The sequence below is a fragment of the Tetrao urogallus genome (assembly GCF_951394365.1).
Source record: "Tetrao urogallus genome assembly, chromosome: 3".
NCBI classification, from domain to species: domain Eukaryota; kingdom Metazoa; phylum Chordata; class Aves; order Galliformes; family Phasianidae; genus Tetrao; species Tetrao urogallus.
This window is the reverse complement of record NC_136815.1, coordinates 19,885,456-20,029,634: the sequence shown is the minus strand read 5'-3', so window position 1 is coordinate 20,029,634 and position 144,179 is coordinate 19,885,456. Positions and strand designations below refer to the sequence as shown.

General features: G+C 43.8%; 2 protein-coding genes across 2 annotated transcripts; one reads left to right on the top strand and one right to left on the bottom strand.

The window, feature by feature from the left end:
- Positions 1-37,217: 37,217 nt before the first annotated feature.
- On the top strand, positions 37,218-95,626 carry GRHL2 (grainyhead like transcription factor 2; the record flags this gene model as incomplete). Its single annotated transcript, XM_079533391.1, has 17 exons — positions 37,218-37,468; positions 37,921-37,953; positions 47,289-47,478; positions 50,406-50,473; positions 51,993-52,377; positions 55,351-55,403; positions 57,449-57,602; positions 60,342-60,453; positions 65,670-65,764; positions 75,391-75,549; positions 81,145-81,232; positions 81,319-81,458; positions 83,534-83,565; positions 85,010-85,104; positions 89,650-89,735; positions 94,219-94,283; positions 95,512-95,626. The coding sequence occupies 17 exons, from the start codon at positions 37,218-37,220 to the stop codon at positions 95,624-95,626; spliced, it is 2,121 nt and encodes a 706-aa protein (XP_079389517.1).
- Positions 95,627-112,148: 16,522 nt separating this feature from the next.
- NCALD (neurocalcin delta) lies at positions 112,149-119,560 on the bottom strand (the record flags this gene model as incomplete). The annotated part of the gene is made up of 3 exons (XM_079533646.1): positions 112,149-112,246; positions 113,224-113,329; positions 119,183-119,560. 3 exons carry the CDS (start codon positions 119,558-119,560, stop codon positions 112,149-112,151), a joined length of 582 nt encoding a protein of 193 aa, XP_079389772.1.
- Positions 119,561-144,179: the final 24,619 nt, after the last annotated feature.

The window sequence follows — 144,179 nt, the reverse complement described above, 5'->3', positions numbered from 1 at the left end:
AAATCATAATATTCCCATTGCTCCGGTGCAGCCGCTTGTACAGCTGCCAGAGACACCTCTGTGAGCTCCCAGTTCTCACCATGCCATGCCTAAATGAAGATGAACTGTAATACGGACATTTGCCTCAGTGAGATGAACTACTAAATCTAATAGATGGTATTCACAAGCCTTCACACCTGCAGAAGCTATAAAGCTTTTGCAATTACTTACATCGAATTTTGAAAAATTAGGGTGGGCTAACTTTTTTCCTCTTTCTGCCTGTCTTGGTAACCCTTGAACTTTTTTGGCTGACAATATAAAACCCAGATAAGTGGAAAAGCAGATGAAACAGCCAGGGGCAGCATAGAAGCACTTCAGCTTGGAGAGGCAGATGTTGTCAGGGCTGTGAGAGGGCCATATAGGAGGAAGTTGGGAGCAGCCTATAATGAGAAGATGCTACCAGGCATCTTATCACGCACATGCATCTGGGTGTGTGCACGTGTGTTCGCCTGTGTGTGCATGCAGCAGAACTCACTTGTGCCCGTGTAAGAACAGCTACCAGACCGAGGCTGGCATCTGCCTAGATTGGACAGAGTTCAAGAATATTGTTTACATAACTTAATTATTTTGCCAATACTTTATGGATCCTCTCAACTGGGAACGGCATTTCCAACTAGCTCAAGTTTGCTACACGCAGTAAATGTGTGACTTGTTCCCCCAACATTTTAGCTGAAGCACAGAAAGAGGCAAGGTGAAAAGAGAAATTATATGATGATTATATGATTATATGAGAAATTATCTGTATGAGATGATACGCTTTCCTACCTCTACAATCCTTCTGGTGGGACAGGAACTATAAAAGACAGCATGTACATCTGTGGCCTTTATTATTTAAGTCCACCAGGATTTTGATGACTTCAATCCCTAGCTTCTTCCAGCACATATTACAACTCTTCTCCCCAGAATTTCTTCCAAATAGATTCCCATTTATCTCCTTCCTCTGCTGCTGGAGGTGCTCAGGCTATCTCCACACAACTCCTACACAAACTGTGGAGAATATTTACAAGCACTCTCTCACATGTCTTAGTGCATGCTCAGCTCTTGTTTGTTTTTTTTATTGTAGGAGGTTACTATTTTGGAGAGCTATTTAAGTAGCTCCCAATAGGCTTTGCTTTAGCTCAAGGTACATCTTATGTTTCATGTTGTGGGCAGTCTTGAAACGTAACTGATATGACAATGCAAAATGACTGTGAACTTTACATTCTTAAGGACACACTGACCAGGGCTGTTCATTTCAGAGCTGACTGTGGGAGCAACTTGACCGTGGAAATAGTTTCTTGACACTCCAAGAAGCAAGAAGAGGGCTTGAACACCTCTGACTGTGCATGCTAGGAAGACTGTTTCAGAATATACAAACTTCTATTCAAGAGACTGAATATTTATTTCTGAACCATAAACTGTCAAAAAGCCTTGGGCAATCCGCTTTCTGTTTCCTATTTGTAAAATTTGCTGTCTTTTTGGGTTATTGGGACACATTTGGATGTTGTGATGGTGCCCATGTATTTCCCAGGAAGTTATTAGGAAGCAAAAACACAATGCCATGATGTTACCTTTCCTGCCAGAACAAAGTGTGATGGGCAGGAGCACCAGGGCTGTGTCCTGATTGCTTTTTCGGACAGTGGTTTCTTTATTTATAGCTCCATTAAAACACACTTAGGTAAGATATACTCTATGTATATACGTGCTTCAACTAAAACTCCCAGTGATTTGGTAGAACATTATTTTTCTATACTCAGTGGCATCTGAACCTGTGATGGAAGCAAGCCGTTACTGCTCTGAATGTGGCCATTGTGATACAATGCTGCTCCCATAGGAACTCAGTGCAGGCTCACATGTTTTACACAAGCCACTGAGGTGGTGTTGAATGTAATGATTTATGACCACTGTTCAGCCCGCCTGATCTCCCTGGGTGGATGAGTGACCTTGAGTTACTGGATTTTGGACTCTCTTGCCAGTTCCTTGAACTGTCCATCAGATAAAGTTTATTGTGAGTATATGTCTTACCCAAGAAAAATGTGTTTAGCTAACTAGCTGCAAGATATTCTTGACATTTTTCTCATTGCTTGACTGAAGCAAAATATGACCTTAAAAGCATTAGTAAATACTGCAGTTTTCATGTAAACATATCAGATATACATCTGTGTTTTCTTTGTTCTCTACTGATAATAGAGAAGTTGTAGAAGGAAGGCATGTGCATACCTTCTACTCTATGGGCTCCTTTTCATCCTTTCAGCAGTGGCCTTTATCTACCAAGAAGTCTTTCGGAGAGCTTCTTACAAAGAAAGGAGATAGGGCACGGAGGTTTGGAGAATCTTAGTGCTGATCTTAGAATCGCAGAATCATAGCATCATAGAATCATTAAGGTTGGAAAAGACCTCTAAGATCATCCAGTCCGACCATCCACCCATCACAGAATTTCCCACATGCTTCGGTACAACATCTAAATGTTTCTTAAACACCTCCAGGCACAGTGACTCCACCACCTCTCTGTGCAGCCCGTTCCAGCACCTGACCACTCTCTCAGAGAAGAATTATTTCCTAACTTGAATCTTCCCTGGCACAGCTTGAAGCCATTCCCTCTAGTCCTATCACTAGTCACAGAGGAGAAGAAGCCAACTCTCACCTCACCACAACCTCCCTTTGGATAGTTTTAGAGAGCAATAAGGTCAACCCTGAGCCTCCTCTTCTTCAGGTTGAATAATCTCTGTTCCCTCAGACAATTTATCTCAGCAGATAAACTTTGACAGATTTGTGGAATTGGTCTAGGAGGACCAACCACAAATATAGTAACGTAACTTGATTCGTTGGCCAGATTTACCTAGATTCAGATCAAGTAAGAAACATGCTTTAAAAATGTATAGAAATGTTTGGATGTTGGAATTTCCCTTAATGTGAACAGAAGTGATGTGTGAGATCTCAGCAGGACTGCTGGAGGAATAAGAAGCAATGAGAGAAGGGGAGAGGTGCTGACAGATTAACTTCTTGGTGATATCATGTGAAGAAACAGACCACAGAGCCAAAGGCACCCAAAGTCTGTGATCATCTTGCACTAACACAAGCTATAATAGGTACAGAATTCACTACTTAGTATGTCCTGCTCCAAAGGTAATCATAGTACTCTGAATGAAGCAGGATAAACATGATGCTCTGCAGGATAATCCCAAATGTGACAGTAATAGTGGAATATTAGCCAAAGGCTCTGAAACATTGGAAAACAGAGTAGGGTAAGAAGAACAGGTATTAGGTAAGAATCCCAAGTTGGTACTTGGTATATCTCTTAATTTCCATCAAAGAAATCAATACTAGGTCAAAGAGGGTTTATGCTATTGATAAATTGGGGGCTCCGGCACCACCAAGCTCACACTTTCAGGCAGACTGTATTGCTGAGGTGGAAATCGGGCAGCCTTCAGTAGATGAGCTAAGAGTTTGTTCTTTGGGTGCTGCTACTTGAGTCTTTACCCACAGCAGTCCAGATCCTGAAAGCTGCCACAACAGCTCGATATCTGGCCGGAGTTCATGACCTGCCACGTGCTACAGAGCAGTGTGACAAGCATGCTGGTTGTATAGAATGTGTCCATGAATGTGAAACTCAAACAACCTCTTGACCCACAATCCACCTATGGTTCAATCCACTCCACTCAATCAGATAGAAACCGCTTGCAGCTATGCAAATAGTCCATCCTACCTGTCTTGCTGGCCCTCACTCTGCCTGTCCTAATTAGTGTGGTGAATAAATAGAAGAATGAGGTCAAATACAGGTCTGGATTTTCCTTGAAATGGCTCCAGATAGGGCCACGCTGCTTGATGCTGTGGTCACGAAAGAGCCTGCTTAGGGACCAATGCCTGCAGCTTCCAGAGACCAGATGAACCAGAAGGGGCTGGAATAGTTATCAGCACCTGGAACTTTGGGCTGAGGGTTAAAATGAGTAAAATACTATCTTTATCCACCGATCTATATAGCAATCAGTATTTCCCCTTGTTTGAGCTCTGGACTTGTGCTCACGCATTCCTTTGCTTCAGATGCATTTCCAGGGCAAATTACAACAGCATCTGACATAGCAGGGGCTTTTTAGCATTGCAGCGGGCGCCAGGCAAATTTTTCTCTGAGTATGAAGACAAGACAGTCTGCTCAGGAGGCAGGCAAGCCCAGTCAAGTTCTCATATACTCTTTCTATGGTATGCAGCCAAACTGTGAAGTTTTCCAAGTATTTTAATGAGAGTGTTTCAGACTTTTTTATTAACTTTTAATGCCTCTTCTGGCAGTTCTAGCTGCTCTGCTACAGGAAAGGCCAAGCTACCCTCCTGTACCACTCCAGATAAATAGGCCTTAACCACAAATTAACACATATATCTTGTACTGCTTCTGAAGGTAAAGGTTCCACGATCTGTCAGAGATTTGCTGTTTGCAGTGTAAAGTTGTGGTTTTGCTCTGTAAAGCCCCAGTCGGCTGTGGATGTAGGAAAAAGGGCTCCTTCCTAAACGCCTGGGCACTGGAGGCAACTTGGGGAAATGCCGGGGCATTTGATGGGCTTGTGTGAATGGGATTGGGGAGCAGACTGCACTCCAGGGAAGTGGAGTAGGGTGGCAGGGAGAGAAAGGAGAGATCAGAGGATAGGCACAGAGCATGGGAGGGAAACAGCAAGGCTCCATCCTGCTCTTTGCCAGTGTGCTCCTGAATTAAGAGGTGGGAGAAAGGTTTCAGCAGTTGCGAAGGGTCCATAAAACACTGACTTGCTTCTTTCAGATCCCTTTTGGTAGCAAACTTCAAAACTGAGAACAACATTCATATTTCTGTATAAAAGAGCCTATTCTGATCCAGGCCTTTAATTACTCCCATTTTACCTAGGAAGCAACAAGGATATAACATCTACTTCCCCAGAACACCCCAAGCCAGACCTCTAGACATTATTTCAACACATACTTCCAACAGAGACAGGTCGAGCTGGAGGTATGTGCATCCGGTGAGTCTTCTGTTTTATTTAGCTGAATGTGGGAGGTTTTGTAATAATGTAAAACCAGGCACACGCAAATGCAGACAGACCATTGCTTCATTGCTATCTATTGTTTTGACCTTGATACCCTCTGCCTGGCTTCCCCCAGCAGGATGGCATGTAACTTGTAGGTTGATCAAAGAAACCTGACTGCAATGAAGCAAAAAGCTGCACACACAAAGAAGCTGCTTTCTCAGTTACACAGTGCATAGAGAATAATTCTGGATTTATGCAGTGATTTGGCTCTATTCTTTGGTAAAGATGAAGTAACACAGATCTCGCAGATATAATTACCAATGTGAAGTTCTGCTTATTCTGCTACAAACCTTCCCCACACTGGAGGATAACTAAGCTGGACTAGTGTAAGGCACCTTCTTCCTGCAACCACTTTATCTGCCTGGGCTTTTACCTATAGAAATCACCTACTTATCTGAGATACTTATACAGAAATCAAGTCCATGAGTAGCATTTAAGGACATGTTTTTGTGATAGCTATATCCACTCACAAGATGCTCCTGTGGCTTCTCAACAACAGCACAAATAGTGACATGACAATTTTCCAGGTGGTACAAGCGCTTCATGGGAAGCGCTCACATCTGATACTGGCACCTGAAGTAACTCTTGCCCTCTGCATCGTGCATTGTAGGGCTGCTTAGCAGCAGTTCTGGCCTCTTGTGGTGTGGTTTATGTGCAGGAGCTGACTGCCTTTCAGAAACCTGTTCATCTACAGTGCCAGCATGGAAATGCTGGACTTGCTTTGGATTTGAACCAACAAGGTTCTGTCCTTTTCTGAAGGACAGAAGGACAGAAAGGCCCACTACCATATCAGTCTCTTCATACGTGTGTCCAAGATACAAAATCTTCTCTTGGTACTCTGCACATGAGAAACACCAAACAAATGGTGTTTCCTGCTATCTGCTCCATGCCTTCTTCTGGAGTGACACAAAAACAGAGTGGTATCTCAGTCTGCGTGTGGCAACTGGGAGAGGTTCCTGGAGGTTGGAGGAAAGCAAATGTCACTCCTAACTTCAGTAAAGGTTAGGAGGACCCAGGAACAGTGGGACAGTCACTCTCACCACAGTGCCTAGGAAGATGATGGAACAACTACCGAAACCGCTTTCTGAAACTGTTTCCAGGCATGTGAAGGACAGGGAGGTGATTGGGAGTAGTCAGTATGGATTTATGATGGGAAAGTCATACTTGACAAACCTCCTACCATAACACAAGTTTGCAGTTCTCAGAAACTGGGAGGAGTGGCTGATGCCCCAGCTGGCTGTGCTGCCCTTCAGAGCAACATGGACCACTCCAGAGAGCTCAGAGCTCACCCAGCTTCCATATCTGCAGAGAGGAATGGAAGAGGATGCCAGTGCTGGAGTGCTTGTTTTGTCTTTGTGTGTCTCGAGCAAGTAACAAAGCTCTAAGAGGATTTTCCAGTGGTTCCCCTGAAGGATTTTGAAGTTTGGTTTTTTCTGTTCTTGGCTTATCTTGAAAAATCAGTCCTTCTTCCTGGATATTCAATACTCTGATAGATAACACAGGTGTAGACGTAAGTATGGACAGTCATCATGTTTTCCCTTCTCTTGCCAACTTGCATGCAAGACTTGTAGTAGTTCCTCATGCAAGAAATCATTAACACCAGCTCCTTAAACAGCAAACTTACATGACCAAAGCTGCCCGCAATTGTTCACCTCTGATTTCAGTATTTGAAGTTTTATGGGTTCTCTCATTTCCTGCCCCATGTCTCTGCTACAATTGCAGGCACATTGGCTGCACTGCTCCTGGCCAGCTGCAAGCATGGCAGCTCTCTAAGAGCATTGTTAGCAGGACATGAAGCAGGACATAGAGTCATTGGGATCACTGGTTTGTGAGATGCTGCTGTCCTATAAAATGTATGGAAGTACAATACTGGTAGATTTTTCCCCCTCTAGCTAGCTAATTCTGAAGTTCTGGCACAGGCAGAAGAAGTTACAAAGCATTATAACAATGAATACCAAGAATATGAAGTGCAACACTTTATTTGAAAGAAATTAAAAACAAATTAAAAATATCATTTCATAGAGCACAGATAATAAAAAGTATAAATTAATGATACATCAGCAGTGGTCGCTTCCTGAGTATCAGTCCTGGTGGGGAGGTTGAGACAGCAATGTCCAAGTTAAATATTTTACCAGTATTCAAGTACTTTGAAAAGTGTGTAGGTTTTGATCTGTAGGTTGCCTTTATTTGTTTATATTGCTACAACCAGAATTTTCTATACTTTTTTTTTTTTAATGATATGGCAATTGCACAACTTGCAGTCCCCACTGTGTCACTCCTGCTGTCATCCAGGTAGACATGGGGGTTTCTTTCCACATCTGGCCAATCCAACGGGCAGAACCAGCCTGATATTTGTGCATGTCATGAAGGGCTGGATGTGCACCTTTATCTCTGTAATATCACAACATTTTTACGTTTAACATAACTAACAGCTGCTTTACAAAACTCCTATGATGATACTTGGATTTGCCACATAACTTGTCCAGGGACTGGGAGAGGACAATTGTGACAAATCTGTTTCCATGAGTCCTTTCTCTTACTGTAGGTCAGCTGATTTTTACTGAGTTACCTCTTCCATTTTCTCAAAAATATTTTTTCAAGCCAGCCATTGTTTCATGAACTCCTGCCATGTGCCACTGCGGTGTTCTGCTCCACTATCAGTGGAGCAGCCATCAGTGAACTCAGGCCACTCGGAGGTGCCTGGGAATGCCGTGCTCTTCTATGTGCTTCTTCAAACTGATTTTCTGAAGAGCTTTAAGACTTCCCAGGAAAGGATTTCAGGCTGACTGGATGTAGCTGTCACTTGCCCTTGGGTGGCTTTCCTCCAGCAATGGCTTTTAGTTATGTTTTCCAGTCCTAAGGAATTTCTCTGGAAATTCTGAGAAGGTTTGTTAAGCATCTCTAATTTCTTTGCCCATTTCCTTCAGCATGCCTGCATGTCGTCTTTCCTTTTCTTCCACTTTTATGGATTCCAAGCTTTTTATTAACTATTTCTGTTCTTATCTCCTGGTTTCATAATTCCTCATCATCTGCTCTCAGTAATCAGATTCTGGCTTAAGAAAATATCTGTTCTCTTGTAGGCAGAGATGAAAAGTGTTAATATTTTCTTTGCCCTTATCGTTTATCTCCGATTACTTTTTAACATCTTTATGAAAGAAAATGTCCTCTCTGTCATCTTCATTTTTTTTTTCCTGCTTTCTTTTTCGGATGATCCAGGCTGATCTAAATGTAGTGCAACACATTGGTGTCTCCTTCATACAGTGTGTTCAGCTGTGACCGAGTGCCTTATTGCTCCACTGCCTATAAAGGTGAAGCGCATTGGCAGAGGCTGCTTGCATGTGACCGTGATGAGGCTCTCACAGATCTCCAGCCAATGCGTGTGAAGCTCACTGGGGTTTTTCAACTCAGTGCTTGTGAGACCAAAGCAACCAAGGCCTCCTTGAAAATGTGTTGCCCACCTTTGCTTTTCTCCTTGCTCTTGCCAGCTGTTTGTTGAACTGGGCTATGAAACTTGGGAGCCTGGAGCAGCTCCTGCAGGGCTTGGGGCACCGGGGCTGGGGGACAGCCTGCTGAGAAGCACCACATCTGGGCAAGACTTGACCACCCTCTCCATGAGGAAAATCTTCTTAACATCCAATGTAAACCTCTGCTGGTGCAACATGAGGCTGTTGCCTGGCATTCTGTCACTTATCACCTGAGAAAAGAGACCAACAACCTCCTTGCTGCAGCCTCCTGCTGGGTGGTTGTACAGAGTGATGAGATCTCACCTCATCTCTTTTCCTCTGGACTGAGCAGCCTTGGTTCCCTCAGCCACTCCTCCTAAGTCTTACTAAATGAAACAAAGTCCTGTGCAGTCATGTGAAAGTGTACACGTATACATGCATGGGCTGTGTGTCACGGGATGTCTGGAAGCCACCGGCTGACTCCATCACATATCATACAATCATAGAATTACAGAATTGTAGAATCTCAGAATGGTTTGGGTTGGAAGGGACCTTAAAGTCCACCATCTCTCACCAGACCAGGGCTGCCCAGGGCCCATCCAACCTGGCCTTAATGCCTCCAGGGATGGAGCACCCACAGCTCCTCCGGGCAACCTGTGCCTGCCAGGACTCATCACCGAAATATCATTAACTGCCTTTTTCATTTTGCAAAAGTAAGTGAGCCGAGGGAGAAAATGAATGCGGTTCCCAAAATGTGGCAGCAGTGGCCAAAGACGCTTGCCATTTGTCACTCATCAGAGGGCAGACATGGGGTAATGGTTTTCAAAATGTCCCTGCCTCACAGAAGCCTCCAGCTGGCACTTACTCCTGGAAGCCAGATTGGTTATTAACAATGCAAAGCCCACAGGAGGTCAGGTTTGCTGTGCAGCTGGGGGCTGCTTTCAAAAGGTTTCTAACTTGGCTGGGTTTTGGTGGGTTTTCACATGGGAAGAGACATCTGATGCCAGTTGCAGCAGCCATGTGGCAAGTCCTCAAGGAGAAGGTGCTACAGCTCAGTGATCTTCATAGCGGCTGCCACGGCTATGGCAATAGCAGACCACATGGATGCCCAGCAGGGAGATGTGGAGCAGCACTGTGGGGCTCCTGCGGGTCTGGTGCTGCTTGCGAGGAGCTGGGGAACAGCAGAGCTTACAGGGGGCGAGAGGGAGCGGGAGCTGTGCTGCAGCATGCCAAATCCTGCTCTGCATAATAAGAAGGAAAATTGGCAGACAGGAAAATGCCTGTGAGCGATGGAGGGAGGGGGCCTAAACTGTCATAGGGTGTGGGGGGGACATGATGCTATGCAGAACTATTTCCAGAATAGCTCTACACGGGTCTCCAGGGGTGGCAGCTCCCTCAGCCCATCTGCCCCACCTCAGGCTCTTCTCTGCAGGCTGCAGCTCCAGATCAGGCTGCTCCTGCAGTGGCATCCATGAGCTGCAGCTCCTTCACACCACATCCGCTGCTGCACCGCAGGCTCCTCCATGGCTGCAGGTGGAGATGTGCTCTGTGCAGTGCCTGTGGGCTGCAGAGGGACGGCCTGCTCTTCCATGGGCCTCTCCTAGGTTGCAGGGAGCTGCTGCTCTGTGCCTGGAGCACCTGCTAGAACAGCTGGGACGTGATACTCACTTGGCTTCCAGGTGCCTGAGATATACGATATAGGCTTGAGGATGAGTGGCTGGATGAGTGTGAAGAGGAAAAGGATGTGGAGGTGTTGGTTGATGCTCAGCTGAACATGAGCTGACAGTGTGCCCAGGTGGCCAAGAGGGCCAATGGCATCCTGGCCTGCATTAGAAACAGCGTGGCCAGCAGGAGCAGGGAGGTGATCATCCCTCTGTGCTCAGCACTGGTGAGGCTGCACCTCGAGTATTGTGTTCACTTTTGGGCTCCTCACTACAGGAAAGATGTTGAGGTCCTGGAGCGTGTCCAGAGAAGGGCAACGAAACTGGTGAGGGGTCTGGAGCACAAACCTTATGAGGAGCAGCTGAGGGAGCTGGGATTGTTCAGTCTGGAGAAGAGGAGGCTCAGGGGAGACCTCACTGCACTGTACAACTTCCTGAAGGGAGGTTGTGGTGAAGAGGAGTTTGGTCTCTTCTTCCAGGAAACAAACAGGACTGGAGGAAATGGCCACAAGTTGTACCAGAGGACGTTTAGGTTAGACATAAGAACTTTTTCTCTCAGATAGTGCACTGGAATGGCTGCCCAGGGAGGTTGCTGTCCCTGGCAGTGTTCAAGAGGCGCCTGGATGAGGAGCTACGAGATATGGTTTAGTGCTTGTGGTAGCAGTGGTATTGGAGGGTGGTTGGACTAAGATGATCTTGCAGGTTGTTTCCAACCTTGTGATTCTATGATTCTATGTCTGAAGCCTTGATGTCCTGGCAGGCTTCACACACCTGTGCATGCAAATGCCCATAATTAACCTGACACAAAGCGCACCATGGTGCCAGGGCCTAACAGCGTGCTTGCAGGGACGGGTGTGGATGGATCCCACAGCAGTTCTGTAGCTGACTCGCATCCCAGTCACATAACGTGCTGCAGCTAAAGTCATCTCCTGCGCTGCAGAGCCCAAGGGTGACAAAGACAACACACCTTCATGGCCAAGAAGGCTGTGCTACCTGGCTGCAGCTGGGAGCTCCCTGTCTCCCAGCGAGGCAGACACCTGCATGCTGTTGGCAGCTGGCAGCTTGCAGAGCGTGGACATGGCCAGGGAAGGGGCTGGAAGGGAAGGGGCTGCAGGGGAAGGAGCCTCCAGCAGGATAGCAAAGGCCAGAACTGCAGTGGTGCATTTCTAAGTAAATCCAGCACAGAAACTCAGCGTACTCTGGACCATTGAGACCTTGTAGGAGTATGTGAAAGTAAGGAGGTGCTGAAAAGCACTGTGGTTCACAAGGGGGCCTGTGTGCAGAATTCCTGTCAGCCAGGCTGAACTATATGATGCACCATAGCTGATAAATGGCCCCACAACCACGACCTGAGGCTCAGACATGCCTTCACACAGCTGCTGATGCTGCTCATCCTGCAGCTGCTGGGAAAATGAGATCTGAGAGATAGGATCCAGGAGGGAAGATGTACAGTCAGACTCTGTGCTGACTTCATGATGAGATGACACTGGCACAGCGGGAACTGTCACCTGTGATGCTGCTGTTCAAGAGAAAACTGAAAACAAGCCTGCTCAGCCTGTTGCAAGCTGAAGTTGTACTCACTGGGGCTTTGCAGATTTGCAAAGTCAGATGTAGCAAGAAGCTCATCTCAATGAAGAACTACGGTGTAGTTATGCAGGAAGCCATTCTGGACCAGATGTCCTCCAGAAGAGGTCCCTTCCAGCCTTAACCATCCTGTGAAACATGCTACAGGGCGTCCCACTGATTACAGCCCAGGCCAAGGTACAAACATGGCTGCTGCCAAGTGACAGCTAGAGCAACCTGATCTAGCTAAAGTGGTCCCTGTTCACTGCAGGGGATTTGGACTAGATGATGTGATATAGGGGAGGAGGTCCCAGCAGACCACCTGGCCATCCCTGGTCAAGTTCAGCAGTGCTGTGTTCTTGTTGCTCCAACATCGTGGGGTTGGGAGATGGACAAGAAGAGCCAGGCTGGATGGCCATAGCTCAGGCACAGGCTCTTCCTTCCACTGTGGGAGAAGTCAGCAATAAGTGCACTTTCTCAGGTGACAGCAACTCAACACAAATCCTTGCCACCCTTTTACCTGGAGCTATTTACTCATCTTGAAGCACTGTGCTAACACAGCCTGCTGCCAAAACCCAGCTCCTCCTCCAGCTCCTAGTGGGGAGAAACACAGCCCTTGGTCTTACCCTGACATTTCCTGTAAAAACAATCATTCCTCCACTGCTGACTAAATCTGTTAGCAGCTGCCATCTCCACGACCCTGAACAGGACATGAGAACAGGGAGGGGACAGGGAGGGATGGAGCAGACAAAAGGGCTGCAGCAGAAACTTCAGGAGAGTGAGATGGGATGCCAGAACCTGTCCTTTCTGCAGCTTATAGAGCCTATGGCTGTTGTCAGAGCTCCCTGAGCAGCGCTGGCTGTACAAGGCCTCCTTGAGTCCCACGTGACCACTCATGTGTTGAATTAACCACAGCAGTTTGATTTACACCACCTGTGCATCTGACCCAACTTATCTAACAAGCTCTACAAAGCTATTGCACTCCCAGCAATAAAAATGATGGGCACCCATGTCTTTCACAGGTTGAGTTTAAACAAGACTGGTGATGGATTTTACAGCTTTTAAATTGCTTCTGTGTACTTATAAATAAGTGTCAGGTATAGCATTAATTGTTTGGGGCTATTTTTTGTTTTACACCGCTGCAAGGTTGTGACAATGCAGAGCAGTCCTTTCCTCCGGGGTTCTGGCTGCACTCCTGGGCATAAGGAGAGATGGGCTGCAAAGATTTAGTGCCAAATTATTTATAGAACCTGTCTGAAAAGAGCTGACATTTCACTAAGTGTATTTGAATCATTAGGTCATGAATTAAAAGCTCTCAGGATTTTTTTTCACACTGAAATAAAAACATTATAAACAATATAAACATTCTTTAAAACCATCCAGCTCATGATCTGGGGAAAAAAAAGATGACATATTCTCAAAGTGACCTTAGCTTAGCTTAGCTTCTCAGCTGCACAGCTCGTGGGGTTTCATTCTGCCTTTCACAGAGTGCATTGATAAAGACTATGAGAAGCTTAATGGGGTACTTAGAACAAACACAGCTGAGATGGTTAGTGTGTTTTCTATTTCATAGTCCTAAGGCTTGATTTATGCAACAGCACTGAGAAAGGGGAGGAGGGGGATGATGGAGGTGTTCACCAGCGTCACGTTACCATTGGCTTGGGATGGAGGGTGAACCTGATCATCCCACAGTGTGTGCCTGTGGGTGCCTGCGACATTGGGTGCAGCTGGTTTACTGCCCAGGAGCTCTCCTTACATAACTGTCCTTCACAGCTGCTTTGGGATAGGCATTGGGGTTGGCACAGGCTTGGGAGGACCTGGAACATGAAGCTCTGTAAAGAAGTACACGGATTTTCCTCCTCCAAATATTTGCTATCCCCTGAGAGGGCTAACTGCAAAACTCATCCTTAAGAGTTTGGAGCCCTAAGTAAGCAACCTCCTTCAAATGAGTGCAGTGAGATATTCCAAGACCAGTTGAAATTTCTTCTCAAACCACGTGGGCTGCATAGGACATCAAATATCTTCTCTGCCTGTGTGGTCTGTCCATGGGGATGTGCTGCAGTTTCACAGATAACTGCATCTATGGAGGGAGTTGTAGTTAAAAGTCCTCCATGACTTCTTCCAGCCATTGAATGAAACAGGCTGGGACATGTCAGGTGTCTGCCTGGGCTTTGCTGGAGGCTTTCATCCTGTGCTGCTCAGGTAAGACAAACTATGAGATCACTGGTTGCTGAACACCTGATGCGATTTCCCAAGGTTTGCCTCCATGAAACTCTGTAATGTACTCTGGTAATTTGGGTAGTGTTGACAGAAGCACTGAGTATTACCCAAAGCACTTACTGATTTCTTTTTAATGCTAGCTCCAACAGAAAAATAGTAAGTAGTTCACCTCTCCTTCATGACATTGTAATGCTTCTAATGCTCCACAGAAATCTACCTTCATGTCCCATAGCCATCACTCAGTCTGGGCTGCTCTATTGCTCCTCTTCCAGCTCCAGGGTCAGGATAGGAACAACCAGATTCCTGGACAGGATCATGTAGCTGCCAGCCTGATTGAACCGTGTTGAACTGTGCTCTGTTTCTTCAGCAACCACAGTTTCAGCAGCCTGGGACTGGATAAACTCTTGCCCCTAATTCTTGGCTCAGCTCCATCTTTACATCTTTTAGGTTAATATTTTTGAGTCTTTTACCTTAATATCTGAAATGTGATTTCAGGTTGCATTTTAACACCGTATTCTGAGAGTGGAGCAGTGAGATCTTCTAAAAAAAAATACATCATTTATTTTTTCCTTTGTGACAAAGGAGTCTTTTCATTTATAAATCCTTTATAAATACTTTGGAGACTCCATATTGTCTTGTATTTGCTTTCAAGGACAGCCCTCCATTAAACTTCCCTGTACTACTGTTTGTAGTACTGTTTACCAAAGGGCTCACACTGGCATGGATCTGTTCCAGGATCCCAGTTGCTGCTGGGGGGAGTACTCAAAACCTGACCAATAAATAAATGCTCAACGACCCCATGGACTTCTGCACTTGTAGAGCAGGAAATGTCACAGCAGCTGCTGGAGCACCCATAGTGAAAAAGGCTTAGGGACTCTGGAAAGAATCATTAGCATCATTATGGTTGGAAAAGACCACTGAGGTCATCTAGTCCAACCATCAACCCACTGCCAACAGTTCCACTGACCCATATCCCTAAGAAGAGCTTGGAAGGAGAAAGAAATACACTCAGTGGTGGTTACTAGAAGTACCTCTGAACTGCCCTTTCCATTTTAACGATGAAGAAGGAACAGGCATTAATTGGGATAACTGTCATCCAGCTTTACACTCTCATACGGGGTCACATGCATTGCTTATAGTCAGAAGGAATGTTTATGCAAGCATTATTGATAATTGTGTAATAAAACTTCTTAGTTGCTGGTGTTTTTACAAAATCTTGCATTGAGTATTGAATACTGTTGTGCAAGGTAGTGTCTGTGTGCACTGTGTGTGCAGGACATGTGGTGGGGAGAGAGGGGAGGAATACTGATGGCAGTGCTGATCCCCTGTCCCTTGTGTTGGGACAACAGACCCAAGCGGCACAGTTATTATGAACACCTACACAATTTTCAAAATGAGATGGGTCTCATTGGCTTCCATTCGACAAGGTGTGATGCTGATAAGCACACACACCTTTGGAGGACCCAGGGACCTGCCACTTTAAAAGGAAGCTCAGGCTCAGGTTATGCTGAGGTGTTATTGAGTTTGTCTGTCCTAAGATTTTGTTTAAATTAAGTAATTGCGGAAGTTGGCAGAAAGCAGCCACGGGGGGTGGAGTTGCACAAGAACCTATCTGTGTGTTTGCTTGGGTGTGGGGACTTGTGTTTGCTCTTTATTTCACAGAATTGAAAAGATTTAATAAATTATGCGTGTCACTTGGAGTAACAAATCCTCTACAACTTGAACTCTTCCATCACAAACTATTCCTTGTGAAGGCATTACTCCTTTATGTTGATCTATCCCGGCCTGAAGGAGAGGCTGTGCTTTTGTGACCATCCCAGGGATGCTTCTCATCCCCCTGTTATTATAACCTGTTATTCCTGGAAAGGAAGGAACCCACTGAGCCAGGGTGCTGGTTTATTGGTTTATTTCCCACTAACCCTTGCCTTCAATAGCTGGGCTGCAGGAAAACAGCGCACTGTTTGCTTTGTCCCTACAAGCCTTGGGTAGACACGTTCTGCATGTCAGGATTTAATCACTGGTGGCACTGTACTGTTTTTGTTAAACACAGATAGCTTCTCTCTTCTGTTTCTCTTTTCATAGAATCATAGAATTATAGAATCACTCTAAGATCATCCAGTTCAACACCTACCATCAATATTGCCCACTGACCACATTCCTCAGTGCCACATGTACACGTCTCTTGAACACCTCCAGGGATGGTGACTCCACCACCTCCCTGGGCAGCCTGTGCCAATGCACTACCTCTTTTTTTGAGAACTGTTTACTAATATCCAACCTCCCCTGCTGCAACGTGAGGCCATCACCTCTCATCCTATCCCTGTTACTCTGGAGAAGAAGCTGACTCCCACTTCACCACAACCTCCTTTTGGCAATTGTAGAGTACAATAAGGTCTCCCCTGAGCCTCCTCTTCTGAACAATGCCAGTTTCCTCAGCCACTCCCCATAAGACTTGTGCTCCAAATCCCTCACAGCTTTGTTGACCTTCTCGGGATACATTCCAGGTCCTTGCTGTTTTTCTTGTAGCAAGGCACCCCAAACTGAACATAGTACTCAAGGTTTTCTACTACCGATGCTAATACATAATTAGCATAAAATTTCATAGAATCACAAGGTTGGAAACGACCTACAAGATCATCTAATCCAACCATCTCCTCATCACCATTGCCACCACAAGCACTAAACCATATAATGCAGCACATCATCCAGACACCTCTTGAACACTGCCAGGGACGGCGACTCCACCACCTCTCTGGGCAGCCATTCCAGTGCCTGACCACTCTCTGAGAGAAAAAGTTCTTCCTTATGTCTAACCTAAACCTCCTCTGATACAACTTGTGGTCATTGCCCCGTGTCCTGCTCGTTGCCTGGGAGAAGAGGCCAAACTCCTCTTCACCACAACCTCCCTTCAGGAAGTTGTACAGTGCAGTGAGGTCTCCCCTGAGCCTCCTCTTCTCCAGACTGAACAATCCCAGCTCCCTCAGCCGCTCCTCATAAGGTTTGTGCTCCAGACCCCTCACCAGTTTCGTTGCCCCTCTCTGGACACGCTCCAGGACCTCAACATCTTTCCTGTAGTAGGGGGCCAAAACTGAACACAGTACTCGAGGTGCAGCCTCACCAGTGCTGAGCACAGAGGGATGATCACCTCCCTGCTCCTGCTGGCCACGCTGTTTCTAATGCAGGCCAGGATGCCATTGTCCCTCTTGTCCACCTGGGCACACTGTCGGCTCATGTTCAGCCAAGCATCAACCAACACCCCCAGGTTCCTTTCCTCTTCACACTCATCCAGCCACTCATCCCCAAGCCTATAGCGCTGTATGGGGTTGTTGTGCCCAAAGTGCAGGACCCGGCACTTGGCCTTGTTGAACCTCATCCCATTCACCTCAGCCCATCAATCCAGCTTATCTAAATCCCTCTGAAGGGCCTCCCTGCCCTCAGGCAGATCGACACCACCTCCCAGCTTGGTGTCATCTGCAAACTTACTGAGGGTGCACTCAGTGTCCTCATCTAGATCATCAATAAAGATATTAAACAAGATGGGCCCCAGTACCGACCCCTGGGGGATACCACTTGTAACAGGTCGCCAGCTGGACTTCACTCCATTCACCATGACCTGCTGGGCACGGCCCTGTAGCCAGTTCCTTACCCAAAGAAGTGTATATCTGTTCAGACCACGGGCAGCCAGTTTCCCCAGAAGAAGCCTGTGAGGGACCGTGTCAAAGGCTTTGCTGAAGTCTAGGAAGACTACATCAACAGCCCTTCCCTCATCTACCAGTCTGGTCACCCAGTCATAGAAGGAGATGAGGTTGGTCAAGCACGACCTGCCTTTCACGAACCCATGCTGGCTGGGCCTGATCCCCTGGACACTGCGCACATGCTGTGCAATCTCATCCAAGATGATTTGCTCCATAACCTTTCCTGGTACTGAGGTCAGGCTGACAGGCCTGTAGTTCCCCAGATCCTTCTTACAGCCCTTCTTGAAGATGGGAGTCACATCAGCAAGCCTCCAATTCTCTGAGACCTCGCCAGTTAACCAGGAGTGTTGATAGATGGCCGAGATGGGCTCAGCAATCACCCCTGCCAGCTCCCTCAGCACCCTGCATACTTGAGTTACCTTATTCACTGAAATAAAACAACTGATGCTGCAGAAGATCTGCTGTCACACTCCCCACGTGCCCTGAAAGAGTGGTGGTTCTGACAGCTGGGAGCTGCCAAAACAGAAGCTGCTCAAGCAGGTGCTCCTGAAGGGCTGATGTACCCACCAAGCTCCAGGCAGTGCTGGCAGGGCCTCCCCTCCATGCTGTATCTCAAGCCCCTACACTCCCATTCCCACTGCTCCTCCCAGGGATCTCTTCCAGTAACTTCCTCCTCTTCTGGTGGGAGGCCATCTATTCTTTATCACCTGCAATGTGCAAGGTTGCTACTGTCCTATGCTACCACTGACCTTTAATTGAAATTGTTCTGTTTGATTCCTGGTAGCCACTTCCTTGAGGAATACGTCCTCCGCTCTCTGCACTGAGCAGACCCAGGACTCCTCCTAAGGTTGACTTCTTGTGCTCTCAGTCTTCTTGGGGACCCTTCCCATTCCCCATGAGCCTGCCGCCATGAGGCTATGCCCACAAGTCCCACCACCCATTCTGCAGCAGCCTCTGCATCTCCTCTGCCTGGAGGTGCCTTTTATCGGTGTCCAGTGGTGGGCTTCTCACTGCCAAGCCTGCAGACCTTGCTGCCCAGCCACCACCTCTTGCTGAGGAGCTCCCAGACTTCTACCAACTTTGTACTTACACACCCACTTCTGCCATTCCACTTCTCCAGTTTCATGTCCCACCCAAAATATCTAGTTCTGCCAAATGAAATGCCATTCGTGGTCCAGATTACATCTAGGAAGCGACTCTCCTGCAGATACAGTTCCTGGTAGCTTGTTTTCTTCCTAGTAATCACAGAATCACCAAAGTTGGAAAAGAACTCTAAGATCATCCAGTCCAACCATCCACTGACCACCAATATTTTCCCCACTAAACAACATCATTTAATACAACATCTAAACATTTCTTGAACAACTCCAGGGACAGTGGAGTCCCCCTCCACTCCCCACTTCCCTCGGGAGCCCATTCCAATACCTGACCACTCTTTCAGAGAAGAATTTTTTCCTAATATCCAACCTGAACCTCCCCTGGCACAACTTGAGGCCATTCCTTCTTGTCCTACCACTAGTGATGTGGGAAAATGTAATCACAGAATCATTAAGGTTGGAAAAGACCTCCAGTTAATGTTGCGATCTCAGGGCAATCCAGCATCAGAAGGTAGAAAATGTGGCTCATGTCCATAAATATGAAAATAGATTGGACCAACATTGTATTTTTATCTATTCTTACTGGCACATGTAGCAGACGTATTTTGGCTACAAAATTCTTAATCTGAAAGTCTCAGACTATTTCAGAAAACTTCTTCACAAAGAGCTGAAGGCTGGTGATTGCCAACTCAACCCAAAGTCCTTCCATGCAGATCACTTTGTGTCCTTACTCTGCCCACACCTATGGTTGTATGAAATGACCGCAGAACCACCAGCTCTCCTCAGGTGCCCAGAACAGCTCAAAAAGCTGCTGAGAACTGGGAGTTGTTTGCAAGGCACTGGGAAGAGGGAGAGGCTGGCGAGTGTTCAGTACCACTCTGCTCAGCTGCCACACGCTGCAGAGTGAAAGGACTGCAGAAAATAGCAACAGCCACTGTGGGTTCAGTTATGAATCATGGGAGGGACCTTTCTGTATCTGGTGACTCGGTGCTATGGTGACAAAAGCTCCACAAACACTTCACAGAGAGTAAGGTCATGTGTTTTCTGTTACTCCTCACATAGGGTAGCGCTGCCTGGGAATAACCTGTAGTGGTGAATTCCTTTGAGTTGGTTCTTTTTCAACACTACTCTTCTAGAATATGTTTTGCTGGGGTGACAGACTATTTCAGATGCCATCTCTGATTCACTTTATCTGGTGGGCTCCTTATTGGTAGTTACCTGTGAGCAACACAGCCCTTGTCATATTCTCTGGAGTCCCCATATCTGCCCTGAAGTAGTGTCAAACTTTGTACAGAGCCTAAATAGCAGCTGGAGCTATCCTGCCTTGTAACATGCAGGGGCTGACTCACTGCAAGCTTCATGCACAATGGGACAAAAGGGACAATGGCCCTTCGAGTCAGTGTGTGCTTCTAACAGGACTATGACCGCAGAGCTGAAGTGGGAAGGGTGACTCCCAAACCATCCTCTTCTTCATCCCTTTAGGTGTCCATGTAGAAAAGCATTTGGCACACTGGCTGTTCTTCCAATCTTTCCAAATTCTTCATATCACATTTGTTCCTGAGTCACCTTTAATCAATGCCACTCTTCAAATGTTTACAACGGCTCTGGCGGCTGTGCTGATATAGCAGAGAGCAGCAGTAACCAAATGGAAAGATTAAATTCCTTGTGTTCACACTCCTAAAAAAGTGAAGGGTGAAGAAATGCTCTTTCACTGCCCCTGAGTCTGGTCTCTCTGCAAGTACATTTCCCATTTCCAGACACCAAAGGAGCACAGAGTTCAGCGCTGACCACAACTCAGCCTCTCCATGCAGCTTTCTTTGACATTAACAAAGGATGCTACTGGGACAAAGTGATTTTTCTAGGTACCTGTCACATTCTGCAGGCATTCAAACAAACAAACAAAAACCATAATGCTCTGGATGTCGAAAGTAGAAAGGAGTTCAATTGGTGATCAGACAACTTGGCAAAACACATTGACTTAGAGGTTTGAAATGTCAAGGTGGATTCAAGCTCCAGCTGAGGAAGTCTGGGGCAGACTGGGAGATGCGGGGAAGGGAATGGCACTGTTTACTTCTTGCCTCGGTGCTTGGGTGCCTTTTATTCTCTTTCCCTCACCAACACAGTTGACATGATGACTTAGGCCCCTTTCTGGAGCAAGCACACCATGCATTTAATACAGCCTCTTCACGTGCATGCATGGTCAATTTTCACTCCCTACACCTTTATCCATATTGCCCCCACCCTGTCTGCCCCATAGTTACATGATGAGGGGAAGCCAGGGGCTGGGAAAAGGGCTGGGATGCAATCAGTATGGCACACTGGTGGGTGCAGGGTCCACACAGGTGGTGCTGGGTAGTGTCAGCAGGGGGGGCCTCCTGCTAAACCCTCCTGGCATTGGGTTGAGGATAGCAGCATCAGTCCTTGCCTCCATGCTACTGTGGTGCTTGCTTGTGGTATGAGGAGCTTGGGAGAAGTAATACGAACCCTGTTGTTGTGTTAGGCTTAATGACCACTTATTGGCCCATGCACTGTTGAGCAAAGAGACTCCCTCTTAATGAAGGTCAGAGTAAATAACAGTGTACAAATTATGTTTAATGGCTCAAAGTGATGCTGAGTCCTTTAAGATCAAGGTAAATGGTCTCTAATTATACTTGGATTTATTCTTGCTCAAATGAGATTGACCAGTACACCAGTTCAGCCAGGGAAGACATTTATAAATAAAAAATACATCATTTTTATTGAAAATGAAAAAAAAAATGCTTTGTCATCTTTGTGAAATAAAGGTTACAATGAAAGACTGTGTGGATAAATAAAAACAGATCAGTAATGTACAAGTAACTAGTAGTACTTACTGTCTATGTCTCGTCTGGCTGAGAAGATGGGACACACTACTCTAACTCTGCAGGTGGAACTACAGAGACCAGGAAGAAGGATGTGGCTTCTCCAGTCACACAATGGCTTGCTTGTCAAGTACAAAACACCTGAGTGGAAATACACAAACACAAAAGCCTGTTCACAAATGGGAATAAAACACGAAAAGAATCAGCAAATTTTTCTGTTCCTATAACAGAAGGGTTACCTGTTGTGAGGACAAAGTATCAAACGTTGTATAACACCTGCCACGTCCCTGACTGCCAGCATCACTTATGACACCAGTTCCCCCTGGGGACACTGGAGGGGCTGTTGGCAGAAGCTGGAATCGGGGCTGTTTGTCAAGAAATGGTTTTATTTGATAAACTTGTTGGCACTTGGATTCCTGCTAATGGCAGAACTGAGGAACGAGCACATCAGCAGTGTAACCGTTTCTAAGCTGACTGCCACATGGTTTTCCTGTTTTGCATTTATACTGTGCCAAGTGAGCTTCTCAGACCTGCTATAAACCCTTCCTTTGCTCTCCTATTGCCGGACCATGAAAAAAAGAGGCAGCTGCTTCCTCCAGCCTCTTTGTCAGCTCGCCTTCTATCCCACTATTTACCTTACTTCTTTACCTTGCAAACAGCTCACCTCTTGGAGCCTGAGCTAAGCCCAGCCCTTTTGTGCCCTGCAGTCATCGCTCCATCTTTAGGGGAAAGCTGATTCCCAGGAATGCTGTGCATGCACATACCTATCTGGGCGCTGCACCCACACCTGCCCACCCGCTAACCCAGCGCCCGCTGGCCCTCACAGCCACATTCCAGCCAGCAGAGCTATTGCTCACTAATTGTTACCTGTCAAACAGGTAAATGAGGCTCTTGGGCCAAGTCCAAACAAGCACATATTCCCACCAAATCCTAAATTTGCAAAACTTTAACTTTTCTGCAGCCCTACTGATGGTTTTCCCTGAGACTAATCAGAAAGTATGACGGGTGGAAAAAAAGCTCAGCGTTTGGCTGTTTGTTGTGACGAAGCTCTCCTACACGTCGATACCTGCAGCAGGGCACAGCAGGCACCCAATGCACACGGTGTGTGCGATGGCTCCCACACCACGCGAGCAGCCTTCCAAGATCACAAAATGCTCTGCTGATCCCAAAACGGCATCTGGATGGTGAAGGGATTAATATGTACAAGCTCTGGGGGCTGGAAAAGTGAGTGTGCATGCAGCCTGGAGCCACGTGGGAGGGCTGCGAACTGGCATTTCCTGCTCCATGCACCCAGTTCAGACTTGCTCTGCTGACTGCAGCAAGAGGGTCTGTGCTCCCGGGCGCAGGCAGCGGCCTGTTACAGTCGCACAGTCTGTGAAGATGGCTGATGTCAGCTTCCTGCAAGGCCACAGAGGGAAAACGGTGCCAACCAAACTGCTCCCACCTAAAGCTCACTCCCCGCGTCTGCCTCTGCAGAACAGACGTTGCCCCGCAGAAGCATTCACAAGCAGGCAGCCTGCTCTTGCGGTAATATATTTCACGTGCATCTGCGTCAAAGTGCACTGAAAGAAAACCCCACAGCTACAAATCCCATTAAAAACAGTGCAGGTGTCACTGCTTTTCTGTGCCCCCCTCTTGCAGGCTCCTGGCTTGGACTGCAGGCTCTCTGACCAGTGATGCCGTGGTGCCACATATCCTCACACACGTGACACCACCTGACGGCATTTCTGAGCCCGTAACGTGACAGCTTCACCTGCATGGTGCGTTGAGTCCCTCAGCTGTCAGGGCCTACCTGACAAAGAAAGAGGGGAGAGTAAATGGTAGAAACCAGTTGTTACTGGTAATAACAGAAACATGATCTTCCCAGCAAGATGGCAATCTTCCCCCAAAAAGGCCGCAGTACCTCCATGGTACACCTGATTCTGACCTGTCTCTCACCTCAACTTTACCCCGGTTATACCAGAATGCTCGGATCTCCCAGGCGTTGCCTCAGACTGTAGGTGAATTCTACTTTGGAAGTAACCTGGCTAAAGCAGTCATTAGACCACTAGAAAAGCAAACGGTTTTTTACACTTTATTTGAAGATGCACTTATATATTTTTCAGCTTAACAGCAGCTCTGGAATGAGGTTTAGCACTGTTTTTTTGGAACAGGCTAATGCTTTAAACTGATTTTTATTTTTTCTTAGCTGTATTTGCACAGCTTCAAGCTCAGCCCAGCACCTTCCCTATATGGCACGAGATTTGCTCAGAAGAGATCCTGAGAGTTACAGCTGTGGTACTGGGTTTCAAGGCGCTGAGTTGAGCTCTGGGCTCCTGCAGACCCAGTGTGTCATGCACAGATTCCTATCGAAATTAGGAACTCCTCTGCAGTTTCTTCTCTATGGTTCTCTCCTTCTTCTTGACTTGGGATTTCTCCTTCTTTTCAACTCACAGCAGGTAAGCAACTGTCTGATCCGCTCCTTGCTTCTTGCCAGGCTCTGGCACAGAGTGCCTTTCCAGTCTGCAGCCCTGTCACTGGCTTCCTACGCTGTATGGGTTGCTGCACTCTGTATCTTCATGCTACTACTGTCCAGCAGTGCCTGAAACCATTACTAATGGTTCCCAAAGGTATTTTGCTTAAAATAAAAGGGAAGATACCTTAAAAGATACAACGCACTGCTGCTTAAAAAACACTGTGTGAAAGCTGACAGCTGTATTATTACTAATACCCACCTAGAACCAGTTAGAAATACCTTGGCCAAAAAATGTTATTCCTGTGTATCTCATTTCTATTTTGACAAACGTACTGAATGATGAGCATGATTTTAGCAATCTGTTGCTCCACAAAGGCTATTAGGACTCCTAGAGCAGCTGGGTTCTCTGGGCTGCCCTGCAAGCTAGGCAGCTTATCCACAGCAGAGGTGGCTGCCTGGGGCTGTTGTCTCTCTTTTCCCTAAGGATTTTGTGAGGGGGCAAAATAGCTTGAAATCTGAGGTTTCTTTCAGACCTATAGAAGAACTTCTGTGCCTACAAGTCTGTTCGCTTTTCACAATCCTCTTCCCAGATCACCAGTTCTACAACATAGCTGCTAGGGATCCCATGTAATAGTGACAGGACAAGAGGTAATGGCCTTAAGTTGTACTGGGGAGTAGGGATCCAGATTGGATATAAAGACAAATTTCTTCTCAGAAAGAGTGGTGAGACAGTGGCTGCCCAGGGAGGTGGTGGAGTCACTGTCCCTGAAAGTGTTGAAGAACCGTGGAGATGTGGCACTGAAGCACGTGGTCAGCAGGCATGGGGGGATGGGTTGGCAGTTGGACTGGATGATCGCAGTGGTCCCTTCCAACCTAAATGATTCTATGATTTAGCTTTTTCTCAGCAGCTGGAGAAGAGAGTTAGCTGTCTGGAGGGCTGGAACTTTCCTTAATCTTCAACTGGAAGATTAAGGAAACCAGGCTACAAGCGCCCATCTGGTGATTGCCAGAAGAGCAGACTTAAGCCACCAGCCCACGCACTGCAGGTCAATGCCTACCAGCACGGGTTCTTCACATTACCAGCTTCTGACTTCAGCTTGTGCAGAACAGCATTAGTCAGAGCTGGCAACACAGGAAAAAAAGCTTTCTAGCTCCTTTAAAGCTTACAAGTGAACCTTCCTGCTATTGCTACTTGGTGTCTTTGTGAAGTGCAATACTGGTTGATTTAATTGAGAGGGTGTGTAACTGTAAACACAGCTTTAAACTGTTGTTTCAGATTTGAAAAAGTAAATGTGAGGACAAGGAAACATGCCCTTCCAGAGAGTTCCAAAACCAGCATTCCCAAATGAAAGTATAAATGAAGGATTCTCACCAGCGGGAAATAATTGAGCAAAATAGATGCACCCCTCATTAAACAAAGCCCTGATTAGTTCAGTGCTGGCAGTGACGCACTGATTTGTACCATTTTGCGAATCTTTCTTTTTCCACAGACCGAGCCCTTGGGTTCACATAACACAGGCACATAATTTGAAGAACTCTTTGATTGTTCAGTTGTACACCAAGGAACAAATTGAGAGGGAAATACTGGGATGCTGACAGACAGATTATATATTTTTTAAATGTCATGATTCTAAAGCACCGTGCGAGGAAGGGGCTGTGACTGCCTGTGTGCACTCACTGCAGAGTCCAAAGCAGAGTTTGAGGCTCAGGGTCTGCAGAGCGTGTTCTCTCATCTGCTGCAAACATGACATGAAAGAGGTAAAAAGTCACATAAACTTGTGCATGTGTTAAAAAGTGAGGGGAAAAAGAGCTCAGGCCTCAAATGCCTTTATGTTTGCTGTGGCTCAAGACACAGCAAGCATCTCTGACATTGCTTCTGTGCATTATGGGAGAGCTCGTTACACTGCTAACACTATGTTATCTTCCTACCATCACAATGCCTGCTGCCCACAGCAGTTTCTTTATTGCTGGTATCAAGGGCAAGAACTGATTGCACGGGCAGAGGTGCCTGTGCTCGGGGTGAAATAGCTCCTAGCCACTAATTAGCCGCTAATCCTGTGCACCGAGGTTCCCACAGACCGTAAGGGCTTCCTTTGGTGACTTTTCAATTAGCATCATAACACCCCGAGCTTTGAATGCTTTGTGTATATTTATCTTTGCTCCCAATTGTCAGGGCCGGCCAACGGGAATTAAACCAATTTAACAGCATCTGTGTGTCTATCATTTGGCAGCTATTAGCTTAAATTGACATAATCTTTCTCCCTGCTGAGAGATAGATACATTTATATTAACCTCGGTGTGACTTGCTAGGATTCTTCCACAGAACATGCGAGAAATCGTGCAGATACCGCTAGGAAAGTGGAATTTCAGCACGTACAAGAGACAAATCCCCTTATGGCACCGCTAGCGGCAGCAAGCTGGGCTGGCCGAGACAGGCAAGCGTTGCTACTGGTTACTGCCCCATAGCTGGTGGAATGTTAACGACCGCTTTGTCATACCGAGGGCACCTAACAGCCATCCCATCCAGCTCAATAGGCACCGCAGCCCAATTCCGTTCAGCGCAGCCCAGGGCTGCGGCCGGTGCAATTCCCTGCATTAACGGACACTCCCTGAGCAGAGGCACTTCAAAGCACCCTCCTCAGGCTCAAAAGGCTCTCCCCATCCCGGTACGATGGGTTGTTTACACTGAGGTAATTGTCGTGTGTGTAACTGGCCTGAGAAGATGCTCAGATATCCTCGGTCTCCCTTCCCCTCTCCTAGTCTTGTTTGGAAGTTCTGGAACCCAAAGGGAACAACAGAGGGGAAATCCTGCCTATCTGCCCCCATCTTGCCAGGCTGGGTTCTGAGGGCCAAAGCACCTGCTTTAACCCCAGGCACAGCCGACAGAGCTTGAGCCAGACCTACAACCACTTCCAAAGCACAGAACAGTGATGCAGTGCAAAGGGCAACTCAGAACGACTGACATTCTTCATAGTACTGTCATAAAAACCAGGAACGTCTTCTATACACACACCTTTTGAAGGAAAGACGGCCATTTAACCTGCAATGTAGAGAATACCTTCTTGATTGGATAGCTGCTCTCATTCCTAGACTTCCATGAAACTCGGTGGCTTCACTGGGACTATGGCGATGCAGTACTGTGCATCTGCAGAAATTCACTGCTACTCCAGCCACTGGAGGAGGCTGACAGGCTCAAAGAAACAGCTGCTGCTGCAAGAGCCGTGGGTGATGCTATATCTCTGCAATGCCAAGAGACATCACATGAGGCAGCCACATGTCAGACTGGAAGAGAAGAACTGGGCTGGGTGAATGCTGCAATTAAATCCCCATGCTTACACCTGTGAGGATTTCATTCATCCCAAGCAGAAAAGACTGCTTTTCATGAGCTTTCACAACTGCTAAAACTCAAAGCTAAAACCGAATTACAGCAAAAAGAAGTGGGTCTGCCCTACAACTCCTGTTCCCTTGCTTTTGTTGTCTCCATCACTCCCACGCTTTGGGAATGGAGTTTTACAGGGTCAAACCAGCCTACTTACTTGCCTGAAAACTAACCCTCTGAAAGCAAAGACAAAACAGTTCTCTGGAGGGTGAAAGAGCAAGGTTGCTGATATGACAGAAGAGGGAAGAAATGCATTCTCTAGGGTAAGGAGAAAGCTCCTTTGGGTAGTCACATATTCTTCCACTAAGCAAAGTCAACTAGAGGAAACCGGAATGCTTTCTACCTATTAGACCTCCCAGAAAAACCAATGCTTTGCTCACCTTCATTGTAAGAAGGGGGATTGAAGCATGTTGTTAACAGGACATTCTCATCCCTTACCTTACAAACAAGGTTGCAGGACAGCCAGGTGACAGGACCTTCTGGCATTCTCCTGTGTGCTGCTTTTTTCCCAAGTTGCTGCATGTTCATTACTGTGACCTTGGGGCTATCAGGGAAATCCCCATGACTTCCTGCTCCACTGTGCTGTGGTGCCAAGCTCAGTGCTTACTGCCTACACTTCATACAGGAGAGAAATAATGATGAGAAAGTAAAACCTTGGTGGGGATGGACTCCATTCTGCCTGGGGTAAGACCTTTCCTTGAAGCCAACTACAACATTGCATCATCAGCTGTCCTACATAAATACTGGTGTCAGCTCAGAGTTATCCATGCAACATTTAGATTCAACCTGTGTAGCACAGAGGCTAAACCAATTGGCTCTGATAAGACAAGATGAAGGCATTTGCATTTAAAATCCTACATTTCACATGTGGATTGTCTATTTAGTGAGCACTGTTCATTCTGAATTCTTCCCCTTTGCACTCTATCTTTGTCTTTGCTATTGATTTAAGCTAAAAAGGGCAAGGTCAGGCTGAAAAAAGGCACTATGCACTCTGTCAGGCTCTGTCTGGGAGGCTACAGGAGGCTGAGGCGGTGCTTTCAGCGAGCAGTCAGTTAGGGCTAAGAATCTACAAGGCACTCAATGCTCTGGCGCTAGTTTGTCCAAACATGTAGGCTCTGCCTCTACAGTTTAAAAATAAATGCATTCTAAACTGAAGAACTTGCTGGTTTCAGTGGGAATGCAGGCATAATTTCGAGGAGTTGGGCTGAAGCATTTAGCAAACTACCTGTCTGCCTCTGGCACCAGCCTGAGAGATGGGCAAGGGCTACTGAATTCCTAGTTCTGCAGATTCTTCACAAAACCTTTGGCAAGTGTGTTGCTCAAAAACCTCACGTACAAAATGGAGAGGTGCTGCACCTACTTCCTAATGTCTGCCTTGTGCTCCTCCTTCGAGAGCTCCACAGGTCAGGAACTGTCGTGGACAGCTGGTATCTGGGTCAGAACTTGAGCAACTTCACCAAAGCTTGAGCAACTTCATCCTGATACCAACCCGTGTCTCTGCCCTGGAGCACAGAGCCTGCAGGCTGTCAGCCTGGCCTCCCTCTCACACAGGTTTACTGGAATGACACCGCCAAAGCGTATGAGTTTTGCCTCCCTTTCCAGGCAGCTCAACTGTGGTATTAATTAGGAGTGATTTATACTCCCAGCAATGGTAAAGCAGAGCTCATCTTCCCCTGAGAAGTTCTAGTAATCAGAGCGAAGTTTATAGTGAAATAAAGAGCAACACACATATCTTACTCCCTCCCTACCCTGCAGGGCTATTGCTCATGTGTGGGAGCTCAAGAAAAAAGCAGTAAAGAAATGTAAATGTAAATCTGCCTGCTTTGCCCCTCACACCCAAGCACACCATATAAACAAACAGCCATTGCCAGGTACTCTGTTTTCTAGTCAAATAAAGAGAAACAAATACTCAGCATCTCTGTGGCTGGAGCCATACAAAACTTCTTCGCCTTGCTTAGGAAGAAGCTAAGATTTCCATCCACTTGGGAAAAAGGAAAAAGAAATAAAAATGTAAAGAAAAAACACAGCTGTTGTAAATCCTGCTATTAAAGAAGGGACTCAGAGAAACAAAGGTAAGGTTAAAAAGCAGCATATGCCACAGTCACGGGACACAGCCAAAGGAGACAGAATAAGCTCCTAACTCCAGTCCGTTAAAACACAATATGAAAATCAATACTGGTTTGGGCAGCGCAATAATGCACACAGGTAACAGTGATAGTGTGAAAGCAAAATGAAGTACAAAAGAACTTGGGACCTGCATGTCTCACTGTGCTCCATGAGCCCGGCTCCCGGTCTGTCTCTCCCAGCACAGTAGTGCAGGACAGGACAGAGCAGTCAGCACACCTCCCTGTCTGGCAGGGCAGCTCCACCAGCAGAAATCTACTTTCACAGCAGAGACTTAGCAGTGATAAAGCAGGCTTGTAGGTGCATGCAGGGCGTGTGCGCTGTACAAACACGGTATTGCTGAGATGCTGCGCCTGATAGTGCAGGCTGATGGAGTGACTGCACGCATCTACAACGGGGGTCTTCCCCACGCCACGGCTTGAGCTGATCCTTGAGGCTCCTGAGCAATGAAGAACCAAACCCACGCAGCAGAGAAGGACAAAGATTATGTTGACAAGCTCTGAGCCTACACTGCCCCAAAGCCTGATGGAGTAACACTACATACTCACAATACTGCCTTTATATTTATGAACGAGATCAGTGGGACTGCTTTCTTCTGAAATATTGGTCTATTTCAAACGAGAACGACAGCAAATAGCAGAAGGACCTATGCCTGTCTGTAAAGGTGCTTTAACATGAACAGAGACAAGTGGCCTAGTGACCGTTCCATAGAACAAGGCACAGCAGAGATCTCTTGGCTCCAGCAGGGGCTCCTTTTGTACCACCAGACCCCTTTGTCCTCTGCCACAGGGACAACTGAGCAGCAGCCTCAGGGCATCAGCCCCCCCCCCCCCCCTTTTCTCAGCAAGCCTGGAAAGCTGCTTTTCCATTCCCTGTGATTCTTTAAGCACCTTGCTACTTGATTAAGGCATCGATTCATTTTGAGGAAGAAACACATTGCTTCTAAGCAAATCCAAAGCTTTGTTTCCAGCTCCCATTACCCTGATCGGAAGTGTTTCTGTGGAATCTGTGCTGAATTTACTCTAGTTTCTGAGTGTGGGAAAAGTAAACAAGCAATTGTTTATATCCCATCCTTCACCGTCTGCACATTGGAACACCAGAGCCTATTTTAGGACATACCGTTGCAGCAAGAAGAGATGCACTCTTAATCAGCTTTTGACTGCCTCTTATTTCAGGATGGGGTGACAGATCTGTGGAGCTTCTCTGCTTTTTAAAAACACTCAACGGATGCAGAGACATATGAAGCTCTCAGAGATGTGATCAACATGTGAAAACCTATTTCAGATTCCTTTCAAATGATGCTCTGCAAATCATAATGATTCAAGACAGACTGATGAAGGAAGGCTGGGAGCGGAAGCCCCAGCAGCCAATGCAGAGAGCCATTCCTGCTCCCCTGTGAGAGCCCTTCAGCAGGAGCAACCATCCATCCAATTGTTTGTTCAACTGTGTCACTGAAAAAAAGAAAAAGCAGCTTTTAATTATGAAAATAAAGATGGCTTTCAAAGTACTACTGCTGACAGCCAACCAAAAAAACCCAAGCATACAACACACTACGCATGTTCAATGAGCAATTCAAGGGAAAAAAAAAAAAGGATAGACAACTATTAGGACAATTTTCTTCTGACATACCTCAAGAACTCTTCACGTCATAAACAAACTATAAGCATTTCCACCTTTCTCCCCAAACAGCTCAAGTTGGGATTACTCAAGATGTGTCTGTGAAGCTGCAGATTTGTTCTGTGATGATGGAGAGATCTTGGTGACTATCACAAGAAGTCGGACAAAGCATCACAAAGATGCACTTGATATTCTTCTTGGAGGCCAGGTTGTTTATGTCCCACAGCTCTACCCCATTGTGACACAGTATCAATTTCAGCTTAATTAAGGTATTTCCGAGTCCCAGGTCCCACAGCACATCAAGCTGTCTTCCAGAGATGTTTTCTTATTCTTTTTCAGGCAGAGTTTTTCACTAAAAGCAAAATCACAGCCATTAGGTGACCTAACCGTAGTTTCCCCTTGTCTCAAAACGCTTGGCTGAATCACTGGAAAATGCTATCAGAGATCAAAGCATCTGCAGAAAAGCCATTCCTGTGTATTACATTCTGTTGAATTGGTTTCAAACTGGTGAGTAATCTTTACGAAATGGATTGGTACTACTAATCAAGAAGCTAATATTCCAGTCTATTGTCAGACTTAGCTACCTCCTCAGACGTCTCCATGTCTCAACCCAGAAAGGAGTGCCACACTCTGAGGTTTTTTCACCACTAAAAATGACTTCTGTTTTAAGTTGAAACAAGGTTCTGTGTGCCATACTGCCTAAGACAGGCATTGCAGATATGTAGGATATTTACACAATAACTCTGGCATCTTTCAGAATCATGAACTCTATGCTCATAATGAGCAAACAAAGCCCCCCCCTTTTCTTCTTACATGGTTCCATGTTGCTCTGAGGGCTCTATAAGACACGCAGATCAGCATTTCAGATAGAAGTGGCATGTGCAGCCCCATGCCCTGCCCTGTGGTCAGAAGTGCTCGATCATAGAATCAGAGTGGCCTGGGTTGAAAAGGACCTCAAAGATCATCTAGTTTCAACCCTCCTGCCCTGGGCAGGGTCTCCAACCACTAGACCATGTTGCCCAGAGCCACGTATTCCATGGTCCTCTGTGCTGCTCAACTGCTGTTGCCATGCATGATGTGGAGGCATTGGAGAGCTCCAGGTTCTTATGAAGATCCCAGCTGAGCTGTCTGGGAAGTACAACAGGCAGTTTCCAGGCAGCAGGTAGTTGCCACTAGTCACAGAGCCTTCCATCCTGATAGCACTTCCATAGTTTCATTGTGAAACAATACAAGTAACGTGCTGTTACGATTTTGGTTACTTAGGATTACTTTCTTTATGTTAGATGCTAATAGTGTAGGATAATCCATTATCAGAACATACAAGCGATCCATTTGGAGTATAGGAGACCTGCACTAAAATCTATTTATTTTGATGTACGTGACGGCGTCATTGAAGTCAGTTGAAGATCAAGGTCTGTACAAATTCCAGTAAATGTAGTTTCACATAGAAGATAACTACAAAGGGAGGGCTATGGGGAGGATTAACAGTAAATGCATTACAAAATTAGTAGGTAGGTGGTTGGCTTTGAACTTACTGCAAGAGAGCATTTTATATCAACAGCCATCAATTACAGAGAAACACACAAATAAAAATACGTGGTAATCACTGCCTACTGCAAACACTTGTTTTCAAACATCTGCGCTCTCACTGAGCTGCCTTACAATGCTGTTTTGACATAAATACTTCTCTAACATCTTTTATCAGACAGACTTCTTTTAATAGTCTTCTGAAAGATATTTTAGGTACTTACTGCAATTAGTAAGCTGAGCTGAACCTTGTTTGTGCACCCTACTTCCTCTGCCCAGTGCTGGCAAGTCCAAACAGCGCTGATGCTGGCTGCTATGGAACACATCATGTAAACACAAGGTAGATGGTTGAATTCTACACTGAATCCTTGCAATAACAAGCAAGAAAAAAAAAAAAAAAAAGAAAAGAAAAGAAAAGAAAAGAAAAAGAAAAAGAAAGAAAGAAACACCCTACCGGCTTCTATGCAAAGAAGTAAACAACACAAAAAAGTGATTTGGTCTTTTAGATTGTTCCTGTACACTCCAAAGACAACTCCTAGATTCATAAAAATGTATTGCATGACCATTTTATTTTTGGCCTATACAGCCTTTATTCTATGAGAAGCAAGACTGGCCTGGCCTGAAATAACATTAGATGATTTTTTCAGTGACTAACAGATTAGTTTATAACAATCCTGGAGCTCATGAAGAATGAGCACCGGGCTGGATGAGACAGGACCTGTTTGACCTGCTCAGCTGGACGCTCACAATTGAATTCCAGTTTGCAGTCTGGAACAAAATGCTCATCCAGAAAATGATGAGCCCAATGTCTACTATCTACTTAAAATAATTTTCAGGGTATATTTTTCACCTAAGCAAGTCTCAACTAAATAAGCTGTCATCTTCAACAACCTCAAATCAAAAGTTCATTACTGCATTTTCCACTTCTGTTCCTCACTTTGACCTTGAACACTTCTGCAGCCATTGAGCAGCAATTCAGTCTCCCAACTGCTACATTGGAAGCAATCCCTCCTGAGAGCAGGCTGCTAAAGGCGGTTTTGTAGCTGACCCAGTACTAGAACAACAAATTCCATTTCAGTTTGAGTTACAGTTTGGGCTTGGTCCAGGACTGCAGATGGCATCAAATGATGTTTTCTTCCCTGCAAAATCGTACATCAGCAGCATTGCTAACTTGGGGAAGGTGACATTTTCAAAGGTGCTCATTGCTGATCCTCCTTTCCTTTTTCCTATACATTTCATAGAGGAGAAAAAAAAAAAAAAAAAGTGAAAGCCACACATCCAAATGTTTCCCATAATTTGAAAAAAGTAAAAAGGGAAAGAGGATACCTGAATTGAGGTTAATCCTATTTACAGCACTCAATTAGGTAGCCTTTTCAGGTCTCAAAAGCCTCTTTCAACATAGTATCAATATTTGTGAATGAAATCTTATCATTTCTGCAGTTAGTTGTAAGGTTTCATTAATTTAAACCGTGATGGGATTCCCATTATTCCTGCAGAATTCCCATTATTCCTGCTCACAGTACCTCATGATAACGTGTCTGGGAGGCTCAACTTGCTTTAAGATGACATAGTAATTCTTTATACAAAACAACTGCACTATTTGTAGTGAAAAAATTACTCGTCTTCTTTGCTTTGCAAAGTCTTATGGCTTCCTCAAAATGTATTCTATAAACTGACTTATACAGGCATTGTTACGAATAACGGCCTACAAACTGAGAAGTTCAATACTAGTATTTGCTATCCACAATTCAGGCCACATTACCAACTTTTGATGGGATTTACAGATTGCATAATGATTCTTCTTTCCTGTGACTGAAAATTAAGGAAGGCTAAGTAATACTTCGTGCTCAGTCCAAGCATCAATAATCTAGCTAACCTACATTTCTTATTCTGTTAAGTTAAAAACATAACAGGGAATCTGGGAGAGGGACCTGAATAGATGATCTTTTGAGGTCCCTTCCAATCCTTGACATTCTGTGATTCTGTGATCTTCATGGGACTACGCTTGAGACTGACTTAAAACTGAGCTATATTGATTTGGCTTCATTTGGTCGTTACTATGAATACAGGCAAAAGCTGAGAAATAGTAACAATCATTTGTGCCTGACTGTGATACAGTAACATCAAAGACTTTAAAGCGTCAGTCTTGATTTCCACTGCATTGAAAGAGGATCAGACCCCCAGAATGCAATTCTGTGAGGTTACAGACACACATTCATAGACAAACATACTGAAGTTGCTCTGAAAGTAGTGCTTCCTATTTATTTCCACGGAAACTACAGCACAGAATGATGACACTATTTTATAGAGCAAATTCACAGCTACAAAACACTATTTTTCAACACAGCCACCACCAGTAGCTGATCCATGTGGATGAGCTGGTTGAGACACTCTTCTTTTTGTGGGCTGACAGCTGTGCATGGCCATCCAGAACGTGGCTTTCACGTCACTGCTGAAATGCACCACCCACCGCCTCCCTGTGCTCACATCCACTGTCAGCAGGTGCCATTTTTTCTGCGTGGAGGAATTTAATTCCATACCTTTGCTTCATATGAACTTTCATGTCAGACACCATTTGTCAAATTGCCCTTCTGCTGCTATCTGCCACATAGCAAAAACACATAATGGATGTTGGTGGGAAGGCTCAGCCTCTACTGCCATACCAACGTCCACATCTGATGCTGTGGCCCAACAAAACAAAAAATTAAAAAAAATAACAAAATCACAGAATCAAAAATAGGAGGCATTACTTTTGGAGCAGCCCTCACACTTGGTTATACAGATGCTTATTTCTGTGGGCACCTTTCTGCTCTGTCCTCACCAGCCGAAACGAAAGGTAGAAAAATCCTTCTGCTAGGCCAGCATAAATTCATTCAGCTACTTAACTTTCCTGCGAAGGTCACCGTGCGATATAACGGCCCATTTACCCTCTATGCAGCACTATTTGTAAGGCAGAGATGAAGCCCAGGAAGATCCCCGAGGTGAGGATCCGGGCGGGATGCCGACCTGCCCCGCTGGGGGCACAGCGACAGAGCGCAGGCGCTTCGTTTTCTTCTCTGGCTTCCGAGCTGACCCGAGGAGCCCTCTTCCTACACTTCCCCACCATCGGATGACAGCCGCCGCCCCCTGAGCTCCATCCGTCCTTTCGGACAGCACCGAGGCGCCGGCGCAGCGCACAGTTGCTCGGCAGCTCCGCGCTGTGAGCGCCGTGCGGGCGCCGGGCAGCTGCTGCGGGCAGCCGGTACTCGACCGCCCGCGCTCAGACCGCGCAGCAACGGGGGCGGCACCGCCGAGCCCAGCCGCTCCCGGCTGAGACGGAACCGTCGGAAATAAGCCAACCGGCAATAAAACCCCTCCAAACCGACCCCAAACCCCCCGTCCCACGAGGAGCCCGGCTGCCGACCGCTCCCCGAAGGCCGCGGCGCCCGCGGGGCCGGCCGTCGGCAGCCACCGAGCGGCCGCCACCTGCCCGAGTCCCGCCGCCCCGTCACGCCCGGCCGCCCGCGAGGCCTCCCCTCGGCCTCGGCCGTGCCGCCTGCCGGGGGGCCGCCACCCGAGCGCCAGCGCGGCGCCGGCCCTCCCCTCGCTCTCTCCCTTCGCTCAGCGGCGGCCCCGCGGTGCCTCCCGGCGCGGCGCGGCGCGGCGCGGCGCGGCGCGTTACCTGGAGCTCGGCGGCGCCGTACCTGCGCGCCTCTTCCAATGGCAGCGCACCTGCCGCCCGCCCCGCCCAATCAGCGCGCGGCTCGGCCCTCTGCCCCGCTCCTTTAGTGAAAGAATCCGACGCCGCTCGGAAAGTTACCTGCGCGCGCCCGGCCCGGCCGCTCTCCGCGCCGCTCCCCACATGCGAGGGGGAGGGGGCTGGGGCCGTACCTGCGCGGCGCTGCGCTGCCCCGGCGGCGGAGCGGGGCCAGGGGGGCACGGCAAGCAGAATTACCTGTAGCTCTGGTTCTGCCGCGCCGGGCGTTCGCGCGCACCTTCACCTGCACAGACCTGAAAGTCCAGTTCCACCGGGGAGACCGAGCGCCGGGAAAGGGGAGCGAGTTCATTGGAGCAAACATGTCACAAGAGACGGACAAGTAAGTGCGCCCGGCGCGGCCCGACCGGTTGGATGTGTTCCGCCGGGCCGAGCGACGCGCGGCGCCCGCCGCTCCGCAGCGTGCGGATCCGGTTTGGTTTGTTTCGTTTCTGCCTGACTTTGGTCTTTTTTTGGGGACGGTCTTCTCCCCGCTTCCTCCTCCCCCCCCACCTCGAGGATCCCCACGTAAGGCTGCGGGCGCCGAGGGCACGGCCGTGCGCTGCCGCCCCGCACAGAGCACGAGGCGCCGCCGGCCCCGCGCCCTGCCGTGCTGTGCCCTGCCCCGCGCCCCTCGGCGCTCACGAGAACTGCCGGCCCGGCCTCGTGCCCGGCCGCCCCGCGCTTTGTTCTTTCCCGTAAGGCCGCTGCCAGGGGACGCCCTGAGGCCCGGGCGCAGGAATGCGGCGCGGGCCATCTTGGTTGGGTGCGGGCGTCGGGCGGGTAACGGGCGGAAGATGGAGGCGGGAGGTAACGGGAGGGAAGATGGAGGCCGGGCGCGGCGGGACGGCCGCTCGGTGCCGCCGGCCCGGCCGCGGAAGGTGCGAGGCGCTCCCGCCGCCCGCCCCAAGGGCCTTTGTGGCAGAGGAGGCGGAGAGGAGGGGCCTGTGGCCGTGCGACCTGGGGAAGGGCGCGGGGCCCCTGTGGGGACGGAGGGGTTACTGGTAGAGGGCAGCAGCGGGGCCGGCTGCGGTGCCACGGCGGCGAGGTGAGGTCGGCCGCGTCCTCCTCGAACGGTCGCTGCTGGCGTGAAGTGAGGCCCGTGGCGGCAGGAGCTGGGAACGGAGGTTGGAGCTCTGCGAGTGGCAGCGGGAACGAACGCATGAGGCTCCGGTGAGGGCCGCGGCGACTCAAGTGCGAGGAGGGGAACGAGGACGGGGCTCCGAGGGCTGCTGCGGGGCGGGGAGGATCCGGGTTCGCCGAGAGCTGTGGGGCACGGGCACGCATCTCTGTGGGCGCAGCCGGGAGCTGTGGGAAGCTGCAGCGAGGCCTAACTCACGCGTGAGACTACAGGAATGAGGGCAAAAGTGCTTTTCCTCTGGTTTTCGAACGCAACCAGTCCCAGGACCGCCCTTCATAGCGCAGCATGGCGTGAATGTAAGCCGCACATGGTAGTATCGCTCCCTCTGTTCTCACACCCCGATGGTGTCACCACCGAAGGGACACCCAGACAGCAGCACTGCTTCTGTGCAGGTGGGCCCATGCTCTGCCTCTAGTTGGTGGGAGAGCTTGAGAAAACTTAGAGGTGAGGGTTTGGGAAGGAAATCAAAAGTGAAGAAATGCCCCGAGCTCTTTGTATACAAGTGTAATGTGAGTAGACAAATAAATTCAAGATTCAAAAGTAGACAAATAGAAAGATGACCGAGTGGAATGAGGAATTAGATTAAACTGAGATGGTGCATGGGTAGGTTTCTTTTTGTTTGTTTGTTTTTTTAAGGCTCTTATATCATATGAAAACCTAATCCAAGGAGTATGACATTGTGCTCCTTCATGTGGCCCATTCTTTACGTAAAAACAAACCTTCCCTAAGACAAGGATGGACAGGGAGGTCAATCACTTAAAGGTCAGTTGATTTGTCAGTATTGGTGGGCATGTCTTTGTGTGGTTTGTGCTCGTTAAGCACTGCTGGAGGCAAGTGGTTGGGAGGGACACAGAAGGCAGGAAGGGCCATTGGCAGTGCTCCCTGCATCATCCTCTTTAAGTGAGGGAGGTGGTGGTGGGGTGAGAATGCTAAAGAGCAGGTCACTGGATTCTAATGCTAACTGAGGGGGCTTGGAAGGGGAGATTATCCCTAAGATACTGTGAATATCTCCCATCTTTCCCCTTAGCTGAGCTGCTTAAGCTGGGTCTGGCCTGCTTTCTTCCCTAAACTCCTATCAGTCAGAGGAGATAAGACATGGTTTCACATGCATTTCTCAGAGGTAGTACTGACTTAAGCAGGCTGTGACCACTTGCTGCTGCCTCCCTTTGCCTCCTCCCCCCAGCGGTGTGAGTAGAGGTGTTTGTGCAGCAGCAGAGCTGGCTAAGGGAGTGCTAGGCCAGCATAGCCTGGCCTGCCATTGGCAAATATTTTTGACGACTCTTTGACCAGCTTCTTGTCGATCTGGCTACCTCATGCCATCCAGTGATGTTCTAGGGCAGCAGAGGGAGGGCAGGCAAATGACTGGAGCTAAAGACAGCTGCTTAAGCTAGAAGCTCTGTGGAAGTAAATGTGCTTTTGCCTTTCTGTGAGTGTTCTGGAGACCCATGTGGCTGCCCGTTGTCACCCATTTCTCAGAGCTATTGCAAGGGGGCTTTTTTGGCAGGGATAGGGAGCATCCTCTTGGCACGGTGTCTACATTCCTGGGTTCATGACTGCATTTGGACTCGATGATCTCTGGAGGTCCCTTCCAACCCCTACAATTCTGTGATTCTGTGATTTGCAAGCTGAAAGTTGTGCTTGCTGTAGTGTGCAGAAACCATTAATCCCTTCAGAACACAGCTAGAGCTGATTTGGTGACCTTGGTACTTGTGAGACTTAACAGGGTGCTGGATTGCTGCTGGCACTGTGAATGAAGAGCAACAGTAGTCCCACCACAGTGCTGTCCTATCTGTTCCCAGTTTTAGGTGAGTGGCAAGTCCCTCAGTGGCTGGCACTGATGCTGCCTGATGAGTAGGGTTGGAAGCAAGCCTGTGCACGCTGACCGGTAGCTTCAGCCCCAGCTGGTTAGGCTGCAACACTTCCAGGATGCAAAGGAGTGACTGAGGACAGGGGGCAGATGGGGTTGGGGTGTGCTCAGACCAATCATGTGAAGGAGGGTTGGGGGCAGCCCAGGTCTGCACTGAGCATGTCCATGTGGGCAAAGAACTGGGGGAGGTGATGCTGAATGTGGAAATAGGTTCAGACCTGTTCCTGTGTGTCATTGGAAACATGTTCCCATCCTGCCTGCCGCTTGGCAGCGTGACTGAAGTCCATCTTGGACTCTTAACAGAGTAATTTTGTTCTGGTTTTGTGTTTCTTCCTGGATGTAGTTTCTGCCTTTATACTATTTAGCTTGAGCATCCAGTACTGTAACAGCAAAGGGCATTTATGGTTTTCTGTGTGATTCTGGGAATTATACTTAGTTCTTTCTTTGAGGGCCAAACCTATTACCCATCAGCTCATGAGGAATGGCAATTAGGTTGCAGACTGCTAATTTATTTTTTTCCCCCCCACTGCTGAGAGTCTGGATAGAGCATGTATTGAGATGAGTTTTCCAGTATTAATCATCAAGGAATGAATGGAGAAATGAGAATTTAGAGGTTTTAAAAGCTTGTACTTCTCAGGTATCAGACTTGTTCTCATGGATATTCCCCAGGAAATATCCTCTTTGCAGGGAAGGTGGAAAGTCAGCATGCATAACATTGCAGAACTTGCAACCACACCTTGGCTGAGCGGAGTAGGGGTACGAAATGGTTACTCAGTCCTGTAACACAGGTGTCCCTCAGTGGTGAGACCGGCTGGGGGTCTGAACAGGAGGGAGGAGGGGATGTTCCCAGATCACTTCCCTGGCTACAGTGGTGACATAACCTCCTCCTTGGGCTGGGATCAGTAGGGACATCATTCTTGGTTTGCAGGGACATGTGAAGGGGAAATAATATTAACCCAGCTGACATTTGTTGTCAAAATTTTTCACAAATATTAATCCAGTGCAGACCGTGATGGTTCCCAGAAGTATTTTTTTTTTTTTCTGTGATTAGGGATCAACCAATTAACTTACCTTTCTTGCAAATGCACAAAAAATGTTTTGAAATGCTGATCAGGAATTAATCATGGGATGAGTTTTCACTAGGTTTCTAATCAGTGATTGGGACAGTAATAGCTAATTGAAAGGAAAGGACTAATTGGCTTGGATGGCCCAGTGTACAAGGACGCTGTCCTGTACCTTAATGGCACCAGCTTCATAAAGAAGAGAACTGTTGCTTATGAAATATTTAACCAATGAAACCCTATTAAGTGCATGTGAACTGAGGAGAAGTCAAACATTGCAACATACAGGTAAGCTGAGAATGTCTCCAACCTGAAGATTACACATCTGCATAGTTCTGTTCATTTTCTAGTAGTTTGAGACAATGGTGTATTTCATATTTCTGTATTTTATTTGCTCTGTAAAGTATACTTCTGAGTTTACTTTTTTTTTTTTTTTTGATATTTTGGGTAATCTTACCTCCCAGGATTGTTCAGCTGTTGAATTTGTCTTCCTCCTGGCCATATAAAAGATTTTGTATTTTGAAAATCTAGCAATCTGTGCTGTCAGTGCAGCGATTCCATTTCCATTAACTCCCATGGGGGTAATGAATGAGTCAGGGCTGTGGGGTCAGTGGGCAGGTTAAACTGCAGCACGTCAGGGAAGCTTTGCCGTGACCTGTTCTTAATTTTAAAGTCTGCTGCTGTTTTTATAGGCAGCCAGAACAGCCTGTGTGCTGTGCATGCCTGAAGTATGCTTCTGAACAAAACCAGTGTGGCCCGATCTGAAACTGCCAAGTAACTGCTACTTCTGCTCAACTGTGTGTTGTGAGCTCCATTTGTCTTTTTTTTTTTTTTTTTTTTTTTAAGCTTCATTTTTTGAGGAGATGTCACAGTGTTGTGTGTTCTTTTTTTTTTTTTTTTTTTTTACCTCTGTTTTGGCATGCTTAGTATTTCTTTCAATGTTAATGAATCAATTTATTTTAATCTTTTTAATCGCTTAAAGTTATTTTAGTTCTGAGTAAAAACAAAACTTCTGGAAAGCATCTGATTGTTGAATTAGTCTTTTTTTTCCATTCATTTGTGCTTACAATTAATTTCACTTCCTCTCTGAGTGTTTTTTAAAGGGAGAATAATCCATTTTAGTCATTTAACGTGCATGATCTTGCTCAGGTTGGTCTTGCACTCAAAAAGAATAATTGCCCAGAAATTGTGAGGGTCCCAAACCTGCAGTCATTAGTAGGCAAAATTACTCTGCCTCTTTAATGGAAGCTCCTTGGTACGGGCGGCTGCTTGGGCCACATGTTGTGTCTTCTGGGCTGCAGATGGGCTCCTTGGTTTGGTTCTCCTTCACTCCCAATCATTTGTGTATTGATAACAGCCCCTCTGGATTGGGCGCAGTGCATTTTGGAGACCTGTTTGTGCTTCTGGGGAGGATGTGATTGCTGGCTGTGGAAGATGAAATACCAAGAGACATGGGCTGGGATTTTCCTGTTCGTTAAACACTTACCTTCCTTTGTAGCTTAAACAGCTGTCTAATTGAAGCGAAGATGTTGCTGATCTTTTAATTATGACTTTGGCAATAGATTCTGAGGAGTCAACACTTTTTTAAAATAAAACTTGCAGTGAGACAAATGTGTATGTACAGTTTTCTTTTTAAGCCTGTGTGTAGGCAGAGCAGCATACAGATGTTAGTGAATTTGGGTTCACCTCTTCAAAACAAATGCTTTTGAGTACTAGGAGGACTAGGGCTACGTTTCATTTACACATCTTTCTGTAATGAGCACAGGCAGGAGTGTATGATCAGTGATCTAAAGGTTTTTAACTTACCCAGCTTGGGTATCTGTCTTTTAGATTAGGTTTTTTCTTTTTTTTTTTTTTTAATGTGGTCACTATAGTCAAATTGGTGCCATGGATTTGTAAGTACGCTTTGTAAGACAGCTGCTCTGAATCTGCTTTATAGCAGTGGCCTCGCAACTGCCTGGAGAGTTGTGCAAGTGTAAGTTAATCTTACAGAGGGCTTCAGGACTATTGAAACACCAGTAAATGATCCTGCTCTGCTCTCCTTCATTATGTAAAAACTGAAGGAGGAGCAAGTTGCAGCTCCTGGATGTGGCTGGAGTGGGTTCCCACGTATTTTGTCATAGCCAACAACACATGGGTGCTGCTGGAGATCTCTCACAGGAGGAAAGCTGATGCAGGTAGGTTTTCCTCCCACAAAATCCCCAGCCACAGCATTCTTCAGCCTGGTCTCTGGTCTGGACAGTTAAGGGATCAGGAACCCAGGATGCAGTGTGGTACATGTCTGCCCACAATGCAGAAGCAGTCTCTCTGGCTTGTGTCTAGTAGAATTTGCATTTCCCCCAGTTTCCATGCTGTAGACAATTGCCCTGTGCACTTTCTTATCATCCAACAAAAAATGAATTTATGATAAGTATTCTGTGGCCTTGATGTGCTGGGCTGGGAGCCAGGACACAACAGTCTGTCTTTTCCAGTTATTTGACTGGCATTACAATTTGTGTACTTCATAAGAGCTGTGTGGACCAAAGCTCATATGTGAGCTCCTGAAGCAACCTTTTGAAGAAGGTGCTGCATACGTGTACCTGGTGCTCTTATCTCACAGGTGTCAGAACAGGCAGACCTCTGAGACAGGATTCCTCCCAGTCCTCTACTGCCATGCATATGTTACTTGGTGTGCTCCCATCCAGCACCTTGCAAGCATGAGTGGGGGAAACCCTCATATCTTACGTGGGGGAATAAACGAATCTGTAGGGATACATAATAGAGCACCTTGATTCTTTTTTTTTTTTTCTTCTTTATTTTGTTCTTGGAACAAATGCAGTTTCAAACGAGCAGTCAAATCCCAAGGAATGCCCAAGATGTGTCTGTTCTCTGTTTCAAGAATGAATTTCCCAGATAAAACAAAAGTTGGGGGCATCTGCAGGAGTCTTTGTTCCCCACAAACACTGTCTAGAACAATGTGTAATGCTAAGCATATGGTAGAGTGAGTGGGATGTTGGTACAGTTCCTACAGGCAAGTTGCATCTGGGTCCATCCGTGCACTTGGTTTCAGGGTTGCTCTCAGCCACCCCTGGCATCTTTGTACATTGAATTTAAGAAAAAGGAGACTGAGTATGCATGAACTTTGCAAATCCACTAGAAAGCTTGTGTTCATCAAAAAGGGAAAGGAGACTGGCAGGAAATCTTGTTTTCCAATAAAAAGCAAGCTGCTTACCGAGCTGTGTGTGTTTTTTTTTTTTTTTTTTTTAAACCATTTTTCTTGAGTGTATTGGTGAACATTTATGGTTCCATCTTAAGTTAATTTACAAATTGCATCGAGTTGTGTGGGGTTTCATCTGTAATAGGATTTTGTAGCACCAAGATGTGCTGGCTGTTGAAAGTTGCTCATCTCCAATCAGAAGGAGGACTTGAAAGTGCTGCCATCAGCATGGTTGTGTCCTGTGCCAGTGTTCCTCTCCAACTTGTACTGTGGGATTCCAGGTACTGCAATGAGGCAAAGTGAGTCCAAGTTTGGGTGTCTCTATTTATATGCTACGCTCACAGAATTTAGTTTTATAAGCTTGATACAAACTAGAACATTGCTACTGAACTGTTTGGAGAAAAGGATTTTGCAAATTAAAGGTTGTGTGAAGCTTAGTCATGAACACACATGAAGTGTCAGGCAGTCTGGCCCCTCAGCTAGCCCATGCCTTGGGAAATGGCTCCATCCTTACACATCTATGTGTTTAGATACAAATTGCCTACTGCTGTTTAACAGAAGACAAGGAAAGCACTTGGCATTCACTAGGAGCTCATGGGGCAGCTGGAAAGGAAGCTTGTGGCTTTCACCTACCGGCTCTCCTCCCTGAGTTTCATCTGCAGTAGATGTGGTGTGATGTCAGAGTGCACAGGCGTGCCGCTGGCTCTGGCTGGTTAGTGTCTGTCCTGGCAGTGGGCAGGCTTGAATGTGGTGGGGCATGGCTGGGGCTGGGCTCCTGGCTTGCACTGGTAGGCCTCGGGAGGCTTTGATGTGCCTGGTATCTGCTGCTCTTGCTGTCCTTTCTAGCCAGTTGAAGGGGATGTTATAAAGTATGGCTCTTTTGGTTAGGGGGAGGCTGGTCTTCTTGGAGCTGTGCCTCTGTCACATCTGGCTGACCAGATCCTGGAGGTTTGGGAGCTGTGGAACAGCAGAGGGGACACGTGCACATGCTGCAGCTTTCGTTCTCCAGGCAAGCATTCCCTCCATACAAACGACCTTAATTAATAGAGAAGTTTTCTTAGAGCGAGCTCGGTTGTTTTGGCTGAGTGCTTTGCGTACAATCTTTGAAATGATTGACTATGTTAAATCATGATAATTAGGTCTGACCATTAACCTCCCACAAAGCTGATTACAGCTGGAGGCAGGTGGGGGGGGAGGGGGTAAGGAAGAGGAAGTTTTCTATTTTTCTTAGTGCTTTTGTTTCAGTCTGTTTGCAGAGTAAACACGACAAACGTGTGGGTTGATTAGCTGCAGACCATCTTTCCTGTCAGAGGAGGAGGTTACTGATTTTTTTAAATGTGAAAACCTGGGGTTTAGGGAAAACTGCTGAGAGGCCTTGGTCCTCTGCACGCGTGGCTTTGTGGTGCCCGCCTGCTGACGTGCAGGCTGCTTGCTCTGGAGCTCCTGCACCTTCACTTCCCAGCGCAGTCACCCATGACACCTGTGTGGGACAGCACTATCTTCTGATTGCTGTAGGACTGACTTTGCTGAGCTGGGGCAGTGCGGAGCAGCTCCTCCCCTCCAGCATTTCTGTGTCTGAGTGCTGTGTGGTTGTTAGAAGGTGCTTCCAAAGGGTACCTGCTGTCTGCCTGCAGCGCTCGTAAGCAGTTATGACTGCTGTGTGGGTAATAGAGCTCAGTGCAACCAAAGGCAGTGCTGACAGTGAGCTGCAGGCACTTTGTGCGAGCTGGACACTGTGTGCTGTGCAGTGCCAGTGCTGCAACTGAAGGGGAGCTCTGTTGAGGAAAGGAGAATCCTTGCATGGAAAATGAGCAGCGAGCCAGAGAGAATTGGCTACTGCAGAGTGGGGACGGGCCTTCTGCCACCCCTGGCACGAACAATGGGGCTGCTGCAAATCTGATTTGAGCCGCTAACAATAACGCATTGAAAAGGAAAGCAGACCTCGCAGGTCTCTCTGTCTTTCCCTGGGTCCCTACTTTGTACTTAAGCTTTTATTTGCTCTAGCAAACCCACGGCAACACAGATCTATGTGTGAGTACAGGGAGGGTGAAAATCCTTAGAACAGACAGCAAAAGGTCAGGCAGAAAGAAAGGCCCTCGGGAAAGAAGGGGAACTTCCAAAACTCCAGGTATTTCAGATGAAAGGAGAATATAATCTGAACTGTAACCACTGCATGTATTTTGTGCAGCTATGACATACCCTCTTCCCTCAGAATTCATAAAACTCTGTTCCACATCTCACGTAGATCATTTTGTTTTTCACTGAATAAAGAAGCCTGCAGCCAGTGCTCCTACACCATGGAGATAGTGATCTCACCCACCTCCTCCTCTTCCCCACAGGCCAGGGGTCACGCTCTGCTTCACGTGGAGCCCACAACTGTTCCCGTGGCTGAGGTCAGGCAGTAGGCTGTTAGTCCTGGGGCTCCCTGCGAACAGAAGCCGCTGCAAGGCCCTCCTGTGGCATTGTGCAGCCACCATGGTATGGCCTGCCGAGCTGGCACTGCGATAGCTAGAGGAGAGCAAAAAGGGAAAGCTGGATACCAAATGGTTCCTATGCAGAAGATAACAAGAAATGGCTTATAAAAAGCTACAGTGTATTCAATTATTTATTTGCCGTTTTTGGATTTATATAGGATAATGTGTTAAAAGTTTGATTCATTGGGATCTGTGTAACTCGAGCCGTACATCTGGGCAGCGCTCTTATATGTGCAGCAAGCACCCACTTCTTTCTGCTATTGCTCTGTCTGTCTGTTGCTCTGCTATCTTGTGTAATAGGAATGCTGCTTTTTTTTTTTTTTTTTAATCCATGAGATTATTGAATGTTTTTCAAAAGCAGATACAATTATCTTCATTTATGTTTCCATTACACTGGAAATTCCTGCTACATCTGCAGCAGAATAACCTCTCCCATTAGACTTGCTGGCACTGGTCAGTTTGTACTACTTTCCGGATGGAGGAAACTGCTCTGCTGCTAATCCCACTTACTAATGGTCTTCAGTATATTTACAATGGATCTGTAACTGCATCTGATGAGTGATAAAGTGGGAACTGAGCTCAAATATGTTGACTCATTATGTTCCATCCATAGACCCTTTGCTCGTACCTTTGTTATTGAAAACCTGTCTGAAATTATTGACGCATTACATTCCACAAGCAGAAAATAACTCAGTTATTGGGTGTACCCTGTTATTAAATACTAAACCAGGCTCAGTTTAGGTGAACACCAGACTAGCATTACATACATTTTACTTTTTTTCCATTTGTGTCTTATTGTAATGGATTTTAGTTAATTTTATTTTTCCCAATCAATTGTAAGCTAACAAAAATATTGGTGCAAAATTGTTCTTGTATTGTAACTTCCTTTTTTTTCACAATTAGTTTTAAAATATCTCAGTAACTAATTGTAAAAATACATTTGCATTATTATCAGGGGTTAAGATACCTAATACTGTTAAATGTTTGTGTCACCGAGTTTATTACAGAGGCACTTGCTTGATGTAACATATCACTTTCATTTAGCTATGTGATGTTCTTTAACATGCCTTGTGAATTACAAATAAAGTAATCCCTCCTGGATCACCTTTTATTCTTCCTGTCTATGCAGTAACAAGCGACTTGTGGCCTTAGTGCCAAATGACACTTCATTCAACACCAGACGAGCCTACACCAGCGAAGATGAAGCGTGGAAGTCGTATTTGGAGAATCCCCTAACAGCAGCTACCAAGGCCATGATGAGCATAAATGGTGATGAGGACAGTGCTGCTGCCCTTGGCCTATTATATGACTATTATAAAGTAGGTAACTCCATCGGTATCTCTCCCTGCTGCACTGGCAGGGGCCCACTCTTATGAGGCATCAAAAGAGCCAGTTTTCAACTTGCTACACCTTGTTTTATCTCCGATACTACATCAAGTGTCCTTGCCACTTTAGGAAGCCTCCCTGAGGCTGTTTTCACGTATTTAGTTCTGAAGAGAAAGAACAAAATCAGAATTCTTATATCAAATGTGCAGGCATGGTTTCTTCTACAGTACTGCATTCTTCCTCTTACCTTGGAAGAGCCTTGGATGAATAATCCCCCTTTATTTGATGCCCCTATACTTGCAATACTAGTTTAAAAGTGGAAAAAAAGGAGACCTTGTCCATCTGTAGGTTTGTCTGCTTTTTTGCTTCATTCTACAGATGTTTTAATTTGTTCTTTGGCTGGAGTATCTCTCATCTGACAGTTTCCCATGTTATTTTTATTTGTACAATGATTGTAGTAGGCTGTGTACAAACATACAGTGAGGTCTAGCCCTTGCACTTGAAGTTTGCAGTCTAAATAGAAAGGTGGAGAACAGAAATGGAGCTGGACACAGAGCTGACTCAATGCACAGGGTAGGCATTTACGTATAATTTCAGTCTGTTATCTGATTTTAAGCCTAGGGCTTTATCTTCCACTTTGATACCACCTTTCTTTTTCATGTATTTCATAATTTAGGGCTATACCAAAGGATTCTGCTGAAGTTGGAGAGCCCTACAGGGTACTTCTCTCTGTAATGCAGAAATGTCACTCTGAAAACAAGGCTGACCTCTTTGTGTTCTGGAAACAAAATCCGTGATGCCTACTAAATGCTAAAATCTGGAATTGGGCTTTTCACTTAAACTGCCTTCGTACTCCTCAAGCCACTGATGTGTGATGTGAACAGATGACCTTCTTTGAAAGCCAACAGAATAATGCCAGCTCCGCTCTTAATTCATGAAGAGGTGGCAGAAATGGAAATTGAAAATGAAAAACCTCTGCTGTTAGTATTTGTTAGCATAAATGCTTTTGGAGAATGGGTTTCTCAGTCTGCTACAATTATTAGATGAGTGTTCAGGAGAATTTATGGACAAGATGCCATATGCCGACATTAGCGTTAAACATTGTTTTATTTCATTACTGATTGCATTTTGAGAGATGTTCCATTCTTTTGTCTGTTGCAATGAGTAGGGAAGGGTATTTCCCAGTGAGAAAGAGGAACGGTCCTGTTCTCTGCTTGGCAGAATTACCAGAGTCTGTGAAGTTAATGTGGACTCATACAATTCAGGATGTGTACGACCATCTGGAGTACTGGCTTCTGTCCTAGCTATACCCTTGTATCTAGCAGTTCATTACTCTGCTGGATTTTTTTGTATAAGAACAGAGAACAGCTCTTTCCCTTCCCAAACAATGTTTCAAGAAATATGTCTGTCCCCGGTTCCAGACAGTTGCAAGAGCCCCGGGGGGTTCAGATGAAATAAGCTGTGTTAATCTCAAAGCCATTTCCAGCATTCAGTAATTGCCACTTCTGTCTTAAAGTGAGAGAAAAGGATTGTTCTTGATGATGCTCTCAAACAGGAAGTTGAAACCTAGCTTCAAGCCCTGTGCTGCACTGTAGAGGAGGATTTCCTATTCACAAGACTCTTGAATTGCCCTTGTTTATCATCTGCTTCATTTATTCTGACGTGCTGGTAATGGTGGTTTTTTTGAAGTGCTTTTCCTTGTCAATAGGAATTATTGGAATATACTTTTTTTTTTCTACCTTCTCCTTCTACTGATATTTGTCTAAACACTGACTCCCCCTTGGGGATAAATATATGATAAATATGTAAATGGGAATCAACAGGTTTTAGCTGTGGCTTGGATCACACTTCTAAAATTCGTGAAAGCAGTTTGTTAACCAGAAGGACACTGGATAGGGAGAGAGGATGTCTCTAAGAGGAGGAAAGGCTCTGGCTGGCACTTCTAACACTACTGTGGTCTTGCAGATACAGTTGATGTTAACCTTAGGTACTGTAGTGCACTGTAATATCATTTTTTTCCCTCTAAATACAAGTGTTTTCCTGATCTTTTAATAAAGTATTTAAAGATAACAGGCATGAGTTTAGCCCATCCTTAGGTCTGTTCTTGTTCTTTAATCATGAATTGACTGCTGTGATGGCGTGGAAAAAATAGAATGAGAAGCGTTAGTTCCAAAATTGCTGGTTCAGCAAAGAAAGACACAGCCATGGCAGCAACTTTGCCCTTGGTGATTTCATTTCTATGTTAACTTCAGAAAACCAGCATGTGGGAATCTGTAAGCCATTTGGTGTCGATTTGAGTCTGTCTGGGGGCCAGATTTGACTTAATTCTCATGGCTGCCATTGCACTCAGCAAAGCAGAAGTCAGTGCTCTCTGATGACATGCCAGCACACCCTGACCTCTTCTCATGCTAGTGAAGAGAAGGATTTGTACGCTTCCCCTGATACAAGTTCTGCGTCTTTCTGACTGCTCTGTAACAGGAGGACCTCACAGCTGGCTCTTGCGGTTTAATTGAAAACTTCCTCTGAGCTAAAATGTTCTTCACAGAGTGCTCATCAAAGCATCCCCTTTTCATTCTCATCATCTGTTAAGCAGTGAAGAGCCCATGTGTCTGTGTGTTTGGGAATGTAAGCTCAGATTTTGACTTGCTTTAACCTAGTTTGATATTCCAGAGATAGACATGTAGGAAAGAGCTTTGCTCCGGATTTATTTACCCAAGAACTAGAAAAAAGCCCCACAACTTCTACATTTCTTCTCTTTGAAAATTATCTTGTTCACAGTAAGTCTCCCAAAGAAAAACAGCTCCTTGCATCTGTACATTAGACAACTCTTGGTCTTTCTAGTTGTTACAGTAGAGCTAACTGAAGTTACAAGTACCTGACAGTTGCATTTACCTGACCCCATGCCTGATGTTGTTCTCAGGTTCCCAGAGATAAAAGGCTGTTGTCTGTTAACAAAGTGAATGATAATCAAGAAGACCAAGATAAAAGGTACAGTATTATTCAAAATCATACACCCAGATACTAACAGTGTTGATCAGTTGTGAACTGCAGGAGCAGTGATAGCTTGAAGGTCTATGGTTTTCTTCCAAAAGATACGAGAATGAAGGCTATCTGGGAAAGCAAACTTTACTCCTTATTACTTTTAATTTATTAAAAAATAGAGCAGGATTATTACATATGCAATTTGTATGTAATACACAATTACATACGCAAAGTAGCAGAATTTTCATGACTTGTGTTTTGTTCTTTCACTGCTGCTGAGATTAGTAAGGTCAGATTACATTGACAGTTGGCTATTGACTGCTTTTCCTTCAATTTTCTTAGGGCAGAAACTGAATGGCTTGGCTTCAGTAACCCAATGTGTATAGTTTTATTTGACATAACTGTCTACCCATAATCAAAGTAACTATTAAAATCGTTCCCTGAGAAGTTCTTGTCTGTCTTCTCAGATTTCAGCCCTCCTCAGCAGGCTAAAAGTTGTAGAGTCAGAGGAGCCTGATTCCTGTTTTAATTTAGACCTGTGCACAAGGGAGAGTGTGTTTAAGGAGAAATAACTAATTTTTTGCTATGCAAAATTTCTCAGTGTAGCTGATGTTGTACAAGCCTATCCATCTGTACTAGTATGTGTTAGGTGACACTTTAAAATAGGTAGTAGTATAAATCCACTGTTTCAGAACAGAATTAACGTTTTTTGAGGAGCAGTTTTACTTCTACTAACCTCAGAGAAGCTCCAAAGTTGAGTGTGGTTGTCAAAAACTGGCCTCAAGTGAAAAGCTTGAAGAGAGAGGATCCCTAATGTCAGAAGCACATTTTCTGGGTTGAAGACAAAGCAGAATGTTAGATCTATTGCAGGGTTTATAGGTTAACAATTTTGTGTCAGAGCAACTCCTGTGAACAATCTGTTTGTTTTCAACAGTGACCACAGGCAGAGACGTGGGAATGCTGCTGGAGGTTACCTTGCAGCCACGATCTCGTTACTGATCTACTCTGATACAATAGGATTCCTGTGCTTGTTCTTTCAGAAGAGCATTGGTATCCGAGTCACACAAGCAGTAGTGTCTGGAAAGAGCATACAGCATGTGGATTTTGCTGTTCCTGCTTTTTCACATGCAAATTATCTACTGTTAGTAGTCCATACCTTGTGTTACTCTTTATGCCTTTTTGTGCCTAAGGGTTGTTGCACTCGTAGATTGACTTCCCATCCAAATTATAAGCCAAGGCAAATGTAATCCCAGATAGGCATAATTGATCCTAACAAGTCCTACCAATTATAGGTCAAATCAAGCGTATCCGTCTTTCCCAAGCTGTTGAAGAGTTGGGAGTCTCTCCGCCTGCTTCACCATGTCGTGTGCCTAGGATTTGTTAATGTACTACTTGTTATGGCAATGGCTTATCACAGTCGAAAGCGCACAGAACTCCTTCCCTGCCACCTAAGGTCATTAAGCTATTTAAGGAAGAGATTTACTTTATCTGGACAGTTTGTAATGTTTTTGTTTTTGTCTCACAGAAATTGTCTCAGTTCCACGGAAGCTCAGAGTAATTTGAGTGGGGGAGAAAACCGTGTGCAAGTCCTGAAGACCGTGCCTGTTAACCTTTCCTTGAACCAAGACCCATTGGAGTCATCCAAGAGGGAGTACAACACAAATGTGTCTGGCAGCTCCACGCCAATTACGGGGACTGCAGTGACTGTGATAAAAGCAGAAGAGTTCACCCCTGTTTTCATGACCCCACAAGCACACTATACGAGAGGAGAAAATGAGGAGCACCGAGGGGTTATCTTTGAACCGTATGAAGTGTCCAACATTGCTCCCCACACCAATTATCTCAAAGATGATCAGCGCAGTACTCCTGACAGTACCTACAGTGACACCTTCAAAGATGGAGGAACAGAAGTAAGTTTTTGATCTCAAATTAGCATCTAAGAACTCAATAAAAAGCTGTAAACAAGATAAGGGATTTGAGCTTGTAAACAAGATAAGGAGATTTGAGCTGTCCACAAAGGCCATTAAAAGAACAGTAATGTTAGTTTTAACAAATTCAACTCTCCTCTTTGTCATGTTGATACCTGTTTTTGCTGATTGTAGGGGACAATCGTGAGGTGTTTCTGAAGACAGTTTTTAAGTTGTTTAGTGGAAACTTGAAGAGTAACAGTTACTGATATTTTGTCTTGGAGGATATTGTAGCAAGTAGAAGATAGATACCATTCCCAAGAAAGATCAGTTATCCATTAACTAAATCTGCCTTCAGACCTTTTCCTAACTGTAAGAAACAGCACCCATTTTGTAACTGGGAAATTCTTGATGTTCTTCTGAAAGTGCAAATGAGCAGTGTCTGTCTGCTGCTAAATAAACCTAATTTATTCAAAAGCTGTCCATTACACTAAGCTCTGCTCTGCAACATGAGCAAGGAGGTGAAACTAGTGGGATTAGGGCAACGGAGGGATTAACAAGCAGGGAAATACTCAGATGCTTGTAAATGTAGAGGAATGATGAGGAGAAGAGAGAGAAGGAGCTGTCTTGTCACTATTTTACACTGTTCTGCTGAGACAAAGTAATTATAAAACTAGCCTTAGTATAGTAAGTACCTCTGCCTGCAGCAGAGTAGTCCAAACAAGTCAGAACTGCAGAAAGGTAGAAATAGTTTAAGGCTGACTCTGCTTGTGTAAATAATTATATTTATTAGGCGGTAAAGCTCTACTAAGATTTTCTGCTCCTCCTCTGTGAAATGGTACAAGTAACAAATGAAAATAGGAAAGAAGCTACGTTAAGGGTAATTTGATCTTACTTGAATGTTGGAGAAGTTTGTTATATGTTTGTTACGTGTCTGTTAGAAAAGTAAATTGTCTCCACATAAGCACAGTGAATGAGGACATCTGGAGATGACATCCATTTTAAGATAGAGAAACCCATTTAGGTCAACTAAATGAATAATTAATGAGAGAATTTAGATTGCCAGTGAAAAATCAGTAAAATCAAACCTGGGATTAGAAACGCAGTTCTGCATTATCACATTGCATTATTTCAGCTATTTTCCTTTGTTACTGGTTAATCACTCTTTATAGAAGTCTGGTGATAATGCACACATGGCTTTCCAGGGGAGCTGCAGCCCAGCAATTCCATTATGCTGATTTGTTAGGGGACGTTTTGCTGGAAGCTACCCTAAAAGGCAGTCCATGCTGTGCACTGTCATATCAAGCATGCACAGGTGGTGGTGGGCAGAAAGGGAACTTACCTTTTGCCTTGCATCCCAAACTCTGTGTTATGGTGTCAGTAAAATTTTGTTTAATGTTTTTTAAAGTTGCTGGTTATTTGTGCAATGTCTTCTAAAGCAGTACAGTGCTTCTCATCTAGGCTTTCTCTGCAGCCTGTGGAGAAGGAGGCAGCTCACACCTGATTGCTTGAAATGGCTGGCATGAATTCCAGTGTGGCATCCACGCCTCCATCTTAACTTCACCTCTTACAGGGGGATTGAGCTTTAGCCAGGTCTCCCCTGTGGCTGCTTTTGTGCTAATATGGGACAGTTTTCATTGTAATTATCCCCTCACGGTTTAGATTTCTTGTGGTAGCTAATGCATGTGGATCCTTGACTTCTGATTTTCAGGAAATACTCCTGACTGATACATAATAACTTTGCATTTCACTTCTGTCCTACTGGATATTTGTTGTGGTGCTTCTGGAAACAAAACAGCTTTCTATTGCTGAGCAGTGATCACAAAAGAAGTCCTGGAAATTAAGTGTAATGATCCATCAGTGACTGAGAATCACTACTCACATAGTAGAGTGTAGATGGGCTCATATGTTCAGGAAGGCAGAGTATAAATCCTTGATTAGTCTTCACAAAAGGACTTCATTTTTGAGAATTCTTTCTCCTGATATAATTTTTGTTTTGACAGATGTTTTAATTTTGTAATGAGTGAGTGAAAGTTTTACTTCATCTTGTAAAGTGTGCATTTTGCTCAAAGGAAATATTGTATTGAAGGCAGAATACTTCACAGAACCACAGAATGGCTGAGGCTGGAGGACTCTCTGTGCCCCTCTGGCGCACCCCTGGTCCAGCAGGAACACACAGAGCAGGGGGCCCAGGCCCATGGCCAGGCAGCTCCTGAACATCCCCAAGGAGGAGACCCCACAGCCTCTGGGCAACCTGTGCCAGTGCTCTGGCACCGCACAGCACAGCAGTGCTGCCTGGTGCTCAGAAGGAGCCTCCTGGCACTGGGCACCACTGAACAGAGCCCAAATCTGTCTTCGTTGCCGTCCTCCCTTCAGATATTTATGGACACTGATAAGATCCCTCTGAGCCTCCTTTTATCCAGGCTGAGTAACCCCAGTTCTCTCCACCTCTTCTCATAGCAGAGGTGCTCCAGGCCCTTGATCAAAGCCTTAGCCTGCATCACTACACCTATTTAAAATAGCATGCAGCAATCTAAATTTGTATCAACATTTCTTTGTAAACCTTATGGACAGCTGGCCACATATAATTTTAAATAAAGCAGAACAAAACAAAAGTCACCATGAAATCTTTAGGAAAACTGATTTCTTCTGAAAGTCTGCTTGTCTTTGAGATGGGGTATGTTTTTACAGGTTTGTTTTAGAATGAATTAACGTACAAGCAAGAACTACAACAAGGCAGAAGATGTTTTTCAGTTGCATTCCTGTTCGTTATGAAAAACTCTAAAAGCTTGGTATAAAAGAACTTTATCAATTCTAGTGTGAAGACCATTTAGTCTTCACTTCGGTTTTTAGGGATTTCAATTTTAAATGACTGATGTTTTTTTTCTGGAGGATTCTCAAGTAAGCACAGTTTTGCTTTTGTTGCTGTTTTCTGTTTGTATCAAATTATACCTAATTATTGTTTTTGTTTTTCAGAAGTATCGCAGTGTGTCAGTGGGGGCTGAAGAATACATTTATGAACAAACAAGGTATGGCATCAGCTTTGAAATATGTTGGCAGGCATCACATAAGGGTTATCAAGGAAATGCTCCCTTGTCCACTTCCCACCCTCCTTTTTGTCAACCTGGGGCACTTGCAGAGCTCTCTTGACACTGAGCAGCATTGTCCTTCCCTTCTCTGCATGCTAGTTTTCAAATCTGTGTGTATCTTCACCTGTTATCTTACCTTGGTTTGGGTTGAAACTTCTCTCGAGCCCTTGAAGTTATGTGAGATTAAATCTGTTCAGAAGAATTCTCCAGATAAAGGGGCGCGGCTTTGACAGCTGAGTCATGGAAAATCTTCCCCACCTTTTCAGGATGGCAGGTTGCACAGCTCTGATGTCTAAGGTGGCTCAACTAACTCTACTGACCTTTTGAAATTTCTGTCTTTTGTTTTTTTTTCCTTCCAGCTTTCTTAGTTACTCCTTGTAGGTTTTCTGGGAAACCCTCTGTCTTTTTACAATGCTTGTTATTATATTTTAAGTTTACTTATAAAGTTAGTAAAGCAGTTATTTAAAGCCATGTAAAAAACGGAGAGTTTTTATAAGTTTTGGAAAAAAAATTTAAAAATTGAAGTTTGAAAGGAGCACTGACCTCCCTGCTAAGAACAGAAAAAATGCCTGCACAGAAAGGGCAGATGCTGCACAGTCACTTAACTATGGCAGATTGTTATCAATGACATTTATAAGCCGATGCTTAATTTTAATCTCGTGAATAGTTCTGTTTATATCTGAGAGATTATACACGTTTTAAAAAACAGGAACATGCCTACATTATTTTTTTTTTCCTGGAGTAGGCACGGCTGCTTCTGTAGCAGAGGTTTCTTAGAGCCTGATCTTTTTTTCTGAGCAATATTAAAACAATCATTAACTTCAGTGCGCTTGGAACTGAATTGCTGTGTGGGCAGTACATATGAGGAGATCTGTAACAAAGAGTGCTACAGACTTAGACTGGCTGTTTATAAAATCAAATCCCGAAGCATTGGCCTTGCTAACAGTTCTCGGGCATTCAGTCTTTTCTGCTATGACGCAGGTCCACTTTGTACTGTAACCTCCAGATATGCACTAAGGAAAGAAAAGTCTTCTTTCCTAGGAATTCCGTGGAAGTTGTAGATGCTCAGACATTAATGCTTCAGATTGAAAGTGATGAATGTGAAAGTAATTGAATACTTGATACAAAAGTCCTTAAATACATGGGCTTTAGTTAAAATCCATGGTGAGCTTTAGAATAGCATTTTAACCGTTTTAGTGGCTGAAGGAAACTCCTGCTATAGCACATGCTCTGGTTTGCCAGCTGGGAGCAAGGAGAAATTTCCCAAGTAGTAACACGGAGATTGCACAACTGGCCAGGGGCAGCCTGTCTGGGGTTTACTGTTAATGGAGCTTTAAACTTTTTGTGCTTTAAGATTTGCTCCTGAAAGTGAAAAGAACTAAAGCTAGGTGTTTTCTTCTGATTCATTTTTAAAAGAAGACTTGTAAAACCTTAATTGCATATTTTCTTTAAATAAGTGAACTCCTGCCACTCCTCTTTGTATTGCTTCTCTGCCTAGTGCTTGAAAATAGTAGTTGGACTTTCTGTTCTTCATGTGCATCTTTTGCAGCAAGTTTTGTTCTGTTCTTACTGAATTTCTGTTTCTGTGGCACTACTAAGTGTAAATGTCTGTGGAGGTAGGTGATTTCCTGATTAATACTGTAAATTATGCTTCATTCCTTCTTGGCATTTGACACTTTTGGTGGGATACGTAGCCATGTTCTTTATGATGGTTCTTGGTTCTTTCCAGAGAAAGTAAAGACGAGGTCTTTGATCCGAGACACTTACAGTTCAGATAGTTTTATGCTCACTTGCCAGACCCGATGAACTCAAAAGAAGAAATTTGCATTTTTCAATACTTGTGACATTTTCCAAGCATTTTATTTGTTTCCTAAGCCCTTTGCCATGTATATGTACTGTATGAAATATGAAATGTGTGGGGACAAAGAGAAAAGGAGAAAGTGATATGGAATTTATTGTTGTTTCTTTCCCTGTCCTTTCAACAGCACTTTTCAGTATACACTAGAAGCTACCAAGTCTCTGCGTCAAAAGCAAGGGGAGGGGCCTATGACCTACTTAAACAAAGGACAGTTCTACGCCATTACGCTGAGCGAGACGGGTGACAACAAATGTTTCCGGCATCCGATCAGCAAAGTCAGGGTATATTCCAACTTCTTTCCTAGATGGGAGTGGAGCTCTTCATATAAATGTAGTTGTGGTTGGTTGGTTTTTAGTTTTTGGTTTGTTTGTTTTTTTTTTTTTGGTGGAAGAGGACAGAAAAAGTGTACTCTTACGTCTGATTTAAAGGTGGGAGAGTGATATTGCTGGTGGTCTCAGTATTGGAGTTAATTGATGAGTCGGGAGCGATCAATTGTATATGTATATATCTACTTTAGTATATCTACTTTAGTAGATATATACATACCTTAGTGTATGATTTTGGCAGAATGATCATTGCACAGATAATGCTGCTGACATGGCTGAACTTATCATTGCCCAGATTAAAAAGAAAAATCAGAGAACTGCCACATTTGCTATGTAAGTCCATCTTTATTTGTGTACTTCAGCAGGTGCTCTCCAGTGTATTTCAGATAAAATGTGAAGAACTGAAGCCATCCTCTATGACACCAATTTTTAAATAGTTACACTGGTTAAGTGTGAGCTGTCACTTGATGTTCACCTAGAAATATGCCAAAATAGATGATTTGCATCTCAGATTCTGAAAGCAAAACTGAAGCCGGGTGTTCAGCAACATCTGCCTAGTGAGCAAGACTCCTCATTTCCCTGGTGATGTTTTTGAGTAAGCAAATCCTAACCCAGTAACCTTGAAATGAGCAATTGAGCCTCAGAGTTGATGCCCTGCAAATTTCACCCTGAAGCTGGAAGGGCTGCATATGTATGAGGCTGCAAAAGTGTTTCCATCCAAATAAATGTTCCTTAAAAATGTTGTGACTTTAGTCACAGGAACCAATGAAAATCAACATGAGCAGTGAAGCAGACAGCAAACTTATATCATAGAATCATTTGAGTTGGAAGGGACCTTTAAAGGTCATTTTGTCCAACTCCCTTGTAATAAACAGGGACATCTACAGTTAAACCAGGTTGCTCAGTGCCTGATCCAGCCTGACCTTGATTGTCTCCAGGGGTTGGACATCCACCACATCTTTGGGCAACCTGTTCAATATGCTTCTGTCATACGTGAAGTTTAGAGACAAGCTTTCTAAAGGCAATGATTTGTAAACCTGAACAATAGTTAATTTTTGGCCTGGTTTCCTAAGGGCATGAGCTTGATGATGGTTTCACTGTTGACTGAAGCTGGTATAAGACTTCCTTATCGCTGAAAAGTCTCTGCCTTTGACATCCCCTCTTTGTGGTGCCAGCTCTGCCATTTCTGCAGCTGAAAAAGGAGTTGGGGATCTGATCTGGCTGTAAGCCAATCCTTGTAAGTCTGATTCACTACATATACACATGAGTTTTGAAACAGCAGAAGAGATGGAATTTGTAAAGGAGAGATTTCTTCTAGCAAATATGTGGTTTAAAGAAGATCATGAAATCACACGCAACTTTCACAGTCCTATTGTGTTTACCAGGCACTCATTCAAGCAACTGATTAATTTACTGCCAGTTTCGTCCAAACCTGACAGAAGGGCAAGGTGTTTGAAGGTATTAAGGCTCTGCAAGTTCAACGTATATGGTGCCTAGAAGAAAAAAAAAATAGCACCTCCCCTTGATGATGAAAATCTACAGTCTTCCACTCTGAGCTGCCAGTTCTGGTTAGTGTGTGGGCTGGCCAACTAGCACATACCTGCTGGCCAGTCAGTATGCAAACTCAGGACTCATCCATGTCATGTGCTGCTTTTTACCCATTCAGCAGTACGACACAGAAGATGTATAATGATGTCAGTTAGCTTTTGTAGGTCACGGAGCACATGAACGGTTACAGTGGTGAACGTGCATAGGGACATAGGTCATGAATCAATTGTGATCCAGTTCCTTACTTGTGAAACAGTTTGTTGTTGTTTTTATGAGCTTGGTGACTCAGGGTTAAAGGAAGAACAGGAACAAAAGATGTGTAGAAGCGATTTTGTTGTTTTGTTCTCCGTTATTTCTTTTCTTTGCAGGTTTCCTACCATGAGCATTCTTTCATTGTTTTTGTATTTTTTATTTTCCTTGACTACAGCAGGGCTTTTTAAAAAAGCCTCTGTTACTGATGTGCAGTTTTGTATAATGTTTCAATCTGTTTCCCTTGAACGACACAGTTTAAACAGGGGGAATCCAGAACTTGAACAGAAAAGCTCAGTGAAATCCAGTAAATATTCATGCTGAGTTTGTCAATACGTACATGTATGCAAGAGTCTTGCTCCTAAGAAGGACATTTGGACATTAAAACTGTATATTCATGGAAGAATATGAAGAAAAGCATCAACATTATCACCAGTCACGCTCAAATACTTACATTTTGTGGAATAAAATTTGCTTGAGGTTTTGGTGGTTGCAGGATCTTGCCTACTACCTTTTTTGTCAGGACATAATTATGTAACCCACAGAAGGCTTCTCCTTTTAACTCCCAACAGCACAAAGATACCAAATGAGACTTCTCTCTGAAGTTTTTGTTCCTCCATTGCATTGTCATCAGTATCCCATGCACAACTAAACTGCCTTTTGAAAATGTCCTACCTTTACTTCTAGTAAGTCTGAGCTCCATAAAAATACAACCACTATTTTAAAACTACGTTTCTTTAGTTGTGAAATTTTACATGCAATTGCAGTATTGGACTGCAATAAAACCAGTGATCTTTTACAATCCAAGCACTGTGGGAGAGCACTGATTAGAACTGTTATGTTTCTGACTATTAATTACATATTAACTAATGCACCCTCTGCTGTTGATTTTCTTAGAGCGTGGTCATGGTTGTTTTTAGTGAGGATAAAAACAGAGACGAGCAGCTGAAGTACTGGAAATACTGGCATTCCCGGCAGCACACAGCAAAGCAGAGGGTCCTTGACATCGGTAAGTATGAGAGGATGTTTTGGAGAAGACTGCAGAGTGTGGAATTCTCTGATGCCTTTCACAGAGATGTGGTGGAATATGTTGGCAGTGGCTGTGTGGGTTACACCCTAACTTTTAGCAGTGACTTATCCCTGATAGGAAAGACTGTATGGTCTGTGAAGTAGGAAGGAGACTTGCAGACGAACAGTCCTCAGCAGTCATGGAGTAAAGCTTCTACTTGTAAATGTACTTCAACAGTGTTCCCTCTTTTGCTGGGAAGTTGGTGTCTGTGCCTTCTCAGGAGTGGCTGAAGCATTTCCTTTTGCTTCTCTATGACTGGTCCATTCTTCAGTCCAGTACCAGCCCACGTAATAGTTAAGTTAGCAAATCTAACAGAAAGGCTTCCAGGAAGATGTAAATGTTTCAGGGCTGTGTTGATGTAAGGGCCTCACTGTCGTGTAAGTGGAACCTGAGACTTAAGATACCATCATTATGGTGAATGCAAATAAGCACCCAGGTCTCCTCCACCACCTGTTTTTGAGTCTTGTCGGTGTTGGAGTAAAGTGAGGGAGAGATGCTGAGTTCTGGTGTGCTATCCTGAGAGACCTGTTTACTGTTCATCCTGTCTAATTCGCAAGCCCATCTTGATCAGAAACTGCTCTGTGTGCTTGGGAGATTAGAACACAAGAAGAGCACGTACCTGTTGCACAGGAGCCTAAAGTTGAAATCTGTGGGAGTGTCTAGACATCAAGCATTTCTTCCCTCCCACGGACAGTTTACACACGCAGCCATCTGCAGCTGATCCCTGTCAAAGGAGATGGTGAGACCAAAGCAGACAAAGTCTATCTTGTTTTCACTGCCTGAGGGAACCAAACCATTGAATGGCAGGAATGAGAGGGAGCAGGGCGGGGAGGGAAACAGAGAGAGGACACTGATGAGCATACTGTATGACTTCATGGGGGACCAAACACCTCCAGCACTGGGAAGTGGTTCCCAGAATGGTCCTACTCATACAGTGCCTTTTGACTTTCAAATGCTGCACCCTCCAGTGAAGTTGGCATAAATCAGATGTGTTTGGTCAAAGCCACTGGTCTTCTATTCCAGCATCTCCTCACTGCCTCTTGTCTTATTATCATGGTTCTGGCTGAACAGTTTCCCCAACTTCCGTTTTTCTACTGTGGGGGTATTTAAGGCAGCGAAAACTCCACCTCAGCCCAAATGACTCCTGTCATGACACGTGGTAAAAGAGCCAATATGTCATGTCACAGCTGTTTCTGAAGGCTGCCTTTGTGCCAGTCCCTACAAGCTTATGGTGCTAACGCATACCTTTGAAGGGATGTGCCAGAGAGCTCCTTCCATTGCCGTGCCAACACCTTCTGGCACTGCCACATCAGTGTTTCGTCTGTGGTGTGCAGCACACATCAGTCCCCATATCCAGCAGCTCAGTTTATGATACATATTCTGTAAAACAGTGCTCTGAGCTGTGTGTTTACCCATCTTAAAGTAAATGTCTTTTATGTTGCCATTAATTTGAGATGAAATAGATCTGTGCTGACTTTTGAGGCACTGTGGCATGTTTCCTTTATTTGAACTGCAAACATGAGCAAAGTGCAGTGGAGGAGTTCCTGATACAGACCTGAGAACTGTAAGAGCACAGTTTGTTCAGCACTTTCAGATGAAAGGCTTGAATGCTGCTCAGGTACTGCTATCTTGAGAACATCTCAGATCCAGCTTTAACTTAACTATGTACACTGTTTTTTAAGCACATTTTGTTTTGTTTATGACTTGCATTGTGGATGTTGTTAGGACATGATGGCCCCAAATGCATCTTTCCTATAAGCATCAGCCTGCATTTAGCAAAATCTTCTATTTTTCTTATGGGTTGATCTAAATTGACTTTGCTCTGAGGGATAGGCTTGATACCGCTAACCTCCAGAGTTCCTCCTAGCCTAAATCCTTGTGTCATTCACAATCAATCTATGCAGATTTTCCTTTGAGTTAAAAATTCAGCCCAAGGTACTGGGAGAGCTCCTGTAAAGGAACACTGCATTAATGGCCACACCCTGTGTAGTTAAAGGAGAGAATTAGGTGTTCATGAGCCAGATTAGCAAGTACCAGGATACTCCCTGAGGAACCTTTTAAAGGGCGGTGATGGAGTTTTGTTAAGGGCAGGGGTGTGCATCAAATCTGTCTTATCCTCAGAGGATGACCTGATGATCTCTGCTGGTAGCCCTCCTTCTCAGTTCTTTGAGCTCTCATTAACTATGAGACTATGCAGATGGTTACACAGCTATTAGGCGCCTTTCTAACTCTATATCTGGGAATAGCCATTAACATGTATACTTTATTTCACAAAGTTTATAAACATTCATATTATTTTAACTTCACATTTGTAACATATATTTAACATCCACGAGTCCATTTTAGTTGTTTATGAGTGCACTTTACATCCAAAGCATGACTTAGCTGCAAAAGGATTACATGAATTTGAAATATTCTAGTTCTGGAGTCCATCTATTCAGTCCTCAGGCAGGAATAACTCTGCTGCTTGTGCTGCTTCTTCAGTGGTTCAGGTCTGCTAGTCTTCCTTCTTTGTATCCTGGAGATCAGAGGCAATAAGGAGGCTTACTCCCTCAGTTTGAACATGCAGGAGTTACTGCTGTATTTGTTTTGCAGACCGGTGCTCTTTTGGATAGGAATGGTGATTGAATGGCTTAGATTCTGTGTGGATCTGCAGATGCATTATTATTAATAGGATAAGTATATACTTAAATGTAAGTCCTTAGTGCTTGAAGACTTAAGCAAGAAGGAATTTAGGCTAAAGCTGTTTTGGATTTTTGTGGAGAGAGCAGCACTTCATTCTTGTTACCAGCAGGAGTGAGAGATATTGCTGAATTTCCACACTGCTGTGCTATGATGTTGGATCTCTTTTAAAATGAAATGAATAAAGAATACAATATTAGGTTACATCAAATCAGAGTAAGTACTGTAAATTGACAAATACTGGAGCTTCCAACATGAACATAAATAGTGATTATGGAAGCCTGAGGTTGGGATTATCTGTGCTCCAGTGTTTTATGTTTTACCTATGTATTTTCCAAGAAATATTGTATTATTTATGTGCTGTATAAAAAAGAGCTACTAGAGTGGTATGTAACACATGACAGACATTAGCTGTTAATGTTGAAATCTGTCATTATTTAAAATGCAGCTTACCCACCAAAATGGGAAATAATTCCTTTAGAGCTGTTTTGCTTACAAGAACCTCAATTTTCTGTTTTTGGTAACTCATAGCAGTAGAAGATGAAAATTGTCGTCACTCTAATAACTTTTATACGTCCTTGGGTGTAAATGCTGTCATAATCTGCTGAGGATTTTTCTTTGCTTATCTGCAAATTGAAGGTAATGGGAAGGCATTCTGCTTTCAGTAGCATGTCACATACACAGTCCATGGGATGTGTGTGTGTGCCAATTGAGGAAGCAGGTGTGTGTGCTGAGGGAAGGGAAGGGCTGGTGGAATACTCTGTTCTGACAGCTTTTTATGGGAAGAAAACATGTGTCTTTACAAGACATCTTGTTCATGTCTTTCCAAAGTGCACCTACACAGCCCGCTCATATACAGCAGTCAGCTGCACGAGACACTTTCTGGTGAATCATAAATTTAAGGGGTGGGTGGACGTGTGCACATGAATATTAAACTACTGTGTCTTCTAATTCCTCTCATTTGCATTCCCACACTGAATTTAGATAGTGAAGCCACTGACTTTGGTTAGAAAGGGGATCTGAGTTCACAATAGGAATGAACAACACTTCAGACCTCCCAAACACCACACGCAGTTGCTGCATCACCGCCTGTGGTCAGAGCGGTGAATTCTCATTGTATCCAAAATCACTTATGGATCCCAGGGACAGTTTCACTTGCTCACTGAAATGCCAGTGCTTCAGATGAGAGAAAGCATGGTAGTGACTGCCATGTGTTAAATCATTCCTACAACAGCATTTTTGTTATAAAAGCTTTTAAAACAGTTATTACCTGTACATTGTTTTTAGAGACCAATAGTTCATTTTTGGAAGGGCAAAGGAAATTAATTTTGAAACTACTTGAGAAATGCATTCCGTGTGTTGAATACAAAAATATCCTTAATGTAACTGAATACAAAGCTAAGAAATCAGTATGCTTCTGAAGGACAGATTTGGGCAAATGTTAGAGTGATTGGGATTGCCAGGTTACGTAACTTCAGCTCCTCAGCACTGAGTCTGATTAAAGCCCTCATGGGATTCTGAGGAAATGTGTGGATCCCAGAGAAGGTTGGAGCATTTTTTTTTTAACTAAATCTGGAGGTTCCTTTAATGGAGAAGACATTACCTCTTTACAAACAGGATCTTTCTCTTAATCTGCCATCAAAGAGAACAAAATGTGTTTAAACTGGCAAAGGGAACACAAAAAGAGACTTGTCTTTGTTTTCAATTAAAGAAGAGTGGCAAATTTCTTCCTTACATGCTTTTCTCACTGTTACACTGTTTTTTTTATTATTATTATTTAAATTTTTTGATCATGTTTGAAATTCAGACTGCTTCCCTCTTGCTTTTTATTCCTTCTGTAAAGCTGTTTTAATTGGTAATATAACATCAACTGCCATTTGGAAGTAAACAGGGAGAGGATGCAGACAGTTGTATTCAAACAATACGTCTTTTACATTTTTTGTTGTCTACTTTAGTATCATACATACTTTGGAGAAAGGATCTTTGTTTGCTTTGTTTTAGTAGAGATGCAGCACCCAGTGCAGTAATTCTTGGGTAAGCTGAAATTGTTGGGTGAGAAAAGTGCACTGCTGTTAGCTTGTTAGAAAGCTTCTTTAGGATTTACTATGAGGTCTTTTACTGATAGCAAGCCTTAAACATCCTTTTCAATGTTTTAATAACTTTCAGTTAATTTTGAATTCTTGGCCCTTCCCTCACCAAGATCATGAATGCACCTACTCTTTGCCACTACAATCACAGGTTCTTTTTAGAAGAAGCAGTATTTTGCAATAACAGTAGCAAGTAATGTGCTCATGTTGCAATATATTACCTCTTTGCAATTAAGCTTATTAATAACTTGATGTAAATAATACAGTAGGTAGTTCTGATCGAACAGAAAACCCAGCTGAAAAGCAAAGGGCTGTTCTATAGTTGTACTATGAACTGTAAAAGAGAAAGTTCAAAGCTTTTTTGTGAGACTTTGTTATTTCTTGCAGCTGATTACAAAGAGAGTTTTAATACCATTGGGAATATTGAAGAAATTGCCTTCAATGCCGTGTCCTTTACTTGGGATGTCAATGAGGAGGCAAAGGTAAGGAAAATCCATGCAGATTATATCCCTTTATAAGTATCATCCATCCTCAGTCACTGCTGCATTTCTTTCCTATTAAACAAGGAGAATAAGAAGGAAAGGGAAGGTGGAGATCTCCTGAAAGCCAGTCAAACAGTCTTCCTCTGACCAGAGGGATTCTGGCCATCCGAAATAGGGAAGATGGTTTGTCAGAGCTGTCAGGATAACACTGATAACTGCAAATTTTGTTAGTGTTACACAGACCATCCTTGCAATTGGGAATGAGCATATTTTTGAGGACTAATCCATTGTGTTTTGTTTTGTTTTTAATGGTCAAATACCCTGCGTTCAGGATTGTGACTGCTACAGTGAACCTGTAAACCAGACCAGCAAAGCATATTATTAAGTGCCCTGTAGATAAGGCATCCTAAGAGTAGCAGAGTGTTTCAGCTACAGGGACTACTGCAGGAGAAATGAAAAGCTGCAGATAATTATAAGAACAAGTTTTCCTCCAGAAAGCAAATAGCAAGGGAAATTAGAATGTGTAAAATGAATGGGGCTATTGCAAGACTCTCCAGGACTTAGACATAATAAATTGACGATACTGTCACTCTTGATACTGTTCTTGTTTTTAACCCTGCCTGTGGCTGTGGAATTGCAACTTGATGATCCTAGAGATCCCTTTCTATTCCAGCCAAAGTGTCCAACGTTCAAGATGTGCTAAGGATCAATCAAATACAGAGAAATCTTCATGCACAGTTCCCCACTGAATTTCTAACAGAACAGTGTCATCCTTGTGAGACTGCAGAAAATGAAGTGTGGTAGCACTAGCACTCACTATCCTGACCTGCTGATTGAAGGTGCTGAGCTCTGTACTAACAGGGATTTTCATTGTCAATGTAAATTTTGTAAGAATAGAGCACTATGTAAAGAAAAGGTAGTAGTTCTGAAAACTGCCTTGCTCTTTCGGAAGGTAACCTTTATGAACAGTTGTACTTGGCCCAGTTGCTAATAATGCTGTATTTACTTGCATAGTGATTACATTTTCACCGCCCTGGACACTCCCCTGCTATGTGCTTCCATTTCCAAATACAGAGGTACATTGTCCTCCAGTCAAAACATATGACCATTGTATGCATGTGGTCATTATGCCAGCAAATGCAGCAGTTCATCTGGGATTTCCAACATGATTGACTTTCGTAAGGACCTTCACAGAAGCACTAACAGCTAAAGCATGGCAGTGCCATCTCTTCCTCCCACCAGTGATCACCATCCCATTGCCAAGCTGGCCATTTCTAAATATATTTGCATTTTCAGCCTCCAGATTTAGCAAGAAACTATGTTGGTCTAGAATTGAGAAAGTTACAGCCACGGATGTCAGGTATTATCCTCATCCATTTTGTTCTAATATTGCACCGTTCATTCCTTCCTCGGCTGCCAAAACACTGAGAACACAGCTCTCACTATGATCACTGAAATATAACATCGGAGGATTTTAAAACAATGACTCTTATTGTTGCTGGTGTAACAAAGTGTCGAGTAAAATTTGAGATTGCCATTTGCATTTCTGCAGGAAATAGTGATTAAAATGCAAATTGGCTTATACTTTTTTTATTTTGAGGGGTAGTTATCAGATAATATTTTAGGTGCTTAACTGCGAAAGTCTTGATAAAAGTAAGAGGATTCATTACATTATTTGGTTATCAAGCATAAATCAGGTTGTACCAGTAAGATTGTCGTCATCCTGTGCTGAAGAGTTTCCCATGTACATGTACACATGCAGACATGCACGCTCTTGTTGGAGACTTTAATAAAATAACCAACTGCAGTCAGTCTGGGGATTCCCATAGGATCCCCCTGTAGTGTTTGAAAGGTATGGACTTGGAGTCACGTCACTGAAAGCAGATTTTTCTCCAGCAATTACCTCATGCAAGAGAGATGAAGAATTTGAAGCCCTAATTACAGACTCTCCTTGCTTAAGCATTTTGAATGATGATCTTTAAACTGGCTCCATTGTTTCTGCTCAGTGTTGTTTTCCCTTTTCACCACAATTTCCAGATTAAAGGTAACCTCACAGGCACAAAGACCTTTCTCTTCTGAGTCAGACAAAAGCAGCACAGAGCAGTTCTTTCCAGGGCCTCTGAGATGCGATGTGATGAAGCGCTCTGCTGGCCTGGGAAAAAATAAAAAAAATAGAGCAGGCTTTAGAACTGCACAAGGGAGTGATCTTCAAAAATCTAACAGGAGGAACAGAAGTCACCTAACCAAATATCCCTGCTCCTGGGACACCAAATCCTATATCTGGGAGGACTTACCTCAAGCATCAGATTTCTCAGCGCTCCACCTGGAGGGCAGCTGATTTAAAGCCAGATATTTTTCTCCTCAGACACTCAAGCTGAGTTGTACCTTCTTCCTGGAAACCTCACAGGATGAGAGTGACAACCAGAATTTGCCTGTTAGCAGTCAGTCTGCTTAGGAGTTATAAGGCAGCATTTCAGTTGCATCTTAAGTGAAGAAATGTGTGTTTAATTAATTCAGGCAGAGGTCTCTCAATTGCCTCAGTAGCATGGCAGGAGGGTATTGCCTCTTTCTAGAAGGGGTAAACTCTTTCTAGAGATTACCGTGGGGCTTATCATTCAGACTTGGGATATAGGAAAGTGAAGGATCTACGGCTGTCAGACTCTTTGAGACAAAAATACTGTTCGATAAGGAAACAATGATAGGAAGTAAAGGACATTTTTTGTATGGTCCGTCTTTGTTTCACTTAATGTATTTACTTATGTATGCAAGTACTCAGCATTTACAGGCACAGTGATCTGCTGGTTCCCTTTAGCTGAACCTGAGCACCATGTTTGTTATTTTAAAAATAATTCTTTACAGGAAGGTAAGGAAACAAACAGCAGTTAACAAGAACTGGCTGACTAATTTCATCATCTCTTAAAAAACTTTTTATGATATGCTAAGAGGTAGGTAGTTGCCTTGCTGTTGCTGTAATGAAGGTTTTGCTGGAGTATTTGGCTGCTTGACAAAGTTTTAGTGGAAGCTTTTGAACAGAGAGCTCAGCTTGCTTTTTGATAGACATACCTCTGCCCGCTTACAGTTTTATTGCCGGCAGAATTTAGTTTGCAAAGAAGGTAATTAAGAAGCAGAACACTCCTAGCAAAATTAGGTTATTTTTGTAGTAAATCATACCAGCTCTTTGAGATATACCTTGTTTCTAACTCATGATTTCTAATTTAATTTTCTAATTTAAAATGGTGAGGATGATGTAGCCTTGAAACAATACATTATTTGTAAATTTTGCTGGACAGTGCTTTTCCAACCTTTAATTCTGAGGTGTGACTTCAGTGAACAGTTGGTGAAGAAAACTCACTTAAAGCAGATAAAGAATACTTCTCAGTGATAGCAAAAAATTACTGACTTGTGCAAAGACATCCAACTTGGACATGCAGTAAACAGATATGTTGGTGGATATATTATTCATGTAGGTGCTGGCACATAGTTTTTGGTAGTTGTGTGCTGTGCAGTTGTATTGAAGTGTAGATCTCTAATTCAAAACGGGCTGAAGCCCATGGGAACCTTTCCAGTTATTTAATGACTTTTGGCACAGCTGATACAGTAATAAGCTGTGTTTTCAAAGAGTGAGTGATTTGGAGGATTGGGTTCCTAGACATCGTGGACTGCAGTGAGCTATGATTCCAGTGGGTGCAGATGTAGAACGGAGTTGATAAAACAGTACAGTCTGTAGCAGCAATTTGTAGTGTGACAGTTCATATATCTTTAACATCAGTAGGAATATGTAGGAAAAATTTTCTTAGAATTATAGAATGTCTTAGGCTGGAAGGGACCTTAAAGACCATTTAGTTCCAACCTCTCTGCTGTGGACAGGATTGTCACCCGCTAGGTCAGGCTTACTGAGGCCCTATCCAACCTGGCCTTCGGATGGGGTATCCACAACTTCCCTGGGCATCCTGTGCTAGTTTCTCATCACCTTCCAGTTTCACCTTAGCATCTAATCTAAACTTCCCCTCTTCTAGTTCAAAACCATTCTCATTGTCCTGTCTCTATCAGACCGTGTAAAAAATCAGGGACATTTTTATCTTTTTATCTTTTTTTTAATCTTTATATAAGATCCCTTTAAGTACTGAAAGCCACAATGAGGTCTCCCTGGAGCATTTTCTTCTCCCAGTTGAACAACCCCAGCTCTCTCAGCCTTTCTTCATAGGAGAGGTGTGCCAGCCCTCTGATCATTATTGTGGGTCTTCTTTGGACCCATTCCAACAACTCCATGTTTCTTGTGCTGGGGGCCCCAGACTTGGATGCAGTACTGCAGATGGGACATCATGAGGGCAGACCTGAGAGGGACAGTCCCCTCCTTCCTTCACCCTGCTGGCTACACATGGACATGGAGCTGTTGACCACAACTCTCTGGCTGCAATCATGCAGCTGGTTCCTTATCCATTGAATATTCAGTCCTCTTCAAATCCATCTATCTTCAATTTAGAGATAAGGATGTAGTGTGGGACCATTCAGGTCAAAGGCCTTCAAAAGTCCAGGTAGATGACATCAAATAATCTATCTTCCCTGGCCCAGTGGTGCTGTTACTCCATTATAGAAGGCTGCCAAATTGATCAGGCATGATCTGCCCTTAGTGAAGCCATGCTGGCTGTCTCAGATCACTTCCTTGTCTTGCATATGCTTTACCATAGCTTCCAGGAGGATCCATTCCATGGTCTTCCCAGGTACAGAGATGAGGCTACTAAACTGTCGTTTCCTGGATCTTCCTTTCTACTTTCTTAAAAATGAGAGTGATATCTCCCTTTTTCCAGTCCCTGGGGACTTTGCCTGAGAGTCATGTATTTCATACTAGATGGAAAGTGGCCTGGCAACTACATCAGCCAGTTCCTCCAGGACTCCAGTATACATGTTGTCCAACCCGATAGATCTGTACACATTACATTTCATCAGATGATCTCGAACACACTCCTCACTCACAGTGGGAGGGATTTTGCTCCCCCAGGGACAATTTCCCAGGGGATCTAGAATTTCACTCTTTTAAGGTTCATTATCCTGACTTTGCTCTTTGCCAGGCCCATATTCCTCGAGATCACAAGTTCAGCCAGGGTGCAGTCACTGCAGCCCGCACTGCCTCCAATCTTAACCTCTTAAATGAGTTCATCTGCATTGGTGAGCACTAAGTCCAGTAATGCTTCTTCTCTGTTTGGTCTATCCAGTATCTGGATCAGGAAGTTATCCTCAACAGACTCCAGAAGTCTCCTGAATTGCATGCAGTCTACCATTTTGCTTTCCCAGCAGACATCCAGGTGGTTGAAATACCCCATCAGGATGAGAGCCTGTGAGTGCAATGCTCCTTGCTGCTGAAGTGCAAAGGCTTTCATTAGTAGGGGATAAGTTAATATTTTCTTATTCTCAAAATTTGAAGGCTGAAGAAAAAACTGTTTTTTGGGAGGAATTAGTACCATGTAGTATTGTACTTGTCATCTACTTTGATAAATCATATCTGCGTGTGTAAATGTGCATATATATCTTTACTATATATATATATATATATTTAAGCATGCAAACATATCTAAACATCGAACATCAAATCACTGAGGTTGGAAAAGGCCAACCATCCAATTACCACCAATATTACCTACTAACCCACATTCCGTAGTACCTCTCCTTATGCTAAAGTTGACCCATGCTAGCAAATGATGCTGAAATTTCGCTGTAGACAAATGGTTCAGTAAGTGTGCATCTGGGATTCAAGGCAAATGGCATTTTTATGTAGTTGCCAGGGTGTGGTGTGGATTGAGGAAGCTTCAAAAGAGCAGTGTAAACATTTGCTAGAGACATTTGTATTGAAATAAAACAAAGATCTTACCTTTGTATGGGATTTATAAGGTAACGGCTGGCAGGAGAAACTATAAAACCACAGTTTTTGTATATAGGAGGAACGATGGGATTGATGTTAGTAATTAAAGCGACAAGTCATTTAACCTCTTCCTGCTACAGTCTGGAAGGATGAACCCTTTTAAAACAGGGCCATTAGGATTTTGCAGAGACCAGTCACCAGGCATAGCTTCTATGCATTATCACTATTCAGTAGAGAAATTGCTTAAAGTTTCTGATTCTGTGGATAACACTCTTCCCTCCCTTCTGCCCATGGCTCTTTCTGAGTTGATGGAAGTCAGAAGTGTAAATAGTAATAAAAATTTATATTAGAAATTTCGTAACTGCAGACCTTTAAAGTGTGTAAACTGAGAGACCACAACAGGAGTCACATTGGCTGGATTAAATGATAAAAGGGGAAATGCATTTCTGAGCCTTGCTTTCTTAAGGCAGGTTACTGTATTTGGATCTTGTACATCACTAATTACACTGCAGTGTTTAACAAACAGCCAGTAATTCATATAATAACAGCTACATGTAATGGAGCTCAAAAGAGAGTGCATTTTTTAGGCATGCTCTTTTACAATCAGAAGAGTTGTCATTATCTTAGGTCACTTTCGAAGCTTTCTCAGGCACCAAATGTTTCTCCAAATTAGTTTTTCATTGCTAATGGCATGTCTGAGCTGGAAACTCGATGGGAGGAATGCTATCATTAATTGCTCTAATCTCAGATATGCTGACATCGTAAAAAAGACATCATTATAGTGACAACACAAACTTGTTCCTGATGGCAAAACATTGCTAAAATCTGATTTGCAAAGGAGAAAAAAAAAAGTTTGTAAATGAATTCAGATATAACCATAGTCGCATCCATTGAAATAGTTCTAAGTCAAGTGTAGATGGAGCCCTGGAGAAAAAAAAGCAGCAATTGTTACTCCTGCTAGTGTCAGTTCTATACTATCTAACCACATAAGCTTGCCATGCAGGAGGCCAGAGCAGGAAGGCTCTGAGTGCTTAGTGCCTTCCCAGAGCTGAGGGCCTTCCCCTGCTTGAGGCTGCCCGTGGGGCCATGTGCTGTGCTGCTTGGCTCAGCTCACTGTGAGCTGGTGGCAGGGGCTGCACTGGGCGGGTGAGAGGAGGGCTAAGGACGGGGCAGCAAAAATACTTCACTCAAGTAACACAACCTCTGTCATCTTCCTCTTCCCTCTGCATCCTTCCTCCCCTCCCCTTTCCAAATCCTCACACAGTGTTGTGCCCTAAAGAAAAGCTAGTAGATTGTGAAGAGAGAGAAAATGTTTCCAACAGTAAGTGAAATGTGTTAATTTGAATCCATCTGTCTTTCCACGAGGCACAAGTGATATGACAGAAAGTAGTGTACTCTTTGTGCATGTGAACCTAAAGTGATCATTGCTCCTCAGAGAGCTCCTGATGTATTGCGGTGTCACAATGAGGATATTGAATCTCACAGCACCAATCTATTATTCATAATGAGTAATCCACTATGTGAGGACTCTCAAATCCATAAAGTCTGTCTTGCCCCATCGCTCCTACTGTGCTCTGTATGCCTAGAGGCAGTGGGAGAGGTGACACGCAGAGGATGTGGTTGATGAAGATAGGACAAGGCCTTTCTTTGCCTTTTGGCTGAGCGTGCAGTAGGGGTGGTGCATGCAAAGCCTATCTGTCCCCTCACACTTTAACATACGGTTTGGAAAATCCCACTGTAGAAGTATGCTAAAGCACAGCGGGGCAGGATTGTTTCATGCCAGACCTCATTCAAGTGCTCTGTGTTCGCACACATTTTAAAGCACTGCCTTGATGCTGTAAAGGAGTCTCAAGGCAAATGAAAATTCAGGCCATCGTATTTCAAAGGCATATGCACCCATATCCACACTTACCTTTGGATCTGGAGGAGACCAAGTTGTAATTTGAAACAGAAATAACACTATCAGTTTCAAAATCAGAGTTTCACCTAGGGCCCTTCCCCACCTCCCTCCTCTCCCCACAGTTAAAGTTCAACTATTTCATTTGTAAATGCAGCTCTGCGATACCATCTGAAGCAGAAATGCAGAGGTGCTATTAGCTCAGTCAGGCAAACAAGCTTGCTCTGGCTCCATCGTAAAAACCTGCCTGTAATGTACCTTCTGCCATTAGGGTAAAGTATCCCCCACCAGTTGTACCAGAGACCTTTATTCTGAGCTCACCTTTCTTTTGGGGATGTTTGCATTTTGTTCATTCGTTTTGGGTTTTTGCCCTGTTTATAGTCAAGCGGGAAGACTTCCTCCGTTCTTGAGTCCTCCCAGACTCTGGGGGCCTTTGGCCTCACCTCTGCCTGGCAGGGTGTGCATTTGTGGTGTTCCAAAGCCCTTCTCACTGTGCTCATCCTGCTGGAGCAGCTGCACATCGATGTGGCTCAGGGAATGAACACTGACAATTTTTTCTGTCCTTTTTCATACCTCCCAGTGCTTGTTTTTGTGTGTGTTTTGGTTTTTTTTTCTTTTCTTTTTTTTAACTAAGCACAAGTGGAAAGTAGAATTATTTTAACACACAACTGGTAAAAATTCTTATGTAAAGCACAAATGCTTCCCTGGGAAGAAAAATTGCTTTTTTAAATACAGTTTCATTTCTCATATTTCATGCGCGCTGCCCTGACTGAAAGATCTTAGTGATAATGCAGATCACAGTAGCAGCTTTCTTTACATCAAAAGAAGCTTGGAGGTGGGAGACCCTTCTGCCAGCTTCTATATGAACATAAGGCAGAAGCGATAGTTCGTGCGCAACATACGTAAAATATATGTTTTAGAAAGCAGGAGATAACTACTGGTTACCTGCAGATGTAAGTATGTGTATAGGAAAGCATGAGAACAGGTTTTTGAAGAACATACAGGCAGAGTTTGTCAGGGATCGAAAGCATTGTCAGGTTTTGTAGATGCTTCATGGAAGTGGTGGGCTTCTGAGAAGAGGTTGGAGGTAGCATCAGAAATATTTAAGGAGCTTTTTCCCAGTTTGACAGAGAAGAAGACATGCTTTTTGGACACTGAAGAGAGACTGTGAAGGACCCTCACAATGAAGATTAGGGCTATCTGTTAATGAGATGGAAGAAAGAGTGCTGGTGTTAGGAGCATGGAAAGAATCTTTGAAAAAGCGTAGGATTTTTGATTGAGCACACTGACTGTGAGTTGTGAGCTGTCAGAAGACCCAAAGATGGCTGGGAAGGACAATACAAGGTCATCTCACTGTGTCTGTGTTAACAAATAGTATAAATGTACACATCAGGTTTGTGGAGTGGAACAAGTCAGGGCTAAAGAACTGACATCCACGTGAGACATATTTTTGGAGGTTTTATCTTACATTATCTTTAATCAGTTCCCACAAACTGAGCGGCCATTAGCAGCTGGAGCATCTGGGGTGTTCTCCTGGGTCACTTCTGCTCTGACTCTTCCCAAAAGAATCCAGTTTATGCACACTGGCTCTTTGATCCAAGGCATGGTAAGTTGGGGCAATCAAGTGATTCACTTCAGATGGGAACTGAACCAAACTAAAGCATTGATACATGCCTTAAAAATTCCCTTTCTCAACGTGGGAGCACCTTTGCTGGACTTAGGACAGAAGTGGAAAATAAATAAATGTGTAAGTTGTTAGAATGGAGATACTGTCTGAATTAATATTTTGGGGGGGGGAGATCTGCTCTTCTCTGTTTCCAGAAGTTTAGTGGTTGTTTGCACGTCATTTAAGGTCATCTCTCTGTCACACAGATTTTCATCACAGTGAACTGCTTGAGCACAGACTTCTCTTCTCAAAAAGGTGTAAAGGGGCTTCCTTTGATGATTCAGATAGATACATACAGCTACAACAACCGCAGCAATAAACCCATCCACCGAGCCTACTGCCAGATCAAGGTTTTCTGCGATAAGGTAAGTGGAATGTACAATTACCATGGATAAAGGAAGCACCTCATTTGACAGTTTGTTATTATTGCTGTATTTTAGATCTAATAAAAAGTTTTTCTCCCCAGTAAATTATGTTTCTGGTAGAATTTGGACCAGCTGTATCACAAATCTAGGAGGTTTTCACCCGGTTATTTTATTGCTTTGCAGCCTCTTTGGCCCTGATTCTTTGGCTTGTGAGCAGTAGTTGGACTGTGCAGGGACAGCATATTATAGGTCATGGCACACGAAGATCAAAATAGTCACAGAATGCACTAAGATGCATCTCTGCTTGAGAAGTCAACACTGACCATAGGGTTATGCAAGTGCCATTCTGATGGTGTTATACCTTCTACTTCTAACAGTCAGCATAGGCAACTTTGTGGAGAGATCTGTGATAGAGAACTGTGATAGAGTTTTATTCAATAAAGGTTTGCTAATTTGTCTTTAATGATGCTTTAGAAAGACACAGTGATGTAACTGATGGCTTCTTTACTGCTTGATTACAAACAGTTATTCTGAGAGCTTGAATGAAAATTTTCATCACTGGAATTTTCTTATTCAAAACCAACTGCAAAAATATGTTAAACATTCTCATGTTGTGTTTCAGTATCTTTTGTTTCTTGCTCATTTCTTTTGCATAATTTATTCCTTTACAGTGGTTTTTTTCTCATTCCTTTGTAGGGATTGGTAAAATTTGGCAGGTTACTTTTCAATATCAAAACATAGATCACGTTTTAATGAGTCTGACAACGTCATGGTCAGCTGTTTATCACCAGATAGAAAGAGCTGTTCTGAAATGTTATCTCTGTGATGACAATTCTTAAATGTATAGCATGACTACGTTTCATTTATGTTTAACGCCTGGCATGCCTGCTGGGAAAGATCTTCGTAGGGAGGGTTGATGCCTGGATTCTTGTCAAGGTTCAGGGATTCAGGAGCTTGCATCTTTTTATGTGACTTGGAAATTTATCCAAATTAGTCTTCCTATCTTACAGATGGGAGCAGAAAGTCAAAAGGCCTTGCCCCTGGCAATACGTGGCATTAACTTTATAATGGAAAGGGCAGGAGTTCAACTGTTCCAGGTCTTTGCTACTGCTCCTTCCCCTTTTTCAGTTAGTTCTGTTCTTGCTGTCTTGACAACAGGATCTTGGGGGCTAATTGGTCAGTTGTATTACTGGAGTAAAAAATTTGAGAGTAATGAATGTAAATGTATGCACCAAGGTCTTCTTGCAGTCAAAGTGTTACACTTTTAATTGTAACTTTGAATGTCAAATATTTGGAGATTTGAAGCTGCAGATAGATATTAAAAGCTCCATAAATACCAAAGTAGCAAGTCATTTTCATCTACCTGTTTTTGAAAAGCAATTAGAAAAAAATTGAATTATTAAAAGAAAGGAAGGAAATTCAGAGCACAAAGTCATCAAGGGTGACCCGCAGACACAACTGGTGGAGATTTTGAATAATACATGCTCACTGCATCTACTGGCTTAATTGGTACTTCAAACATCCAGAAGAGAAAGCAGGAAATTAGTGTTAAGACTTCTAATCAAAACTGTCTCAAAGTAGAAGAAGAGATCACAGGGGTAATTAAAGCATTATGCGTATCAAAACTATTGAAACTGGGAACTGGAGGGCTCAAGGGTATTGATAATGAGATGTGTATCTATATAAAATAAATGTATACATGTGTACACACACACACGAGGCTTTTCAACTTAATGCAAGGCTGAAAATGAATTAAGTAAATAAAACTGAATGAAAATTATCTAGGTCAATTCATATGACAACTTCTGTTCATTGGCACTTGGAAAGAGGCTGAAGCCCAATTCTCCTCTCACTTTACACTGGCCTATCTTTACTGACATCAGTTTCTCATTATGCTTTTGTCCATCAATAAATGGTTGGAGAATCAAAACTCCTGTGCCAGCTCAGCGTGGCGATTGCACTCCTGTCCACGTGGGAGCCATCCTGTGTTTCTCACAACTGCACATTGCACTCAGCTGCAGACAGCTGATGGAGCTGGACATGGCCATCTTTTCCAAGGTGCCAGAATATATCCTGGCAGTGGCTGACACGATGCTGGGTGGAGGGTCGCTCCTCCAGGTCTTATACTCACCCTTTAGTGAAAATGACAGGACTCAGTGTCTGCTTGGTAAAGGCAACAGAGCAAAGACAATTTTTTGCCCAATTCCTTGTCGTGATTAATTAAAAAAAATACTATGGAGGGATTGTAAGCAGCAATCATATGATCATTTGATACATTCTAAAAGTCTGAATTGAACCGTTATACCCCAGTGTGGCAACCACAAAGAGAAGCTGGTAAGAAAAGTGATTGATTTATTAAAACTATCTGGATTAGGGGAACTGCACAGTGAATTCCTCCCACTGAAGTTCTGAAATGTATCTTAGTTTGAAACAGAGACGAAGAAGTATTTGTTTTTGTCTGTTTTTATAAATGGTCTGTCTGCAGCTGTGGTGCCTCTTTCAGAGCAGTAGATGTGTTTATCCTAGTTAAAACACAGGTAGATGTGTGTAAGTTTTAAGGAAAACATTGCTGATAAAATACATCCTTCAGCTGAAACATAGCACACACTCTGTGGAAAGAGTATCTGAAGAAATAGAACTACATCTAGCTAAGTAGCACATATTTTCTGTCTATTAGTATTCACTTGAGCACTTACTGAAATTTAGTATTCTTTTACATTTAAACTAGAAAGACACACAGATCCAATGTATTCTTTATGTAATATAAATGTATGCAGATAAGGGCTGCAAGTGGTGTAATCATTTTTGTTCCCTCTTCATTCTCCAACCTTTTTTCTGTGTTTATTTTCTAGTAGACAGTCTTGAAAGCAGCTGTTACAGTGCAGATTTTGTTTTCTCAGTGCTAATCCGTTTTGCCCTTGAGGTCTTTTTTATCACATGCAGATCTCTTATGCTACATTAAGATAAGAGAATATAATTTTTATTCCTTAAGTATGTTGTCAAGGAAACTTGCTGCCAGCCCTATTTATATATTGCAAGATGCTTTAGCCACTGAGTGTGAAGGAACTAGTAATTCAGGGACATTCTGATTTTCTGTATGTGATTAGCTTTGCTAAAAAGCAGCAGAAGCGCTTGATTGGGCAAATATCCAAACACTCCAAAGTAAAATTGCAGTTGTTTTCCGTGGATTGTTAAAGGGTACTGAGCAACTGTAATTACCTGCTTGTCTTCAGCTGTAGAGAGAAAAAGGCTGGAGTCTATGGGTCTGTCCTACCAGGTGCAAATTCTTTGGCCTTAATGTAGAAAAAGGTGTACATGTGAGTTTGTGGTGGTGATGGGAGTGATCCTTACGATGGTAAAGGCTTTGCTGGGCTGGAGCTAGAGTGCTTCACACCTTGAAAGACATAACCTTGGAGGAATTGAAGATTGGGGGAAAAAGAAAAAAACAAAAACACCATATTTTGAATCAGCAGAAATTCATAGGCTGGGTTTTGCTAGTTGTTGATGGTAGAACGAGTTGCATCGTACACATTCCAGACACCTATGAAAAATGAAAAGCTCCCTATGTATTTTGACTGGTCAGAGCCTGATTTATAGCCCCCTATGACAGGGTTATTTCTTATTCTGTCCTGATAAGCAATTTCTGATTTATTCGATATGTCGTATGTCTCTGCTGTGAAAATGGTCCAGCAAGAATACTGGTATGCAAAAATCCTGTTGTGGTCCATTGTGTCAGCACCTGTAGCAAGTACATACATTGTGCAGGCTTGGCTGGCCCTGCACAATGCCTTATAGGCTGCTCCTTGCTCTGAAGGGCCAACAGGTGGTTTTGGGGGTCCAGAAGCAGTTCCATCCTGTCTCACCTCCCACTGTGCCTCCTAATGGTGGTGTCAATGAATTATATTATGCAAATCTTTTAAACTGCCAAGCACTTCTCTATCTTATCCAGCATTTTTAGTGAGAACCTTTCCATTTATGTCAATGGGCTTCTTATCCAACCTGCCTCAGATTGTTGGCTTTCTCAGGAATCGCAGTCACTGCGTTGCTCAAGTTAGACCAATGATACTGGTAGGCAGGGAAGGCTGCCATGCTTGGCAGTCACATGCAGGGTGTTGCATCTTAAGCATGTGAGGACAAAGCTGCCATACTTTCCTGGGCTCATAGTTAAAGAGACAGTTGAGGAAAGTCTGAAAACATACATTATTTATTGTGTATAAACAGCTGAGTCCTCCTCAGCTTCTGCTCTCCTGAAACAGCTGCTTGCTGCCATGTGAAAAAAAATTGCTTTCAAAGCCTGTCCCAACACCTGCGAGCAGTCAGCTGTGACACTGAGAGGTAGGGCTGAGGCCTTCAGAACACTGGCAGTGGGGCATATTTTTGCCTTCGTCAAATAGCAGGAAGCCTTCTAAGCAGTTTTGGTAAGAGCAGAACTCTGAATCCCTTGGAGTTCACGCAACACCTGTGGCTGATCTCAGTGAGAACTGGGCTGGGGCCTGGGTCCAAAGGCAGTGTTTCTGCTGGACACCTTCATGTTTTTTAAATGGATGTTTCTTCCACCACTCTTCCTTTGGAAAGTCATTGATAGTTTAAAGCCAGAAAGCAGATATTTTCTTTAATCCTTTTTGAGCTTGATTCATTGGCTTATGTGTGAATTTTGCCTTCTTGAGAAAAAATGTTTTGCTTTCTTTTAGAGAAACTTCTAATTTTAATTCGTAAAAAATCCTTAAGTTTTGCATGCCGATAGTCTGGGAGCATATGGATCTTTAATACAGTTCACAAGATGACTGTTTTCATATTTATAATGTAAATTAGGAGAACTTCAAAGGAGGTGTTACTGCTTTTTATTTCAATAACAACTTTTATTTTCTAAACTTACCAAGAAAGTATTTACACAACAGGGGCCTGCAACTTCCCAGGAGTTCCTGGGACCTAATAGGGTAATGTTACGATGCTTTCCAGTTTCTCCAGGGTTTCTCCCTGTTTGAAATGCCTGTAGGTTTCTGTAATGAGCCTTTGCATTGAAAACAAGCTGTTGGTGTAGTATTCTTGTATTGGCTAATCTCAAAGGACTTTATGGAGCTGGCCAGCATAAAGCAATCCTACCCCCAAAACAAGGTGGGTGGAAGGGAATTTAGGGAAAAGCGTAGCACAGACGTGATCTAAGATGACAGAATCCTGCAGATGCTTTATGTACACGCGTGAATTATGTGGCCTGAGAGCTCCATCCTTTGCTGAGATGCTGGATGCACAAAGCCCTTTGTGCTGGGTGTTGGCAACAGGCCTCCTCCAGACCTCATGCTGCTGAAGCCATTGGTCCTATCTCCTCCACACCAATAGCAGTGATGCACACTGGTTTATTCCTCTTTCTGGCTTCAACCCTGGGGGCTGCTGGATTTAGGTGCCAGCCTAAATTTCAGATACAGGTGCTTAACAGAGAGTGGGCTGACCATCCCCACTCCCCAACAGCCTGGCTGCATTTAGCTGTAATGGGATAACCATTCTCCATTTGTGCATTTTTGATTGCAGGGCATGATGCTCTCAGTGGTTCGTTCCTCTTAGGCTAATAGTATCTGTGGGTTGTCTTTTCTGCATCAGGGAGCAGAAAGGAAAATCCGAGATGAAGAAAGGAAGCAGAATAGGAAGAAAGGCAAGGGCCAAGCATCCCAAGCCTCCTGTAATAACTGTGAGTAAGATGGGCCTCTCTGTTTTGGGCTAAGTCATGCTTTGCATGCCCTCTCTCATAGCTGCATTACTTTGTGATCCTCCCAGCAGCTGAAGGAAAGCTGAGTGCGCTCCCTCTGCAAAAAAAGAGTGATATAACTTTCTTCAAAACAATGACTGACCTGGATTCCCAGCCAGTTCTCTTCATACCAGACGTTCACTTTGGAAACCTACAAAGAACTGGACAGGTAGGAAATAATAATGGGACGAGCAGGTGCCCACCTGCCATCGGACTGCATGTGCTCTGAGGCAGACTGTATAAATACAAAGCACTGTTATTGGTGGTTGCTTGTTTCAGCTCTTGGTTTTGGTAAATGCAGCTCTTGGTGAATAATTTAGCTTGCAGGAGACAAATGCTTTTCTTAGTTCTGGGTGCCCAAAAATAAATGTATACTTCATTAATAACAGACTATTCTGTGTTTGTTATGATTTTGTCATTCTTTTGCTAGTAAGGAATGGAAGAAGTCAAGAATTTTGGACTAGTAGTATGAGTGACTAGAAGTCTTTTTTGAACGTTTGAGTTGTCTTGATGAGATGAAGTGCCACCTGGTGGCAGAAGAGATCTCCCTGTCTGGAAAGACTGAAAACAAAGACTAAACTCATTGTACAAGGGTAGGCTTATGAAACATGACCGCCCATTCTCTGTAGGCATCACCTGGAGATGTGGCAATTCTTTAGAAGGAAGTATACAGTGTAGTATGGGAAGTAAAATTCCATCATACTGATGCATAATAAAACATATTTAGTTTCGGCTTAGTGCTGAAGTCATGGAATCATTATCACCAGTAAGTATGAGGAAGTCTCCTGACCTGACTTTTTAAGACCTACTTTATTACTTGGTGGGAAATTGCAAACCTGAATTTTCGGGTCAGCTCTGACAGTTTTTTCAAATATGAGCTTGTTATTTATTAGCTTCTCAGGAAGTGGAATGAGACGTTTCTATATGTGTTTATAAAGATAAATAGTAGATGATGAAACTTTACAGACACCTCACAGAAAGACATTAAAATAATGAAGGTTAAAATGATACTGAGTTTGAATTGCTATTTGTTGTAAAGCTGAGAGGATTGCGGTAGAGCGGAGCACAAAGAGTGCAGACGTTGCAATCACAGCTGTCACTGACTCGCCCTCCCAAATTGGAAAGACACCCACTCACATATCAGTGCTGGTACCTTCTGTCCTCATGGCTTTCAAAACAGAGTGTGGATTTGTCTCATAACAGAAGAAGGTGGAAGCGTTCTTCAGTGTATGTAATCCTGTAAATAATTTTCCAAATAACTGGAAGATGCTTTAGGCAATGTTCATCCTTGTCTTCTGCTCTATAAGTTGTAATATCAGTGTTCTTGCTAGCCTGAACTTTTAAAATTGTATTGCATGCTGGTTAATATTAGAACAGTTTATTGTGACAGTGTTCTGTAGCTCCTGGACTTAAAATGCATTTCAGATACTGTAGAGTTCAGCTTTACACACACCTCTGAATGTTAATCTGTACAAATTGTACAGGCTCAGAAGTCAAACCTTCAAGTGACAGCCAAATGTGTGCTGCATCTCGTCAGGGCTCCAATGCCCTGCCTTCACCCCATACTGGCTCAGTAGTTCAGCAGCTGAAATACGGGTGTTCTTCTTGGTACAGACCCACACTGCAGGCATTATATGAGGAATTTGGCTGACTGCTGTGTAAAGCCTTCTGTCATGGGCTGTGATTTTATACCTCTGCTGCTCCTGTTGGCCATATTTGTTGCTGTTGTAAATCTGGTCCCACTGATTTACACAAAACTGTGATCTGGACTTGTTCTCCTGCCCACAGCCTGTGCAAAAAGATCATCTGTACCATTAGCAATTGCATTTCCATTTGGGCTCTGGTTTAATATTGGTCCTGATTGTTTAATTAGGTTTTCAGACAATATTAAATACGTATAAAAAGCTTTTGAGTGTTGTGGCTTAAATCATATTAAGGATAATCTGGGTGATTAGTGATCTGATTTAGAAAATTGTAAAATAAATGGAAAAATTATGTAAACCAGAGGAGAGGACAAAGTCTGTCAAAATACTCAGATATATTTCAAATAGATGATATTCAACAGCAATTTTTCAAAGCTGCACTTTATCCTGGCCAAAATTAGAACTGGAGATGTGTGTGTTTCATAGAAGATGGATTTTTAACAGATTAAGAACCTGCAAACCACTTGTCTTTTCTCCCATTCGAAGTTACTTTGTTAGGCATGTGTCAGTTTTTGGAATAATTCTTTTTCTCTCCTTCTAGGTTTACTATAATACAGATGATGAGAGAGAAGGGTAAGACATTTACTGTTTCATCAGCTTTGCAGTTAGCAGTACAAATTCGCAGAAAGCAGGCATAAAAATATGAACTAATACTGACCCCACTCTCCCCCTTTCCTCATGTTCTCTCATCACCAATGATAGGTGAATACTTTGTGTAGAAATAGTAGAGAGAAGGTTTAATGCAGCTTAATTTCCCTTTATGTGAACTGTCTTCTTTTCATACCTATTTTTTCTTACATTTCTGTGTAAAACAATTTGAAGAGCTGTAAGGTTCAACACAAGGTTAGGGCAATATATTTGATAATAAAGAGTCTTTTATGTAATGGTCTTCAAATAATCATAAAACCATGAATTGTTTAATGAAGCACTAAAATTCACTCACAGTCCTGGAAGCTGTTTAACAGCACTTGTGTATGTGACAAATAGAGCAAATGCAGAGCAAACGCCCCAATATCAGAAGAGAAAGGAAATAGAATGGGAGATCCTGGGAAGGGAGAAGACTGGAAATGGGAGTGCTCACTGTCTGGCTTTAGAGGAACTGGAAGAATTACAGAAAGTCTCTAAAATAGAGAGGCACAAAACAAGGACTTGAACATGTGTGGCTGGAGTTCAGCCAGTATTAACTATGAGGCATGCATCCCTCACGCCTTTCTAAGCTGGTTGAATCTCAAGGGAGCAAACTCCAATCAGAGAGTTTGGAGACAGACAGCTGAACTCACCAGTGGTCACAAAAGGTGGACTGTGGTTGGTGGTGGCTGAGCACCAACAGCTAACATTGACTTCAAAACATGAGGCCCTTTCTGTTCCTTCTGTGAAGCTGATGTTCTTCATAAGACTCACAGTGGAATTTGAGCAACAAAAGGTGTTATTGCACTAACCATGTAAGTCTTAGCTCTCACATGGCCATCATGCTATAAGCCCTCAGCTCCCCAGCAGGGCCTGTCACAGCTGTGGGCTGGATCTGGCTCCAGGTGTTATTCTTTTTGAAACTCACTGTGTTGTGTGGCCTTGGACTTTAGAAGTGCTTTTGGTATTTTCTAAGGCTCTCTCCAAAAAGAGAGAATGCAAAGCGCATTTCTCCCAAAAGAGATGAATGCATATACAAATGTGAATTCACTTTTTTACTCAGTTGCTTCTTCCTCACCAACTCTTCCAGTGCCTAAATATGTATTTAAACAGTTAAGAGTCTTGAGTGTTTTCTAAATAATATGTCACACTGAATATATTATTTCCTGTCACCTGTCCCAGTCAGTCAGTCTAGGCAATTTGAGAAGCTTGGAGAGTTCAGATATGCATGAAAAGCTAAATCCATGCAATTTCTGGTCTGTTACTTGAGTAAGTAGCAGGGCTTTTGCCAGAGTACCTTTGTACTTTGAGTGTAACTGCTGCTGTTGTCTCTTTCCTGTTGGTGGGAGCACAGTTTTCCATGACATGGCCCCTGTTGTGTGTTTTCTAGTAGCAGTGTCCTGGTCAAGAGGATGTTCCGACCTGTGGAGGAGGAGTTTGGTCCATCCCCTTTGAAACAAATGAAAGAAGAAGGCCTGAAAAGAGGTAATTATCAATTCTTAGTGGTTAAAACTACTGTTCTGGGAGTCCTACTCTCAGACAATGAAAGATGCGTCTGGCTTAGACAAAGACAGTTGTTTGATGCTAATACAAACATAGTACAGATGGGAGAAGATATCATCACACCTGCCCAGTATACAAGGTGGCACTTCAGCAATTGCTAATAATGATGTAAAAGCTGAAAAAGAGACGGAACCATGCACAATCTCAAGAAGGGATCAGGACACAAGTGTAGAAGATGCAAAAAAATTAGAAAGTTTCTTGGCCCTTGGCCAAACTACATAGTTCAGAAATGTTCCAGTAGCGAGTCTGTGTTTGTTTGTTTTTAACTTCTGCTCATCTTTTCTGTTCTGGCTGGGATCACAAGCAATATGCAAGATGCACTGGGTCAGATACAGAGACATTACACAGGCAAGCTTGTGCTGTCTGCAGAGTGAGATTAGCCTGAATGAAATCTCAGAACTTTTCTACCCAATTCGAAATGTAAGGCATGGAGAGACATCCTCCAGTTGACATAGCTAAGCTATTTAAAAGTTTGTTTCCCTTAACTGTTCTTCGCTGCATTGAGAGAATACTACCACAGTTGCATTCATTCCATATGCTCTATCAGTCTAACCCATTTTCAAGTTCATACCAGTGCAAGTTAGTTGAATAACATTGAAACAGTGGTTTAGATAGAGCTGTCAACTTTGCGAGAAGGATGAATGTAAGGTGGTTTTGTCCACAAGATATGCTTTGTGAGCTGTATTTTACAACACAAAGTTATATGTGATAATGCCTTACTCTGCCATAGTTAGGCACTCTGAAGAATATTTGCCATTCCTTCAATCTCATCAGTTCTGTCATGTAAGGTTATTGGAGAATCCTGGGGTTTGACCAACCCATGTAGATCAAGCTCATTCATTTTTTGAGGTTCACCTATCAGTTTGTGAGACAACAGGGCAACAAGGTATAGAAGTGAGCTCAGTTGTTCTCAGCATTTGTAAGACTCAGCTTCCCATAATCCTGTATTTGCAAATTATTTCTGTTGGTGAGGTAGTATGCTTGAACCAAGGGAAGCATACAAGATTATAGGACAGAGAGTGGTGTCTTCCTAGAATGAATGTAAGCATATTCTTCCTTTAATTAATCCTTTCAATGAATAATATGAGATCAGCACTCACCACAGGCTTGCATCTGGTTGATTCAAGGCCTTGATGAAACTCACATTATCATTCTGGGCTACATCAAGCAGAAGGGGACAGCCACAAGGACTGCATTAAGAACTGTCTTTTACTGCAGTTTCACCTGGGTTTCCCAGCTGGAAGCCTGGAGAGGTGCCTGCAGGGAGATATTGCTTTGCTTTGAATATTCCTGTCCTTTGCTGTGGTAAGTTGTTTTAATATTGTCCAGGAATTGCAACTATTTCAAGGGGAAGATGCAAAAGAAAAAAATGTTTTTCAGCTGACGACAAAAATATGCTAAATAATTAAATCCAGGAGAGGCATGGAGTCAGAGAAGCTGGAGGATGCTCTCTTCACATCCCCTTCCTGTTCAGTATTTGTTGCAACTTGGTCGATGCTGGCAGGAGGCCAAACCTCCTCCAGCATGGCCTTTGCTCTGGTGAGCTTCCTGCCATCAGGAACCCTACATCTGGGATTGTACTGATGGAGAGCTCCAGCTGAATCTGCCCACTTATCAATACTGTCTTTGCCACAGGAGTCTCTGGGCATTACTCTTCCATTTGTTTTCCCCGGTCCAGCATTTCTAGAAGCTTGGGCCCAGTGAGGGGTTCAAGTGCAAATGAAGAGTTAGAGTGACAGTGTGTTGGTTCCCCTCTGCCTCTTGGAGCTAAGTACCAAGGGACAGCCCTCAAGAGCATAGGGTTATGAAGGGGGTTACAAACCGTCAGTGAGACAAGTTTCATGTTCTCACACAGATAGCTGCATCTGTTTGAATGTATCTTTCATGTCCTTGGTCTCTGTGGAAAGTACAAGTGCCCAACACAGAAATGTAGAGGATGTAAATGTGCACTATGTGCAGATTTCAATGGAAGTTTCCCATTATAAATCCAGCAGCCCTGTTACAAATCAGGTTGGTTTCCAATCTCGTCATTCTTAGCCTGTCATATTTTTTTTCTCTCTGAAGTGTTGTGTTAAACACTTAAACCATTTTGGGTTCAAAAAAGATAAGGTTTGGTGAACCATCCCTATGCATACATTCTCTAACTCTTTTATCTGAAGGACTGGTATCTGGGCGATCAATGAAAACTCCAAGTGTAGAAAAGGAAAGCCTGGCTACCAGCCCTACTTTCCTTGTCTAAAATGTGCCACATCTCCATGCAGGGATGAGTTGACAAAGTGCCCTGGGTGCTCAGTGTGAGGCTGGGCATTGGTGACACCTGTGCTCAGCTTGCCAGTCTGAGTAGAGGACTTCCTCTCTCATCACGTTTTTAGTTTCCTTTTTGCCATGTCTGCTGTTGGTTTTCCACCTTGGCAGATTTGCCAATTGAGATCCAAGCTGTTGACACTTTCAGAAGAGCTGTCTGACATAGTTCTTTCACATTCATGTTTAAAACCCCTGTTGAGTGGCCTGACTTCCAGAAATCTCCCAGATACAACAGCCTGCCTTGCATTCAACAAAAGCTGCTTACTGGTGTGGTTTTGTGAATCAGTGCTATTTTTTTAAGTACCTGAAGATAAATTTGTCACTTCTGCCTTTTGCAACTCCTTTTAACATCTAAAGAGCATTAGGGAATATTGTGAGCTGCAGCTTTGACAAGAACACTACACTGAAAGCTAAGTCCAGGTAGTGCAGAGATTAGGAAAATCTGAATTTGTCTTACTCTGTCAAAAATAACTCACTGCCTGATGCAAGATATTTTTTCCCCCAAATATTGCAGTCTCTGCTTTTGAAGTGAGATTGTCAAGGTGGCATGGAGGTGGTGACAATAGGTGCACAGGCTGCTAGTGCTGGTTGAGTCACATCATCACACAAAGGTTTGCCGGGCTGCTTTGGCAACTGGAGCAGAGGGCAGTCTGAAGAACAGCTCACAGAACTGGGCTATTTTTTCACATGCATCTGCTCTTTTTGTTCGCAGTGCAGGAGGATTCACAGGGGCCAGAATAATGGAGCACAAGAGCAGAGAGGAGGCAGGATCTTAAGGCACTGATGCTGCCAGGAGTCATTTATGGAAAAGCGTGCTAGTGGATCAAAACTGGGCTTTTCACACCTGTTATTGGGAAAGAAAACCAACACCCCTCCCTTCCAATATGTTTACTAATCCTGGCTCTCTGTGTGTGTAATAGTGATTCAAGTCGCCTGTTATCCTTGTAATGGATCCTTCATTCAACATAACATTCCCTGAGATGCCAAACACAACAGAGCAATTTAAAGCTGAGTGCTTGGTTTGTACCGTGACCCCATCTTTAGCCTCAGACTGAGGGATTTTTCCTCTTTGCAGACACGTTTTTAGTTACTAAGGTTGGCAGATGGTTCAGATGTTTGAAAAGCTGGAAGTTACAGGACAGCCCTCTAGTTGCAAGAAAAGTATTACTGAAACAGTAAATATGTCAGTACAAATAAAAATAACATTTGAAAAGAGTGCTTGCTCATGCAAGTAAGAATATCAAAACCAATCAAGTTTTAACTACTGCTGTGAAAATTTTTGTTCCTTTACATTCTGACCATTGTTTAATTTGTGAGCCAAAGTTATCTCAGTTTCTTTGGCACCAAAAAGGACTCTTTCAAATGCCAAATGCAGGTAAAAAGACTGCTACAACAGGTATGCAGAGCCAATTTGAGGCTAATACTTTTAAATTGAAGATGCAAAAATTGCCATTATTTCTGACACCTGGTTTTGTAGACCAAGACAGGAAACTGATCTGGGCAGCCATGTTTTAAACCTTATTCCAATCATTTGAAAACATGGGCAAAAAAGCTACAATTTGCTGCAAATATGCCTGAATTCATGCTGGTACAGTCTTCAGTTATGTTTATTTCTATTTATTTTATACGCATCTGCTTTGCTTTTGCCAGATAACCAGCAAGTCTCTCTGTCAGTGATTAGCATTTATTTTCCTTCTTATTGCTTCTTGTCTGTGAGGATTGGCTACAGGTCACCTTTTTTGTACCTGTTTAGTTTGCTTTTGCCATGTAGTTTTGCCTTTTTTTTTTTTTTTTTAATGTCTTTCCCAGTCTTTCGGATGAAGTTTGGAGAAGATGCAAGCCAAGAAAAGGAAGTCCTTGCTTGCATGTTTTGTCACAGGACAAAACATTTTTTGTTGGGGTTTCTTTTCTCTGCGTACATGGAGGTTTAAATTCCTGAATGCCTAGATTTCCCACATTGAACTAAATTCATTGCATTTCCCTTGTGTGTTTTCAGAGCAGCCATGGTGTGTTTTCCGTGTTTGGATCACTGTTGATAGGAAATTCCTCTTTTCTTTTTAAGAGCAAACCATTTTCAGCATTTCATTTTTCTACTCAATGTGAGGTGTTTCATCTGTTTAGTTGGCTGGACTTGCTCCAAAGTTTGACTTTTTTCTGTTTCAGTGCTTTTATATGTGAGGAAGGAGACAGATGAGGTGTTTGATGCCTTGATGCTGAAATCACCCACAGTGAAGGGTCTAATGGAAGCGGTAAGTATCCAATGTCCTTACTTTATCTTTCTTAGTAGGAAAATTTTGAGACTCTCAATGTGTTGCTGAGATAAAATGTAATAGAGAGATGAAGCTATTCTCAGATATATTAAAAGCTTAATAAGGGCTGTTCGGAGCACATCTCTGAAATGTTGACATGTTCTAAACTGAATGCTGTCAGCAAGTTACTGAGATAAAATAGACTCACAGAACTGGTTTATTGGAGAGCCAACCCTTGAGGAATGGCAGTAATTAAGCAACGTCAAGAAAGCGGGGAAATAAAGGCTTCGTTTTCTGAAACACTTCTTATTGAACTGCTGATTCAGAACCTGTTGAATGTTCTGCAGTGCTCATTGGTGCATTCAGAGCCATCTTTTAAAGAAGAGGACCAAAGATGCACTGTTTCCATGTGAATTTCATCTGGCTTTTGTGCAGTGCTGTCTCAGCACACAAGGGACAGGTCATGAGCCAATGAGCCAATGCAGGCAGGTCATTCATACTCCTGTCTCACACGCCTTATCCAGCCCTAGCTCCCACTGTGACCTGCTCAAGCCTATCTCTTTGTCAAGATGCATCTTTCTCTTGAGTTTTTCTTTGTTACATGTTATCTGTGCTTGTGAGTGGATATTTTTATAGTTAATACTGTTTATATGAGCTGATGGCTAGTATCTGTGTGGAATTTGGTGGGGGAAGGGTGAAGAAGCAATTGTGTGTCTCATTGCTTAGGTGGGGAACTAATATGAGACTGACCTGTAGAGAGAAACTGCCTGGCCTGAGAAGATGGGAATGGAGGAAAATGCCTCTAGAGAGCTCAGCTGAGTGCTAGAAGTATATATATATTCGTGCTTGCATAAAATCATCAGTGTCTTGTAGCACGTATCAAATACAGTGCAGTAAGGATTGAGTTACTTGGCCAGAAGTACAAGACAAAAAGATCTTGTGGATTTTGGGATTGTCCCAAGCACCTACTCAGATCAGGGTATCTCCGAGGTGAGTCAGCTGCGTTACAGAAATGGCCTAATGATTCTTTTGCTAAAGCTGTACCTGTGCAGAATGCACATGTATAATAATAGGAAGGCTTCACTTGAAGGGGCTGCAATCTGATTCATGGTAAAACTGGAACATGATGTTATCTTGTCTTTATATGAAAGTTAAAAGAAAGTTTTAATTCTTCCATAACACTTCATGCCAACGTTAACATTTTATCTTCGGTATTCTGTGCCTCTTAATGCCTGTATCCAGCTACTCTGTAACATAAAAATAAAGCTGGTCCAGAAACAGGAAAGGTTTCTGTATACTTCTGTCAGCACAGCTGCTAACTCAGTGGCATGTTTTCGGCACCAGAGAAATCTAATCTGTTGTAAAATGTCCCAGATCACTGGAAGGAATACATTCATAAAATTTTAATTCTCTTTGGTAGGATATAGTAGATAAGTGAATGCCAAAAAGCTGTCAAATTATATACTCTTAACTACTTTCTCTGCAATCTTTTCAGCAAATAATGCAATTTTGTAATTGTGCACATCCTAAATACTCAATTCTAAGTTCAGTGCAAGGATTCAAGAAACTGAAGATCTGGTGACTGACCAGATCCAAATCCTGCTTTCAGACTCATCCAAATTCCATCCAAAATGGTTAACTCTTTGGATCTAGTAGGTGCCGCAGTCTAACATGACAGAGGATGATCTAAACTGGGAAATTCAAGCATCTTCTAATGTCTTTCTGAAATTAAAACCAGCTGAGTTCAACAGAGCTTGCTAGACCACAGTTTATTGTACACGTCTATATGTATGTGTTCTTCCAGCCTATTTAGGGCAACAGAGGAATCCATAGGAATAAATTGGCAGAGATATTTTCCTGCACTCCTTTATCAGCCCAGGTCATTTTTGTGTCTTTCGTGTCATCCTGACTTGAGCAGAAAAAGCATTTCTGGTGGCTTCTGCAATCAGATGTGTGCTACAGACAGAGTTGCCATGCCAGGGGGCTGCAGCCCCAAGGGATAACCAGCCTGTCATTTCAGTACCACTCTGAAGGATGTCCCACAGCTTCAGGCATCTTAAGGGAAGCAGAGAATTCTCTGCTCGGAATATTTCACAATAGAGATTATAAGGGAAAATACTGCAAATAAAGATATATTTTATTACTGTATTGTAGCATGCTTGTGATCAGACACTAAATCCTGTTTTATGTGGAGGTTGGCAGTAGTGTTTTTCCCCCTGAGTTGGCAACAAACCTGTTTCAGAAAAGGGTGTTAAGTGAGATGCCCTAGCAGATGCTAGCTCTCTGCTTTCTCAGATTCTGCAGCAGGACTTAGCACATTTGTACTGGAGACTTGCTTTCTGAGCCTCTGAGTGGGAGGCTTTCCCATTCTCCTGCTTCAAGCCGTGCTTCCACAGCTCACCATTTAGTATAATTGGTTGAATCCTTAGGGGTTCCTGAGAAATGTGCTTAGTCAGTTGGCTGGAAGTCTTTCCCAAAGCTCCCTAATCCCTTCATATCATATAAATCCCACACCTGTCACAGGCAGTGTGACAAGCAAGACTTTCTTGGCCCCACCACTCATAGCTTGTGTAGGAAGTGGTGTCCCAGGGTCCCAAACCACTTTGAGCAACATTTGATATGCAAGAGTGTTAGGCATCGCAAGTATCCTAGGAAAGTTTGATGCTGGAATGTGCAGAATGCTGTATATTAACTGCTAGTAAGCCTCTTTGAGAAAAGAATGTTTGTATCAAGTCTTCGGCATTGATCTTTACAGTATCCTTAGGCTTCAGGGTTAACGTGCCAAAGAAGATACAGCATTTCCTCATTCACACAGGAGTTGTGACATTTTCACGTATCTCCAGCACAGTATCCAAGAGGGCAGTGAAACATGTTGGCACAAGTAAAAGTGAGGTATGGAGTGGGTGGGTCTGGTGAACCCTACCAGATGCTCCTTAAATGCATCATCCCCTGTTAGCCACAGATAGAAACTGCAAGCAGAGGAAACTGTTGGTGGGGTCAAAGTTTCATTGGCTTGTCATATCTTGGAGTTATGCTGTACTTCCTAAACAGAAAATTCTGTGTTAGGCAAGATGACAGTTATACAAGTATAGGTGATGTAGGCAGGTACAGGCTAATTAATTTTCTAGCTGTCTGGATGAGAGCCGTGTTTGAGTTTTAACCTGAGAATATTTGAGTCTGTCCCTGATGCTGAGTTTTATCCATTGCTTGCTTTTCATTTTCTGTTTCATAATTGCTTTCATTTACTTTTCTAAAATATGACTTTTCTCAATGGCAATCTGAGCGCAAACGCAAGGAAAGGATTTCACAGTGATTGATGTTTGACAGGTTTTAGTGGATTTTTAATTGTGCATTTCAGTTCTCTGATGCAGAAGAAAAGAGTCAGCTATTTAGCTGCAACCTCATTTAACCTGGGAAGAGCAAGAAGCTTACTTTTGTTGGCAGTAGCATACCACAGTTCATTAATCACTGACTAAAAGGTCCTTTTTCCATAATTATTCTTCCTCTTGGGACAATCCTATTCGAAAGTGTGAGTGGTGAGACCCGTTCCCTCAAAGAAAAGTCATAATTTAGAAAGGAAGCTCTCAGTTCTCAGGAACATCAGCTCCAGGAATGCACCATAGGTTTGTTTTAGAGTGAGCCAACACACTGATGCAAACTAAGGCCAAAACATTGCAGTGAAGGATGCTTGCTGATGCTGGCAATTTATTGGCTATATTCTTCACTCAAAGTTTTGCTATATTGTTTACTTTATCATGTGAGTGGATGTAAAGGGGTTGATTTTAAAAGTCCTTTACCATGTTAACAGACTTCTCTGAGGCATCTCGTTATGAGTACATTCAGGTGATGCTCTGTGATACAGCATTCTCATTTTGCAATCCTAGTAATTGAGCCACCTCCCCAGCAATATGGTCTGTGCAGTACCATGGCCTCCCACCAGAAAAGGGACCCAGAAGATACTTTTCAGGCCAAAGGAGTGCCACGAAGGGTCCTGTTAGCTTAACAGATATTGAAATGCCATTGAGAAATAGTAGATGTCCTGTTGTGTTGCTGCTCACCTGTCTTCTGCCTTGGGTGAGGTGTATTTGCTTCCATGAGTCCAGAAAATCAGAGTAAGGAAAGGCAGAAAGATTGCTGATGGGATTGAAATTCCTGGGTAGCATCTGAACCTGGGGAGTGTGTTAATTCTCAAGCAGATCAGTAGAAAATGCTGAGGCAATGATAAATCATATCTGTGAAAACTGTAGTCTCCAAGTTTCTGGATAGAAAAGTTAGTATTTTTAATGAAGATTTTTAGGATTATTTCTCCCCGAATCATCCTTAAATAAAGCTATAATGTCATTGTAACTTTTCTCTTGAGACTTTTCTTCATAGTTATCCTGTCAAAGTTTGCAGAGACAATGTTTAAATTGCCTTATGTAAAGCGAAGAGGTGAGGTGCTATTCCTCATTAGTCTTTATTTCCTTTGTTTTGATGATTTCAGATTTCTGAGAAATATGGATTGCCAGTGGAAAAGATTGCAAAACTTTATAAGAAGAGCAAAAAGGGGTAAGTAAGCCATAAGTAAACTAACGGTGACAGTCACGGTTCCCAACTATGCCTGGGGCATCATTATACTAGACAGTACAAATACTTCTAGGAGACCTGCCCACAACCCTAAAGTCTTACTGTCTATGGAAAAAGCAAACGGTGGCAAAAGAAGAAACATGCAGCCTGTCTCTGACTGGCATTCATAGGCTTGCTGTGAAGGAGCAGTATTTATGTTTGCAAAATGTATTTGCGTAAAGCCTGTTTTACAGGCTATATACTTAACAACATTGTGGAGAGTGGTATGGGAAAGGCACAGCCTTTGCTGTGAATGCAGCATGGAGTTTCCCTGCAGCATGAAGAAGAAATGGGCCGCTGCCTGAATCTGAAAGGCAGGCAAGCACAAGGGAGAGCGCTGTTTGCTGCAGGGTTTCAACTGAGTAAATTTAGACACGAGCATCACAGCTGTGGTTTTATAATAGCTAGGCTACTATGCTTTATCATAAATCTGAATCTCTCTATTTTAACTTTTTGTTACTGCTAAATAACAGCAATATTCTAGCAACATCATTTTAAGTCAGTCATTTATTTTTGGCTCTAACTGTAACTTAGGGCAGTGTTTTGTCTGATGATTTATTTTGCTTTTGAAAATGCAGGTGAGACTTGTCATGTTTTGCTTCTTTCTTACACTGTTTCCAAGAGATGTGTTTGTTGGAAGAAATCCTTTATGGTAAAGAGTGAGGATATATACACCTATACACCTGTACTAGTACTCTTGCACCCGAGCTGAGTTCTGTGAGCTGTGTGCACAGCACCAATTACACTGCTTTCCCATGTCAGTGACTCACATCATGGAGGAGGAGGAGCAGCTTTTTTGTGGCATGGCTGGGGAGTAGAAAAAGAGATGCACTTGGGGGATCTGGCACTGCACATAGGAAATGCTGGCTGAGTCTGCACCAAATCTGGTGTGCATCTGCAGGCAATTCCAGAAGTGGGTAAAGTCGTAAAGTCCCAGCCCTGACACATATCTAACTACTTTCACAAGTTGCAACCTATAATCCAGAGGCTAGAAGGGACTATGGGGCAGACCTTGATGATAATTTCCCGTCTTGTCCCTGTACTGGCACGTGCTGGAATCTCTTATTGTTTCATGTTGAAGTCAGTGGAGTGTGTGCATGCAGTGGAGTGCATGGCTTTCCCTTTTGCTGTTCTGGTATGTGAAAATACTGCTTTTTGCCTTTGTCACCAGTATCCTGGTAAACATGGATGACAACATTATTGAGCACTACTCCAATGAGGACACATTCATCCTGCACATGGAAAGCGTGGTTGAAGGCTTCAAGATCACACTGACTGAGATCTAGCCTCAGACCAGAGCCCTTTCGTAAAGAACCCACAGCATTTCATTCTTCTTGGAAAGCAGAAGATGCCTATGGAAGTTGACAGACATTGATCAGAGAAACTGTTACAAGACTGCTTTGAAAATATTGTCCGTTCTGCACATGCACACCTACTGCATACAGGCTTGGGTTCGTCAAGCACAAGGCCACTCATGTTAACCTGGTCCCTTATTTATTGCTCCCCACTCTCCATTGTACAAGCAGTTACCAGCCCCCAGATTTGTAATCACTGCAAATGTGAAATGCAGCATTTTAGTCCATGCTTTAGTGTGGATAAGCTCATTCTAAAATATAGTGAGGAACTTTGCTGGTCCAGTTTCAGAAATCTTATGTAAATCTCTTTGCCAGTAGTTCTCTCCTCTCGCTAAAAACAGTGCTAAAGGTGGGGAAAGTGGCTGACAGAGTTCACTTGCTCAGACCAATCCATATCTCTCTCTAGTGTATAGTCTTGCCAAATACCTCTGGTAGTTCTCAGCATGTAGCAATGAGGACTTGTAAGTAAGGCATTCAGCTACAAATGTCACTTGTAAGTAAATGGTAAAGAAACCATTTTAACCTTGTATATAATGTTTATAATATGCAATAATATATTTTAACTACTGTATGTGGGCACGTTTATTGCCACTATGTTTTTGTATGTATTGGGCTTAGGGTTTAACAGAATATTTCCTAGAAGATTAGATTTCTGCAATCTGCTAAAGAGTGTGTACTGAGAATCTGAGTCTGCATTTGTGCACTCCATCCCTGCCCACCCAGTTTTATACTGAAATATTGGAGCAAACAGTGCTACAGCATTTGGAGTGCACTGTCACTGTGGGACCCACCTTTGGTGCCCAGGTCTCAAACATAGACACCTGAGTACTCCATCCAGCTTTCACCAAATCATAGAAGCACCCCTGTGTCTGGTGTGCCTAGAGGCCTGTTCTCTTAGTGAAGCGAGGGCTCTCAAAATGAGCCTGTCTCAAACCCCAACAAACTGCTCATTAAAGCATTCCTCTACACTGCAAGAAACTTCAGACATCTTCTTAAGGGAGTTTGCTCTTGTATCTCCAAGGAATGATTCTGTTTTGACTCCTAGTGCAGTTCAATGAGGTAAAAAGTTGGGCTTGATGTAAATATTTTACAGGCTGGATCTGAACCCAGGGTGAACTATGCAGTCACACCATCAAGTTCCACATCTGTCGCAGGAATTCTGAGAGAGAAAGACTACAGCCTAATCATACCAGGAAAGGAGTCCAAGGCCTGGATGTCCCCAGCAAATGCAAACCTGGCACCTGTCTCTCTACTTTTCAGTTCCTCTTCCTGTTTTAGATTGCTCCTCACACAGTGAACAATCCTGTGGTTTTCAATTGTAAGCATTTCATTTCCCATGCACTGTGCAGGGATCCCATGAGACAGGCAGAAATGTGAGGCCTTTCCTACGAACAACCTTTAGAGTTTTATTGGTTCTTCCTTCTAAAGACTCTTTTTCACTTAGTCACAGTATTTTTTCATTAGCCGGTTAATGACGTAAAGAAACACTGCTGAGTTTAATGGGGCTCCTTCTCTAGTGGTTTGAGCTGTGGGAGCTATTTACATCCAAGCAAAGTAGTTGGAAAAGCTAACCAATCTGATTCTATCATATTTCTGCATCAATTGTCTTGCAAGCTCTTGCAATTTCTTAACTTCATTAGTGATAGCATCCCATTAAAATTTGATCTTCAAACACAAAAGTCAGGTACCTGTCAAAGCTCCTGCACTGTCAGAATCTATGAAAGCTCTGCTACATGTGTCAGGACTATCACATTCAGAATCCATACACATCTGGAAAGCAAAGCGTCTGTTTTGTCTGTCTTCTCTCCTTTTCTACTCATCTGTTGTGTGTTCTTTCTGCTCCTGATGCAGACTTGTGTAGTAATTCCATTGTCTTTTTATGGATACAAACCCCAGTAAAATGCTTTTGCTACATTGCTTAAGGATGGACATCTTAGATTGGATACAGTGGATACAGTGGATTTAGGGTAATTTCATTTATTTTTGCTTGGCTCAGACTCAGATAAAAAGTCTTTGCTGACATAGCCCTGATACTTTTCCACTCCCAAAAAACAGGACAGTTTTGACAGGCAGCGTTAAGAACTGGGGCCAGTACACAAGACTTGTGAGCAATGCTGTTGGTTCTTGTATTTATCTCTTATTTAATGGTGTTTGGGATTCCAAGGAATTTAACTGAGATTTCTCAGTTGGTCACGATGTCCCAGCAGAGGCTGTGTGCTAAGCTCAGCAGTAATCACATACATGCAAGATTTCAGCCCAGGTTCTGCCTCTATCAGTGACTGTGGTGTCTGGGGCTGAGTTGTGGTGTGCCGCATTAGGGGATGTCAGTGAGAATTTGAGGTTCACAGAGAAGGATGCGACTGTCCTGGCAGCACCAGCACCCTTGTTATTATTTTATCCTTGTATTACATAGAGGTGGAATTCCCTTTGGTAATTAGAGCTAGGCTCTGCTACACGCTGCAACGTCCAGCTCTGAGGAGCAGTATCGTAGAATCACAGAATGGCTTGCATTGTAAGAGTCCTTGGAGCACACCCATCCTGAACCCCCTGCCATGGGCAGGGCTACCACCTCCTAGATCAGGCTGCCCAGGGCCCATCCAATCTGACCTTGAGCACTTCCAGGGATGGGGCACTCACAGCTCTCTGGGCAGCTGTGCCAGTGCTGAACAACACCAGCTCCCTCAGCCTTTCTTCATAGGAGAGGTGCTCCAGCATCTTCATGGTCTCCTCTAGACCTATTCCAACATCTCTGCATCCTTCTTGTACTGGGGCCCCAGGCATGAATCCAATACTGCAGGTGGGGCCTCACGAAAGCAGAGCAGAAGGGGACAATCCCCTCCCTTGCCCTGCTGGCCTCCCCTCTGTTGGTGCAGCCCAGGGTACAGTTGGCCTTCTGGGCTGCAAGGCACACTGCTGGCTTGTCAAACATTTGTTCACCAGAACCCACAGTATAGGATCAGCAAAAGCTGCAATGCTCCAGGAAATGCTGGAGCTTAAGGAGCAGAGCTGCCTTTCCAATGCCATTTTAGGAGCTTTAGGTCAGGCACTGTCCAGGGAAGGAAAGTTGTTTCCAAGATTAACTGAAAGCTTTTCTAAATATATCTTTAAGTGTACAAATTCCTGGTCAGTAGCGAGAGAGCTGATCCCCCTGCCTTCAGCTCCATCTTACAGTCTCACTGGAGAGAGCAGGGCTGAGGAGGATGGATAGCACTTATCCAGACACTAAGAATATTTTAGAACAACTACTGGAGCTAGTTAGGGATGATCTTCATTAAGTTCATTTACCTGCCAGGGCCTGAGGACTTTGTTTTTCTGCTCCATATGCCAAATGCATCACAAGCATGTAAATAATTATGAAGAGGAAATCACCCTGCACTGGGTCAGTTTAGTTACAGCATCAGCTGCCGCAGAAGCACTGAACCTCGGTGCTGGTCATGGCAGCTACAAGGGTTCACCACCTCTGAGGGTCTGTTGCTCAAAATCAGGACATCGGTGTTGGGGAAGGGCCAGCACCAAAAATGCAGACTTCTGAAGGAGGGACCCATTCAAAGGCCACAAAGGAGCATAAAGTCTCAGTCTGTTGTTTAAAATGTATGTGTTGCTTTTGTTTCATGAAGAAGTCTGATTAATGCTGTGTCTTCCAAATATGAAGAGTTAAATGGAAGTAAGATTTGGCTGTCATTTAGCACAAGACAGGAACGTCTTTGTTGCCTCCTTTTGTGGCACTGCTATGGTTGTTTACTCAAGAGAACAAAACTGATTTCCTTCTACAAGAGGACAGGCTGGAATCTAGTGCAGCCTCGAGGCTGCTCAGCATCGTTTCCATACAAAGAGCGAGAGCAGTGCAGTGTCTGTAGATGTCCTGTGAAAGACTGACAGTGGTGCAAAAGGCAGAGTAGCCTTCTAAGCTCTGGCCTTTGTTCCTGCTGCACATTTGGCACTATGTCTGTCCTTCTGATCATTTGCTATAGAAACCCAAATTTCAGACTCTGCTTTCCTTTCACACAGTCAGGTGCTTATATCCCCAAAATGTAGTGCCTCCTTGCAGCGAAACTTCGTTGATGTATGGCAGCGTTCCCATCAGGGTATTTGGAGGACTTTTTATCACTGAATGTTAACTACAAAGAAAATAGCTTCTTTTTTCTTTTTTCCTTTTTTTTTTTTTTTTTTTTTTTTTCTGTGTGTTCCCATTAAGTCATTGGTCAGTGGAATTCAGAGATCAAGAGCCTTTCTTGTACATTTTCCTCTTTTAGTCTGTGGACGGATTAAATGCTATAAATGAATTCAAATGATTGGTAAAAACTCAGCCCTCCAGCTGTCAGAGAAGCTGTATGTTGATTGGTATGAAACTGGGAAGGAGTATCTTAGGGCCTTAAATGTAAAGCTTATGAAATGTTTATACGCTCTTCCATTTCCTATGAATTGAGACAAAATACAAACGAGTGTTTGTGCCAAAGTTTGTAACAAGCCCTCGCTCTGACAAACAACAAACTATGTATAAATAGTGTGCTTTTATATTAAGGAATAGCTCATGTAACTTAATAGTGTTGCAACTGGGAGAGGGGTTTGATAAACTGTAAATACAGTTATTTTATTTTTTGTACATTTTTAAGAAGGAAAAAAATAAATATTCCTATGTATGAGATAACATTTCTGTTGTTGTGGCGTGGGGATGGAGTTCCTATGAGGGAGCCCAGAAAGTGTACCAATGAGAAGAAAGTAGGAACCCGTGCTACAAGAAAACAAGTGCAGAGACCGAAAAAAATAATCAGCAAACAGTGCATACACTTTTGCACTTTTGCACTTTTTGCACTTTTGCAAACAGCTTTTACACTTTTGGGAAGTGCCTGCTGGTGACACAGATGTGGTGTAAGAGTAGTGGTATGACTTCAGCCCCAGTCCAGCTCTCCTGGAATAGATAGGTTCAGGTCAGCTTTCCATCAGCAGAATGGATATGAGTTTATTAATCATTCTCTCTCTTCCTTTGTTTGCCCCAGATTTTCAATCTGTAACCAAACAAACTTGGCAGAGGAATCCCAACAGAGGAAGTACACTTCAGTGGATTTTTTGAGATTAATAGGGAGAGGAAGGAAAATTAATCTGTTGTACACTTCAGTAGTAGTTCAGTCTTCCATTTCCTAGGTGTACACATTTTCTTTCTTCCTCACCACTTTTCTGCAGAATGTTTAAGTATCAATGTGAAATTGCCCAACCTTGGTGGGAAGGATTCACGAGAGTGCTGGGACAGGATTATCAGATTTATCTTAATTATTCAAATGCAAAAACTCTCAAGTGGAAGGAGGAATCTGATCTCAAACAAGTGGGTGAGAAAGAGGATCCCTCTTGATGCACCAGATCTGGCTCTTCAAGCAAAGTAATCAGGAGAAGAGTTGAACTCCCGAGAGGATTTAGAGCAGAACCTTCCTCCCTGGCAGTCTGCAGCAAGTCTAGAAAAGACATAGGCTGGGCTTGAGCATGCCTGGAGCCCTCAGATCACCTCTCCTTTATAGGTTTCTCCATATCAGCAGGATTTTGCATCAAGGTACAACCAAAAGAGAAGCGGTCACCTGCTTCCTCTGCTGGCTGGACTTTGCGGCCTGGGTTCATGTAACCAAGCAGAAGCACCTCGTTTAAAGAGAACTGATGTCCTACAGTCAGTGGAGAGACACAGAGGTAGACATCTTTAATGGAGGCAAAGGTGAACTGCTGACTTTCTCCCATCCTGATCTCCTGGCATGTTGGAGCGTCCTGGGAACCCAGTGGAAATTCTGATAGTAGCACCTTGGTGAGCATGGGGCACCCAAATCTGCTCCCACTGTGCCCCGTGTGCCCAAGGCACTGATGCATACTGGCCCATGCCTCTTTCAGTAAAACACTTTCATAAACCATTTTGATTCCCACCATTTATCTTTTTTTTTTTTTTTTTTTTTTTTTAACAAATGAAAGCCTAGGAGGCAAAAGCCCATCAGTTGTGAAAGCAGCATGGGGCAGCCGTGTTGTGTTGCAGGGTGGCAGAGATCGGAGCCAATACCTCCTGCTCAGGGCAAGTCCTGGCTGGAATGAGCTGCTGTGCAAGAGCCAACCTCAACACTTCCTTTCTTCCCAGAGAATATTCCCAGGCGATGAGGGAAGAAATCAATTCGCCAGCAATCTCAGCCAGTGCAGAATGGAGTTGTAGACCCAGGGACTCCAAGAGTCAACTTACTCCCACCCATCGCCATCCCCACCAAAGGGGAACTCATCCACCTGTGTCTGGGTTGAGGAGTGTTCTCACAGCTGCCAAAGATTTAAAACAAGGGCTGTCTCTTGGAAAATGTGGTGTTTCCTAATCATTGTGAAAAGTATTTGTCATTGTTTGGTGTATCACACACTGAGGCACACGGTGCTCCATAGCTCGGTGCGTCTGGCTGACTAGATGACAGCAAAAGAGGTTTTTCTTCCAGATGCACTGGAAACCACAGAACCCCATCCCCTCCTGCAACCACTCTGCCTGCTGCCAGCCCCAGCACAGCCCTGCTCCTCTGCAGCCAGCACCTGTCCTCCAGCAGCAACCAACAGGGGTGTGATGCCCCGTTTCTTACGTATTTCACAGACTGACTGGGCTTGTCAAAGTAATCCCATTTCCTGGGTGCTGCCTGCGAGAGAAGTTTAATAGTGTTTTATAGGAAGTCATTTTACAGAGTGGCTCTTGAGATGCGAATGCTTTAGGGGCTGAGTGGCTGGAAGCGCCCTGCCTGCAGAGGCTGTGAGAGGAGCAGCGAGAAGTGCTGCCACAGATGGGAACCGCCACAACTTCAGCAGTGCCCGTGTTTCTGAGGCAGCTGGGGTGTGCTTCAGCTGCCCATCACCGGGAGAGGGCAAACCCCTTCCCTCGTGTAGGGTTTAGCTGAATTTTTCGATGGCAGCCTACAGCTTGTGTCTCATATACGAAGTCCTGAGGCCGCTGTGTTTGTGCAGCCCGGAGCAGAGGAGCTGAGGGGGGGCCCGATGGCGGCTGCAGCTCCTCACAGGGAGCGGAGGGGCAGCGCTGAGCTCTGCTCCGTGTGACAGCGACAGGGCCCGAGGGAACGGCATGGAGCTGCGTCAGGGGAGGGGCGGGTGGCGGTCAGGGACAGGGGCTGCAGCGGAGGGCGGCGGGCACGGAACGGGCTGCACGCCCCAGTGGGCACGGCCCCATGCCGGAGTTCAGGGAGCGCTTGGGCAGCGCTCAGACACTGGGTTTGGATTTGGGGTGGGCCATTGAGCAGATGTTCCATCAGCCAGCACCCTCCGGTCCCTTTCAAGCTGATATTAACACACTGTTTCACAAATAAGGTGGGTTTTATTGATCTGAGGTGGAAACAAGCAGTGGTTTCAATTACCTCCCAATGGTATTTAAACTACTTTTAGCATCCTGGTGCTAATCCCAGCTCCGAATTTAACCCAGGTAAAAATGTGAGGAGCTTAAAGCAAATGCCTGCGGCTGCAGGAGGAAACAGCCGCCCTTGGAGCCAGCAGCCCTCCCACTGCCACGTGCTGCCTGTGCCCATGCATGGCTTAAGCCCTCACTAAGCTCTGGAAATTGACTTAGCTGGACACAGCCCAGCCGTGGGCAGGAGGGGGCCGTGGAGCTCCAGGCTGGAGAAGAAGAACACATCCACGTAGCTGGCTGCAGCAGAATATTTATTAGTAGGAAAGAACACTTAGGGGATTTCAGTAGGAGAATTTGCGTGAACCTTCAGTATCCACCGTACGTTGGTTGTCATTGAGATTGTTCAAGGTTACATATTTATATAAGAAAACAAAATAATTCATATTTAGGTGCAATCAATAGTTCCAGTATGAAAAAGCACCATGTCACAGAACAGTTTACAATACAAAATTCTTCAAAATCTAACATTTAAAAACAATATTTGTTCAACAGTAATAACAATACAGTAAAAAAATTCTTATTATTTCCCTTCAAACAATACTGCTTATATATTTTGGCACTGGAAAAGAAACTATCACAAACGCGCCTTTTAACCACACAATGCTGTTTTGTGAGTGTCTATATAATGAAGAAAAACATGCTTTGAAGTCAGTCACTTTGTCAGGTGCAGTCTGAGCTGCTTTCTCCTTCATAAAGTTAAAAAAGAAAGGAAAAGGGATCAGTAAGCTGCAGCATGTCTTGCCTTTTGGCCCAGGACACAATCGGGAGAAGCATCTCTCTCAGAGCCAGCCCTACCTGCAGGATGGGCACAAGGCCCTCTGAGCCTGCCTAGAAATGTGGATCAGAGCCCTCAGATGGCCCTATCCCACAGGAACCGACCCCAAACTCTATGGTAAGCACCCCAATGGGATTCTGACCTCACACTTGCGGCTCAGGCTAACATTTAACTACATATTTTAGTCCCAACTCTTGTCCCGATGCGGCCAACTGTGTCAACCCAACTGGAGGTGACGGCAGCGGGGCTGGGTGCTGCTGGGAGGGACAAGGGCTGGGGACCGCCGTGTGGGTCTCACATCTGCCTGTGAATCAAAAGCTCGAGTCTGAGAGAGAGAGAAAGCCAGAAACTCAGACTTTTCGGGAAGTTTCCACTCAGAACTGACCTCTGTGAAAATGGGAACGTGGTACTACACGTCAAACAACGGCGCTGTGTGCAGTTACAGCCCTTGGAAAGGCTGTTCCTAGTGAGCATGCAGTCGTTGGTGCTAGCTCTAAAAGCCAAACGAGAACAGAAAAAATCATTTTCAATACTTTTTACATCTTACATCAAAGATGCCACTACAAAAACACAATAATATCACACATTAATTAGTACAGTCTTAAAAATGCAAACCAACGCTGGAAAGACTTCCATACATTCTGCATATCATATGTACAGAAGAGAAGAGCTTCTCGAGAGGAGAGGGCAGTCAGAGAGAGATCCTCTTTTGGGTATTTTTCTGAGGAAGTTGCATGATGCAAATACGTTTCAGCGTAAGAAAACTTTGCTGTGATACTAAAAATTCAGACGAGTCCTAGCTGGCAGCGAGCAGCGGGGACGGGGTGCGTGCTGGGCCACAAACACAGACACAGCCTTCTGCCACACGGTCTCCTCCTATGACTTGGTCATCTGCTCTCCTTGTGGGGGTGGGGTTCACATGTCACTGCGAGTACACCTTCCTACAGCATGCAACGGCACAGAGACAAACCCCGAGTGCTGCCTGCAGCCTTCCTGCAGGTACCACTGCCAGGTGCCCCTTCGGCGGTGCTGCCCAGTGAGCATCGGCTGGAGTCTCAGAGCATCACCGCAGGAAAACACGACAGAAGTGAAGAGAGAAGTGAGAACATCGCAATGGCTATAGGCAACCACACGTGGGGCACAAACCGTTTGAGACAGCCATAAGAAAATGATGTGAACCAAATTCATTTCACTCATAGTTGTCCCTCTCCTTTCTGAGTTGCAAAAGTCTTTCTTAGGATATGTAGGTTTGCTTACAAAGAATTCTAGAGAGGTATTTGATTTTGCCAAGACACAGGACGTGCTGAACTCTGTGCTGCTGCAGTGAGTCTGCCCGTGGCAGCTTATTTAAAGTTGGGTTTGGTACCTCTGCTCTATGCTGCTGTGCAGGAGCAGCCTGGGGGCAGTGGTGAGAGAGCTCTCCCCATGGAATGGCCACGAACTCAATGGGAATGGGACACTTGGACTCATTCAGCTATTGGCCACTCATTAACCTCTGCAGCATCAGACTTATTTGTCCAAATGTACACAGTCAAATCTACATCTATTTTGTTTTCCATCTATTATGTTATTCACTGAGCAATATTTAAAAATCAAGAGATCAAGTGCTTCTGTCAGAACGTACTCACAGCAGTCACCTTGGGTTCAAGTGCAAAATAGCACTGAATACACAAATAGAAGCTACCAGAGTGTGTGGATGGAATTGGAGTGAGCAAGTGATAGAAATAAGTATATTGAAATGCAACTCAGTCTGCTTGCAGGAAACATGCCAACAAAAATAATCCCTAACTTCACTAAGCACTTCATTTTTAGTAGGCACTGCGAGCCCACCTTGCTCGTAATGCTCTGGCATCAAGATTTCTGCCAGTGTAGGGGCTGAGTGATAGCAGGCTGAATCGAGGAGGTTCCAAAATAAATAATAAAGCAAGAAAACAACTGAAAGATGAATAAGGAAATCAACCAGAAAATGCCAAAGAAACATGATCTTGCAGAGCACTCTGATGGCTGACATGCTGCGCAATGGCATTAGTCAGCTCCCTCAGACCTTCATCACATCGAAACTGGGGTTTGGTTTGGTTTGGGGGGGGTTATTTGTTTGTTAGCCTTTTCTTTCAGATCCTAATAAAAACTGCTTGGTTGTCCTGGAAACAGGAAGGAGTTCATGGTAGGGAATGAAAAGGTGGTGCTGGTGGCAAGGAACTCCGAGTTCTCCCCCAGGCAGCAGTGTGGGATCCATTAATCTTCCCTCTAAGTGCCGCCAATTAACAACACCATCGAAGATAAGAATTTAAGAGGATTTTCTCAGGTGGGTTTACGAATTGCCATCATCCCATTCAGTGGGGGAATGTGAGGCCAGCCCTGAATACTGCTCAGCCCCAGTCCTGGCAAGCAGAGGAGCAGAGGTTGCACCCTCAATACATGCTTTGGACAGGCGGCAGGAAGAGTTTCTGCCTGACCTTATTCTATTTTGCCAAAATTATCTCTTGGACCACAGCATCTGGATGCTCCAGGCAGCATCAGGGCACCGCATGCTGCACGGTGACACATGGGAAGACACTGTTCCTGCCGGGAGAAATCAGCCCTCTGTGGAATAAGCCATGTGAGCAGAAGGCAATCGCTGGTCAGGTTCAGCCTGCAGTGCCTCAGCAAACACATCAATGGTAATGAGAACCACATTGTTCCAGAGTGCGGCGTGTTCTTGAAATGTTTAATACCACCACTACTTAATAAGAGTAAATAAACAGTGTAGTTGGCAAGGTGCATGCAGGAGGGCCAGAGGCTGGGAAACAAACAGAAGCCGTTCTATCTGAGTTAAGCCTGGCTCCTATGGCTGCCATAGGCACATGTTTGTTATTCATTTGTAGAGAGAGGGTGGGAATGGCAGCTGAGAGATGGACCAAGGCTCAGAGCCTGAGTGCCTGTCCCAGGAGGGTGGGAGCATCTCTGCCACTAGATCAGGGCGAGAGGGGAGGACCTCAGCTGTGTCTGAGCCATGCAGCAAGTGAATGCAACAGGAAGGGTACCAGATGGCATCCTTATGCCTAGACTCCAAGTCTCCAGCCTCAGCTTGTGGTGACCTGGGGCCCAGGTGGTCCTGTGGGCTGGAAAGGACAGAGGAGCTCTTCTGTGCTGCCTGTAGCTAATGGGGAGCTCCACCCTGGGCTTCAGACCAGGTCTAAAGGTAGTGATGCAACTCACTGTCACTGCTCTTGTCTTTGCACACTTCTCATGACAATCCAAGTTCTATTTTTTTTTTTCCCTTGCTTCTTGTGCACTAGCCAACATTTTACAGATGATATCTTGATGCCAACTATGCATTAAATAGCAATGTGTGGGAGCCATGAGGAGATCTGACCTATGTATTCCCAGAAGCCTCTCACGTCTGGCTTGCCTGGCTGGTTCTGGTTAAGGTATGGAAAGCGTTTCTCATGCTGTGAAAATCCCTATCCCTGAAACAATACTATCTTGGTATGAAGAATTTAGAACCAACAGCAACAAGAATGAGGCTGGAGCAAGGGATGTTGCCAGCTGAGACACCCAGTGTAACCAGGGATGAGTTCTGCAAAGGACAAGGAGGTCCCTTCACATCTGACGTTTTTCTGTTCTCAATGCAAGAAGGGTCTAATAACCACTCCAGTGATGATCCTGATTCCTAATGTCAGTGCCTTCCACACCAATCTATAGCCCCTTTTTTTCTTCAACGCACCTGAAACAGCTGTTCTCACCTTCACTTGCCTGCAGACTGTAACCCCAGCTCTGAGAGTTAAATGGAGTTTCCCCCTTGTCCACCACAGCCAAGAGGAAAGCTCCTGTCTGGAAAGTTTGCCCGCAGTTATACTTAGAAATGGAACCAACAGCTCCCAGGAGGAGCATATGGCGTTTCCTAACTGGGGCACAGTGAACAGCTTGGCTGCTGCCATGCAAGGAAGAGCAGAGCTACTCTGCTTCTGCAGCTGCACATTCATGCTAAAGGTGCTCAAAGAGTATTTCGCTAGTACCTCCGACTGCATGCACACGACAGAGCTGCTCAGTTAGAAGATGCTGTGGTAGCCCTATCTCAGAGCTGTGGGGCTGGCGTGCCGCTGCTCTGTACCCTGTCTGCCTGCTGCACAGTCAGTGGAATACTCAGAGCACTGCTCAGCTGCATGGAGCTTGCCAAGTTTCTCTGTGTTTCTGAACGCATGTTCTGCCTGTGATACCAAGGAAACTGCCTTCCTCCACTTCCACACTCCTACATGAGATCGCACCCAGTATGACACACATCTGAGTAGTTGTGCAAATGGCAGGTAGAATGTTCTTCTCCACTGGCCTTGCACCAGTTCCTGGACAACAAATTCCTGAGCCCGAAAACCGCCTGGTTGAATGAAACCTAAGCAGCACCGTGAGAGAAACACAAGGAGGTGCTGGCAGGGCAGCGCTGGGGACAGGTCTCACCCAGCCCTCTGTCAGCTCATTTTACTTCACATCCCTTCACCAAGCTTCAAAAGGAAACTTTAGGAGGGTGCTCCCTTTATCCCAACTGTGCTACATTGCTGCATGTGGGGGTTCCCTTCCCACAGCCACGTGTCCTTGGGAACCTGCCACTTGTCACCGTGCTGTCCTGCTCACATGTACTGAGTGGTGCGTGGCCAGCAGCCACACGCTCAGCTCAGCTCAGTCTGTGGATTAGGGCTCGACATCAGGTTACCACTGCTCACCGAGTTTCCATGAGTCAGCTTAGCCCAGGTTTCTGCCCATGCATGTGCTTTCAGCCCATGGCAAATGCAAAGTAATACGACTTAACTTAGTCTGCTGTACAAGAAAACCAGGCTAAGCCCCAGCGTTACACATTTTCCATCAGCGAGAAGGGCACAGCTCAGCTCATGGGGGCTGGGGATGGGTGAGCACGTTGTGTGCCCCCGGGCACTGCTTCTGCACACAGACCTCTTCCAGCCACAGGAGCCATGCACTTCTGGCTTAGTGTTTTAAGTCCTGAAAATGGGGACGTCATGCTTTCTAGCAGAGACCAACACAGGACATAATGCCTCAGCAATAACGTAAAAATCCTAAAAGCTGCTTAGAGGAACAGCACAGAAACATTCACTGCTTTGAACTCAAAGGTCTCCAAATAATGTCAGAACAGATCTTTCCTTGGCCCCTCTCAAGCTCACAACAACACACACATGCTGGTTTTACAAGGGCTGCAAGTAACACAAGCCATGGACTTTGCTTGGCATCTCCTGGCCCAGAACTTGGCAAGTGGGGAATGCTGAAAAAATGGGACTGGCGTTTTCTGTAGATAGAGTCTAGAAGCTGCAAGTACTCATTAACTCATTTGGATGATGCACGAGTGAAGGTTGCCTTTTCCACACACAAATACTATTAGACAATATGTCTACAAAACTGAGAGGTGACATGCAATAGCACATACAGTCTGCTAGCCTTCCTGTCCAGAAGTATTTTTAACTGATCTCTTGAAAGCATCTATCTTGCTGTGTTATCTTATATGGGGTGTGTCATTTTGTTTTCAAAAGGGTTGTAAAAGCAGTAATGACTGCAAACGTTAATGGCAGCAAAGCAGAAAGCCCAAGTGCTGTGTGCAGCACCGCAGTTTTGCTGCTCTGAGGCCTGCAGATGCTCCCATAACCAGTTCAGCTACTGCTCACTTTGAAAGTACACGCAGATGCAGGGAAAGAAAGGGACAGTAAATAGTTTAAAACAGTACCAATCATCATCAGTAGTCAGGTAAAAGAATAACTTTAGTTCAGTCTGTAAATGTTTATACAATACTTTCATCTCCAGCTAAGTTCTCTGCAGCTGTAAGCTACCTCTCACTCTTCCAGACCTCGTGAGCTGTGGAAAGCATTACATCTCCACTGGTCTGCGGTCACACCGCAGGCTGTGCTCTCACACACAGCACCAACACGTGAAATTTCCAAACTACCAAGAAAACCAACTGAGATGAGGTTCTGGGCCAGAAATGTCTCAGGAAACTGAAAAGAGATGGAATGCAAACACTTAAATAAGAGGCAAAGTTTTCAAAGTTACAATCACATTTTCAGATTCATCCCCAGCAAATGCCAGCTTCTGTGGGCCTGGGCTGCTGGGGAGCTGGAGGCCTGCACTGAGCCTGGAGGTGCTCTGTAGAATCTCTGCTCGTGGCAGCAGTGGGGAGGTGACAGACACAGGTTTCTCCTAGGGAAAGGGAGGCTCAGGGTCTCCTTTGCAGGGTGAGATTTGTTCACAGGGTATCTGATGAGGGTCAGAGAGCAAGAGCTAAGGAACATTTTCATCAACTGTAAGAATCAGTGCAAAATGTGCCTGTGATGCTCAGAACAGCTGGAAGCACTAAGTATTGCAAGCTGTTCATGTCTGTGCACCTGTGTGCTTCTACCTTCTCACTTTTCCCCACACCCCTCTGCTCAGGATTTTAATTAGTGCCATGGCAATAAACTTTCGGTTGGCTTTCTGCAGTCCTTTGAGACAAAGGTGTGTGCCTGAACATATTTACTGAATGTAATTAGCCACTCACAATCGTTTTGGTACAACTGATTAGCAATGCCATTTTTAATTTATTTTCATTTTATTGTAATATGCTTTGCATATTCAACCTAGGAAAAGGAAATGATCATGAGAAATTAAGCCTCGGAATTTCTTCTCTCTTAGTTGTATATGCTACCTAGTGTTCAACAAAAAATTATTCACACTGCTACTTTTTCATGACTTCTAGTTAGTGAATCATCATCTGCAGAGCAGACTTATTTTACTTAGTTTATTTTAAATTAAGGCTACTGGGGATTAGCATCTACAAGGTCACTTGACAAAACGCCAACCTTGCCTGTCAGGCAAAGGTCACACTGCCAAGCTCACGGCTCCCCATGGCTGCGCGTTGCCCACATGGACACCTTGCCAGCAGGATCACAGAACAGCCTTCAGCTAATGACAGATTAACGCCAATTTAGTCAGCGTAATGCCTCCAGTCACTAAAGCCTTTCTGTTGCAGCAGCACTTGTACAGTTACCAAGAAATCCCATGTCTGCGTCCTAGCTTGGAAAGCAGCAACTCTGACCGAAGGATAAAGGTTTGCAGCAGCAAATTTCAGAACTCCTGCATCTAGGCGAAAAGATAAACATTCAACATTTCTCTCAGAGCTGATCTTTTTTTTTGTTTTGTTTTGTTTTAATTTTTATATATATAAATATACCATAAAGCGTACCATTTCCTTGTTTTAGTACAGACTTTTGAACTTCACTGAAATGAAGGAAATATAAATGCTACAATTTTATGCTTAAAACAAGTTTTGATGACAGCCTTCCCCAAGGAGCAGGCCTGGAAACTGCATTAGCTATGTGGAGAGAGACAAAAACACCCCCAGAATGTCGTGCTACACGAGAACATTCCAAATAGCTGGTTTTCTTCGGTTCTAGCCGCTCGCAGGTGTACATCAGTTCCTTGGCTGAATGCCCGCTCTCCTTAGCAGAAACTACTTTATTACTAACCTGAAAATTTCACATTCAACATGTATCTCCCTTAAATTCGTTGTCAATACCCAGTTTTTAATATCCATGTCTGCCTTTGCTGACCCCAAATGGCAAGAGGTATCGTCAGTTGTGGATTTTGGGATCAGGACTGCAAATTGCTGGATTTTCAGATAAAGCCATGTGAAATGAGCCGCTGTAAACCAAGTAAAAACTGTTGATTGCATTATTTTTTTTTCTCCTCCTTCTCCTTTACAACATTGAAAATGTTCACAGCATTGAAACAATGAAGCGTAGGTGCAGGGGTGCAGACAGTGCAGCCCTCACCAGTCGTGCACATTCATCATCCTGTCTTTGAACTTCACTGGTGCCTCCTGGGCAGGAGAGGAGATCCCAGGAGAGTCTTACCCCATCATAACCCTCTTGCTTCAATCTCTGCTACACTTTCAGGTCCTCTGGGTGAATACTCAGCTACTAAGCAGCAACCCAAAACCTGTCATTATGTCTTGTTGCCAAGGATTTGTTGTTGGTTTTGTCCTTCTCAAGTGTACTTTCCAAAACAGACACGTTAAAAAAAAAAAAAATCTTTAAAACAATGATAACACCACAATATCTGTTTAAAACAGTACTGCTCGTGCTCCGGACAAATTGTAAAGAGCAATTCAGCATTCTTATAATTAATCCACAACAAAAGAAGCTATAAGATGCCACAAAAGAAGGCATAATTGGCCATACAGAGGCAACACTACCATGAATGTTGTTTGGCAAGGAAAAAAAAAAGCGGATACATAATTCATCCAAAGACTGGGTTCAGAATTGCCCGGCGCTGCTGGGATCACACTGCAGGAGTCTCACTATTGATGGGTCACTCTTGGCGCCTCGGATGAACTCTTCTAGGGAGAGTTTTCCTAGAAAAGAGACACGTTGACTTAGCATCCATGGACGGCCACCGCACACCTGCCAAGCCTGCAGAGAAGAGTGGTGGAAGGAAAGTGGCAGGGAGCAAGGGAAATCCCTGGGGGTGCATGGCAGGTGGGTGCTTTCTCAGAATGCTGGTTTGGAGGAAGGACGGAGAGAGGATGGTGGCTGCACCCACAGAGGAGCACTTTCTGTGGGCGCCTGTGCTGAGCAGTCAGAAGCACTGATCAGGTGAGAAGACATGGGGTCACATCTCCCCCAGCAACATCTTGTTCCTGATGCCTTAGAGAAAGGCAGGAGTGTGCCCAAATCCTCCTACTCTGAGGTAGGGTTGAGCTAAGGCCAAACATTCAAGCCCTGGTTATGATAGAGGTGAGACTGAGTCACCTGAGAATCTCACACAAGGCTTGTGTTTCCTTCCACAGACCATGCAGAGACCTCTCCTTTTGAAAAGAGGCCACAGCCACACTGATTTTTCCCATAGTTCAATAATTTTTTTTTTTTTTTTTTTTTTTAGGAAATACAACTTACTTTCATACAAAGTAGTGAGAAGATGAGTTGCATGTCAGAAATGTAGGGAACTTTCACTTGTTTTGGATTCAACAACCACTCTACCAGGTGAGAACAGACAACAAGGGCAAAGGTTTTTAAAAACCTGAAATACAGGCAAATCAATGCTTGACTCCTCAGTGGAAAAACTTGGGTGTTTATTCTGAGACTATCATCTCCTAGTGTGAAATCAATGAACTGACAAGAAAAAAAAAAAAAAGTGTGAAAAATTAAAGACCTGGATGTGGGTTTCTGAGCAGGGTTTCTGAGCATCACACAGCTCTAAGTCCCAGAGACAGCAGGGCAGCCTGCCTACAAAGGGGTGAGGAGAGATCCTTAGGCACCATGGCTTTGCCCATAAGGCTAGAGCAGGAGCAGTGAGTTTGAGGGGTCTGATGGCATCTTGCAGGGAGCTTACCATCACGGTTGGTGTCCATCTGGCGGAAGATCTTCTCTGTCCTTTTCTCTGGTGTTGATTCATCTTCTGGCATCTTCATTACAGAAGAAACCATCTTATAGATTGCCTGTGTGATATGACACGAGCAAAGAGCTGGTAAAAAGCACATTAGGTCAGTGTAGCGGTATGGTTACCACCTGGTGACCGAAACAGGCAGAAAATACCCTGGAAACATTAGCTGAGACATATTCTGTGGATGCTGAACGGAGACACAAGTACAGGCAGCTGCCCTCTTCAGTGGGATACTCATTTAGGAATTAAAGTGTTCCTTACTAGTCACAGTTAAACACAATCTCAGTTTGGACCAAGATTACATTTTGCCTTATGAGAACAGCCTTTGGATGAATTTATCACTTGGAGAGCACTTAGGCAGTGGCAGCTCCTGGGACCTGGGAGCAGAAAGACCACGAGGGCCTGTTCCATGCTCCAGCTTCATGCTGTGGGCTGCCCAGTGCTACAGCCCATTTCAGTCCTGCAGCCTATCTCAGTGCTGTGGCCTTTCTCAGCACTTCAGCCACTCTGGCTCCATCTTCACCTCTCCTATCCCTCACCCCACTTTGTGTACCCATCTGCCTTCCCCACCCTCAGTCAGCATCCTGCCTGTGGGAGGGCAATGACTCATCCCCACCTTTTCTGAAAATAAGGAAGGCTTGACCAGCAATGAGATGGCCTTCTTGTGTGCCTACAGAGCTAGAAAAACACCATTCATAAGTTGTTCCACACAGAACAGATGTCTTGGTCCCACCCACTGTGGTTCTTTGCATGGACTGTCACATGTGATCCTAGCTGCCCCTAAAAGAGAAGTGATGTTAATTTTAAAACAAGAAGCAGTGATGGTCTCTTCACCTCATCCTCTTGCCCTGCAGGCTGAATCATTGTTGCAGGACCCAGAAGGCTCACTGAAGCTCCTCTGCCTCACTTTCTATCCATGAAAGCACTCTGCCTGCCACACTCCAAACTTCAGGCCAAGGATCCCTAGGGAACAGCCCCAGGAGTGTCTCTGCATAGGTTCACCAGCTGGAGGACACTGCTGAGCAGCACATTCTACATGCAGACCAACGAGCACCCATTGCCTCAGCCATCTCACTGGCTTCTTCTCTGAGGGCAGAGCCAGTTCACCTTTCAAATTGCCTAGCCTTTAAATAACTTGAAGCATAAACACCCCAAGAAAGGCATTTATCTGTTTAATTAAATATTCATCACTTATGCTCAGCGCAGTCAAACATCTGCTCTTTCAGTTATGCCACCAAAACCGAGGCTGCAGATTTCCTCATCTGCCATCTCCTGAGACTGTAATGCTGCTTACAGATCATGGTAGAATAACAATTCAGCATGGTCAGTTGCTGGCTGAATAGGAAGGTGGTGAACACTCTTTTAATCATCATAAATTAGGCTGCGGGAATGCCCAAAGGATCCCAAGGAATTCAGGGTGCAATAGTATGAGCTGCAGAACAGACAGGGATGCTCTCCACTCAGCCTTGACTATCAGATGACCAAGACAATAGTAGAAGGGATGAACATGGGAGGAAGTGGACATCAGGATGAAGGAGATGCAGGAAGGAGGGAATAGAGGAAAAGAAAAAAAAAGGAGAAGGCGGTCAGTAAGAATCCGCACTTGCTTCATCCCAATCAGCATGTGAGCCTCTCAGGGGTTAGAGCAGAGATGAGGTTCATAAAGCTGCCATGTGTAAGCATCTTAGGCTGTCTAGCTTTTGTCTGAGGGAGGAAGAGGTGGAGAGGTCATTCCATTGCTCAGGGTGAGAGGACAGCAAAGCAAAGAGTCTGTATTGAAAGTGTGGGAGGAAGGCCCCGGAGCAGCAGTGCAGGCGTGTTTACTTTGGTCAAAGTAACCATAGTAAGAATTTGCAGATTTTTAGGACAAAAAAAAAACCTCTTGAAGATGACTTCATCCCACAGGGTCCTTTTCACAGAGGCGTGTGAAGGGAATAACAGATGAGATATTCTAGGAAAGCCAGATGGGAATAACATAGTAAGCATTCCTTTCATGCTGAAAATGGTTCCTCTGGACAAATTCTTCTGTCCTTACTCAGAAGTTCAGTGGGAAGTTTTCCCAAAGTAAAAGCCAGCTAAAACTGATTCAGAATCTAGAGATTTGCCCCAGATTAATTCATTGCAGCTACAAAGAGCTTTTTATTACTAATTTGAAAGGCGAGTCTTGAAGGAAGCGGGTTTCATGCAATAACCCTGTGGAACTTGGCTGTGCCAACCCTGGGCTGCATAATCTGGCACTGAAAGGCTGTGGGAGCTCCAATCCACATAGAGAACAATTGCTCAGCCTCACGGCACAGGAGTAGAAAGCCACTGGTACCTGGTACACAGTGCAAGGTTTGGAGCTGGTCCTTTATCAGTTCCCAGGTGGACTTCTGCCAGGAAGGTCTCTGCAGCTCCCATGCACCCCTGAATGTCACTAATCACAGGCTCCATTTTCATCCACTCTGTCTGGTTCTTCCCTGAGCTCTTCCCTGTCATGTTCCACCTGCATTTATATCATCTGCAGTGGGTGCTTTAGAGCAAGTCTCACCTCTTCACCACATGTTGCTCCCAGCTGCTGCTCAGTGTAGAGCCAGTGGCAGTGCTAAACACTGTCCAGATATCTCTGTGAGGTCTATGATTTCTTGCTGGAGCTGGCAAAGTGTTGAAGTGCTCCTTACAGTGATGGCATGATGACAGCACAAATGTTGAGGCAATCCTTTTTCCTCAATCAAAATTAATTTGACAGCTAGAAATCTCACAAAGTGAATAAAGAACCTGAAAAAATTGCTTTCCTATTAATCCCACTGGAATTGGCAGCCCTGCACATAGCAGGAATGTTAAAACTAGATAATCATTACGGTCCTTTTCAACCCAGGCCATTGTATGATTCTATGATTCTATGATTTTTGATACTATGTTTACTGAAAGCTGTATCAGCTTCTACTTCTTCCCATATCAGCTTTTGTTTCCTCCTGGCCCAGCAGGTGAAATGGGTGTACTTCATTTTGTATTAAGCTGGAAGTGTTATTCTCACCTCTTGTCTTAGGACTCTTAGTGTGAATCCCACGATTCCACACTGTGAATAAAATGCACCCCCAATGCAGGGCTTCCATATTTTATTTGAATTTTATTTGCAAGAGATTCTTGCCAAATACACCCAGTTTCAGCCAGGGGAATAAAAACAAAGCTTCTATCTGGATTGCTGTTATTTTGGAATGTTCTGAGATTTAGAATTATGGGTAAACACATGAGAGATGTGAAAAGCATTTCTAGAGCAGTACAACCTGTAGCAAGGTCAATCAGGAGGGCAGGCTATGAAGCCTCTTCCTGCAGTACATTGCAGATGTACTGTGACTGGCAGTAGTATTAGAGAGGCTTCAAAAGGTTCTGAACTGCTCATAGTGCTGTTAGTGGTACTAAGAAGGAAAATGTATGTAACCATCGGCATTACAGAGAAAATGGCTGTGTAGAAATAGCTTTCCAAGCACAAAGAAAACAGACTGAAAAAGATGAGAAGCTTTTCCACATTATTTCAAATGCAGTAATCCCAGGGCACCCTGGAGCTGTAAGTAGGGGCAGCATTTTTCAGGGAAACTACTATTTAAATTGGTTGCATTTTTTTTCCATTCATTTTGATATATTGTCTCAAACAAGAATCTAGATGAAAACATAGTAAACTCTGCTATATCAATATGCAAATGTATGCTAGATAAGGGACTTGTAATAGGTTCCTCTGAGACACACAGCAGAGATATTACAGAGTTGTGTTTTTCACAGTCAGCAGCTGAGGGCATCCACAAAGACATTCAATACAGAATCCTGTCTTTCCATATTAAAAAAATGATCATCTTTCATAAATGAAAGTGATAGTTACTGGCTGCTTTTTTATAAAGCTGATCAGTGTACATCAACGGAGCCTCTTGATAAAGCAAGAAATGGCACTTCCTGCCTGATTTCAGATCTCAGCTGAATGTACTTTCAGAAACCATGCAACAAATCATAGAATCATAGAATCATAGAATCATAGAATGGCTTGAGTTGGAAGGGACCTCAAGCATCATGAATCTCCAACCCCCCTGCCACAGGCAGGGCTGCCAGCCTCCCCATTTAATACTAGACCAGGCTGCCCAGGGCCCCATCCAACCTGGCCTTGAACACCTCCAGGGACGGGGCATCCACAACCTCTCTGGGCAGCCTGTTCCAGCACCTCACCACTCTCTTGGTAATCCTACCCAACAGGGAGGAGCTAGGGGCTCCCACTGCCTCCTACACTGCAGGTTCACTTTGAGATGCATGCAGCATGGTTGTAAAAGATAGTGCTATAATTTGATACCAAGATGATGACAAAGAAGGCCAAGCATTTCAGCCTCAAAGCACGCTGGTGAGTACGTTTGTGGTCACTGGGAAAAGCTGCTATTTCTGCTGGTCCCTGCTTGGATCACCACAGAGATTCCAGCCATCCATACTTCAAATTTGACATGAACACACTTTTATCCTTGTTCTCTGTATCTATAAACCTTCTTATTTGGCAATGTACGTTGCTACTGGGCACTTAGGCCTTCTGTAAACACTTGTTGGCAGCCTTTGGTGTGTCTCCTCCCAAGCAGAAGGCACTGGCTAGGGCTGGGACCCCTTGGTCTTTGCTTTGTGTTTTCTTAGTTCTTTGGGGATTCTCTTTTTATTTTTCATATTTTTCATGAGAATTATAGCTAGAAAAAATGTATTTGGCAGCCTGTTACCCTGCCCGTGGGGGTGGAAGATTTGAAGGAATAGAGTTTCTTCTAACGCAAATATTCCACTGCACCAAGACTGGGTGGTGTCTGCTCACTCGGGGCAGCCCTGCTTCTTACCCCAGGAATTGGAACACAAAATAAAATTGGTGGAATACAACACAACAACTCTACATTTGCAACAGAGCCACATATCTGTTATTACTGAAGAAGTGTGTTTTTACAGTTTGGAGGACACAGAAAATCCTGACAGAAAGACAAGGGCATCACACATTATACTGATTCCATACACACAGCTTGCTATCACAGGCTGTAATTTGTGTGTATTCTTTTCCCTTCATTTCTAGTACAAATACAAATCTGAATAATACAGTACATAGCGAGCACTGCAAAATTCCCAATGAAATGAAGGATCTGATAACATGATTTTTTTTTTTTTTTTTGAGCAATGCTGCATTACACAGACTCAAGCTGTGTAAATGCACTACTGTACCAAAAATGTTTTAAAGCATTGAGTAGTGTGATGGAGTGATGTCCCTCAGGGGCAAAAACATGTTAGAGAAAGACAGAATGACGTGGGACTCCTATTAACAGCACAAAAAAATGCATCCAAAGAAGTAGTGTATGGAAACTTCATCTATCCAAAGGTTTATCTGTACTGGCAAGTTAATATGAAGATAGCTGGTACTGCATTAAGTATGCAGACCATGCTGGAATTAGATAGTTAGATGTGTTTTAAAATACACGGGTTGTTTTTTCATAACAACATGATTTCAAAGCAGATTTCTTATTGAGGGAGCCTGCCTTTCTTAAAAGTAGGCTATCTGGTTAATCTAAGATACCTACTTGGTCCAACTGTAATTAACTGTAATTAGTTGGCAGTGATTTCCCAGAGGGCAGAAGCACACTGATCAGCAGGCTAACTGCTCTGCTCTTGCTCAACACAGCTCCTGGAGGAGAGCTTCCCATGCAGTGTATCACTCAGAAAAACTTAGCTTGGATATCTAATGCCGTAGGATGAATTGCGACAAACCTTTGCCAAAAGAAATAGCATTTTACATTCAAGCATTACACAGAGAACCCAGAACATCAACCCCCAGTGCTACCACAGTTTTTCACCCAGCTCTCATGCTGGCATCGCTCCATAGTTTCTTTGGAATGAGGGAGGCGAAGGGGTGCCGTTGAGCAGCACGTACCTGTACAATTTCCAGCATCTCTGACTTACTGATGTAGCCATTCCCATCGAGATCATACATGCTGAATGCCCACTTCAGCTTCTGCTCCAGTTTACCTCTTGATGTTACGCTCAAGGCTATGATGAATTCTCTGAAATCTATTGTCCCATCTCCATTGGCATCAAAAGTGCGGAATACGTGTTCCGCAAACTTAGAAGCGTCCCCATAAGGGAAAAAGTTCCCATAGATTTTTTTAAACTCCTCCATGGATAAGTGTCCACTCGGGCAGTCTCTCAAGAAGCCCTTGTACCACTCCTGGATCTCGTGTTCTGTAAAGTCTGTACTTTCTAGCAAATCTTGCATGACTTCGGGGCGTAGCTTGCTGTTTTGCTTTCCCATGTTGGTGTCCAAATATTACCTACAGAGGAAAAAAACCCTTCATTTTAGTTATAATAGTTATCAACATTTGACATTATTAATAACAATAAGTTTGAAGGCTGCAAAAGAGCAGTGTGTTGGAGTTTTCTGACGATGGTTTGCACTTGGGAATCAACTGAAAATTTTTACAGCGTCTCCTACTACAAGTACACTCTGAAAAAACTAACAAGCCTCTCCTACGTGTTATTTATTTTGCACTTTCACAGCATGGAGAGCTGTTGTTGCACTGAATTTATTGCCATCCTACTTTCCCTTTTAAATCACCATGTAAGCAATGGATGATGTGAGGTGCATGCTGACTGGTAGCTGTGTGCTGCAGCACATCCTCCAGCCAACCCAAACGGCTCACGGACCTTACCCCAAAAAGCTGCTTTCTATTTTATTTATTTATTTTTGTTGTTTATTTGCAGGCTGCTGCAAATAATTGTTTTTACTTGCTCCAAAATGGGATCAGAGTGCACCTACCAGGGGCATAGAAACCAGGAGCTCCAAAGAACTTCTCAACACATCTTCATGAGTCAGTCAGCACCACCCATAATTTGCCTCTCTTGTTTGGCATGGACCAATTCCCATTTGATTTCAAATGCAGATAAAATCTGGGAAGATTTTGTGAGTAGTGGATTCCCCTGCCCCAAACGACGAGGGGTTTTTGTTTTTGTATTTGGTTTTTTTTTTGGTTTGCTTGTATAAACTTCTCCTTGTAGCCAGAAAATGGAGTTATTACTGAGTAATAGAAGCCTGGGTGGTCATGACTCTTTGAAAATGAACCTTTTTTAAAAAAGGGAGAGGAAAAAAATGAAGTATCCAGACAAAAAAAATTGGAAATTCATTTTACTGAAATTAACCATTAAGAAAAAATCTTTTATCTCCACCATTTCAGTTAAATCACTTTAATTATATCTTATTTAAGGCAAGTTGCTACATATCGCACTGTGCAGCAGATTTACTAATGATTGGAGGTGTTTGGATTTTAAGTCTCAGAGTCTGAGTGTGTTGGCTCCAAAGGACAGCACCATCATTTTTCCTGGAAGGTTAGCATTATACCTGAACTGTGGGAAGATACGCTTTGTCTACAGAAATCTGCCTGAGAATTTATCAGGGGAATGACAGTCACAACTAAAATCTGATGTGTGGACAAGTTAAGTAGAATTGCAAAATAATTTATACAAGACTCCCACGCTGTTGTCAGAAAAGAATCTCTGAGCTGCTGAGATGGATTTACGAACGATGCCTGGAGTGGCAAATGAATGTTCAGTAAAATGTCCTTTCTAGATCAAGATAATACTTTTAAAAACATAGAATAAAACAGAATCATTAAGTGACAGCAGCAGCTAGTGAGAAATGTGCTATTATTTGAAGCTCAGCTCCTGCCTCTCCTATGTGACACTAGGAAAGAGAAATAGGGGCTCCCCCTAACTGGTGTTTATTACTTCCTGTGGAAAGAAGTTGAATTTGAATTCCTCAAGGCAGCTGGAGGACTGTCTCCTTTGTCTCCTATGTTCTTGAACCACAGCAACCTAAAAGCTTTATTTCTCAGAGATGAGATGGCGGAATCCATCTTAGATCTGTCCATGCCTCCACAGGCTCCACCAGCCGCATGTCTGAGCTCCTAGAGCTGACAGAGAGGATGCTCCCTGCTCATGGACAGGAGGCTGACACACTGAGGAGTCCTGCCCGCTGGGAGCTCCTCCATCTTCTGCCCACCTCCAGGGTCTGCACAACTAGCTCAATCCGAATGATGTCTTTTCTTCTCAAAGGATCTCCAAAACACTTCGAAAGTGGAAGATGCTACCTCAAAGATAATTTTTTCCTATTACTTTTCCTCCTGATGAAAACCTACCATATAGTCCTTCAGTCATCTAAGATCTTAATACCCTGAAAATGTCAGAAATGTCCCTGTTCTGTAGACCCAGTCCAACAGCTGAGTGTTGTGTTGCCTTCAGTGGGAGTTGGTTGGGATCCCCACTAAACAGCATGGAGCAAGTAGAGTGTACAGATCGCATTAGACACACTTGTGCTAAGCAAAATGGCAGGAGCAGGATCTTCTGTATGGATAGAAAAGCACCTGGGCAAGTGAAACGGCAAGTCTTAGTTTAAAGCAGCATCAGTTTAGCAAAAGCAATCCAGCAAAATCCCACAGCAGTTAGCATCTCCCCGTGCCTGCAGCCGCCCCACAGCCCCAGGGCTGCATGCTCTGCAGACGTTGGAGGAGGGAGGGAAGATCTCTGAACCATGCACAAGCCAGCTGTAGTGGGAGTGAGCTGGCATTAGCAGCATAATCCCTTGCTGCTTTTTAATACCTCAAACATTTGAGAATGCAGAACTCAGCCTGCACACTTCCAGTCTGGAGTCTTATGAATATAGTATCCGGTCTCTGGCCTTCATGAGATACCCAACACTGAGTTTCAGACCACAAAACAATGCATTTATAGCTGATAATGCATTTTTATCAAGGAACTGAAAAAAATAGGATAACAGAATGCACTGCATTTTATTGGTAGCTGCAAAACATCGCCATCAGAAAGAAATCTGTTCTCCAGTCATGAAGGGAGAACAAATAGTATGTGGTTCAGCAAGGGGCAGAAGCTCATAGCCACTGTGATACCAGGCAACACAGTCAAAAGCCATAGAATTATTCTTGAGCCCACTTGCAATTAATTTGTTTCATGGTCCTTGCCCTCCAATTTGTTTGTTATTAATAGGTCCTGTTCTAGGAACCACAAATATGGGATTTATTGTGCCCATTCCATCAACAGCAGATCAAAATGCCTTTGCAACCAAGTACAGAAAATCCTTGAAGACACTGAAAGATGCTCATAATCACTTTGTAAACTGCTGCCTGCCTCTTCAGGATAGATTGCATTATGGGCAGAGCACAGTGAGCTAAGAGACTTCCAGTCTGCAATGGCAGCAATAAATGCAAGGAATGAAATAAATCTGAATCTGCTCAGGCATTTTCCCCATATTTTACCACCTCTTGAAGATCTCTCAAAGTTCTAATAAATTGTGAGGTGCAAATAATTAAAGCAAGTAAGTAGTGAATAGCAATCAGTGGCAAAGTAAAGCACTGACAATCCTGAAAAATAAATACTGGAGGTATACAAAACAAAGAGATTTGTTTTTTAATGATGATGTTTACTTGCAGTTTCTCCCTCTGATACAACAATGCTGGATTTAATGGATGTGAATGACTGCTGTGTGGGACAACACGACACAATAATATTGTGATTATTTTGTGAATATTGTGCCTTATTTCTGAGGCATCACAATTTTATTTGGCAAATTATTTGGTATTGGTGATGCATTTATGGCTGGAAAGGTCCATTTCATTCCAGCCCACAGAAGATCAGAAAGGAAAATGCCACTGCTGGGTGACTGCTATGAGAAGAATCTGTTTGCTGGTTACTGTAGGAAACGCATAGAGAATGCTCCATACATCAAGTATTTAGAGCTAGGTCTAATCAGGCCTGGCTGTGAAATTTTTCACGAGACCGAAGAAAGAGCTTTTCAACCATCAGAATGCTATGGCAATTCCACGAGAACAAACAAAAGTAGTGATGGGTTTCTCCAGGATCACCTTTCCGTGCAGCGCAGCACACTGCACAGATGGACATCGGCGCTGATCCAGCTTTCCCAAGCACAGCCCTGACTGGGCAACAAACCCTTCTGCTGCTTTTATTCCATTTTATTTTCTTTTAGAGCAGTATCTCAGAACATATTTTTGAAAGAAAATACAACTTACTACAAATCACACAGGGACCTCAAAAAATATTCATGCAGATTAAAATTCTCAGCCTTGCCGCTCTCAGTTTATCTGATGATATTGGCAAGCAGCAAAAAAATGGATAAAATTCACAAGCAAGATTCATTAAAAAAATCTGACATTTTGTTATGAATATTCACAAGGAAGAGCAGTAAACAGATTTGCAGTGCAGCATAACAAGAACACCATGCCTAAAACACCCAGCACAGAGTAGAACTTTATTGTCCTCCAGCCCTCTCAAGGGGACCTTCCCCTGCAGAAAGTGCCCTTTGAACAGCACTCGCTTCTGGGTTTCCTGCTACAGCCCCCAGGAGAAACCAAGGACAAGAAGTGACAGCAAAATCTTTGCGGCTCTTCTTGAAGCGGGGTGGGCAGCCCAAGGAAGAGCAGCTGCACAGTGTTCATGAGCTGCAAACTTGGAGACGCTTATGGATATTGAACATCAAAAGCCCAGGCTTTTATCCCTGCAGATTTACCCTTGCAGAGAAATGTTACAGCTGCTTCATCATCTCCTGTTTCTTTTTATCATAATTCCTTCATGCATTTTAGCAATGAGAGCTGGAGAGGGGAGTGGGAAAGGACAAGGAGCAGAAAGGCACTGCCCCTGTCAATAAATGCTAATGCACTACCATCAGGATCTTCAGAATCAGTGGCAGATGCTAGATAAGAGCTCATCATGTTACTCTCAGCCATGCAGTGCTGTAGACACAAGCGCTCAGAGGGTTAATGCCTTTGTGCCCCCTTGCACAGAGCAGATGTCTGAGTGCAAACTGCTTCCTGCAAGGCTGAGCGTGTGGTACAGGAAGATATGACTAGGTGTATTTCTGCTATTAGGAGCTGAGGGGAAAGATTGCATTATGCAGATATGCAAAGCGTTGTGCAGTAACTGCACTTGTGTTCATGGTCGGTAACACTTTCCATTTTAAAACCCTGCTCATATAAACTTATCTGCTGAAGAGAACTATTCCTGCTCTTGCTCATATAACGGGCTCTGTCTCACCATCTCAACCCATCAGGTTTGGGTTGCACAGGAGCATCAACCAGATTTGCTCTCCAGCTGCTGGCAGTCAGCTGCTTGCTGCTGCCTGGGGAGCAGTCAATCCACACAGATGGTGAGGTCACAGAATCATTAAGGCTGGAAAAGATCTCTAAGGTCATCCAGTCCAACTACCAGCCCACTGACAATGTTTCTCAGTGCCACATCCATGCTTCTATTTAAAATCTCCAGGGACAGTGACTACATCCTACCTGGGCAGCCTTTTCCAATGCACTACCTCACTCTGAGAAGAACTGTCTCCTAATACCCAACCTGAATCTCCCCTGGCACAACTTGAGGCCATCACCTCTCGTCCTATCACTGTTACCTGGGAGAAGAGGCTGACCCCCACCTTGCCACCTTGCTTTTCGGGCAGCTGTAGAGAGCAATGTGAGCCACCATGAGCCACCTCTTGTCCAGACTGAACAATTCCAGTTGCCTCAGCCATTCCTCATAAGACTTGTGCTCCATACCTTTCAATCTCTACCACTTCAAAGAGCAGCTCAACAAGAGCTCTTTAGGAGGGTTTTCTACTCAGTTAGGTATAACCTCTGTTTTCATATAGGCCTAGACGAGTAGTGAAGACTTCCAGAGAAGTGACTACTGGAACTGTGCATAAAGAAGTCCACCTTCCCAAGCGCTACAATGACCTTCCAAGGGGTACATAGCGAGCCTGAACCCTATGCTTCCCCATGCATGTGAGGGGACCACGGCTGTGTGCCTGGGAGTTATCCAAAGTACTTTGGTAAGTGAGAAGAAACCCATCACCCTATGAGCTGTGTGAAAAATAATGCAGTATGTGCTGATTAGTCATCCTACAGGGCTGCCCAGCAAAGGCTCCCAAAGAGTCTCCCTATTTCATTTCATTCTTTCCCTCATTGTTTAAGGACCCACTGCAATAAAAATCATGACGACATGCATGTACTTTTTGGTTCATAATTATTCCTTTATGTAGAGCTGGGGAATGGCAGTTCACCATAGGCTTTGTAAGAAATAAAATACTGATTTTTTTCATTAATCCTGGATAGAGCCACCTCAGGTCTTTAACATGACTAACTCTTTGTCTTGGCAGATTTGAGACGACCCTTTTGTGCATTAGATATATATTTATATAGATTTGATTTCTTCAAACTCGAGGAGTATTGTTGCAGAAGTGTGCTTGCCTTTGCCCAGTATTTCAAGACCAAGGACAACAGAGACCTTGCAAACACAGTACATTAGGATGACCATCCTTAGGAGGATGTTTTTCCAGACTTTGCTGCATTCAGCAGTTTCAGTAAACACGGAACACTTGCAGCATTTATAAACACCGGTGCTGAGCTCTCTGCAGGGGAGCTGGCAGAATGTCTCAGTCTGTTCCAGCTGGAGTGGCTTTATCTCAGGGTGTTCCTTCCAAAGGAGACCATATATCAAGATTTGAATGACACACATTTTGTACAGCGATTTTGTCTTCTTTTACGAGACCAACTTAGAGCCTGAAGTTTCTTTGTTTAACAACTCTGTTCAGGACCATGTTTTCTGAAATGCTTGAGGTCACATTTTTTAACCACAGTTTACCTCAGCCTTCTCAGCAGAAGCTCATCTTCTATTTGGACACCTGTGTAATAGGCAGCTTCTCAAAAAGCGTCTGTAATCAGCAAGCTGAGATCTCTCAGAAAATAACACCATTTATTTTGAAGCCTAACAAGAGCCTGGGCACTTTAGAAGAGCTTTCCTCCTCGCCTGCCTCGCTGCAATTTGCCTTTATCCTGATTCTCACATCTCAGCTACATCGAACGCAGTTTCTTCTTCTCTCTTCTGAAGTGCTCCTTCCCTTTGTGTAAGGCACTCACCAGCAGTAACATAACCCTCCCCAGTGCACCCAAGCAGAACCATCATCAAATTCACCTAGCAGCAACTTTATCGGGTTTCTAATCTGTCCTACATCTCACGCAGTCTCTTTATGTAACTATATATGCAGTACCTTGGTGGGAGGGAGTGGAAACTGAAGCAGAAAGCTACTGTTGCACAAAGTAATGGGAGAAGCTGATGTGAATTCATGATCTTGATTTTTTTATCTTGGTAAATAAATAGCATGTGACTCCCAAAGAGTGACATTTGTGCTTACTATACCCTAAAAAAATTGCTAACAGATGGTCTCCTACCCCACAGCAGAGACTCGGTGTTGACAGATAAAATGAAAGCATGATACTGAAAAATCCTGAGCCATTAACTGCCAAACGCGATGTGTTTAAAGATGGAAAAAGGAATGATGTTCTACCTGGAAAGCAACTGAGGGTTTTGGTTCCATACTGAAGAAATTTCATGGAACTTTCTCAGGGGAAGTAAGCAACAGGAGAATGGGAGTGGGAGGTCTTGGCAGCCAGGACCAGAACCTTGTTAAGGAGGTGGAAACCTGATGCACAGAGTTAATGCTGGAGTTTCCCACTTCATGAATACGAATGGCCATGACGGCACCTAGCACTGTCAGTGTGTCTGAACATGAGGGACCTAAGGAAGAGACGACAGTCAACACTGAAGTAATTTCGTAGAGATTGTAAGAATTTCTGAGAACGGCTTTCAAAGAACTTTTTTAACTGCAGAGAAAGCACTGATTTTTTCACTGTGCACATTGTTTCCAAGAATTCTTACATCCTTGTATCTGCAAGATGAGCTTGTGAGCAGCACTGGGTGAACATTTTTTTTCATTTCCATCCAACAGTGCAGCTGAGTTGATGTCAAAATGCTTTGTGGAAATGTGTTGCATTCTGAAAAAAATTCTAGAAAAATGTCAGAATTAATCATTTTAACTTTATCATTTCATTTTAACAAAGCTAAAAGTCTCAGGGTGCCATTATTATTAATTTTGTTTTGACTTTTATATTAGATGTTAGATTTTGTACTACCATAGTTTCAACATTACTGATAACACAATTTATTACCAGTGCAATGAAATAACTCGGTGCTTCCAAATAATTTTTAAATTCCATCTCACTGGGAAATTTTGATGTTTTGTCCCAATTTGTAGTGAAAATAAATGTAAATGTCAAAATTTCATGTGGATCGGGAATTTCAAATTCTAACCAGCTCTAATCAACAACAAAGCCATCTGCTTCGTGTTAATGACTTGGGGCAGCATGTAATACTGCAGAACAGGGTGATTTTCTGTTGCTCAGCATTGCTTGTGGAAGTCAATGACATATGGCATGGTTTTAGCTCCCTGTTGCTTAGGGAAGTTTGAGGCCACTTCTATTCTTCATTCTATATTGCTACGTTAAAGGAATTTGTCATTGAAACCCAAGATTTTCCTGTGAATGTATGAAAAAATATCCTCCCAGTGACATATGGCACAACCTACAGCCCCTACATCTGAAGGGATCTTGATTAAGCAGCTAGATCCTTTCCAAACCACAGTACAGAAAGTTACTTTTATTTTGCAAAGATTTTAAACAGATAATTTAAATAAAACGTTTCATAATAATTTCTTATTTTTTGAAAATTAGTAGGAAGACAAATCTTTGTGTCTCACAGCTTCATTCAGATGAGTCATAGCTTGATTTCTATTTGAGAAGTTACGTTGACATGATGAACCTCAGTACTAGCAAAATAAAATAACCTTTTGATTCTAGTTTAAGGCAACATCTATCCTATTTTTTCCTAAAAACTCTTCCCTGTATTCCCAACTAAATTCTTCATGCTGCAGGCAAGGTATGGAAAAAACAGTTACCCCTAAAGTGGTCCAAAAATCCAGACTACTTGCTCAGCCATAACCCTAACTCATAAAATTTGCTGCCTCACCTGAAAAGTTTCTTGCCAACAGGAATGCAATTAGCTTTAGCTATGATGATATCCTCTCTTATTCTTGATGACACTCATGCCACTCACCAGGCAGATGGTGGATGTGACTCTACTCAACCCACCCAGAATTAAAATACCATTCCTGGAAGAAATGTTTTCCACTAAAAGAGGGGAGATTTAAAATGGATATAATTAAAAAGTTTTTTACCATCAGGGCAGTGAGGAACTGGAACAAGTTGCCCAGAGAGGAGGCAGATGCCCATCTCTGGAGACTTTCAAGGTCAGGCTGGAGGGGCTCTGAGCATTCTGATCTGGCTGTAGGTGTCCCTGCATATTGCAGGGGAGTTGGACCAGATAATCTGTAAAGGTCTCTTCCTACTCAAACTATTCTGTTTCTTTGAACCTGTAAGCATAAGGTTTATCCCTCACAGCCATTTCAGCATAAAGAAAACTGTCATATATATGAGGCCTGCACTGCTGTTGCTGACAAGTTCTAGAGAAGCTCTATGCCCATTTTTAGAAGATAGCCAACATTCCCAGTGCTCTTCATGGGAGAGGGGAACTCTTCACTTAGCTTTGCTCATTTGCACTCTCCAAGCACCTCATTTCTCACACAAGCAATGGAAAGAGGGAAGAGGTAAAACTGAGCAGAGCTGGGATCCTCATGGCATGTCCTTGGAGTACCAGCTTCTCTTCACTCTATAAGGCAAGTGGCCTGGATGGACACCCCAATGTTCTGGGACAAACAACTAGCATTTCATGTGGACACACTGCTTTCTCTGGCAGCTACAAGCACAATTTGTGTACTATCTCTTTGGAATGCTTAGTTTGGGTATGATAACGGCTGCTAGAAGATTTGTGCTCATTTTGTAAGTAAGAATGATGTCCAGTCCTGACAGCACGCTGTGAAAAACAGGCCCATGTCATACCCTACTGCTGTTTCTTGTAAAACGTAGTGTGTTGCCCGATTTTAGAAATTACTCAACAGGAATGAATTTGAAGCTTGAACAACATGGTAAAGGTCGGTAAGCAAACTGCCTTAAGAGGCATAGAAAAACATCTTACAAATTAAGTGCAAAAATAATTTCCTGTGTTCTATGTCCATCTCTCTCACACACGTATGGACATGCTGTATAATCTGTATCTTCTTACTATTCGCTTTTATCAGCAGGCAAAACATTAGCAGTTCTTCATATTAAGTGTAAGCAGTGGCTGTTCATATAAACAATACCGTTTTGGGAAGGAAGCCTTGTAGTGATTTCTGTCATGCAGTCACAATATAGATTTAATTTTCCTGCAGTAAAATAAAAATAATTGTGTATGTAAAAAATCAAGACGTCCATATCCTTACATAAGGTACAGTGGGGAACACTGTATAAAAACTAGAACTGAAACTAGACTGAAAAATCTGAATTATCTGTTTGAATGTCTTTGTGCTACCACTGAAAATCCTTTTCCATAAAACCGAGATGAACTCCTCCAAAAATGAATGGGTTAACAGCATTTCTGCCTTCATTATTTACATCCTCTGAGGACATAAGCAGATATCAGATAACTGGGTTTGGACAAATGAATTTTTGCTTCATCACGTGAACAACAATTTGTATTACTTTTGAATAGTAAAATTCAAAGTAAAAATGAAATAGTAAAATTCAAAGTAAAAATGAGACAGCTTCTTTCTAAAGTTTAACCTCAGGAAAACAGATTTTACACAACATGAAAAAACTGTCACTTCCTAGCGACTGCAAATAAACAAAAATCCGGTTCCTACTACATCTTTGGGTCTGCTTGCTTTCGCCTCTGCTGTCCTCAAGATTTCAGTTCTCTGAGATTTCATTTTGCAATTCTCTTTTCTTGTACTTGACTTTCAGCACCTCTACCCATTTTTCTTCTCTCAAGAATTCAGTTTACTGTGTTACTGTATAGAGCTCTGTTCTTTCTTTGACGTTTTCTCTTTTCTCTTATTTCTTACTTTACTCTGCTATTTCTTAGCTCCTCAGAAAAAAAACCCACATCATTCTTACATTTTCTATTATCTTTGAAAACATCCATGCCATATCATTTCTTTTTACTTTTTCTCTATTCTCTTTCTGCTACTAATGTTTCTTGGCATTGATGTTTCCCCCATCATGTAGTGTGCAGAAACAGTATACTAAAAATGAAGCATGTCACGACCAAAGCAATAGGATTTGGAAACCTTGGAAGGAGGACATTTATGGCACAAATTCTGCATCTCTCTCTACTGAAACAACCCAAAGGAAACAAGCATCTGATTCCCAGCAAACTATTACCACTTCATTCACCATAATTTCATCTTGCTCTTTTTGTCTTAATGGTGCACTACCAGTAATGCCACCACTAGGAGCCGTTTCCAAACTCCTTACAGCACCACCACCAGCATTGATTGACATATTGGTGATCTGATTTGTTTTCTTGGGAAACAAGACTTCTCAGACATGGAAAGAAGTGGAAGCACATGTGAGTGGGAGAGACTGTGGTTCTGATTAGATTCCACTAGCCTGTAGCTAATGGAAATTTCATCTGTTACACGATGGTCAACAATACAGATCCATTCATGCGGTCTGTGCATTTACACAATCATAATCTCAAAAATAGAGATCTCAGTCTCTGACCTTATTGGTTCTAAATTTCTTTTCTTGTGGTGCACCCCAAACAATCTTCTTTCTACAGTTACCTTAAGTTCTTGCATTCTTGGTATCGTGCCTTAGGAAAAATAAGAGGCCTCATACTTGAAATGTCTGCCTCTTGCTGTGTGCTACACATAGCTTTCAAGATGTCCCGAAAGCATCTTTAGTTGACAATTCTCTCTTAACCAACCCACTCCCCAAACACTCCCCACTTCCACTCGTTTCAGGCAGAGAATATTTCCTAATTCTCTTCTCTACTACCAATGTTATGAAAATCAGTGAAGATCCACTGCTCAAGAACAGCATAAACGCTGAAGAATCAGCCCACTGTTTGCAAAGTGCCATATAAAATCACCATGCAAATTTCTTATTCAATAATAACAGCACATCCTGTTCCACCAAACATGTCTCATATCTTAATGTTCTAATGACTTCACTGGAAAGTCACTTAAATCAGTGAGCAAGGCAGTGATCCTCCTGTGAATTGCCAAAAGAATCCTCCAAAAAAGATTAAGAAATTTGTTAACTCTGAAAGCGTATATAGAACTTCAGATTTTTGACTTGCTTTTTCTGTATTAAATGAAGGGTGCTCCCCATGAGACTTACTGCTTTTTCATGACCGCTCTAGGAAAATGAGACATTCATGAAGAAACAGTAATATATGTCATGTCATGCAAGGTGCTCTACAATCTGTCACTTTGTTAAATTCAAATAGGGATGTTTTCACATTAGTCTCCACAGAATGATAAAACAGTCACTTATCACTAGTTTACCACCCAGCACTTCATTAGATTCATTTGATCTCAATCTAAATGAAAGATGTAACTATCATCATATCAGGAGCACAATTCAAGCCCACACATCGTTCATTCATTTGTGATCAGATGGGAACTGGTTGCAGTGATCTCATAACGCTTTGTGAAACCTTTTATCACCAGAGCTTGTCATTCCTCTGATTTTTTGAAGGTTGGCTGTGCAGTTGGTCTCCAAGCATTCAAAAAAAAAAAAAAAAAAAAAAGAAAAAGAAAAAAAAGAAAAAGGAAAGAAAAAAAACCCCACACACGACAACCTTGGAGAAGTGCCAGAATTTTCTTGGAAATTTCCTTGATGAAGGAGTAGGAGTGAGATAGAGCAATATCTTTGATTTTGGCAGCAAATCTTAGCAAATCTTTCTTCTGGCAACTTCATTAAACAGTCATTCCCACTTTATGATTTATCAGCACAGAGCTGGCATTTCTGAGTGTGACTGATGATCCTCCCTCTGCTAACAAAATTAGAAACATCAATAATTCTTAGATTAATTGCTCAGAAAATTTCCAAGAGGCAAACATTTCCTTATTTTTAAACCCTTGTTTTCTGCTGTAGTCAAAGCAATAGAGGCCAAAGTTCAACTGCATGTACTCCACTTAAACGATGGGATCTCTCTATTCTGAGATTTATATGTGTGCAGAAACATGTGCATCAATGCTATGTGGGTGGGGAAATTCTGTGGTGAGCCCTCAGTTCCCAGCCCCTGAATATATTCTGACATAACTCAGAGTGGCCTGGAAGCAGTCTCGGACTTGTATCTGTATTTTCTTTCAAGTGAACATGGAATATGTGCATGTTAGGACCTCTAATGGGGATTACCAGGTGCAAGAAATATGAGTGTGCGGAATAGGACCTGTGTTCCCAGGTGCTGGCTCAGCCATAATGAAGTTCTGAACATGGCTGCTGAGTGGTAAAAAAAAGTCTGTATTAGCCAAGATGTGAGTATCCATGCTGGCAATGGCATGCTCTGCTGGTGTACTGGCACGGCAGCAGTAGTCACCCCAAGCAGGAGCTGGAAGCTGTGGAGCTGCCAGGAAATGATGCAAGTCTCCCCACTTTTTCCCTATTGATCACGCAAGGAAATAAATGTCTTTCCAAATAAGATCTGTGTGCACTTCTACACCCATTGCTGAGATATGCATTTGGAAATCATGGTTCAATTTTGGACTGGAAGTCTATTTTTGCACTTCTGAAAGGATCCTTATGCTACTCCTTAGTAGAGTGCCGTTGGGTAATTCTCAACGGCACAAAGGTATGGGTCTTCACCTTCCTTTGCAAATTAAATGGATAGAAAGGGATCAATACTGCAGCACTGCATAAAAAGCCATTAAAACACTGCTAACAAGCCAAATTTGTGAAAGAGGTTTTCCCAGATCTTTTGACTATACCTAATAAGGTAAAAGTGAATGGGCTTTCAAAGATATCTCAAAGACTCATACAAAAGCAGTGAGCCCCAAGTGAAATGTTATGTTTTCTCCATCTAGATTTCAACATGTAACCTCATCAGTATAACATGAAAGATGCACTCGATTTTTTCCCAGGGTATAAATTAATCTAGAAAAACCTTTATCTACCTTACAAATCTCTTAGGGCAGAGATATCTGTGCACTCCTGTCTTTGTTGTCTGTTTCTTGACTGGTGACAATCTAGCCCAACTCCCCTGCAACGAACAGGAACACCTATCCTGATAAGAGTCTGTCCCCTTCCTTCTTATAGCCCTGCTTTAGATACTGAAAGGCTGCTCTCAGGGTTTCTCAGGGCCTTCTCTTCTCCAGGCTGAACAGCCCCAGTTTTCCAAAGCACTATCAGTTAAGGGGCTCAAGTTATTCCCCTATGCACACATCCAGGGCATTGTCTTCCTTTTACCCCAAAGCAGAAGGTTGGCAGAGCTGGGCTGCCTAGGCCAAGCACTTGACCGTGACTCGGGGACGAACCCTAAATGCTCTCTGCACCAGGCAACACATGTGGCCTTACTCTGAGCACAGCATGGGCTGTCCAGCTCCTCATGGAGTCACTAGCACAGACAGCTGGTATTTTGCACGTTCCATCTAGAAACCAGTTTTATTATTTGTTAAATAAACATCAGCACTTTTAGACACAGGTTTAAAGTGGGTTCAACGTAAACAAGGAGATTCAGAAAAGATGAGGCAGCTCAGGATAAAGATTGCATTATTCGTTCTTCAGAATAAGAATGATGCTCAAAGAAGGCAGCCTTCGTATGCAGTAGATGGACTAGAGAAACAATTCAAGTATCTACATCTTGATATGATGTCTTAATAGAGTGATTCTGTCTCTTATTTCTGAGACATTCTATATGTAATATTCTGAATTACCAACATACTAATGGTCATTGTGATGAAAGAATAGTGTGTTCAAATTTGTATAACCTTACTCTATAACAGATGTACATATTACACACCAGCTACAGGCTGTTTTTTCCAGTATTGTCTCCAGAATTCATATTCAAACTTAAGCAAAGCGAATAACTGATGCAAAGAGGGACAAAAATATCAGCACCAAACTCAGCAGTAGGTTGTTTCCTAAAACAAAGCAACATATTAGCTTTGAAAGTAGTCTACTCCAAAAAGTATAGTTCTGTTGACTTTTCTCCTGCAGAAGCCTATCTCAGTGGTATACTGACCATTGTATTCTACATTCTACGGCCACTTGAGAAATCTCATTTTTTATCTAGGCATTCTGCATCTCTTATATTTTCTAAAACCATTCATTTCCAAAGCTAGCTGATAACAAAAGTGAAATTAACTGAAGTTAGATAGAAAAATACCTAGATCATCATATTCATAGCAGAAAATAAGACTCCTCAGAAACACACTACTAAAAGTGCGTGGTAATCACCACAGAACAAGAATGCTTGGATGCAACTTATCATTTCCAGGAATTATACACAGGTGGGATTACCCAAAACAGGAAGTTTTCCAGATATTTCCTGAGATGTTCACAGACCCATAGTTGAGTAAATAGGTAAATATGAACTTACAGAACACTAATATGTGTAAGTCTTTTTGTACACTCACACATACACATTCTCAAACTGTTTAGGGAGGAGAGCCATGGTGAGATACAGGGAAGTTCGATACATTTGTAAATAAAAGCTCTCTCTGTATTTAAGGAACCAGGGAAACAACACTTCCTCTGGGAAAGAGGTGAATGGGAAAGCATAAGGAAAATAGAATTTTGGGTAGTGTGCCATAGGCATGAAATAGTGGGAAGGGACACATTTAATTACATAGACTGTATGGACCAAAGCAACTTTTACAGGAATATAACGGATTGCAACTTAGCTAAACAATTGTGCAGTCAAAAATAAAAAGAAAGACCTGACATTCATTCTGTGCCTGCTGAAAGTAGCAGAGCCCACTGGACAGGCAGCCCACTCCCTGGGTCCTCCTCAGCTGTTCCCTGCTGTCTGGGGCAGAGAGGCCTAGGGATGCTACAAGTCTCTGTTGCATAGAGACTGCGAGGAGTGGCTCTACAAAGAGTGCACTTCTCACTGTGTGGCTCTCTGCAGACACTGATCCTGATCAAAACACCCTATGTCAGCATCTCCACTTCCATATGGAGTTTTGGTGAGAATCCCATCCTGGATTTCCCACTGTAGGCTGCATTCTGCTTTTGTGGAAAAAGAAACGCTGTCTGTTGCCCTGTTCTACATAAGCTTTACATCAGTATTCATCAAAAGATGCTCACTGCTGAGATTATTGAGGGTTTAATTTAAATTAGCATCAGCACTGGCTAGAGCAAATTCCAACATTAAGAGGAGTCAGGCTACAACAAGAAGACAACAAAAACTCATCACTTGTCAAAAAAGTGATACCTGGCAGCTTCAAGTCAAGAATATATGTACTAAAGGGTGGAGGCAAGTGGCTTTGAACTAGAGCAGCCATCTTCAGAAGGCAACAAGAGGGCCTTCTGAGTGGAGCAACTGTCTTCAAAAGGCAACAGAGAGCCTGAATACACAGGGAATCACTCTTTTAAGGCATTCATCTTTCCGAATCTTCAGTCCATCAAAGAAGTTTTTGATAGAGAGCTCAGGTACAGGTCAGTAGGAGACAGGCCCTATTCATTTTGGCACTGAAAATAAAAGCAAGATAAAAAGTAAAAGTAAGGTCTCTCCACTGAAACCTCTCCACTCTCAAGTCAAACAGCTGTAAGTCCCTGCTCCAGTACTGTTTGACCTTGGAAGTGCACAGACATCAGAGGCTGTCTTCTTAACACATTTTTTTCAGTAGAATTCAAGTTGTACAGCAGTGTCAATAGGGCTCATCACCTACCTCATACACGACCACTGTGGTGATGAGGGAACAAGTTGTTCCTTTGGCTTGAGACTCTAATGGGGAGGTGTGAACAAGGAGAATACAAGCTTCCCACAAAATGCTGCAGTCACCATCACTTAGAGAGTGAGCGTTATACTTAGACCTCATGGTACTTTCCACATTCACATTTCTCTTCTCATTAGCTTTGGTTTTTAGAAGTATTTAGAAGGACAAAAGAAGCATAAATCATTAATTTGCCCTGAGGGCAGAATGATCCAGTGGGACAAGAAATTCTGATTTCATAAAATGAACCTTGCAGAAAGCAGAGACCAGGAATTTGGGCTCCTTATGGCCTAGCACTATATGCCCAGTCATTCTGTACATTATATCTGAAATAGGGGTTTGATGCCTTGTGCCAAACCTTTTAGGCAATTTTTGTGCTTGCGCACAAGGCAGTCACAGTCATCATTGTGTCTCCAGTGAAGCTCGAGAAAAGAGATTTCTTCTCTTAAAATGGTAAAATTTCCTGTTGTAAATCCAAAACAACAGACTTTTCCTCGGACTTCCCAGAACTGTGTGCTCCTGGGCAAAGAGCAATATCAACGGCAAGGAAGGTTTTGAGGAAAGATTTGGGTGCTCCAAAGGCCACGGTAACTTTATCAAACAGCCCAAGAACAACTGAGCAGACCACATGCCCTGCAGTCCCATTGCCTGAACAGCCTCCTGGGTACTTTTTTTCTTCACAAACCAGAAGTGTTGTCATGTGGTGGTGAAGAAGCTTCTTGTGAGGTCTCGCATTTTGATAAATTGTCAAGGTTTATCCACACAAAGTACTCCTACACCCACAGCATCAGGAAGCTTACCAGGAGAGTCTGAAGGACTTGCTCCATCCTTGGAGATGACAATTACCATCGGACTACTTCTCTGAAAGAGTGGTCAGGCACTGGAATGGGCTGCCCAGGGAGGGGGTGGAGTCACTGACCCGGGAGATGTTCAAGGAACGTTTGGATGTTGTGTTGAAGGGCGTGCTCTAGTGACTATTGGTGATAGATGGATGGTTGGACTAGATGATCTTGTAGGTCTTTTCTAACTTTGGTGATTCTATGACTCTATGAATGGCCAGGATGAGTATTCCTAGAGCATGATTTTCTCCTGCCCCTACTGCTGATATCAGTCTTCAGGATGTAAAGAAACAGGTTTCCTCAGCCTTCTTACAAGTTGTAGATGTATGGCATGCATGCTGCACCTATTAATTGCCTTTTGTTATTTTTCTCTAGGAAAGCTATAAACAATAAAAAATGGATTTTCTACTGAAGACTTTGACTCAGCTGTACTTCAGTGAATGGAATAAGAAAAAAATAATTAAACATCTGCTCTTTCACTCCCATTAGTGACTGTTAAATAGCCAGAATATTCTGAAGGTTGTGGCCATGGCAACAGACAGTAGTTTAGGAAAACGAAATATCTGCAGCTATAATTCAACACGAAGATTGCTCATGTCCTTCCAAGAGTTGGAAGTTTGCAATTGGAACCTCAGTGGGTGCTACGGCTATCATTTCTTCATATTTATGTTTATTGCGAGACACTATCATTTATAAGAGCATAAAGTGGCTCAGGTACCAAATTCAGTCTAATTTAAAGGAGGAAAAACTACTGCTTTTTAGCAATGGACTGGAGGATTTGCTGGTAAATGTTTTTGTAGACAATGGCAGAGTGCTGTGGTGGAAGTGGGCCAGGTCTTCCCTATCATGGAGCTGACTGGCTCCCTTAGGTCAACAGTCACAGCTGCTTACACCAGAGCGAATCCCAGCAGCTGGAAGCAAATTTTCTGCAGGATCCCAAAGAACTAAGCCTGGAGATCTTGGTTCAACCACGAGAGATCTGATGGATACTGATGAGAGTCCAAATAATCCTAGTCCTGCCTCAACCAAACCTGCTCACGGTCTGAATACTTCCTGTGCCCAAATACCTCCTTTTCACTCTCCTGCCTGGGGCTGGGGAGCTCCTTGGGCATACACAGATGGAGGGAAAAACGGTCTCTCATCCAGTTGAACCCAAAATAAAAACCACAGCTCAGGATGAGCTGAGGCAGATGTGGCAAAGGATGACACAAATGTTCTGCACCCAGAGTTGTTAACCAGATTGTTGCTTACTCCTCTCTTCTTCCCCAGGAGCTAACTAAAAGGTTTGAAACTGTTTTCACCAACAGCCAGCAGTGAAGGAAAGGGTTTTCTGAATGCAGAGGTTATGTGCAAGTTTTATGCAGTTGTGGGTCAGCTGTTTCAAAGAGGAATTGTAAAAAACATTTGTGTTGACCAAAGAGTCCAGGCAAGATGCAACTGCCTGGTATCAGCCACAGTTCATAAGGAAACCGCTGACACTCCTCTTTGAAATGTACTCGTGATGAAATGTACAGAAGAAATGCCTGAAAATAGACAAAACCTTGGGGAGCTGGTCATGGTGAACTCAGCTAAAACCACCAACAGGAGGCTTCCTGAAAACCTGATCTGGGGCTACACCTACATCTAGGTGAACCCCAGCTGCTGTGCACAGGTAGTAGCTGCTTTCTGTACAAGAAATAACCAGGGACAGGATGGGAGGGTCTGAAAATGTTATATTTTTGTGTGATTCCCTTTACAGTACACTGTAAGTACTCAGAAGGCACAAACAGAACTAATTTATTTGGATTTAAGTCATATAGAAGAAATGTGCGTTTGCTTCTAGGGGTTTTCACGATAACAAGGTTCTACCATCAGTTAACTACGGATGCTTTTAGCAAACTATTTGGAGTATCACGCATTTAGATCTTCATAAAAGAAGACAACCTAATCAACACAATAATTTATTTTGACCTGATCAATTACAGCCCCCAAATGATGTTAAAATAGCACACACAGAACACACGTTAGAGCCTGGAATGTAAATGTTATTTTTTAAAATATGAAGACAACTAAAAGCAAAGTCTGGAGCAGCCTGCAAACTTCCCTAGCATGACCAAGAAATAAATCTACTGCTACCAACTGTACATGGAGTTCATGCCTGTGGTTTTTAACAACGCCATCCCTGTAGCATGGCCAGATGAACAACTTAATTCAGTTAGTTAAGCTGCATGAGAGACTCCGTCCCACTAGCAACACAGGGCAGCTTCATCTTGAGTGAAAATCAGTGGCGCATTAAGACCTGTGATGTTTTGTGGGGGGACACCTGGCTGCCTCTTTGCACACTTGCCCTATGCACACACAGCCACTGCTTTCCCCAAGTCCCAGCCACACCATAGTGCAGCCATCACCGTCTGAGGCTGCAGAGATGGACAAGGTCAAAGGCTTCTTCCCTGAGATCCAAGCTGTCATCCAACTTGAAATGATAAGCCCTTAAGGTTTTTCATTGTCAGCTGGAAAATCTCTCCCTAAATTGCTCCCACAGCAGACCCATGGGTACTGAGCAACGCCCGGTTTCCATCCAACCTCATGCCATGCTGTGTTCTCACACATCCCTTTACCTTCTGCAAGCCCAGTGAACTCTCTGCCTGCTACAACCATGCCATGGGCTGCTCTCTTCCTTCTGCTTCCTATCATAGAATTATAGAATGGTTTGGGTTGGAAGCCTACCCAATTCCAACCCCCTCTACCCTGGGCAGAGCTGCCACCCACCAGAGCAGGCTGGCCAGGGTCCATCCAACCTGGCCTTGAATGCCTCCAGGGATGGCATATCCACAGCTTCTCTGGACAGCCTGTGCCAGGTTCTGGCTTGCTCTTCAACCTTCAGCCCACAGGATTGAGCACCTCCTGTGCCATCAGTACTCATTTCCTAGACCAGGAATAGGTCTCCCCAGAGCAGAGGGAGAGGGAGATGTTTCTTGTTACTCTGTTCAAAGCCCTTCTCCGAGCTCTATTCCACATGGCCTTTCACATGAGCTGCTAAGAGTGGCAGCAGATGCTCATACCCACAGGGAGGAGAGTTTTTGTGCTGCTCTATTTCCTTCCCTGTAAGATTCACATTCAGAGAACGAGCGATCACCTGTGGGAGGGCTTTCTTTTCTGTTCCTCCAAAGCATTGGAAATCGAATGGAGTGCACCTCAAGGCTTCACTTCACTGGAGCTTTTATCTTTCAAAATTAGGTTAGCAGATTTGTTTCTACAGTGGCTGAATCTCAGGGAACATCATCTGTGCACATGATGGACTGGAATATGAACTAATTCTGTCAATATAATGACTGCCTGAATCTTATTGCCAGGTACAAGGAATTCAGCCCTTTCTTTGAGATGCTAAGGAGGAGAGGAGAGGAGAGGAGAGGAGAGGAGAGGAGAGGAGAGGAGAGGAGAGGAGAGGAGAGGAGAGGAGAGGAGAGGAGAGGAGAGGAGAGGAGAGGAGAGGAGAGGAGAGGAGAGGAGAGGAGAGGAGAGGAGAGGAGAGGAGAGGAGAGGAGAGGAGAGGAGAGGAGAGGAGAGGAGAGGAGAGGAGAGGAGAGGAGAGGAGAGGAGAGGAGAGGAGAGGAGAGGAGAGGAGAGGAGAGGAGAGGAGAGGAGAGGAGAGGAGAGGAGAGGAGAGGAGAGGAGAGGAGAGGAGAGGAGAGGAGAGGAGAGGAGAGGAGAGGAGAGGAGAGGAGAGGAGAGGAGAGGAGGTTACATTCAGCCATCCCTTTACCACAAATATGTCCAAAGCCCTGCAATGGGTCTATCTGTATCCCATCTCAGCTGAACTCAGGGATGAACTCAGCATGGAACTTCCTTGAAGGAGTCTTCCTCTGGACACTGACACTCAGAGCCTCTGGTGTTGCTTGAACAGAGCAGTGAGACTAGGCTGGATCAGAGCATGTGCACAGAAACACACCGAATGCTCCAAACCTAGAAACAACTGTAACAAGTTAGATCTCATGACAGGAGTTCAGGAGGTGACCACTTTAGCATCACGTTCTCCACATTACTTTTCTACACAAAGCAGCAGGGATCCAACTCCAGCTACAGGAACCTGAATTTAGCTGTCTCCATACAAGCTGTGGAAGACCATCACTGGAGTCTGGGGATTGATTGAGCAAATCCCAAATTCATTGTCTGATTATAGGCAAAAACAGAAATATTGGAGGATAGTTTCACAAAACGGCTTGGGTACAATACAGACTCAGTTTGTTCTACACCCAGTGTCAAATGAAATTATATCATTTGTTGTCTTGGAGTTCCTTAAATTTATCAGAAAGAGCTGGAAAATGCAGCCTCACGCCAAATTAAAGCCTTTTCTGCCTGATTGCTCTGTTCAAGGAGGCAAATCCTTAAATAAATTGTTCCTCGGGCTGTGCTAGGACAACTGCCCACCAATAGAGTTAAATGGAGCCCGGAGTGCCAGGGGAGCTCCTGCCCTTAGTTTTAGATTAGGTTAGATGTAGGGGCCCAAGGGGAAGGATTGTGAGCCAGCCCTCCACATGCAATGGTGAAAGCCTGTTCTTCAGGTCCAAGAATACTCTGATGTTAATAAAAAAAGCAAAATTATCACTCAGGGAACAGCCTTAAGTAAAGATGGATTTGATTTTTCTAAAGGTGTTTCCTTATTTTTTTAAAAGAAGAATCATATACTCCTTATTTGTACAACGCATTCAGAAGACTTGGCTAATAGCGCAGAGAGATACCCCAAACCTGAGTTTTTCGAAGGAAGGAGGGCAAGAATTTCTTTTGCTGCCATCAAAAGGGCAGCCAAAGATTCAATAGTCTTCCCTCTCTTATTTGATCCTAAAAGAAATGGAGCTCTGTTCTTCGGTTTGTGGGATGTCACCAAGTCCTCCAAAAGCCTCTAAAACCTTTGGCACAGAGAAGAAAAGAAGACAGTCAGATCTTTGTGGGGAAATGCAGGGAGATGCTGGGGGAGAATCTTGCAGTCTTACTATCAGGAATGTTGTTTTAGGACTACAGGATATTTATAGTCTCACCCATTTTGAATATAAAGGGTACAAACATCATTTTTGCTATTCCTCTAAAGGCCAATATCTAGGCAACACAGGCCAGAGCACAAAAGAATTTTCACCCCATTCCAATTTCCCATAAAAAAAAAAAAAAAAAACACGTACTAAGCCTGAATAATGAGTTTAGTCATTTGAATCATGAATTTGGCTTTATAAGACGCTGGGAGACTGAAGCAGAGCAAAACACGTCTGCTAACACCCCGACTGGAGCACCACAATTGGCAAGTCCTGCTGAAGAGAGATCTCAGACTGAAGTTGTAGAAATGTTAGGGGTTAGAACTGAAGTTTCTTGGCAGAACTGACCTTATATGGAAGCCTCACAGAAAGCTTGGCTGCACTGGCTTTCAAACCAGCACATAAGGTTGTGTTTCTAATGGATATATATGTGTATACATAAAGGTTGATACAAAACCATTTGGGTGAAATCACAGTAAATAATTCCTTCTGGAGAAGTGCTGCACAGAACCAGACAGATGTTTCCCCTTTAAGGGTAATGTTCTGAAGTGAAAGGGGAATTCTCAGATGGAAGATGGTTTTACAATAGAGTTCTTCAAGGAGGAGTCTCAGGACAGATCTTATTTAACATTTTCATTAATCACCATAACACATAATCTCAGAGCAGTGCCTTTGCTGATGGCACCAAGATGGGAAACACCATCAGCTGGAGAGCCAGGCGATCACACAAGAAGAACAGAATGACAATCATGTCTTGGAAAGGGATCTGAAATCACTGGGGTTGCAGTGAAGGGCAGCTAGGCCAAATAAGGGAAAGGAAAGCCTGAGCAAGCAGAAGAGACCAGGAGCACTTGGCTGTTTAGCCTAGCTAAAGAAAGTCCAGGAGGGGATATATTTGTAGTCTATAAATACATCTGAGGGGGTAAACACTAAGGAAGGAGAAAAGCTATTTAAACTGAGGGACAATGCTGGCACAAGAACAAATGGGTATAAACTAGCCATGAATAAAGTTTGGCTGAGAATGAGAAGCAAATCTCTAACCACTGGAACAGAGAAGTCTGTGGAACATCCTTCTCCTCAGATCACAAGACAGAAGGCCTAGCTTATGTGAAAACGAAGTTTGAGAAATCCACAACCTGAGCTTTCAGGACGGTGTTCGCTGCACCAGGCTGGATGCCTCAGGAGAACTGTTTCTGCCATATTCTCCTCTGGAAGAGAAAGGATATCTTAAAAACCAAACGTGCTTTTCATTGCAGGCAGCACAGCAGGTGGCCAAGAGCAGAGCCAAAGACTGGGTATTAGGAGAAATTTCTTCTCAGAAAGTGTGCGAGGCACTGGCACGGGCTGCTCAGGGAGGTGGTGCAGTCACTGTCCTTGGAGGCGTTCAGGAAATACGTAGATGTGGCACTAGAGCACTCACAGGCATGGGCTGATGGTTGAACTTGATGATCTTATTAGTCTTTTCAGCCTTAATGATTCTATGATTTTAAGATCTTGGTGATACCTCTGCCTGTTCCTGTAGCGTGCATTCTCACGAACACGGTGCAGAAGGAATATGAGGAGAGGGCTGTGAATAGGTGGGCGACAGCCAGGGCACAGCTGATAGCCCAAGGAGAGCAGTGAGCTGTGCTGGTTCAGGCATTAAGGAACATAAAAAGTAGTAAAACAGTTATTGTGAGAGATTATTTGAAATTAAGTTCTAGAAGTAATCCAATAAAACTCATAGCTAGTTGGGCTTAACACTGGAGTCAAGAGACTTTACATAATATGTTATCCCAGTTTGAGAAATAAGCTTTTGTGTTCTGTAGAAAGGGAACAAGTTGCTCAGTTTTGGTTCAGTATTGATAAGGCAGATGGTAACCATTTTATTTTTAAAGTCAAAACAGGCTTTCTACAAAACTTTTTTTTCCTTAATGTGTTCCCTTCCTCTCCTACAGACAACACAGAAGCACTTTAATATCACACAGCTTTCTCATCTGAACATCTCTGATCACTCTACAAAGGCTGCAGGACCACATCTGCATTGCAGTGTTGGCTGAAGTGAAGAAGAGTTAGGAAAGGATTTTCTACGGCACCTGAGACTTTTTGCATCAGCTGATGCTGTGTTCCCGAACTCCGTGAGATCTGTTTTTGAAGATCCCAAGGAGCTAACCAGCTCCTGGGGCTGGATCTGAAGAGACTCACAAAGGGATGGGACACAGGAGGGACATGGCTGGAAGCTACTTTCTAGGCACTGCAGCATGACAGGTATGTCAGCAGAATGACATAACAGTGATGCTTTCATGTGACTTCTCTGAATGTCTCAAATATTATAAATGAGTGCTTTAAGGAGCACTGCCCTACAGCGAGCAATACCAGTCTTTGGGA